Source organism: Punica granatum, chromosome 8, assembly GCF_007655135.1.
Source record: "Punica granatum isolate Tunisia-2019 chromosome 8, ASM765513v2, whole genome shotgun sequence".
Lineage (NCBI taxonomy): Eukaryota > Viridiplantae > Streptophyta > Magnoliopsida > Myrtales > Lythraceae > Punica > Punica granatum.
Genome location: NC_045134.1, coordinates 5,006,043 through 5,108,911, shown reverse-complemented (window position 1 = coordinate 5,108,911; position 102,869 = coordinate 5,006,043). Strand labels below are relative to the sequence as shown.

General features: G+C 38.1%; 4 protein-coding genes, 1 long non-coding RNA gene and 4 pseudogenes across 6 annotated transcripts; 2 read left to right on the top strand and 7 right to left on the bottom strand.

Annotated features, from left to right (window-relative positions):
* Window positions 1-12,472: 12,472 nt before the first annotated feature.
* On the bottom strand, window positions 12,473-15,775 carry LOC116188957 (annotated as a pseudogene).
* Window positions 15,776-26,619: 10,844 nt separating this feature from the next.
* Window positions 26,620-30,076, bottom strand: LOC116188956 (annotated as a pseudogene).
* Window positions 30,077-34,059: 3,983 nt separating this feature from the next.
* On the bottom strand, window positions 34,060-38,693 carry LOC116187881 (12-oxophytodienoate reductase 3-like). Its single transcript, XM_031516877.1, has 5 exons — window positions 38,412-38,693; window positions 37,168-37,283; window positions 36,871-37,011; window positions 36,616-36,746; window positions 34,060-35,080 (listed from the first exon to the last, which is right to left on the bottom strand). Exons 1-5 carry the CDS (start codon window positions 38,691-38,693, stop codon window positions 34,278-34,280), a joined length of 1,473 nt encoding a protein of 490 aa, XP_031372737.1. The 3' UTR covers window positions 34,060-34,277.
* Window positions 38,694-44,720: 6,027 nt separating this feature from the next.
* On the bottom strand, window positions 44,721-47,934 carry LOC116188986 (12-oxophytodienoate reductase 3-like). 2 transcript variants are annotated; one of them, XM_031518462.1, is made up of 5 exons: window positions 47,749-47,932; window positions 47,116-47,256; window positions 46,567-46,697; window positions 45,836-46,021; window positions 44,721-45,649 (listed from the first exon to the last, which is right to left on the bottom strand). In XM_031518462.1, the coding sequence occupies exons 1-5, from the start codon at window positions 47,799-47,801 to the stop codon at window positions 44,970-44,972; spliced, it is 1,191 nt and encodes a 396-aa protein (XP_031374322.1). In that variant the 5' UTR covers window positions 47,802-47,932; the 3' UTR covers window positions 44,721-44,969. The 2 variants fall into 2 exon arrangements, with proteins under 2 accessions (XP_031374322.1, XP_031374323.1); XM_031518463.1 differs by lacking the exon at window positions 47,116-47,256 and having other exon boundaries at window positions 47,749-47,934.
* Window positions 47,935-52,204: 4,270 nt separating this feature from the next.
* LOC116215906 lies at window positions 52,205-54,236 on the bottom strand (annotated as a pseudogene).
* Window positions 54,237-58,542: 4,306 nt separating this feature from the next.
* On the top strand, window positions 58,543-62,027 carry LOC116215905. Its single transcript, XM_031551714.1, has 11 exons — window positions 58,543-58,699; window positions 59,297-59,348; window positions 59,601-59,659; window positions 59,753-59,813; window positions 59,913-59,952; window positions 60,042-60,140; window positions 60,245-60,297; window positions 60,391-60,451; window positions 60,826-60,917; window positions 61,000-61,218; window positions 61,437-62,027. The coding sequence occupies exons 2-11, from the start codon at window positions 59,304-59,306 to the stop codon at window positions 61,584-61,586; spliced, it is 879 nt and encodes a 292-aa protein (XP_031407574.1). The 5' UTR covers window positions 58,543-58,699; window positions 59,297-59,303; the 3' UTR covers window positions 61,587-62,027.
* Window positions 62,028-69,078: 7,051 nt separating this feature from the next.
* LOC116189646 (transcription factor MYB21-like) lies at window positions 69,079-71,976 on the bottom strand. Its single transcript, XM_031519403.1, has 3 exons — window positions 71,531-71,976; window positions 71,298-71,427; window positions 69,079-71,195 (listed from the first exon to the last, which is right to left on the bottom strand). Exons 1-3 carry the CDS (start codon window positions 71,664-71,666, stop codon window positions 70,427-70,429), a joined length of 1,035 nt encoding a protein of 344 aa, XP_031375263.1. The 5' UTR covers window positions 71,667-71,976; the 3' UTR covers window positions 69,079-70,426.
* Window positions 71,977-87,817: 15,841 nt separating this feature from the next.
* LOC116187324 lies at window positions 87,818-91,113 on the top strand. Its single transcript, XR_004152029.1, has 2 exons — window positions 87,818-90,128; window positions 90,658-91,113. It is a non-coding gene; the product is annotated as an uncharacterized LOC116187324 (long non-coding RNA).
* A 3,173-nt stretch (window positions 91,114-94,286) lies between these two features.
* Window positions 94,287-96,346, bottom strand: LOC116187141 (annotated as a pseudogene).
* Between the last annotated feature and the right edge of the window lie 6,523 nt (window positions 96,347-102,869).

The window sequence follows — 102,869 nt, the reverse complement described above, 5'->3', positions numbered from 1 at the left end:
TATAGTACTCACTGAGATGCAACTCATACATTCCATATATTTTTCAGATGAGCTAGGAGCTAGGCTAGCAGTACAAGAAAACTTTTTAGTTATTTAATAGGTATTCTGTTTGTATAGAATGTGTTTGAATATATTACAACCTGAAATTTTTATTGAGTCGGTTTAGTGATGTGGGTGGAAAAAAGTACTCTTTTGGAATATATATATATATATATATATATATATATATATGTGAGAGCTTGCTGGATTGGTTGTATATTTATTGTGGGAATTTATGGAAGGCAGGTTTTTGTGTGAATGATTTATGTGATAATGGATATCGAGGAAATTTAGGGGGAATTCTGCTGAAATTTCGGTTCGTGACAATTTTAGTATCAGAGCATATGTTAGGAGATTCTGTAGACTTAAGTTGATGCTTGATCCCTGAGAAATTTTTTTATAATTGTGGAGATTTTGCTAGGATTTCTTTGAATTCCATGCTGCTTAAACATTTGAGTCGTTGATGCATTGCATTTGTTAGTGAATAAGCATGGGCTTTGGTGTGCTTGTTGAAATTTACATATGCACTGCACAATAGGGCAATTGATACTAAGAAGTTGAGGATTGGAAACATCATTAAACAATTAGGTTTTACATATCAGGTTTTACAGGAGTCATGCAATTCTTTGAGCAAATCGAAGAACTAAATCGGAAAGTAGACGGTTAATATGCAGGAATTTCACTTTTCTGAGCTAGGTAAGAGAGAGACTTGTTCACAGACTGATTTAGTGGATTACTAAATTGGAGAAGTGAGATGCAAGATCTAAATTTGAATAGGATTGGAAGTAAATGTGGCTGAGCTTTAATTGTGATTTCCTTGTTTAGTTGCTATGTTAGTTATTTGATTAGTTTCGGACTTACTTGCTCAATTTACTATGAGAAACTTTTAATATTTTACTAATATATTAATAAGATTTCTCAGAGGTTGATGTTCACTAATTTCTTTTTGCTTGGTCAAAGAATGAGCTTAGGACTTAAGTATACTTTTCGAAATCTATCTACATAGTTATTATAATACTATTAAGATTTAGATAGAAGGAAGTACCTCAGGTTCCCCATTGGTCAAGTTTATCATGAAATCAACGTGAGGATCGATTAAGTATTAGAGTTGAGATGCGTCTCAACTATGCAGATATGATTTCATAAGGATTCTTTACAGATTAGGTTCAAATGTATTCTTTCAAGAAGTTCCTGCGACTTTTGAGCATATATGTCAGATTCATTTTATTGGGATATTTCTTGGAGTATCAATTATTCAACGTTGTCTTTCATCCAGCGTTCTCTGGTTTTGCCAAATGGTGATTCTAGTCTATTTTTCCCTTTATATCTGCAACCAATCAAGGTTTATGTTGCTATGAGGATGATCTAACAAGATTAAGAGAATTGTTGCTCTGCTTACTGAACAAGATCTTACTTGGTTTTCATCATTGATCTTGGAATTCTATTATTGCTTAGCTTCATATTTTTAGTTCGATGATAAGGGCATATTATACTCATATTTTATTGTGCAATTCATGTTAAATTATTATTAATTTTACAGAAATTATAAGAAGTTGGTGCTTAATTATGTGTAATTTGATATTGTAGGTTTTTGAGGACTTAGATGCAATTACGAGCAATATTGAGGAATTTTGCGCAATTTGGAGCCATCCTATATCTTTCGGAAGATCAGATAATGGAGGGACTCATTGCTCTAGATGTGGAGGGGTTGGCCACAACATTAGGAGATGTACTAATGAAGCTACTAATGATGCTCCAAATAAGAAAGGAAAGAAAAGAAAAACTGGAGGGCATTGCATCTGAAATGTCAATATTGAGTATAGAAATTATTTTTACTAAGGTACTGCAATATATAAATCTGTTAGTTATCAATGCCACTACTTGACTTCTTATTTTTATAGGTTCAACAAAGGCCTTTTAGCTCAGGAACGGGAATACTAGCAAACCAAGGACCTGATTGGATGCCTCCAACACCCTTTAATCCATCTCCAAGTCCAAGCACAATTCCATTCAGGCTCCTTGCAACAATGATGGGTAGAGGCAATTGGAGTACTCATGTTTATAGACCCCCTCCTATAAGGCCACAAGTACTTGCACTAGCTTCAACAACTTTAGCATCAACTTCTCATGTCATCTCATCACAATGATCAAACACCATCAGCCCAAGATCAAGCCAAGGATGTCATTTTATTAGTCATTTTGTTACTATTTCATGGGCATTAACTTATGAAGAAACTCAATAAGCTATGTTTTTTTTTTTATGTTGATATGTGGTGTTAGTTGGGATATATCATTTTGTTGTTGATATATGATACTGATTTTGCTAGGATGTAAATTAAATGGAGCATACTGAGCAATAGCTAGTTTTTTTTGTATCCAATTAAATTGACTATGTGACTTGCTCTTCATGGTTAATAGAACATGTTGCTTCTTATCCCAGTTAACTGCTAGTTATAACTACACATATCTTCTTATGTTTGGCGAATGGATGAAAATATGTGACATGGGAGCAATATAATTCTTTCATTACAATGCAAAGCGATGCCTTGTTGCTTACAATATTCCTTACTTAACAAACTGCCATATCCTAAGACAAACACCAACTAAGACTAAAACAATGAGAGAAATCAATATACCACATGCAATCTTCAGCATTTTGTTTTCTTGTTCATACATTTGAATTTTCTTCATCTTCTTCATAAGCTTGTTATCTTGTCCATTTAAAGCTTGTTTCTCAGGAGATGTAAAAGAAGCTCCAATACGAGATCTTGCAATCTACTGCACTTCAAGCTGCTCCTCATTATCAACCCATTCAAAGTATCCACAGGTAAGATCACTTCCCTTCCATCAAGGACAACCAAGAAAATGCCTGCCATAGCTTTGTTTCTGTTGGGAATTGGTGTATGCCCTAGAGGCAATCTATAATCAGTTTTGTAATATGATATCTATTTCATTATAAAACGAGGCATATCTGTTATTGTGTAGATTGCGCTAAATATGATTTTACACAATAATGTCTTTAGAATAGTAGGTTCAATAGGCATCAAGTGTGATTTGATTGTGAGATCCTATAATTACTGAACATTATTCCTAAATGTCCATAGTCAAAGTATTATTGTTAATTAGGACAACGGTAATACGGTTAGACTAGTGTGAGTGTTGATTGATGACCAAATCTCATAGGTCATGGATATGGAGATATCAAATCACACCACATGTATACATTAAGAGTAATGTGTATTGGACTGACCCGCCATGAGATTGCTACATGGGTTGTTACGTGACTGTCATTAGCATATTTCAAAGTGACTATAGTGTAATGGTCCTTTGACTTGAAGTCACCATGGATTCCTACGTGTAATGTCGTATATTTTGATACTGTAAAACGCCACCGTAACTTGCTGGTTATAAAGATAGTTATTGGGTATGCCACAAAGCATGGAAAAAAATGTGAGTGACCAAGATAGGATTTGTCCCTCCTACGAAACGGGAGCGATATCTCACGGCCACTTGGTGGTTAAGTCTAAAAGTGTATGCATACCCAAATGAGTCGATATAATGATATCGAGCTCATTTGCTCTGATAGACTTACCCGGTAAATCAAGAAAGAGAGATATTAAGCCATACAAGGATGTCATCGACCATGCCTTGGGCTCAATAGAGATATAGAGGACAATGGATTATATTACACGGTAATATAGGTCACGAGGTTCGTCGAGAAAATGACTTTCCGATTACTTGAGTAACAGTGATGCATTGCTAGATGCCGCTCACTGTTTGTAATATTAAAATAGAGATTTCGATATTACTATCAACGTAATTGGGAACCTACAGGGTCACACACTACGACTAACTTGACGAGATATTTTGAAACAACAAAATTGTCTAATAAAGATTAGATGATTTATGGTGCGACCGATTAATCGGATATTTAATGAGATTAAATTTGCTGATTAATTAGACCCGATTTATTAGATTTAATGGTGTGCTAAGTGGTTATTTTTATGGAACCACTTGGAGCCAATTATAGAAAGAAACATGGGCCAATTGTATGATAACACTTAGCTATACACATGGACTAATTAAATGATGTCACCTAGACTTACACATGTCACTTGGAGCCTTGATTCTCCTTAATCCCACATCGGTGGGGCTTTGAATTTGTCTTCCCCATATTGCTTATAAAAGGGGCAGCATGCATGTTTAGATATAAGAGATATATATATATACATGTATATGGGTGTACGTGTATAAGTGTAAGGAAATTCAAGTTGAATTGTTCAATTTGAAGTAATCCTACTAGTCTAATAAATTTCGGGTGTCGCATCGGGGTGTTTCTTTCGAGTGTTGGTCGCTAGCACCGCCGATCTCGAAAACTCGTCGACAAAGTCGGTGTGGATACCAGTAGAGGCGTCACGCGTGGGACGCTCGGTCGACAACTTTAAATATTCCAGGTACGCTTTTATTTACTCTTACTCTTCTAGTAGGTCTTGGAATTAGTTTCACGGGTAGGAAATTTTGAATTTCTGTTCCTTTTACGCTTCCGTTAGCCCCGTGGAACTAGCAATTGGTATCAGAGCCTAGCTAGTTAGAATCTGAGTAGATAATAGCATAAAATATGATTTTATGCTTGGTACTCGTGTGATTATGTTTTATATTTGCGGTGCATGACTGTTAGACATGGACAATGTCCTAGTTGTGTTAGTATAATAGTTATGCGTTTGGACTATTATGTAATTGTTACATAATAGTGTATGGTGAGATCGATTAAATGTTAATAAAATCCCTCAAAATATTAAGTCCATATCCTTCCACCATGTAACGCTCGTCAAGACCAAGATTGATGAGTGTGTAGACCTTGCCTTCGCATGATGCCCTCATTTATCCTAGTAAGATGTGGTGTTTACCAGTGGGTCGGACTTAACTGAGCAAGCCTAATAGGATTAGGAGTTCAGAGGCATGTAGTTGGGCATCGATCTACAAGATAGATTTGAATAAAGGAGTTATTCACCCAACTAATCAAGAGTTGCATGTGATGCAATTGGGAAAGTGAGTTCCCTACCTAAATAGCCAGTTTTGGGTGAATCAGCCCTCGCTGACTCAGAGCTTGGTGAGATATGGATCTTGAAGTACTATGAGAATGATATTCTCTGAATCAATGTTCAGGGTCATTGATTTGATATAAATAGTGGGAGCAATATTTAATAGAGTCCTCATTAAATATTGTAGTGTCATAATACTTATTTTGCATATTTTTTTGTGGTAGTTACCATGGCAGGGAGCACCTCTAGTACTTTCTGTTTGCGATCCGTCCTTGATAAGGACGAACTGTCAGGGAATAATTTCCTTGGTTGGTATCGAAACTTGAGAATTGTTCTCACCCAAGAAAAGAAACTATATGTCTTAGAGCAACCTCTTCTTGCGCCACCACCTGACGATGCCCCCCAAGCTGAGAAAGATGCTTATAGTAAGCATCATGATGATGCCGTAAACGTCGGATATCTCATGTTAGTCACCATGGACTCGGAGCTTCAGAAGCAACATGAGAACATGAAGGCGTACGATATGATCGTGCATCTCAGGCAGCTCTATCAAGAGCAGGCCCGACATGAGAGATTCGAGATCTCTAAAGCACTTTTTCAGGCAAGGTTGACTGAGGGTAGCCCGGTGGGTCTTCATGTACTCAAGATGATTGGGTACGTCGAGACTCTGGGAAGACTGGGATTTCCTCTGGGTCAAGAGTTGGCCACAGATTTAGTCCTACAGTCGCTACCCAGCAGTTATAGTCAGTTCATCATGAGCTATAATATGAATGACTACAATAAACCATTGCCTGAACTGCTTAACATGTTGAGAACAGCTGAGCATGATATCAGTAAGGGGACGTCTGTTCTAATGGTCCAGGGGACCAAAAAAAAGGGCAAGGGCAAGAGTAAAGGCCAGAGGGCTAAAGGTGCATCCAAGTATGACTTGGGTGCGTTGAAACCTAAAGCCAAGGTGGCAAAGAATGATTACTGCTTCCATTGTGGCAACACTGGGCATTGAAAGCGGAATTGTAAGGTATACCTAGAGGAGTTGAAGAAGAAGAAGGGAAGTGAGACTTCTACTTCAGGTATCCATGTTATAGAGATCAATGTATCTACTACTTCTACATCTTGGGTATTAGATACCGGGTGTGGTGCTCATATTTGTGGAAATATGCAGGACCTAAAGAACAGTAGATCGTTGGCAAAGGGCGAGGTGGACCTACGAGTTGGAAATGGAGTAAGAGTTGCTACATTAACTGTAGGGACTTATCACTTAGTTTTGCCTACTGGGCTAGTATTAGATCTTAACGACTGTTATTATGTACCTGCTATTAGTAGAAACATAATATCTGTTTCTTGTTTGGACAAGAAGGGATTTTGTTTCACTATCAAGAACAAGTGTTGTTCTATGTACATGAATGATGTATATTATGGCAGTGCACATTTAAGTAATGGTCTGTATGTTCTTGATCTAGATACGCCTATTTATAATGTGGAAACCAAACGGCTCAAATCTAATGATTCGAACCCGACTTACCTCTAGCATTGTCGTTTAGGCCATATTAGCGAGAATCGCATCTCTAGACTCCATAAGGATGGATTACTAGACTCGTTTGATTTAGAATCGATCGAGACATGCGAACCTTGCTTAATGGGGAAAATGACTGAGGCCCCTTTTACCGGAAAAGGTGAGCGAGCTAGTGATCATCTGGCTCTCATACATACTGATGTATGTGGACCAGTGAACAAGTTTGCTAGAGGTGGGTATCTCTACTTCATTACATTTACTGATGATTTTAGTAGATTTGGATATGTGTATTTGATGAAACACAAATCTGAATCCTTTGAAAAGTTCAAAGAATTTAAGAATGAAGTGGAGAATCAGTTGGGTAAGAGCATTAAAGTTCTTCGATCAGATCGAGGAGGTGAATATTTGAGCTATGAGTTTGCTGACTATCTTAAACAGTGTGGGATTTTATCTCAACTGACTCCACCTGGAACACCACAGTGGAATGGTGTAGCTGAGAGGAGGAATCGAACTTTATTAGATATGGTTCGATCTTTGATGAGTCATGCAAACTTACCTGACTCCTTCTGGGGATATGCTCTACAGACAGCTGCTCTCATATTAAACAATGCTCCGTCGAAATCAGTTGAAAGGACACCATATGAGATGTGGTATGGGAAGCGTCCCAAGATGTCTTTTCTAAAAATATGGGGTTGCGAAGCTTATGTGAAGAGATTGTCTTCGGATAAGCTTGGCCCTAAATCGGACAAATGTTACTTTGTGGGGTATCCTAAGGAAACTCGAGGATACTATTTCTATAATCCCATCGAGGGCAAAGTGTTTGTCGCTCGAACGGCGGTATTCCTTGAGAAAGAGTTTCTCTTCAAAGGAACTAGTGGGAGGAAATTAGAACTTGGGGAAGTTCTACCACAAAATGACATTGACCAATCGACGGGCGATGTTGCAGAACAAGTACCACAAGTTGTTGTGGCACAATCTTCTACACAGGTGACACGGGAGCCTCGTTGGTCTAGTAGGATACGTCATGAGCCCGAGAGATATGGATTTCTCGTGACTCAAGACAATGCCGTATTGCTCATAGATAATGATGAGCCTACAACCTATGCGGAAGCCGTAATAGGCCCTGACTCTGAAAAATGGCTGGAGGCCATGAGATCTGAGATGGAGTCCATGTACACTAACCAAGTATGTACTTTGGTTGATCCACCTGAATGGGCAAAACCCATTGGGTGTAAGTGGGTCTTCAAGAAGAAGACTGATATGGACGGTAATGTGATTACCTTTAAGGGCCGACTTGTGGCAAAAGGTTTCAAACAAGTTCATGGTGTTGACTATGACGAAACTTTTTCCCCGGTGGCTATGCTTAAATCCATAAGGATCTTGCTTGCAATTGCAGCTTATTATGATTATGAGATCTGGCAAATGGATGTCAAAACTGCTTTCCTGAACGGGAAGCTCCTCGAGGATGTGTATATGACACAACCTGAGGGTTTTGTCGATCCACATAGTACCGGAAAGGTTTGTAAGCTACAACGGTCTATTTATGGGCTGAAGCAAGCTTCTAGGAGCTGGAATCTTCGTTTTGATGATGCAATCAAAGAGTTTGGTTTCATTAAGAATGAAGATGAACCCTGTGTTTACAAGAAGGTTAGTGGGAGCGTAGTGATCTTCCTGGTGTTGTATGTAGACGACATACTTCTGATCGGAAATGACATTCCTTCCTTACAGTCTGTGAAGACTTGGTTGGGAAGGTGTTTCTCTATGAAGGACTTAGGCGAAGCTACCTATGTGCTAGGTATCAAGATCTATAGAGATAGATCCAGGAGACTGCTTGACCTAAGTCAGAGTGCATACATAGATAAAGTGCTTCGGCGTTTTAGCATGCATGATTCTAAGAAAGGGTCGCTGCCTATGTTACATGGCATAAGCCTTTCGAAGGCTCAGAGTCCTTCTACTCGAGAGGAGAGGGACCGCATGAATAGGATTCCATATGCGTCAGCTATTGGATCCATCATGTATGCTATGTTATGCACTCGATCAGATGTCTCGTATGCTTTGAGTATAACGAGTCGATACCAATCAGATCCAGGTGAAAGACACTGGATTGCAATAAAGAACATCCTTAAGTACTTACGAAGGACTAAGGAGATGTTTTTGGTATATGGAGGCGAAGAAGAGCTCGTTGTAAGAGGTTACACCGATGCTAGCTTCCAGACCGATAAGGACGACAGTAGATCGCAGTCAGGGTATGTGTTCTGCCTGAATGGAGGTGCTGTGAGTTGGAAGAGTTCCAAACAGGAGACAGTAGCCGATTCTACCACAGAGGCCGAGTATATTGCTGCCTCTAACGCTGCAAAAGAGGCCGTTTGGATCAAGAAGTTCGTGACAGAACTTGTTGTGATTCCTAGCATCGCAGACCCAGTGGATCTCTATTGTGACAACAATGGAGACATTGCGCAAGCTAAGGAACCCAGGTCTCACCAGCGATCCAAACATATACTCAGGCGCTTCCATCTCATTCGCGAGATCATCGACAGAGGAGATGTGAAGATATGCAGAATACCAACAGATGAAAATCTCGCAGATCCACTTACGAAGCCTCTTGTGCAGCGCAAGCACGAGGCTCACACTAGATCTATTGGCATAAGACATGTGCCAGATTGGCTCTAGTGCAAGTGGGAGATTGTTGGGAATTGGTGTATGCCCTAGAGGCAATCTATAATCAGTTTTGTAATATGATATCTATTTCATTATAAAACGAGGCATATCTGTTATTGTGTAGATTGCGCTAAATATGATTTTACACAATAATGTCCTTGGAATAGTAGGTTCAATAGGCATCAAGTGTGACTTGATTGTGAGATCCTATAATTACTGAACATTATTCCTAAATGTCCATAGTCAAAGTATTATCGTTAATTAGGACAACGGTAATACGGTTAGACTAGTGTGAGTGTTGATTGATGACCAAATCTCATAGGTCATGGATATGGAGATATCAAATCACACCACATGTATACATTAAGAGTAATGTGTATTGGACTGACCCGCCATGAGATTGCTACATGGGTTGTTACGTGACTGTCATTAGCATATCTCAAAGTGACTATAGTGTAATGGTCCTTTGACTTGAGGTCACCATGGATTCCTACGTGTAATGTCGTATATTTTGATACTGTCAAACGCTACCGTAACTGGCTGGTTATAAAGATAGTTATTGTGTATACCACAAAGCATGGAAAAGAATGTGAGTGACCAAGATAGGATTTGTCCCTCCTACGAAACGGGAGCGATATCTCACGGCCACTTGGTGGTTAAGTCTAAAAGTGTATGCATACCCAAATGAGTCGATATAATGATATCGAGCTCATTTGCTCTGATAGACTTACCCGGTAAATCAAGAAAGAGAGATATTAAGCCATACAAGGATGTCATCGACCATGCCTTGGGCTCAATAGAGATATAGAGGACAATGGATTATATTACACGGTAATATAGGTCACGAGGTTCGTCGAGAAATTGACTTTCCGATTACTTGAGTAACAGTGATGCATTGCTAGATGCCGCTCACTGTTTGTAATATTAAAATAGAGATTTCGATATTACTATCAACGTAATTGGGAACCTACAGGGTCACACACTACGACTAACTTGACGAGATATTTTGAAACAACAAAATTGTCTAATAAAGATTAGATGATTTATGGTGCGACCGATTAATCGGATATTTAATGAGATTAAATTTGCCGATTAATTAGACCCGATTTATTAGATTTAATGGTGTGCTAAGTGGTTATTTTTATGGAACCACTTGGAGCCAATTATAGAAAGAAACATGGGCCAATTGTATGATAACACTTAGCTATACACATGGACTAATTAAATGATGTCACCTAGACTTACACATGTCACTTGGAGCCTTGATTCTCCTTAATCCCACATCGGTGGGGCTTTGAATTTGTCTTCCCCATATTGCTTATAAAAGGGGCAGCATGCATGTTTAGATATAAGAGATATATATATATACATGTATATGGGTGTACGTGTATAAGTGTAAGGAAATTCAAGTTGAATTGTTCAATTTGAATTAATCCTACTAGTCTAATAAATTTCGGGTGTCGCATCGGGGTGTTTCTTTCGAGTGTTGGTCGCTAGCACCGCCGATCTCGAAAACTCGTCGACAAAGTCGGTGTGGATACCAGTAGAGGCGTCACGCGTGGGACGCTCGGTCGACAACTTTAAATATTCCAGGTACGCTTTTATTTACTCTTACTCTTCTAGTAGGTCTTGGAATTAGTTTCACGGGTAGGAAATTTTGAATTTCTGTTCCTTTTACGCTTCCGTTAGCCCCGTGGAACTAGCAGTTTCTTAGTAGATGTTTGCAGCGGGAGCTTCCTTCCACACCCACAAAGACTGACCAATTCCTCAACTGGTGAAGAACCTCTAGACTTTATGACATATTGCTTTTTTCCACGCCACTGACTTCCCTCACCTCCCATATCTGCTGTGGACTATGCTGAGATGGTTGGAAGTGCATATGGGTTGAAGTTGCAGATCGGTTGAAGCTGCAGATGGTTGGAAGTGCTGAGATGGTTGGAAGTGTAGATGGTTGGGGTGAAATGTGTTTTTAGGGTTTTTCTTTTCAAATCTTGGAAAGGAAGGAAGGAAGGATGGAGGGGGCTTTGGTGATTTTATTTCGTGGGCTTATATTCCTTTATGGCCAATGACGAAGCCACATCAGCATATAACGGCCACGTCATCAAATTCCACTAGGGATCTGCAAAAAAAAAAATTTGAATGGAAGGACTAAATTTTTCTAAAGTTTCAAATGTCGGAACTAACTAGTATACACAATATTTCAGGGACCAATTTGCAATTAGGTGCATCTTTCAGTGACCAAATTGTCAATTTTATCTTTTAGTTATTATGACTATAAACCTAGCCAATGATAAATTATATATTGATTCCATAGCACGCATGGAATATTTTTGCTGAGTACGATAAAAACCATGCTTGATAAAGTTGCCTAGCAATTTTGCCTTGTCCGTGGATTGAAAATGATTAAGGTTTTGACTAATCGATCGAATTGATTGCTAATTATTTTGGGTGATTGATTTGATTCTTGTTAATCGAGTTCATTAATCGACAAAAGTGTAAAGTCGGTCAAATGGAATTGCCCGAATTTTTCTTACTGTTTTCTTCTTGATGGACGCACCTTGCACCCAATTTGTTTTTGTTGTCTTCTGTCGGGGACGACTTCAATTTGGGCATTTTTTAAAATTCTCTTGGTGACGGTTTTCATTCTTCGTGAGCGGCAAGATCGGTGAATTGGAATCTTCGTTGATCGGCCAATTTGTTTGGTTGCTTGGCCCTCTGTGATGGAAATTCGCCGCGTTCACCAAATTAGGGTGCAGACCAGATTGGTTTGCTGCTGTGTGTGTGTCTTGCCGTGTAACATCAGATGGTGATGTGGCGGTGAATGAATGTGCGTGGCAATTTTGTTTTGTTTTGCTAACAATTTGTTGCCACAAATAAACATATTAATTGGATTAGTTGAAATGGTTCGATACTTATTTCTCTTAAATAATGTAGTGTTTGATAAATTAAGTTCTTAAAAATTAAGCACTTAATTAATTAAAGGATGAAATGTATAGGAGGTGGAGATGAAGGATAAGGATGAGAATAGTTTTGTAAGGAATAAAGAGTACCAACAAGTGAAAAATGACTTATTGCATTAAGTGAATTTTCTAATTATCTCATTAAGTGGTTTTGTACTTAATGATTAGGTAATTTAGACCTTCATCTCTCATCTTTCTTTGTTTCTTCCATTCATTTTCCCTTACTAACTTGTAACTAAATTTTAAACATTTATTTAATATAGTTGAAACAAAGATATACGATGGAAAGAGAGTATACATATGTTTCGTAGATGGACCATATTATCATCAAATGAAAGCCAAAACAGAGAAGAAAGCCGTACATAATAAATAGGACAATAGACATGTTGGTCTAATAACAGACTGAGTTGGCGTTCCAATTAAATCCGAAGCGACTCAATGGATATGATAAAGCGACAAGTGTCCCCTCAATTCCCTGTGGCCCCGAACATACTGGCATTTTCTGCCTGCGACTTCAAAGAAGTATTTGTTTCCTCATCGAGAAAAAGGATAGTCGGTGTAGCCAATGACTGGGTCATTAGTATAGAAAGTCTCTCTGTTGTATGGGTTCAATGGCGAATTGGTCTTGAACCGGTAGACCAGGTCAGGATTGGAAATGAAGAGGCGACCATATCCAATTATATCAGCAACGCCATTCTCAAGCGCTTCCATTCCCGATTCTCGAGTAAACCCACCGCTACATACGTATCTACCTTCATAGGCATTCCTCAGAAAACTAATCAGTTGAGCCTCCTCCACTGTGGTCCTCTTACTATTTTCAGATGCCATGAATCGAGGCTGCGTGACATGTAAATAAGCGAGCTTTGATCCAGGTCTTCCTGAAGCTTATTTAGCCTCTTGACGACTTCCAGCCCAAGCTTATGTGGATCAGAATCGACCCCATCATTATAATCGAAAACAGGTGAAATCCTGACGGCAACATGATCGGTACCGATGGCTTCGGCAACTGCTCGAACAACTTCCGTTAGAAACCTGCATCTATTTTCAACAGTTCCACCGTATTCATCCTCCCTATCGTTTACCATATCCTTCAGGAACTGATCAATCAGGTAACCATGTGCCCCGTGTATCTCAATCCCATCGAAACCTTAAAAAGGAACAGAGTAAATGTTAGATTATCCGAAGCATATAGTATCGAGTGTCAACTAATTGAGAATCTTACCGGAAACAGTTATACAAAACAATGTACTGTGCAGTAGTTGATAATCATATAAAGTGGTCAACAATGTTGAAAGCCAAATTAATGTATGCCTAGGCTACGACAAACCTGCCTGGATCGCGTTCACTGCTGCCTGACGAAAATCCTCCACAACCTGCGATATCTCGGATGTCTCCAGAGCTCGGGTTGCCTGTGAGACAACTCTTGGCTTCTGTCAGGCATTATTACTTTCCAATTCTCAGATATGGCCTTGCTTGTGGATGAAACAGGTGCTTTTCCATCAGGCTGATATACTAATGCAATCAATAAAAAAACGACTCATATATATTACCAACGTTATCCGAATTGTACGCCTGATGCCAACCCGCGCAAGCCAAGGTTGGATGACACAGACATCGGTCAAGAGCCCCTTTTAAAATATGTAGACATTCGATGGAATAGTCACTAGTCAGTGAGTAACTTGCTTCAAAGGCATTTATATGGAAATTCGGTCAGTCCAAACCATTTCAAGTGCAGAGATATAAACCAATGGCATCAAGGTCCTAGGAATTGACATAGACATCTCTCTTCCTCCCCCCCCCCCCCCCCCCCCCCCCCCCCCCCCCCCCCCCCCCCCTCTCCCATTAAGATCTTACGAGCAGAATGTCATTCCGTAGACGGTAATCTGTCGAGAATGGATAGCGTATGGTTTCTTCCATTAGGTGCTTAAATTTTTTATCTAGTTTCGGTGCCATGATATTTTTAAGGCACTACTGTCAAATTTAATATCACTGGGGATGGAAATGACAGATAACTATGGCAAACAGAGTATATACCTCGATGGGATGCTCGGCCTGCATGCCACAATTGACTGAAGATGATGCCTCCTTTGGCATGAACTGCATCCACTACATCTTTCCATGCTTCTACTTGTTCATCGGTGTAGATTCCCGGAACATCTGGAAGCCTTAAGTTTCTCAAATCCGATGAGAAATATAATTAGTATTTCTAATTCAAAGTCTTTCTGGTCGGCAAAAGAATAAAATGAACAAGACAAAAACTTCGTTAGGCAGTTTCGAAAATGTTTAATTGATTAATTATGACAGCAAAATAAAATTTTTAAAAAAAGACAGAGAGAGAGAGAGAGAGAGAGAGAGAGAGAGATGGAATCTTTTCTTGGATGCATCAATAAAAGGTGGCTTGTCTGTTAGGAAATGGCTACAAAGAATCTAATGAAGAACTAACGAGTCAATTCCAACTTGCTCCAACAGTTTTATTTTAAGTTAATTAGCCGCCTTTAGTAATTTACTTAAATTTGGTCTACATAGAAACTTAGAGCTTCCAGTTACAATAGAAAATGTAAAATGTAGAGCTTTACGAACAGGCACATATACCCGGATGCTGTCTCAGAGATTGAGGTGGCGTCGGTGATGAGGAGACCACCTTGTGTAGCGCGTTGGCCATAGTAGACCACCATACACGGTTGTGGAATTCCGTTGAGAGCTCTGCATCTTGTCATTGGAGCTGGTACTATCCTATATAATACGTATACAGAAAATCGTTCAAAGCAATCGATGAGAACAGTGAGTAAGATGTTGGTCGTCACTTAACTTCGGCCATGATTTGATAGAGAAGTAACCACATAAATATATTTATTTATATATGTATATATATCACTCGACTCCAAATATGTTGCCATCAGCAGTTGAGTTCCTCATGATGCTAACGACCGATAAGCATAAGGATGAAATTAGAGAATTTTTAAAAATTGAAAACCTCACCTCGCAAAATCAAAGTAATATATAGGTCATGTCTAACAACATTAACTTTTTACTCAGCCCAAAAATACAAAAGAACAATATTAACTTTTGTTGTGGTCATTTTAAAATCTAACCCAAATGACTTATTTGACTAAACACCGCAAATTGTGCATGTGTTTGCAACAAGGTTCCTATTTCTATAGTTCTTGGGGTAACAGTAGAACCAAATTTGAAGATGGATGAAAATGAAAACTGATGACATTCAGTCAAAATCTTGCCACATAATTATCGTCTGATTGGCAAATAATCTTATGAGATAAGATAAATCATGAGACTACGACAGAATGGATCGAGGTGACAAAAACAACTAATGGGCTAACAAGGTAATAGCCTAATCCGACCAATATAACTTACAAAGATTATTAGACGACGGAAAATTTACTAAAGATCGATCAACGAACCTGTGGGATAGATTAAAGCTGGCCATCTTGAGAGGTTTAAACGGATCGGCCATTCTCCTCTCTCTCTCTCTCTCTCTCTGTCTGTCTATATTTTCAAGAGGAAGATATTTTAGAAGAAAGGACGAGTTATAGGAAATGCTGCAAGCCAACAGATATTTTAATTATAGACGACAGAATACAGATGGTTGATCATTTATATCAGTTACGACAAAATTGACAATTTGGTCCCTGAAAGATACAGCTAACTGCAAATTGGTCCCTGAAATATATTGTGCATACTAGTTAGTCCCAAAGTTTGAAACTTTAGAACAAGTTAGTCCTTCCGTTCAATTTTTTTGCAAGATCCTGATGGAATTTGATGACATGGCCGTTATATGTTGATATGGCTCATTAAGTGCCACAACAGTTTGTCTGGAAGCCAAACCCCCAAAACGAAGAACAAGATCAGATCCCCTCAAAATTTCCTTCCTGCTCATTTGAAAACCCTAATCCAATCATCAAATTCGACTAAACGCCTCAAGAATTCTGCAATTTAGAGTGTCGCATTTAGAGTGTCGCCTCTGATCTTGAGAAGTTGCATTCGTGATTGTTGGTGGTTTTCTCGTGAGAAGCTATAGGGATTGTTGCTGCGGGAGTTGGCTCAAAAGCTGTTGTTTTGCATGGCACATAGAGAGGAGGTCAGTACATTTGTCTTAAGTTTTTTCAACTTATTGTCTTGATGAAAGTGAATAAGGCATTGCTTTTGCTGAATGTGATCCCAAAAAGTCTCGATTTTCTCCATGGAGGGAAGCGTGTTGAATGGGATTGCTTTGAGTGTTGTACCTAATATTATTTTTGTCTGCAGGAGTGTGGAATGAGCAATTTAGGAAATTTTTTTAAGGACAAATTACACAAAAAAATCTATGTTTTGTAAAACATCTCAGTTTTGTCTTAAATTTTGTTTTGTAACAAAAGAAAATCATAAGTTTTCTAAATTGTCTCAAAAAAGACCTCCGTTATAAATTTCGTCAATTTTGTATACGTGGACTGATAACTTCAAACATAAATTAATAAATAAATAAGATAGGTTAAAAAATAAAAAATTAAATTTTCAAAAAAGTCTCAATTTCATCATAAAATTGGTATGTAATAAAAAAAATCATATGTTTTTGCTCCTAAAGTCGGCCCCGGCTAGCATCTCCTCTCATGGACCATTTCTAAAAAAATTTTAAAATATGTATTTTTAAAAATTACAAATCAAAATTTGGAACAAAACTAAGACTTTTCTGAAAACATAAGTTATTTTTGTAAAGAAAAGAGAAGATGATCAGATGATGTGTAAACTTTGTGGATCCCGTAAACTCCACGTAGGCAAATAGACGAAAAACTTAACAGAATGGTAACGAGAGGTCAAATCTAAGACGATTCTCAAAACATGTGGATTTTTTTGTTACAAAACAAAATATATGATAAAACTGAGACATTTTATAAAATTTAGTTTTTTTTTGTGTAATTTGCCCTTTTTTATTATAATATGTAGAACAGATGTTCCAATGCTCCTTGGAGGGACCAAAGTTCTTTGTTTTGTGTTTGTTTAAGGAACCACCAATAGTTATGACCATTTGTTTATATAGATTGCAGGGACCAAAGAGAAGCAACCAAACTTAAGTCTTCTTTTTTTTTTAAATTATGTAGAGATTTGACCGATGGTGCATTGACCTCTTCACTGATTTTTTATATTCTTGTCAAAATTGACTGATCTAACTAATGAGGTCTGCAAGCTGAATTAGTATGTTTATACTTATTATATTGTTTGGTTTTATGAAGGAATGATGATGAGGGTCAAGAGGATAATCTTGAAATATATGATCTAGATAGGCACGAGGACCATTTTGAGTATGAAAGCTATGAAAGTACTGAAGATGTTGGAAGAATGAGATGGAAAGAACATGTTGATTTAGACATTTACTGGGATCCAAAAGATATATTAATGATGATGAAGGTGATGATTAGACTGGTTGGGGATCCAATGATGTTGAAAGTCATTTAGGTGAAGAAGAAGAGCATTTTAGAGAAATATCAGAATCTGAAAATGGGGAGCAGATACTTGTTAGATTAGCACCAATAATAGTTGATATGGTGATCTCAAGTGATGAAGAGGAAGGCTATATTTCAGAGGAGTTATGGACAAGTGCGTCTCTGATGATGACAAGGGTGAAGAGGAGTTAAGAAAGTATCTTGAGTTTGATGAGAATGCCATGTTTGGGGAAGTTCAATTACCGTTGCATATGTTATTTCCAAACTAAACTATGTTCAAGAAAGTTGGGACAGATTATAATATAACAATAGGAAGGGTGTTCAAGTTTGTAGAGAATGACAATGAAAGGTTTAGGGCAATGTGTAGATCAAAAGGATGCTAATGGGAGATCTTTTGTTCTTGGAGCAATGAGGTAAACACTTTCAAAGTAAAAAAGTTCGTGAAGCCCCATACTTGTGCTAGGGGGTTCAAAAACAAGCAAGCTAATAAGAAGTGGTTGACTGCTCAGCTTGTTGATAAATTAAGATCATACCTAAAAATGTCAGCAAAAGATACTTTTGAGCGGCTTAAAAGGTATAGAAGTATTCATGTAGACGACTATCAAATATATAGAGCAATGAGGTTGACCAGACAAATTGTAGGGGATTTGAGAAGTTGCAATATCAAACATTGTGGGACTACTGTGAGAAACTTAGGATAGGAATCCTAACTCTACATTTGGTTTGAATGTGCATAGACCTACTCTAGAGCTGCCACTGACATTTGATAGGCTATACATTTGCTCTAAAGCAAATGTCAAGGGGTTTAAAACAACTTGCAGGCCCCTTATTGGGCTGGATAGGTGTTTTCTAAAGGGTTATTATGGATGACAGTTACTGTCTGCTATTGGTCAATATAGCAATCATCATTTCTATGTGATTACATTAGCTATCATTGAGCAAGAAACTAAGGATACATGATATTGGACATTACAGAGAGAATGATTGGAACTTTATATCAGATCAACATAAAGTACCTATCAATTGACTGTATTTTTAAAATATGGACTAAAACTAGTACATTAATTGACAAAAAAGATTCTTGCAGGGTTTGAAATTAGCTTTGGAGGAACAATGCCCTGGTGCTCCACATAGGAATTGTGTGTTGCACATATGGAGGAACTTCTACAGCAAATTCAAAAACACGGACCTAACCAAGCATTACAGCAAATTCAAGAACATGGACTTAACCAAGCAACTCTGAAAATGTGCAAGAACTACTACAATGGTGGAGTTTGAACATAATATGATGATAATGAAGAGAAAGAATGCGGCTGCATGGGCATAGCTGAAGAGATTCAAGCCTGACGCTTGGAGCAAAGCTGGATTTAGTGATTATCCTACGAATGATGAGCTACTAAATAATACTTGTGAGTAGTTTAACTCGAAGATTGTAAAGTTCAGAGGTAAGACAATTATTATGATGCTTGAAGAGAGTAGGTGTATTTGATGTGGAAGATGAATAAGCACAGATTGAGGGCAAATAGCTATGTGAGTCCAATTTGTCCAATAGCACAAAGTCGGCTAGACAAGTTTAGAAAAGATACTTCACAATGGACCCCATGATGGGCTGGTGATGCAAAGTGGTACAAATTTCAAGTATGGAAGAGGCCCCAATGCAAAATATTAGATTTAGGAGCTGGAACTTGCAGTTGTAGAATGTGGCAGTTAACTGGGATACCATGTGCACATGTCATTACTTGCAGGGCTTACAATAATTTGGAACCTGAGAAGTATGTTCACTCAGGGTATTCTATTGAACGATGGAGAGCCACTTATGTCTCATACATTCAACCAATTACTGGTGAAAATGATTGGCAACACACCGAACTGCCACCAATTGAACCACCAGCTTTTAAAAAACTATCTGGAAAGCCTAAGCAAAAGAGAAGGAAATCAGAGGGTGAGGCAAGCAACTCTTCCAAGGCAATAAGAAAGTATGGAGGGACTCATTGCTCTAGATGTGGAGGGGTTGGCCACAACATTAGGAGATGTACTAATGAAGCCACTAATGATGCTCCAAATAAGAAAGGAAAGAAAAGAAAAACTAGGGGGCATTGCATTTGAAATGTCAAGCCCTAATGCATTTGTTTCATAGGTATAATTATTGTTTATTATGTTAAGTATGGTTTAAAATTCAATTGCCTTTCTCTTATCTTGCTCTTTTGATAGGTCGAAGCACCCTCAAGTCCCTCGGGAATATCAGGACAAGCTGCATTTGCTTCCATTATAGGCTCTCAAGCTTCTGGCATCTCAAGTCATGATACATTTGTTTCAGAAGTATAATAATTGTTTATTATGTTAAGTATGATAAATTCAATTGACTATCTTATCTTGCTCTTTTGGTAGGTTGAAACACTCTCAGGCTTCTATGGAATACCAAAACAAGTTGCATCTGCTTCCATTGTAGGGTCTCAAGTCTCTAGCATCTCAGGCCCTAGTGTATCTGTTTCACAGGCATAATAACTGTTAGTTATGTTAATTATGTTTTGAAATTCAATTGGTAATGACTTGTTACTTTTTTGGTAGGTTGAAACACCCCCATTTACCTCAGGATTATTAGGATCCATTCCATCTGCTTCACAATCTTCTGCTCAGGTTGAATGAACTCACATTGAGTATAGAAATTATTTTTACTAAGGGAATGCAATATATAAATCTGTTAGTTATCAATGCCACTACTTGACTTCTTATTTTTATAGGTTCAACAAAGGCCTTTTAGCTTAGGAACGGGAATACTAGCAAACCAAGGACCTGATTGGATGCCTCCAACACCCTTTAATCCATCTCCAAGTCCAAGCACAATTCCATTCAGGCTCCTTGCAACAATGATGGGTAGAGGCAATTGGAGTACTCATGTTTATAGACCCCCTCCTATAAGGCCACAAGTACTTGCACTAGCCTCAACAACTTTAGCATCAACTTCTCATGTCATCTCATCACAATGATCAAACACCATCAGCCCAAGATCAAGCCAAGGATGTCATTTTATTAGTCCTTTTGTTACTATTTCATGGGCATTAACTTATGAAGAAACTCAATAAGCTATGTTTTTTTTTTATGTTGATATGTGGTGTTAGTTGGGATATATCATTTTGTTGTTGATATATGATACTGATTTTGCTAGGATGTAAATTAAATGGAGCATACTGAGCAATAGCTAGTTTTTTTTTTTGTATCCAATTAAATTGACTATGTGACTTGCTCTTCATGGTTAATAGAACATGTTGCTTCTTATCCCAGTTAACTGCTAGTTATAACTACACATATCTTCTTATGTTTGGCGAATGGATGAAAATATGTGACATGGGAGCAATATAATTCTTTCATTACAATGCAAAGCGATGCCTTGTTGCTTACAATATTCCTTACTTAACAAACTGCCATATCCTAAGACAAACACCAACTAAGACTAAAACAATGAGAGAAATCAATATACCACATGCAATCTTCAGCATTTTGTTTTCTTGGTCATACATTTGAATTTTCTTCTTCATCTTCTTCATAAGCTTGTTATCTTGTCCATTTAAAGCTTGTTTCTCAGGAGATGTAAAAGAAGCTCCAATAAGAGGTCTTGCAATCTACTGCACTTCAAGCTGCTCCTCATTATCAATCTATTCAAAGTATCCACGAGTAAGATCACTTCCCTTCCATCAAGGACAACCAAGAAAATGCCTGCCATAGCTTTGTTTCTTGGTAGATGTTTGCAGCAGGAGCTTCCTTCCACACCCACAAAGACTGACCGATTCCTCAACTGGTGAAGAACCTCTAGACTTTATGACATATTGCTTTTTTCCACTCCATTGACTTCCCTCACCTCCCATATCTACTGTGGACTATGCTGAGATGGTTGGAAGTGCATATGGGTTGAAGCTGCAGATGGTTGGAAGTGTAGATGGTTGGGGTGAAATGTGTTTTTAGGGTTTTTCTTTTCAAATCTTGGAAAGGAAGGAAGGAAGGATGGATGGAGGGGGCTTTGGTGATTTTATTTCGTGGGTTTATATTCCTTTCTGACCAATGACGAAGCCACATCAGCATATAACGGCCACGTCATCAAATTCCACTAGGGATCTGCAAAAAAGAAAATTGAATGGAAGGACTAAATTGTTCTAAAGTTTCAAACGTCGGAACTAATTTGTTTTTGTTGTCTTCTGTGGAATTGCCCGAATTTTTCTTACTGTTTTCTTCTTGATGGACGCACCTTGCACCCAATTTGTTTTTGTCTTCTGTGGGGGACGACTTCAATTTGGGCATCTGTTTAATTCTCTTGGTGACGGTTTTCATTCTTCGTGAGCGGCAAGATCGGTGAATTGGAATCTTCGGTGATCGGCCAATTTGTTTGGTTGCTTGGCCCTCTGTGATGGAAATTCGGCGCGTTCACCAAATTGAGGTGCAGACCAGATTGGTTTGCTGCTGTGTGTGTGTCTTGCCGTGTAACATCAGATGGTGATGTGGCGGTGGATGAATGTGCGTGGCAATTTTGTTTTGTTTTGCTAACAATTGTTGCCACAAATAAACATATTAAATGGTTTGATACTTATTTCTCTTAAATAATGTAGTGTTTGATAAATTAAGTTCTTAAAAATTAAACACTTAATTAATTAAAGGATGAAATGTATAGGAGATGGAGATGAAGGATAAGGATGAGAATAGTTTTGTAAGGAATAAAGAGCACCAACAAGTGAAAAATGACTTATTGCATTAAGTGAATTTTCTAATTATCTCATTAAGTGGTTTTGTACTTAATGATTAGGTAATTTAGACCCTCATCTCTCATCTTTCTTTGTTTCTTCCATTCATTTTCCCTTACTAACTTGTAACTAACTTTTAAACATTTATTTAATATAGTTGAAACAAATACACCTTAATTCTCGGGTTCGAGTCTTGTAAATGGAAAAAAATCCATGCATGAGAGCTTTACCCTTTTGTTGGTCAACCCAACTCAAACCGGATTAGTCAAAACTTGTTGGGCTTTCGAATATCAGGGTACACACCGAAAAAAATTAACAAATCAATTTTATTTGGCTGTGGTGATTGAAATTGGTGGGTTGCATTGGGTTGCACTCGTGCAAGTGGCAATTTAATTGGTTTGCACAAGGATTTGCTTTTAATATCCTCTTTTCTTCCTGATGGTCACCGCTGTGCATGCCAAGTATTTTGATTGGTAAATTTTCTTGGCAATCTGGTGCACGGGAGCCCAGTAGAAGGGTTTATTATTTTGTTAATCTGGTTTTCCAATTTGGAGTTGTTCGGTACAAATATGCTGTTACAACCAAATCTTACATGAATATTTTATAGTTAACTAAAACCAATATAGTGTCCAAATCATTTATGCAACTTAAAATTTGAATATGACTATAGGGTGCATCAGGAATTGCACTTTATCTTAAATAGTTGTCGGTATATGATCCAAGAGACACTTGAGCCCCATGTCTCACCAAGTTGGGTCACATTCGGAAATATAGCAGGGCATATATTTTTTTGTGTATCCCGATGTGAGAGAGTTCCTTGGATTGATGTGAGTTGTAGCCGCCAAAGTGACCACTTGCTAGATTCATGAGATTTTGGTCTCACGTGTTATTGGGAGTTCCATGCATGGGTGACAAAAGCAATATATAGTACTGGGCTAATATAAACAATATCAGAGAACAATGACGATGATGAAATATTAACTAATGATCGATCGACGAACCAGTGGGATAGATCGAGTTTCCCCATCTTGTGAGGAGTAATTAACAGATCCGCCATTACTCTCTCCCTCTCTCTATCACTACGGATTTGCATAAATGTTCGAGGAGGTGATCGAAGCCAACAGACTATTTTGAGAAAAAACGGATATATTATAGGACGAGACATATAACAGTTTTTTTTCCGTAGTGAGGGAGGCCAAATGCTTAGTAAGTACAAGAAATAGAACTAGAAATTACAACGACGGGAAAGGAAGTCCCACAAATATCACCCAAAAGTAGCAAAGAGATGCCACTCGAGGGGTGCGAATAAGAGCACGAGCCCAACGGAAGCCGCAATGCCCATCTCGCCATCCAATCAGCGCAATTCACTTCCCGAAAGGAATGTTGAACATGAACCCTCCAATCTCTAGATAGAAGCTGTTGTATGTCTCGGACCTGGGGTAAAGTGTGATGGGTGGAGGAAGTTAGTCCGGAAATCATCTTACAGGCGACCTCGGAGTCGAGCTCCAATACCACACTGCGACATACAAGCTCCCAAAGGTGACAAAGACCGATGAGGACACCCCATAGCTCAGCAATAACCGCGGTAGCCCATCCAATGTTGTGCGAGAATCTTGAGAGCCAACGGCCATCGTCGTTATGGAGAACCCCTCCTGCCCCAGGGGGCCCGGGGTTACCTTTGGAGGCACCGTCCGTATTAAGCTTGACCCAACACAAGAGTGGTCTAGACCACCCAATCCAGCTCCACCTTCCCACAATGCCGGAGACTCGTATAACTGGCTTTCGAGTGCACTACAGAAAGAGGAGGCTGTTTTGAGGATGACAAAGCCTTCATGGGAAGCTCTGGAGTAGTTTGAGTCGAAGACCTCCTTGTTCCTCCGTGACCATAGAAGCCAACATCCGATTGTAGTAAAAACGTTCGCCCAGCATTCAGAGACTCCCCCAAGCCCGACTTAGAGAGATTGAAAACCAGCCACGCTTCACGAAGGCCAATATCTGGTGGTGAGCTCTGTCGACGAACCTCCTTCGATGCTTAGGATGCCCCAAGGTGAGGCAGAACCCAATGAAAAGTTCTCTTATCCTATCGACATGATGCCCCTGATTGGAGAAAAGAATGATCGGATTAAAAGGCACAGACAGAAACATGTCGACAAAATTCGACAAACAACAAGAAGCGAAATGTGATGGTGTCAAATTGCAATCGAGACAACAGGAAAAATAAGAATCGAGAACGTTGATGGCATTAAGGAAGACGCGGGTGTAAAATTCCTACTAGGAATATAAGTGATTGAGCCCATCTCCAACTCAAAAGCTCGAGCTGGTAAATTGTGGTACACAATCTCTTATAAACTTATGGAATTCCTTTTATATTTTCGATGTGGGACTTAACTCTCAACACCCGCCCTCGAGAACTAACTACGAGCCGGGACTGGACTTCCGTGCTCAGGACTTAACCACGAAGTGGACTTTTTTTTTTTTTTCTTACACCTCGGGTGAAAGGAGGGGGATAATTGATAATAATGCCACACTTGGGCCGGACTAAGATAAGGCGTACTTTGGCTACCTCGAAACTAAATTTGACGTGATGTGAGCCCACACATATGCACGAAAACGTAACCCGCTCTGATACCATGTAAAATTCCTATTAGGAATATAAGTGATTGAGCCCATCTCTAACCCAAAAGCTCGAGCTGGTAAATTGTGGTACACAATCTCTTATAAACTTGTGGAATTCCTTTTATATTTTCGATGTGGAACTTAACTCTCAACAGCAGGAGACTTCTCGAGGAAAGGTCAGCAGTGCTATACAAAGACGAGAAGAAGCAGAGCGTCGAAGAAATCAAAGAGTATGCAGCTAAAATGGTGGAAACAGGGGCGAAGGTGACTCGATGAATTCGTTATTGTAGATGTCGCTCATAGCGGTGGTTGTTCTCAAGGCGAAGAAGCGAAATATGGCCATGACATGGTAAGATTTGACATCGTGGATGAGATCTGGCCTCTAGATTCCAGCTCACAAGCCTTGGATGGGATCTTGGGAGTTGTAGGCAAACCCGACCATGGGCTTGAGAGTCGATCTAAGGCTTTCAGGACCTCGACTGAAGGTTGGCGGGCTCGAACCTTCTTCCAGGCCACATCTCACCGTCGAGGTAAGACCATAGTTTGAAGTAAAGGTGCATATGGTACTAGATATTTTATGACTGATTTAGTTAAATCAAAATTTATAGGACTCAATTGACAATTTGGACATACTTATAGATTGGATTTAATATATTCCACGTAAGCATTATAATTATAGTTGGAAAAAATTGACGCCGTTAATGTACACGTCATCACCCATTAACGCTCAATAATAGTTTGGACAAAAGTATAAACCGACTAGACATATTAGGATTGATTTAGCGATATGAAAACTTTATGACTCTTGACAATTTGTAGAAACTTATAAGACCACCACGAACCATACGTGGGCTGTGTCAGCGATAGTGGTGGCGTCGGTGCTGAGGAGACCGCCCTTGGTTGAGCGTTGGCCGTAGTAAACTGCCATACATGGTTGCGGGATTCCGTTCAAAGCTCTGCATCTTGACAGTGGAGCTAGCACTATCCTGTAATACATATGCATATCAAAAAAGCGGCTTGTATCATTGGAGGACAAGTCATGAAGCACTTTATCACAATAGAACTATTTGAGTGTATTTGATCTTTTATCTTACTTTTTCAAATCACTTTTATTACTTCACTAGATTGCTTATGCATATGTACGATTGATTTGGCATATATAAGATAGATAGTTTACGCAATGTAGGCACATACGGGAATCCAAGATTAGAGGTGACAAAGCAACATTTCTGGTTAATACAACCAATATCAGAGATTTGATGATTTGATGATGAAATATTAATCAAAAGATCGATCAACGAGCCTGTGGGATAGATCGAATTTGCCCGTCTTGTGAGGAGTAAATAAATCCATCATTGCTCTCTTCCTTTCTCTATTACTTCGAATTTGGGAAATGTTCGAGGAGATGATCGAAGTCAATAGATTGATTAGGGAAAAAACAGATATATTAATAGGACGAGACAGATGATAGTTTATTTAAATATTGAGTCAATATTATGCTCAAGCTGAAAGAGTTTCATGTCCAATAGCTTCGACCGATCACACAAAACAAAGATATACGATGGAAAGAGAGTATACATATGTTTCGTAGATGGACCATATTATCATCAAATGAAAGCCAAAACAGAGAAGAAAGCCGTACATAATAAATAGGGCAATAGACATGTTGGTCTGATAACAGACTGAGTTGGCGTTCCAATTAAATCCGAAGCGACTCAATGGATATGATAAAGCGACAAGTGTCCCCTCAATTCCCTGTGGCCCCCAACATAATAGCATTTTCTGCCTGCGACTTCAAAGAAGTATAGTCGGTGTAGCCAATGACTGGGTCATTAGTATAGAAAGTCTCTCTGTTGTATGGGTTCAATGGCGCATTGGTCTTGAACCGGTAGACCAGGTCAGGATTGGAAATGAAGAGGCGACCATATCCAATTATATCAGCAACGCCATTCTCAAGCGCTTCCATTCCCGATTCTCGAGTAAACCCACCGCTACATACGTATCTACCTTCATAGGCATTCCTCAGAAAACTAATCAGTTGAGCCTCCTCCACTGTGGTCCTCTTACTATTTTCAGATGCCATGAATCGAGGCTGCGTGACATGTAAATAAGCGAGCTTTGATCCAGGTCTTCCTGAAGCTTATTTAGCCTCTTGACGACTTCCAGCCCAAGCTTATGTGGATCAGAATCGACCCCATCATTATAATCGAAAACAGGTGAAATCCTGACGGCAACATGATCGGTACCGATGGCTTCGGCAACTGCTCGAACAACTTCCGTTAGAAACCTGCATCTATTTTCAACAGTTCCACCGTATTCATCCTCCCTATCGTTTACCATATCCTTCAGGAACTGATCAATCAGGTAACCATGTGCCCCGTGTATCTCAATCCCATCGAAACCTTAAAAAGGAACAGAGTAAATGTTAGATTATCCGAAGCATATAGTATCGAGTGTCAACTAATTGAGAATCTTACCGGAAACAGTTATACAAAACAATGTACTGTGCAGTAGTTGATAATCATATAAAGTGGTCAACAATGTTGAAAGCCAAATTAATGTATGCCTAGGCTACGACAAACCTGCCTGGATCGCGTTCACTGCTGCCTGACGAAAATCCTCCACAACCTGCGATATCTCGGATGTCTCCAGAGCTCGGGGTTGCCTGTGAGACAACTCTTGGCTTCTGTCAGGCATTATTACTTTCCAATTCTCAGATATGGCCTTGCTTGTGGATGAAACAGGTGCTTTTCCATCAGGCTGATATACTAATGCAATCAATAAAAAAACGACTCATATATATTACCAACGTTATCCGAATTGTACGCCTGATGCCAACCCGCGCAAGCCAAGGTTGGATGACACAGACATCGGTCAAGAGCCCCTTTTAAAATATGTAGACATTCGATGGAATAGTCACTAGTCAGTGAGTAACTTGCTTCAAAGGCATTTATATGGAAATTCGGTCAGTCCAAACCATTTCAAGTGCAGAGATATAAACCAATGGCATCAAGGTCCTAGGAATTGACATAGACATCTCTCTTCCCCCCCCCCCCCCCCCCCCCCCTCTCCCATTAAGATCTTACGAGCAGAATGTCATTCCGTAGACGGTAATCTGTCGAGAATGGATAGCGTATGGTTTCTTCCATTAGGTGCTTAAATTTTTTATCTAGTTTCGGTGCCATGATATTTTTAAGGCACTACTGTCAAATTTAATATCACTGGGGATGGAAATGACAGATAACTATGGCAAACAGAGTATATACCTCGATGGGATGCTCGGCCAGCATGCCACAATTGACTGAAGATGATGCCTCCTTTGGCATGAACTGCATCCACTACATCTTGCCATGCTTCTACTTGTTCATCGGTGTAGATTCCCGGGAGATCTGGAAGCCTTTCTCAAATCAGATGAGAAATATAATTAGTATTTCTAATTCAAAGTCTTTCTGGTCGTCAAAAGAATAAAATGAACAAGACTAAAACTTCGTTAGGTAGTTTCGAAAATGTTTAATTGATTAATTATGACAGCAAAATAAAATTTTTAAAAAAGACAGGGAGAGCGAGAGAGAGAGAGAGGGAGATGGTTGGAATCTTTTTTTTTTTGATGGATCAGTAAAAGGTGGTCTTGTCTTTTAGGAAATGGCTACAAAGAATCCAATGAAGAACTAACGAGTCGATTGCAATTTGCTGCAAGAGTTTTATTTTAAGTTAATTAGCCGCCTTTAGTAATTTACTTAAATTTGGTCTACATAGAAACTTAGAGCTTCCAGTTACAATAGAAAATGTAAAATGTAGAGCTTTACGAACGAGCACATATACCCGGACGCTGTCTTAGAGATTGCAGTAGCTTCGGCGATGAGGAGACCACCTTGTGTAGCGCGTTGGCCGTAGTAGACCACCATACACGGTTGTGGAATTCCGTTGAGAGCTCTGCATCTTGTCAATGGAGCTAGTACTATCCTATATAATACGTATACAGAAAATCGTTCAAAGCGATAGATGAGAACAGTGAGTAAGATGTTGGTCGTCACTTAACTTCAGCCATGATTGGATAGAGAAGTAACCATATGTACATATATCACTCGACACCAAATATGTTGCCATCAGCAGTTGAGTTCCTCATGATGCTAACGACCAATAAGCATAAGGATGAACTTAGAGAATTTTTTAAAAATTGAAAGACCTCACTTTGCAAAATCAAAGTAATATATAGGTCATATCTAACAATATTGACCTTTTACTCAGCCCAAAAAAAAAGAAAGAACAATATTAACTTTTTAGACTAGATGATTATGTGGTCATTTTAGGTTGGGTTTGGTTTGAGGGTTGGATTTTGATTTTAATTGGTTGATTTTGATTTTAATTGGATTGTAATGATTGTAGTGTTGAATTATAAGAAAAAGTGTGAAAAAGTAATGAATAGTTAGGAGAATTTAATATTAAAAATTGAATTTAGTATAATAGAGTTGTATGTGGATTTATGTATGGGGCCCACCTTTTTTACTATGAAGAGTTTATTTTTGTTGTGTAGTGAGTAGAGTTAAAGTTAGAGTTAAAATCTTAAAATCAAATCCTGAAAAGAAACGGTTAAAATCTAACCCAAATGAACTATTTGACCAAACACCGCAAATTGTGCTTGTGTTTGCAACGAGGTTCCTATTTCTATAGTTCTTCGGGTAACAGTTGAACCAAATTTGAAGATGGATGAAAATGAAAACTGATGACATTCAGTCAAAATCTTCTCACATAATTATCGTCTGATTGGCAAATAATCTGTGGGCATAAGGAAGTTATACGATAAATCATGAGACTGCGACAGAATGGATCGAGGTGACAAAAGCAACTAATGGGCTAACAGGCTAATAGCCTAAGACGACCAATATAACTTAGAAAGATGATTGGACGACGGAAAATTTACTAAAGATCGATCCGCGAACCTGTGGGATAGATTGACGCTGGCCATCTTGAGAGGTTTAAACGGATCGGCCATTCTCCCCCCTCTCTCACACCTCTCTCTCTCTCTCTCTCTGTGTCCTGTCTATATTTTCAAGAGGAAGATGATTACTGAAGATCAAAGCTTAATTAGAAGAAAAGACGACTAATATTTTAATAATAGGACGACAGATGATAGGTCATTAATTTTAGTTATTATAGCTATAAACCTAGCCAATGTTAAATTATATATTGATTCCATAGCACGCATGGAATATTTTTGCTGAGTACGACAAAAACCATGCTTGATAAAGTTGCCTAGCAATTTTGCCATGTCCGTGGATTGAAAATGATTAAGGTTTTGACCAATCGATCGCATTGATTGCTAATTATTTTGGGTGATTGATTTGATTCTTGTTAATCGAGTTCATTAATCGACGAAAGTGTAAAGTCGGTCAAATGGAATTGCCCGAATTTTTCTTACTGTTTTCTTCTTGATGGACGCACCTTGCACCCAATTTGTTTTTGTTTTCTGTCGAGGACGACGTCAATTTGGGCATCTGTTTAATTCTCTTGGTGATGGTTTTCATTCTTCATGAGCGGCAAGATCGGTGAATTGGAATCTTCAGTGATCGGCCAATTTGTTTGGTTGCTCGGCCCTCTGTGATGACAATTCTGCGCGTTCACCAAATTGGGGTGCAGACTAGATTGGTTTGCTGCTCTATGTGTCTTGCCGTGTAACGTCAGATGGTGATGTGGAGGCGAATGTTGCAATTTTGTTTTGTTTTGCTAACAATTGCTGCCACCAATTAACATATCAATTAGATTAGTTGAAATCGTTCAGTACTTATTTATCTTAAAGAAGGTTGTGCATGATAAATTAAGTATTTAAAAATTAAATACTTAATTAGTTAAGGGATGAAATGTATAAGAGGTGAGAATGAATGATATGAAAATAGTTTTGTGAGGAATAAAGAGTATCGACAAGTGAAAAATAACTTATTTCATTAAGTCAAAATTTTCTCATTATTTCATTATTTGGAGTTATTCGGTACAATTATGTTGTTACAGCCGAATCTTACATGAATATTTTATAGTTAACTAAACCCGATATAGTGTCCGAATCATTTATGCGACTAAAAATTTGAATATGACTATAGGGTGCATCAGGAATTGCACTTTATCTAAAATACTTATCGGTATGTGATCCAAGAGATACTTGAGCCCCATATCTCATCAAGTTGGGTCACATTCGGAAATATAGCAGGGCATTTATTTTTTTGTGTATCCCGGCGTGATAAGAGTTCCATGGATTGATGTGAATTGTAGCCGCCAAATTGTGAAGGGTGGAGGAAGTTAGTCCAGTAATCATCTTATAGGCGACCCCGGAGTCGAGCTCCAATACCTCACTGCGATATACAAGCTCCCAAACATGACGAAGACCGATGAGGACACCCCATAGCTCAGCAATAACCGCGATAGCCCATCCAATCCTGTGCGAGAATCCCGAAAGCCACCTGCCATCATCGTTACGGAGAACCCCTCCTGCCCCAGCGGGCCCGGGGTTACCTTTGGAGGCACCGTCGGTGTTAAGCTTGACCCAATCTAGGGTGGCTGGACCACCCAATCCAGCTTCACCTTCCCACAATGCGGGAGACTCAAAACTGGCTTTTGAGTGCACTACGGAAAGGGGAGGCTGTTTTGAGGATGACAGAGCCTTCATGGGAAGGTCTGGAGTAGCTCGAGTCGAAGACCTCCTTGTTCCTCCGTGACCATAGAAGCCAACATCCGACTGTAAAAACGTTCGCCCAGCATTCAGAGACTTCCCCGAGCCTGACTTAGAGAGATTGAAAACTGGCCCCGCTGAGAGAGTTAGAGAGAAGAAAGGACAGAGATACTCCTTCGGGACAAGCAATAACCCGGTCTGCCTAGTAAGGCCGCAATCCCTCAGGACATGAGGTGAAGTTTCAATCTCTGAAGAACATCGAGGGCATAGAGCTGAGATCGCGAGATGGTGATGAACCCGTTAAGACTCGGTGAGTAGGCGATCGTGAGCGACCAACCAAAGAAAAGAATGAATCCTCTCAGGACCCCTCCACCTCCATATTAACTTCCATAAGATAAGGGAATCATTCCACATATCAGACACAAGCATGCAGTAGGCAGAGGAGACCGAGAAAATACCCGAGGAGATTCTGGACCAATAGAGATGATCCGGGGGGTCGTCAGGACGAGGGGGCTTGATAGCCGCAATCTTTAAGGCAGTACTATGATCGATAAAGTGTCCGAACTCAGCCCACTTCCAGTGGCCGCTACCGTCCACACAATCAGCAATAAGTTGCTCAGAGTGTTCAGCCTCGAGATCCTGCAGGGATACGGCGCTCAAAGCAGCACAACCCGGAACCCAAGGGTCCGACCAAAATCTGACGCGATGTCCACATCCAAGCAGCCATGCAAATCCTTCGGACACGCTGTTCCAAGCTCTGGCAATGGCTTTCCCTTGCCAAGAATCGGATGCAATATAAGAACAACAAAAAAACATGCAGCTAAACACTCCTACAAGATAGGACTGACCAAGCAAAACCAACTTCTAATTAACTCCTAGAAAACAGGACGGACTAAATAGAAAATAGGCAGTTCAGCCTTAATAAAATATATCGAAGTTGAAAACCACTGAGGTCTCTATTCCTATATTTGCTCCTGAGAACATGAACCCAAAGAACATGGAGACGGGTGAGGAGACCACATCCAATCTTGGCAAGTAAGGCATCATTAAATGATTCAAGATGGCGAAAACCCAAGCCCTCGTGTTCACGAGGTTGCGTTAAGGTATTCCAGTCAATTAAATGAATCCTTCTCCGGTCCGAGATGTTGCCCCAAATAAAGTTGCCACATAAACGATCAATCTCCTGGCAAACTCCCTTGGGGAACTTTAGGACCTGCACTGAGAGAGAAGGATTGCATGGATAACCGATCTAGCAAGGGTGACCCGACCAGCAAAGGAAAGGGAGGTTGCAGCCCATCCGCTCAATCTCGCCTGAACTCTATTGACTACCTGCTGGAAATGATCTCTTCTGACTCTGCCATGGATTATCGGGATACCCAAATACTTCCCCATGGTGGGGGCTGCAGTGAAGGAGGAGACCTACAAAATCCTTTGACGAAGATAGAGGGAAACATTTTTGGAAAAGAATACCATAGATTTAGCCGGACTTACCTTTTGGCCAGCAGTAGTACAGATACGATCAAGAATATTACAAATAAGGTTCATCTGGGGAACAGAGGCCTCAGCAAAGAGGAGCAAGTCGTCAGTAAGCATAAGATGGGAGCTCAGAGGGCCCGGCCTGCCAACCTTCATCGTTTCCACTGCACTAGAGATTAAATGAGCCAGTCTTTTAATACAGAGAACAGAGATGAATGAAGAGAGTGGGCACCCCTGCCTGATTCCACACTCCATCCAGCACGAATCAGTGGGCTGGCTGTTCCAAAGAACTCGAAAGGAGGCGGAGGCTACACATTTGGCACGAAACTCGCTCGCCAATGGATGACTTAGGCGGACCTCTTTAAATGAACATGTTTGTTATATAGTTCCCACATAGCGTGAATAAAAGAAGTCCCTATGGACTTATTAGGACTGAGTTCGGATGGTTATTGAGGCTTTTTTAAACTTGCTATCGAGATCCTCTTCGTTGTTTACAGGATGCAAACCCTTCAATACCGTTGCACTCTTCCTCATTAATTATGCATATATGGTTCTGTTATGTTCATGTCATGTGCTTTCATTAAAAAGCAACACATCTTGGAAAATAACAAGAAACATGGCCTCCAGTAGGCCGATGGAAAATGAGTCCAACTTGGAGGCTCAAGCCCGATGAGTCGATTCGAACGCAAGCACAACACGAGTGTTTTAAGCCGAGACAGAGCTCGAGCCCGAGCTTTCTATTACTCGACTATAATAAATATTGTAAAATTTGTCTCATAAATTATACTTCTAAAATGATATTTGCCTGCCTCACCTAATTTCCCGCTTCTTCTGCTCGGCTTAATGATAATATAACAAGTAAGACAAAAGAGATATTTTTCTTTTTGTATTAATATTTTTCGTTTATTTATTAAGTGGAAAAAAAGATGAAAATTAAGAAATGAGTCTTAGCACGTGAATTGGCTGTTGAGCATATGTTACAATATTTATGGAAGCCTAATAAGCTCACAATTATTATTATTGTAAATCCTAAACTATTAAAATGAAAAAAAAGGCACACAAAAAGATATAAATTAAATTAAAATGAAAAGAAAAAACAAAATATAAATAAAGGCAACTCCCTCACTGAAGTTTCGTGCCATTAATTTCACTCCCTAAGAAAGGGGTAATCTGTGTACCCAATAACAGGGTCTGAGGTATAGAAAGTCCCTCTATTGTACTCATTCAATGGCGCGTTAATCTTGAACCGGAAGACCAAGTCGGGGTTCGAAATGAAGAGCCGGCCATATGATATTAAATCGGCATCTCCATTGACCACATCTTTCATCCCCAGCTCCCGAGTGTAACCGCCACTGCTCATGAAAGTGCCTTGATATGCCCTCCTCCAAGCGCGCATCAGCTTCGCCTCTTCACCTCCTTCGCCTAAATTTTTGGTTCCAGCCACCGTGAACCGAGGTTGGGTCACGTGTAGGTAAGCGAGCTTCAAGCCCAGTTGTTCTTGAAGTGCATTTAGTCTCTCGATGACCGCAAGGCCAAGGTTAAGCGGATCAGAGTCCATGGCGTCCATGTGGTCAATAGCAGGTGAAATTCTAACCCCGACACGACCAACACCGGCCACTGCAACGACTGCTTGCACTATCTCCATCAAGAATCTGCACCGGTTCTCGATCGATCCACCGTACTCGTCAGTCCGGTCATTGATTACATCTTTCAAGAATTGATCTATGAGATAGCCGTGAGCCCCATGAATCTCAACTCCATCAAAACCTGCTCGATTGGCATTTATTGCTGCCTGACGATAATCTTCTATTACGTGCGGTATTTCAGATGTCTTTAGGGCGCGAGGCTGCGATAGCGGCCCCAGGCTCCCGTCTGGCATTATGATCTCCCATTTATCCGATATGCCCTTGTTCGTTGATGAAATCGGTGCATTGCCTCCAGGCTGATAGACTGAGGAAAAACATATGAAAAAATTTGGGTAAAAACCCAAAGCACCCGAGGTACAAAACGGTTCATGAAAGAAAAATTTTGGTACAAATTCTTTTTTTTTTTGTAATAATTCAGTACATGATGTTTAAAAAAATTATAATGAACTACATTCCGTCAATTCATTGACGACGTCAATATTTTTATGAAGTGGCATCGCAAGTGTCAGATATTTTTGCACATGGCACAAATGTATAATAAATAACTCACTCTCAATTTTAATTAAAATAAAATAAATAATTTATAATTAAAAAAAAAACCTCCTCTCACTCCCCCCTTTCTGCCTTAGCCTCTTCCCCCTCTCATCTGCCCTCTCTCCATCCTCGTGATCGGTCGTTGGTGTCTCCGGCTATTTGTCAATCGTTGGAAGCTCGTGATCGGAAGCTCATCGGAGCCCCTTTTCTCCTCCTCCTTCTCCCTTTGCTTTTTTCTCTTTTTTTTTTTCCTTAATATATCAACTGAATCGGGGGAGGGGTCGCCACCGACCTTAGGCTGCCAGCGACCCCACCCCCGACCTAGCCGTCGGCGGACTCCATCTCGATCGGAGGTGGGGTCGCGGTAGTTGCGCCCCCACCTAGGTCGGGAAGAAACCCAGGTCCCAGATCGGGAATTCTGGGGAGAAACTCTCAGCAACTAAACAGTTTGGGGCATCCCGCATTCTGCAAGAATTGATCCACCCTTTGATCCATTCACTTTCTTTTCTAAGGCCCCTATCCCCAGCAATCTACCCTCGACCGTAGCCTTAATGCTAGCCAAAGTTCTCTCAGCAACTTTTGGATAATTCAAACCCCCATTGTCACTCTTTTTCTTGGTACAACACAGAGTTCCCGATCCTTAGACATAATTCAAGACAGGATTGGGGAAGAAATATATAAATTTTAAAAACAAATGAGAGGGAGAAGGAAAGAGGAAGAGGAACAGCAGCTGCCATTGAGGGAGGAGGGACAGCAGCTCCGATTAATGATATCATGCCTGCTTGCCAGTCTTAGACATGTCGGAGCCTTCCCCTCTGTCTCTCAGACGAGACAGAGATGAAGAGAGAGAGAGAAGAGAGACAAAGATGAAGATAGAGAGAGAAGACAGCGGAGGGGGAGAGAGAGAGACGAAGGGAGAGAGAGAAGAGAGAGACGGGAGAGATTTTTTTTGTTTAATTTTGTTTATATTTTTTTAATGATTTTATAATTGACTCAAATTTAAGAAATGAATTTTTTTATAATATTATTTGCAATGTCATACACTTATAAAACGCATCAAGTGCCACGTTAAAAATCACTAATGTTGTTAGTGTCCAAGTGACAGAATATAGTTTATCGCAACGTTTTCAAACGTTTTGTACTCAATTATTACCAAAAAATAATGATTTGTATCAAAGTATTACCTTTTTACTGAAAATTTTTAAATATATATATATATATTTTTACTTTTTTAGTGAAATTAAATTGATAAACGGAGAGACATGTGCACGGTAGCATGGAATAATTATGTAAATGTACGCGTACCGGTATGGGAAGCACGGCCGACGTGCCACAACTGACAGAAAATGAAGCCACCTTTGGCATGAACACTATCGACGACCTCCTTCCAGGCTTCGACTTGTTCTTCTGTATAAATCCCCGGAGTTTGCGGAAACCTGTATTCCATCAATCAACTTAGTTAGCAATGAAATAACCATCACCTTGTATCATCATTCCTTAAGAAAATGATATATGTTTGTTTATGAAAACGCTATAAAAGCAGTTTTTGAAAACATTTACCCGGCAGCTGTGTCCGAGATGAGGGTGCCTTCTGTGATGAGGAGTCCGCCGGGGGTCGTCCTCTGGGTATAGTACTCAACATGAGCTGCCGACGGAATGCCATTCATTGCTCTGCATCTCGTCATGGGTGCTAGCACGATCCTGTAATATTATTAATCATTAAGTAATGGCCAAGTTGCTGGCAAACACAGATTGATATTACAAAATTGGAGAAGAAGAAGAAGAGAAATAATTCGTATACGTGAATAAACACATATACGCATGCATGCATATGCACGGATCAGTCAATGTACGGACCTGTGGGAGAGGTTGAAGTTGCCCAGCTTGTACGGAGTAAATAGGTCTGTCATGTCTCTTTGGCTTTCTCGGATCAGAAGATAATTCGATTGATCAATTTGAGACAAGAGAATGAACTTTCGACAGTTATATATATGTGTGTGCGCCGGGGTGTGATGACATATATGAAGACGTACGCGTTAATTTGACTTCAAATGTGAATCATATCATATTTTAGATAGGCGTGAACAATGCCAATTTACTGGGAAGGGGGGTTAACATCTGTTAATTAATTTATTAATTAATTAAAATAAAAGTTCAGAAATGCGGACTAGATTCATCTTTTCATTCTTTGGGGGCAATTTTTCCTGATTTGTAAAGTCAGTCAGCCCACAGGGTCTGACCCAAATGGTGACAGTTCGCACTTCTCCGTCGAAGGGGAAAGCAAAACTGCACACTCTCTATCAACATAAGACTTTTGTTTACTTTTCTTAAATAAATTTTCTAATTCAAATCTTATTAACAAAAAAAAATTCACACCATAAGACATTAGCCCGTTTGATTTTAGGTTCGATTTTTAAAATTTTAACTCTAACTTTAACCCTACTCACTACGCAATAACTGTCAACAATACAATTATTACTTTTTTCATTTTCTTTAATTTTTTTAACCATTCAATTTAATTTTTAATACTAAATTCTCTCAACTATTCATTAGTTTTTGACACTTTTCTTATAATTCAACAACACAATCATTATAACCCAATTAAAATCAAAACTCAACTCTACTTAACTGTAAAATCAAACACAATATTATCATTTAGTGGGCCTATCCAGTTTGATCTTGTATCGGCTGAAATCTAATATACTTCGGAATGTTAAATAATGTACACCGAAAGAAAATCTACACTCTCTCTAGATGGGAAGAGAGGGTAAGCATTTCTATTTAACTACTCGTTTTATGCCTGTTTCCGGATTGATATTGGAAATGTGGGTTTTTTTTTTAGGATACCGTGCAAGTGCCCAGAAAATAAAGAAAATAATAGGAACTAAAAGCTACGGATAATAAAGGCAAAGTATGGAGACCCCAATAATATTGCTAAAAAGCAACGCGATAATATCAATCAGTCGCCTTTGATAGCAATGAAGATCAACATGGTGGAGAGCTTTCTTTACAAGCCAATCTACACATGAATTTTCCTCGCGATAGGTGTATTCAACTCTAACATTTCATGATCTGTCAAGAAGTTCACGTATGGGCTGAACCAAAGTTGCTAATTGAGGTGCATTAGGACCACGAATACTGATCAAATCCTGGACCATTAGGGAATCCATCTCTAAAACAACACATCGAAAGCCAAGATGCCATTCTTCTTCAAGCCCAAATAGGACTCCCCAAAGCTCTGCAATTACTGAGGTGGCAATCCCGATTTTCTGACCAAATCCCGTGAGCCACTGATCATCCTCATCTCTTATTAGTCCATCCGCTTCGGCCACCCCGGGGTTTCCCATAGAGGCATTGTCTGTATTAACTTTAACCCAATCCATCGGGGGTCGGTCCACCGAATCCATTAAAGTTTCATAAGTGGAAATGTGATTGGTATGCGTTAGCCTATTTTTACCCGGCAAGTAAACGAGTTGAAATAAGTAATATAGAAGGGAATCAAGTATCATACCATAGAGATTAATCCTAAAATTTCTATTAGTAGACAAAATTATAGTAATTTAGCTAGTGTCAAGCAATCAATTATTTAATGGAAATTTTGAGAAAAATAAAGAGCAACTAAAATTTAAAAGCAATTAATTTAAATCAGACCGAAAATTCACTCAATGAGGACTACCTAGGATTGCGATTTCCCTTAGCACTTCACTAATTTAATTAATTCTTCCTATCACTAACTTGCCTAAAACTCAATTCATTAACCTGGGGTTCTAATCTATCCTTATGGTTCTTTCGAATCATTCAAGAAAACACATACACTAACCGATCCCCTGTATTTCTATGGTTACTGAATTAGTGTAACTTCATTAAGATCCAACTCTACTTTGGCTACTTAAGGTGAATAGGTATATTTCGATCCTACCCACAAATTAACCATAGACCCGAATCTCCCACAAAAACAATCTATCAAAGTTAATCTTAGGCTATCCTTGCCTCAATCTATTTGATCAATTCAATTAGTGACCAAGTAATTGAAAGCATTAAGCACAGATAACGATAAATGAATCGAAATCAAAGACTTGATAGATCAAGAGAGAATAATAAAATTAACTACATGCTAGGTTCCATCACAATCCTAAAACTAAAATTTAGCCCATACGGACTAGAGAACACATCAAAGAATTCATCATGTTCATTTAAAAAAAACTTAAAGGAGTTCACAAGGGAAGAAGAAGAAATCGGCAAAGCCTGCCGAAACCCAAAACACCGCAAGCTCCACTCTATCTCCTCCAAAGCTTAGCCGCCACTCTCTAATTGTTTTCGTGTGTGTCTCTGGAGGTCTGCCTATGTGTGTGGCTGCCCTCTATATCTATGAATATATATTTAAGCTTTAGTTTATAAAATTCTAGATGTAATCCTAGGATATCTCTTGTATTTTAAAATTACTATAATTAAGCAATAAGAAATATCTATGATAATCTCTCTTCTATAAGTATATCTTCAAGATATTCACTCTTTGATATCTAAGCAAATCGAGTCCACATCCGGAAACTTTCACATTTCTTCATGAATAGACCAAAGCCGGCCCGACAAAGAAGTCCACGTGCTCCCTTGATATTCCATGCAATTATCTCGAACTCTCGAGCACCTCAAAGCCTCGAACAACTATTAAAATAGAACTCGAATTAATACCATGCAATTCATAGGGATTAATCAAAGAATAATTTGGAAATAAAATTCAAAAGACTAAACGGCCTATAAAATTAAACCTAGCCTAATAATAACCGAAAAACAACCTAAAACTCGACTATCTCAAAGTCTTAGCTCCAATGAACAGCTCAGTAATGCCTAAATTAACTCGATTTCATCGAATTATCAGTATTTCACACGGATCTCAAACCGAAGTAAGCTTATTAGGTTGGGCAGGACTGGATCGACCCTATCTAGCCACCTCTCCTCCACCGGCCTCCGCCACATGTCATCAATTAACAATTTGCAGTGACTCAACTGGAAAAAATCATTAAATGATTAAATGATTTTAAATGTACATAACGAATAAACATACAGTAGAACGGTAATTCAGGTGAAACTCGCATTCGCTGTCACCGTAAGATGGTGCCTCTTATTCGCAAACAAAAGCAATACTGACAGGTATTAGAATCTGGTAATAACAGGTATGACTTCTCTATTGAATTTTTTTTTTTTAATGAAGATTCTCTATCTTTGTTTTCCCCTTGCAATACTGCCAATTTAGCAATAATTATTAACAAAATAGAATAGGTAATCAGTTGAGAATATCAACAATCAAATTAACAATAAAAAATAATATTAAAAGTAAAATAGAAAGTTTTTCTTGAAATATGAAAATACTACATGTAAAGAATAGTAATCACGATCTCAATGAATTAATGAAGATGGCATTGAAAACTATTTACTAAAATACAAACAAATACATCAAACCATTTTCCTCTTTTTATGAATTATAATTCATCCATAGATTATGCCTAACAAAACATGCAGTAAGAATGTTTTCTTTTTCTTTTCTCATTAAAAATTGAACAAGATACATAATATAATAGATTATAATTGACGCTGTCTGCCCTTCTTTTCTTTCAAATGATTATTTTATTATTAGTTTTATCTTTATTATATTCTAATTTAAAAAATATCATTTATTAGAAATATTGTACATGTGGTGCTGATGATAGTTTACATCGAACTTAACATAAATCAATCATAATTAAATTTATAAAATTCATACATTAACTCCATAAGTTAATAAAAATATAATTTACTGAATAATTTGCACGTAGTGTGGGTAAGTTTCTAGTATTAAAATAATGCAAAATCTTTTTTAATCCATGCCTTAAAAAATAAAGTAATAGGACAATAATAAATGTAAAAATCGACCGACTATGCATCGGTTGATCCATTTATTCCCCTCACCATATATGTCAGAATGTTTGTCTTGGGACTTGACAAACAATTATTTGTAATATCTCTCTCAATCCTTTGTGACTAAGAGATATAGCCATATATAGGGGTTCATGGCCTAAGAGCAACAAGTGTCCCGTCGAATTCGAATTAGAACCGATTCCAATGGTTACTAAGGTGGCGTTTGAAATTTAGGTTTGATTTTAACTTGACTTTGATTGTGATTTTACGGAGTATTTGGTCAAACTTGCGGGCCCACATTCATTTGAGAATATTGTAATTATGGAGTTGTATTAAAATGAAGTGGTGTAAATATTTATGGACGGGGCCCATTATTTTGACTTTGATGAGTGTAATTTGTTTTGTTATGGGTAGAGTTAAAATCAAAATCACGATTCTAAAATCAAACCCAAATTTCAAACGAGGCAAATGCTTATAAATATCCTAGGTAAGCGACTTTTTTGAGATTCATTCATTCATTCTTACAACCAAATACTCATTTAAGTATCGAAGAGGAAAATCGGGATTTTATCTCGATATTCCCCTTCTTGCGGGTTATCCGAGCACGAAGTTTGAAGAGGTGTCTTCATCAAGTAGATTAGACGCCCCATCCGTCAAACAACAATATTGGGCACCCCATTTTCTGAACAACATCATTGGCGCCGTCCGTGGGAACTTCGATATGGAAGGCCGTGATCCTGGTATCCGTGGAGATTCCCCAAGTGTCGAGTTATGGATTCTAAGGTGTCTGAAGAAGGAATTATGGGGTGATCGTTTGGGCGAGTGTTCTAATAGATGAGGGAAACGACGATGAAGGCCATGCATCCGGCTTTGCCATCATTAATTCGTGAGGATAAGGGTCGTGAAGAAGGACGCCAGCAATGGCAGCGAGCCCCATTCGATGGAGTGATCGATCGAAAAGGCAGAAGACCGGCATGACAGCACGGAATGAGAAGGAGGGTCAGCGGAAGTAGAACAAAAGGAAGAGACAGAAGCCTGCACTCAAGAACCGCCAGAACTCAGGAACAGACGCCTACGTTGTTTTCCCATCTTTTTTTCCGGTGAGAAGAAGGTTGATCGGGGGCACCACTAGAAGAAAGATTTAAGTACGGAGAACGGAGATCTCGTAGGCCTTTTCAATGTCACGATTTTTGCGATCAATGATGCTTCCGTGTTGGTAACTCTCGCAATTACGTCAGAAGCATGCCATTCCACATTGTGCCCAATCGCTAACTGCCGACCCTTCACGAAGGCCAATATCTGGTGGTAAGGTCCGTCAACGAACCTCCTCCGATGCTTGGGATGCCCCGAGGTGATGAATAACCCAATGAAAAGTTATCTTATCCTATCGACATGATGCCCATGATTGGAGAAAAGAATGATCAGATTAAAAGACAGATGCAGAAACGTGCCGACAAAAATTCTACAAACAACAAGAAGCAAAATGTGATGGTGTCAAATTGCGATCGAGACAACCAGAACAATAAGGATCGAGAACGTTGATGGCATTCAGGAAGACGCAGGAGACTTCTCGAGGAACGGTCAGCAGTGCTATACAAAGACGAGAAGAAGCAGAGCGTTGAAGAAATCGAACAGAGCATGCAGCTAAAATGGTGGAAACTGGGGGCAAAGTTGACTCGATGAATTCGTTATTGTACATGTCGCATATAGCGGTGGTCGTTCTCAGGCGAAGAAGCCAAATATGGCCATGACATGGTCAAAACTGACATCGTGGATGAGATCTGCCCTCTAGATTCATGCTCGCAAGCCTTGGATTGGATCTTGAGAGTCGAAGGCAAACCCGAGCATGGGCTCGTGAGTCGACCTAAGGCTTTCGAGACCTCGACTGAAGGTTGGTGAGCCCGAACCTTCTTCCAGGCCACATCTCACCGTCGAGGTAAGACCATAGTTTGAACTAAAGTACCAGATATTTCATGACTGATTTAGTTAAATCAAACTTCAAGTACTCGATTGACAATTTGGTCAAACTTATAGATTGGATTTAATAGATTCCACGTGGCCATTATAATTATAGTTGGAAAAAAAATTGACGCCGTTAATGTACACGTCATCACCCATTAACACTCAATAATGGTTTGGACAAAAGTGTAAACCGACTAGACATATTAGGATTGACTTAACCATATGAAAACTTTATGACTCTTGACAATTTGTAGAAACTTGTAAGACCACCACGAACTATACGTGAGCAGGACCAAATTTTATGAATGAGAAGGCTTACCTGTGGGCTGTGTCGGCGATAGTGGTGGCTTCGGTGATGAGGAGACCGCACTTTGTTGAGCGTTGGCCATAGTAAACCGCCATACATGGTTGCGGGATTCCGTTCAAAGCTCTGCATCTTGACAGCGGAGCAGCAGTATCCTGTAATACATGTGCATATCAAAGAAGCAGCTTGTATCATTGGAGGACAAGTCATGAAACACTTGATCACAATAGAACTATTTCAGTTTATTTTATCTTTTATCTTACTTTTTTAAATCACTTTAATTACTTCCCCAGATTGTTTATGCATATGTACGCGATTGATTTGGCATATATAGGATCGATAGTTTACACAATGTAGGCATACGAGAATCCAAGATCAGAGGTGATAAAGCAAGACACTTCTGGCTAAAACAACCAAATCAGAGATTTGATTATTTGATGATGAAAATTAATCAAAAGACCGATCAACAAACCTGTGGGATAGATCGAATTTGCCCGTCTTGTGAGGAGTAAATAAATCCACCATTGCTCTCTCCCTTTCTCTATTACTTCAAATTGGCAAATGTTCAAGGACATGATCGAAGTAGATAGATCGATTAGGTAAAAAACGGATATATTAATAGAACGAGACAGATGATAGTTTATTTAAATATTGAGTTAATATTGTGTTATGGTATTCCAGGCGGATCCGACATCATATTCCATCGCAGGAATCTCTTTGCTGTGAATCTAACACATGGGTTAATGTGTGGGAAGTGATAAGCAGCTGATCTATCCTGTGGTGTTTCGATATTCCGGACTAACTGAATATCGTGTGAGCTGGATCGTCACAATTTATTGAGTCTAGCAATGACCCAGTTCATTATATGTGCAATGTTGTCGGTCTAGTCAATATGACAACAGACCACACACAAATAAGTTGCAGCGTTGCTAGCAAGTCCGATAATAAGGAGACGACACAAAGGAGGGGGATCGACATCAACAGATTTTTCAGATCGGGGACTAGGTTTCAATGTTCGCCTCAGGAATTTATACATGGCAAACACTCTCTTGTTCCACAGTGCCACGTACCTTGAGGACAATGAATCAAGAACTACTAATCTTTTCTGAATATGATTACAGAAGATCACAAAATCACGTAAAAATTGTGTCATAATTATCGTTCAATGTGAAGATCAATTAGTCGGCCTAAGAAAGCTAGGTATTTGGCTTGACCCTCCAAGGGGCATGTCGAAAATGATTGCTGCATATCATGCTCAAGCTGAAAGAGTTTCATGTCCAATAGCTTCGACCGATCACACAAAACAAAGATATACGATGGAAAGAGCATATACATATGTTTCATAGATGGACCATATTATCATCGAATCAAGCCAAAACAGAGAAGAAAGCCGTACCTAATAAATAGGACAAAAGACATGTTGGTCTAACCACAGATAGATTTGGTGTTCCAATTAAATCCAAAGCGACTCAATGGATATGACAAAGCGACAAGCGTCCCCTTAATTCCCTGTGGCCCCGAACATAATAGCATTTTCTGCCTGAGACTTCAAAGAACTATGTGTTTTCTCATCGAGAAAAGGATAGTCGGTGTAGCCAATGACAGGATCATTGATATAGAAAGTCTCTCTGTTGTATGGGTTCAATGGCGCATTGATCTTGAACCGGTAGACCAGGTCAGGATTGGAAATGAAGAGGCGACCATATCCAATTAGATCAGCAACGCCATTCTCAAGCGCTTCCACCCCCGACTCTCGAGTAAACCCACCGCTACATACGTATGTACCTTCATAGGCATTCCTTAGAAGACTAATCAGTTGAGCCTCCTCCACTGTGGTCCTCTTACTATTTTCAGATGCCATGAATCGAGGCTGCGTGACATGTAAATAAACGAGCTTTGATCCAAGGTCCTCCTGAAGCTTATTTAGCCTCTTGACGACTTCCAGCCCAAGCTTATGTGGATCAGAATCGACCCCGTCAATATAATCGAAAACAGGTGAAATCCTGACGGCAACACGATCGATACCGATGGCTTCGGCAACTGCTTGAACGACTTCCATTAGAAACCTGCATCTATTTTCAACTGGTCCACCGTATTCATCCTCCCTATCGTTTACCATATCCTTCAGGAACTGATCGATCAGGTAACCATGTGCCCCATGTATCTCAATCCCATCGAAACCTTAAAAAGGAAGAGAGTAAATGTTAGATTATCCGAAGCATATAGTACTGAGTATCAACTAATTGAGAATCTAACGGAAACAGTTATACAAAACAATGTACAGTACAGTAGTTGATAATCATACATAGTGATCACTGATCAACAATGTTGAAAGCCAAATTAACGTATGCCTAGGCTACGACAAACCTGCCTGGATCGCGTTCACTGCTGCCTGACGAAAATCCTCCACAACCTGCGATATCTCAGATGTCTCCAGAGCTCGGGGTTGCCTGTGAAACAACTCTTGGCTTCTGTCAGGCATTACTACTTTCCAGTTCTCAGATATGGCCTTGCTTGTGGATGAAACAGTTGCTTGTCCATCAGGCTGATATACTAATGCAATCATACAAAAACGACTCATATATATTACCAACTTTATCCGAATTGTACGCCTGATGCCAACCCGCGCAAGCCAAGGTTGGATGACACAGACATCAGTCAAGAGCCCCCTTTTCATTCAATTAGAATGGACATGAATAGTATTTTCAATATTTAAATTATGTAAACATTCGATGGAATAGTCACTAGTCAGTGAGTTACTTGCTTCAAAGGCATTTCTATGGAAATTCGGTCGGTCCAAACCATTTCAAGTGCAGAGGTATAAACTAATGGCATCAAAGTCCTAGGAATTGGTATAGACATCTCTCTTCTTTTTTTTTTTTCCTTTTTAAAGGTCTGATGAGCAGAAAGTCATTCCGTAGACCGTAATCTGTCGAGAATGGATAGCGTATGGTTTCTTCCATCGGATAATTAAAAAATATTATCAAATTTGACAATGCAAACAACATCGGTGCCTTGATATTTTTAAGGCACTACTGTCAAATTTAATATTACTGGGGATGGAAATGACAGAAAACTATGGCAAACAGAGTATATACCTCGATGCGATGCTCGGCCAGCATGCCACAATTGACTGAAGATGATGCCTCCTTTGGCATGCACTGCATCCACTACATCTTTCCATGCTTCTACTTGTTCATCGGTGTAGATTCCCGGGACATCTGGAAACCTTAAAAATCAGATGAGAAATATAATCAGTATTTCGAATTCAAAGTTTTTCTGTTCGTCAAAAGAATAAAATTAACAAGACAAAAACTTCGTTAGGTAGTTTCTAATTTGTTTAATTGATTAATTATCACAGAAAAATAATATTTTAAAAAAAAGACAGACACAGAGAGAGAGAGAGATGGTTGGAATCTTTTTTTGGATGGATCAGCCGAAGGTGGTCTTGTCTGTTAGGAAATAGCTACAAAGAATCCAATGAAGAACTAACTAGTCAATTGCAACTTGCTCCAAGAGTTTTATTTTAAGTTAATTAGCCGCCTTTAGTAATTTGCTTAAATTTGGTCTATATAGAAACTTAGAGCTTCCAGTTACAATAGAAAATGTAAAAAAAAATGTAGAGCTTTACGAACGAACACATATACCCGGACGCTGTCTCAGAGATTGCAGTGGCTTCGGCGATGAGGAGACCACCTTGTGTAGCGCGTTGGCCATAGTAGACCACCATACACGGTTGTGGAATTCCGTTGAGAGCTCTGGCTCTTGTCAACGGAGCTAGGACTATCCTATATAATGATGTATACAAAAAATTGCTCAAAGCGATAGATGAGATCAGTGAGTGAGATGTTGGTCATCACTTAACTTCGGCCACGATTGGATAGAAAAGTAACCATATAAATATATTTATTTATATATGTATATATATCACTCAACACCAAATATGTTGCCATCAGCAGTTGAGTTCCTCATGATGCCAACGACCGACAAGCATAAGGATGAAATTAGAGAATTTTAAAAAAAATTGAAGACCTCACTTTGCAAAATCAAACTAATATATAGGTCATATTTAACAATATTGACTTTTTACTTGGCCCAAAAAAAAAGAACAATATTAACTTTTGGCACAAGGAAGTTATACGATAAATTATGAGACTACGACAGAATGGATCGAAGTGACAAAAACTATCAATGGGATAACAGGCATAGCCTAATACGACCAATATAACTTAGAAAGATTATTGGATGATGGAAAATTTGCTGAAGATCAATCAACGAACCTGTGGGATAGATTGAAGCTGGCCATCTTGAGAGGTTTAAACGGATCGGCCATTCTCCCCCCTTCTCACACCTCTCTGTCTCTCTCTCCCTCTCTGTCTCTGTCTGTCTCTCTCTCTCTCTCTCTCTCTCTGTGTCTCTATATTTTCAAGAGGAAGATGAAGGACGACTTATAGGAAATGCTGTCAACAGATATTTTCAAGAGGAAGATGCAGGACGACAGATGATAAGGTCATTAATTTTAGTTATGACAAAATTGAAAACTTGGTCCCTGAAAGATACACTTAACTGCAAATTGGTCCCTGAAATATAGTGTGCATACTAGTTAGTCCCAACATTTGAAACTTTAGAACAATTTAGTCCTTCCATTCAATTTGTTTTTGCAGTCCTGATGGAATTTGATAATCTGGCCATTATATGTTGTTGTGGCTCATTAAGTGGCACAACAGCTTGTCTGGAAGCCAAACCCCCAAAATGAAGTACAAAATCAGATCCCCTCAAAACTTCCTTTTCGCTCTTTTGAAAAGGCTAATCCAATCATCAAATTCGACCAAACGCCTCAAGAATTCTGTAGGTCAGAGTATCGCCTGTGATTTTGAGAAGTTTCAATCGTGATTGTTGGTGGTTTTCTCATGAGAAGCTACAAGGATTATTGCTGCTGGAGTTGGCTCAAAAGCTGTTGTTTTCCGTGGCACATGGGGAGCAGGTCAGTACAGTCTTAATTTTTTTAACTACCGTCTTGATAAAAGTGAATAAGACATTGTTTTTGCTGAATGTGATCCCAAAAAGTCTCGATTTTGTCTACGAAGGGAAGCGTGCTGAATGGGATTACTTTGAGTGTTGTAACTAATATAATTTTTGTCTGCAGAAGTGTGGAATGAGCAATTTAGGAAATTTTTTTATTACAATATTCAGATCAGATGTTCCAATGCTCATTGGAGGGACTAAAGTTATTTGTTCTGTGTTTACTTAAGGTTACTAATAGTTATGACTATTTGTTTATATAGATTGTAGGGGACAAAGAGAAGCAACCCGACTTAAGTCTTCTTTATATATATATATATATATATATATATATATAATTATATAGAGATTTGACGGATGGTGCATTGACCTCTTCACTGATTTGTTTGATTCTTGTTAAAATTGATTGATCAAATTAATGAACTTTGCAAGCTGAATTATTAGGTTTTTACTTATTATATTTTTTGGTTTTATGAAGGAATGATGATGAGGTTGGTGAGAAGGATAATCTTGAAGTATATGATCTACATGGGCAGGAGGACCATTTTGAGTATGAAAGTTATAAAGGTATCGAAGATGTTGGAAGGAGGAGATGGAAAGAACATGTTGATTTAGAAATTTAATGGGATCCAAAAGAAATATTTAATGATGATGAAGGTGATGTTCAGACTAGTAGGGGTCCAATGATGCTAAAGGTCATTTGGGTAAAGAAGAAGAGCATCTTGGAGAAGGATCATAATCTAAGAATGGGGAGCAGATACTTGATTAGTACCAACAACTACTGATATGGTCATCTCAAGTGATGATGAGGAATGTTATATTTCAGAGGAGTTAATGGACAATTGTGTCTCTAACGAAGACAAGGGTGAAGAGGAGTTAAGAAAGTATCATGAGTTTGATAAAAAGGTCATGTTTGGGGAAGTTCAATTACAGCTGCACATATTATTCCCAAACTTAACTATGATCAAGAAAGCTGTGACAGATTATAATATAACAATTGGAAGGGTATTCAAGTTTGTGAAGAATGACAATGAAAGGGTTAAGGCAAAGAGCATATCATAAGGGTGATAATGGGAGATCTTTTATTCTTGGAGCAATGAGGTAAACACTTTCAAAGTAAAGAAGTTCGTGGAGCCTCATACTTTTGCTAGGGGTTCAAAGACAAGCAAGCTAATAAGAACAATATCGACGACCAAATAAAACCAACGACTAATTAACTCCTAGAAAGCTGGACAGACTCTACAGAAAATAGACGGTATAGCCTTAATACATCAACAAATATATCGAAGTTGAAAACGACTGAGGTCTCTATTCCTATACTTGCTCCTGAGAACATGAACCCAAAGAACATCGAGACGGGTGAGGAGACCACATCCAATCTTGGCAAGTAAGGGATCATTGGTAAGGCATGTCGAAACCCCCAAAATAAAATCGGTTTTCCCAAAACTTGTAGTAAGAAAAGGGTGAGAGCCGAGTCGAAATCTCAAAGGAGGTTAAGGGATTTTCTAAACCAAGAAATTAAATTGCAGTAAAAAAAATTTAAAAGTGCAAGGGAGATTGAGTAATCAATAACCGGGAGACGTATGACTTGAGTTCGAAAACCATCTAGCGTTTGGTTGATCATAGAAGAATCAGAATGTAAATTTCAGCAGCTAAGAGTCGAGTTCCCACGACCGCAAGGAATCAACTAGCATCTAAATTCTAACTAGTCAAAACACCGTCTAACTAGCAAGTTCATCAACCAGTTAACAAGGTATCGACCGATTCCCTAATTAACTAAACAACGGCTTTAAGAATAAGGATGCCTTAACTCGAGCCATTAATCGATTCGTCAATTAATTGACTCGTCCTATCATTCTCTAACTAATTAGGGCTGCAACTACCGTTCGTTCCTAATTAGTCTTGTTTCGAAACGATTTCTACAAACACCATAGTAGTCGTCGATATGCTAACTTACAAATATCCTATTCACGACCGTGAGAGAATACTTATAACGATAATATTCAAGAATGAATAAGTGCTGAAATCGAAATATTAAAACCTGCTCCTCATAATCAAACCGTGAGGTTTCCGTTCTCAAGTCAAACGAAATGAATTAGCCACACATAACTATGCAGGAATTTATGAAAACTGACGATCGTTGGAAGAACACTCTGCAGCCGCCTGCCTCCTTTTCCAGTTTCTCCTCTCCAAAAACTAAAGACTTGTTTGGTTTTAAAGTAGGATTTTAAAATCCTACTTTAATTTAATTCTATCCACAACAAAACAAAATAACTTATACAAAGTCAAAGGGTGAGCCCCATTTATACCATTTTTTTCACAACAAAACAAAATAACTCATACAAAGTCAAAGGGTGGCCCCATTTATACCACTCTTTTTCAAAATTAAAATCTGATTTTAAAATCTTACTTTAAAACCAAACGCAGTATAAAAAACCTAAACCTAGATAATCTTTAGGTTTTTATATCTCCCTCAAAAATAGGAAATAATAATGAATCCATCTTTAAAGATTTCCTAAAAATCCCATTGTAACTGAAAGGGAATCCTTGGATTTGCAAATAAATCGGGGATTGATTCTGAACTTCCTTTCGGATCGGTTGTACAAGTTCCATCTTGATACTTCAATAGTTTCCAATTCATCCCGAACATACATCAAATTGCCTCCAACTCTTTTCTCGCACAAGTTTTCCTAGAAACCGTCATCCAAGTATCAGATACCATGAAAACAACATAAAACCAAGTCTAAATTGTACCCATTTCATGGACAAATCCTCTCTTATCAATCATTAAATGACTCGAGACAGTGAAAACCCAAGTCCCCCGTGTTCACAAGGTTGCGTTAAGGTATTCCAGTCAATTAAATGAATCCTTCTCCGGTCCGAGATGTGGCCCCAAATAAAGTTGCGAGATAAACGATCAATCTCCTGGCAAACTCCCGTGGGGAACTTTAGGACCTGCATAGAGAAAGAAGGAATTGCATGGATAACCCATATAGCAGGGGTGACCCAACCATCAAAGTAAAGGGAGGTTGCAGCCCACCCGCTCAATCTCGCCTGAACTCTATTGACTACGTGCCGGAAATGATCTCTTCTGACTCTGCCATGGATTATCGGGATAAACAAATACTTGCCCTTGGTGGGGGCTGCGGTGAAGGAGGAGACCTACAAAATCCTTTGACGAAGATGGAGGGGAACATTTTTGAAAAAGAAAACCATAGATTTAGCCGGACTCACCTTTTGGCCAGCAGTAGCACAGAAATGATCAAGAATATTACAAATAAATTTCATCTGGGGAACAGAAGCCTCGGCAAAGAGGATCAAGTCGTCAGCAAACATATGATGGGAGATCAAACGGCCCGACCTGCCGACCTTCTTCGGTTTCCACTTCCCAGATTCCACTGCACTACATAAGATTAAATGAGCCAGTCTTTCAATACAGAGAACAAAGATGAACACAATCACGAGTATTTTAAGCTGAGACAGAGCTCGAGCCAGAGCTTTCTATTACTCGACTATAATAAATATTGTAAAATTTGTCTCATAAATTATACTTCTAAAATGATATTTGCCTGCCTCACCTAAGTACGTGCTTCTCCTGCTCAGCTTAACGAAAATATAAAAAAGCAAGACAGGAGAGATATTTTTTTCTTTTTGTATTAATATTTTTAGTTTATTTCTTAAATGGAAAAAAAGATGAAAATTAAGCAATGAGTCTTAGCACGTGAATTGGCCGCTGAGCATGTATTACAATATTTATGGAAGCCTAATAAGCTTACAATTATTATTATTGTACATCCTAAAATATTAAAATGAAAAAAATAGGCACACAAAAAGCAACAAATTAAATTAAAATGAAAAAAAACAAAATATAAATAAAGGCAACTCCCTCACTGAGGTTTCGTGCTATTAATTTCACTCCACTCCCTAAGAAAAGGGTAATCTGTGTACCCAATGACAGGGTCTGAGGTATAGAAAGTCTCTCTGTTGTACTCATTCAATGGTGCATTAATCTTGAATCGGAAGACCAAGTCGGGATTCGAAATGAAGAGCCGGCCATACGATATTAAATCGGCATCTCCATCGACCACATCTTTCATCCCCAGCTCCCGGGTGTAACCGCCACTGCTCATGAAAGTGCCTTGATATGCCCTCCTCCAAGCGCGCATCAGCTTCGCCTCTTCGCCTCCTTTGCCTAAATTTTTGGCTCCAGCCACTGTGAACCGAGGTTGGGTCACGTGTAGGTAAGCGAGCTTCAAGCCCAGTTGTCCTTGAAGTGCATTTAGTCTCTCGATGACAGCAAGGCCAAGGTTAAGCGGATCAGAGTCCATGGCGTCCATGTGGTCAATAGCAGGTGAAATTCTAACCCCGACACGACCAACACCGGCCACTGCAACGACTGCTCGCACTATCTCCATCAAGAATCTGCTCCGGTTCTTGATCGATCCACCGTACTCGTTGGTCCGATCATTGATTACGTCTTTCAAGAATTGATCTATGAGATAGCCATGAGCCCCATGAATCTAAACACCATCAAAACTTGCTCGATTGGCATTTATTGCTGCCTGACAATAATCTTCTATTACGTGCGGTATTTCGGATGTCTTTAGGGCACGAGGCTGCGATAGCCGGCCCAGGCTCCTGTCTGGCATTATGATCTCCCATTTATCCGATATGCCCTTGTTCGTTGATGAAATCGGTGCATCGCCTCCAGGATGATAGACTGAGGAGAAACAGATTAAAAAAATTGGGTAAAAACCCAAGGCACAACGTTTTACGAATGTAATATTTTGGTACAAATCTTTTTTTTTTTGGTAATAATTGAGTACATAATGTTTAAAAACATTGTGATCAAATACATTCCGTCAAATTTTATTGACGCTTTCAACATTTTTATGATGTGACATCGCACGTGTATTATTCTACGTTGCACAATGTATAATAAGGAATTCACTCTCAGTTTTAATTAAAATAAAATAAATAATTTATTTTAAAAAAATGTTTTCTATTTGCTTTTTACTCAATTTTTTTTAAATATATATATATTTTTTTAATTTTTAAGTGGAATTAAATTGATAAATGGAGAAAAATGTGCATGGTAGCATGGAATAATTATGTAAATATAGGCGTACCGGTATGGGAAGCACGGCCGACGTGGTGTAATTGACAAAAAATGAAGCCACCCTTGGCATGAACACTATCGACGACCTCCTTCCAGGCTTCGACTTGTTCTTCTGTGTAAATTCCGGGAGTTTGCGGAAACCTGTATTCCATCAATTGACTTAGTTAGCAATGAAATAACCATAAACTTATATCATCATTCCTTAAGATAAAGATACGTGTATGTTTATGAAAATGCAATGAAAGCAGATTTCGAAAATATTTACCCAGCAGCTGTGTCCGAGATGAGGGTGCCCTTGGTGATGAGGAGTCCGCCGAGGGTCGTCCTCTGGGTATAGTACTCAACATTAGCTGCCGACGGAATGCCATTCATCGCTCTGCATCTTGTTAGGGGTGCTAGCACGATCCTGTAATATTATTAATCATTAAGTAATGACCAAATGCACATCAGTCGCTGACAATCGCAGATTGCTACTGCAAAATTGCAGAAGAAGAAGAGGAGAAGAAATAATTCATATACTTGAATAAACACATAAACGTATGCATGCATGTGCACGGACCTGTGGGAGAGGTTGTAGTTGCCCAGCTTGTATGGTGTAAATAGGTCCGCCATATCTCTTTGGCTTTCTCGGATCAGAAGTTAATTCGATTGATCAATTTGAGACAAGAGAATGAACTTTCGATAGTTATATATATGTGTGTGCCTGTGTGTGATGACATATATGAAGACGTACGCGTTCATTTGACTTCAATGTGGATCATATCATATTTTGTACAGGCGTGAACAATGCCAATTTAGGGGAAGAGGGGTTAACATTTGTTAATTGATTTATTTATTGATTAGATAAAAGTTTAGAAATGCGGACAAGATACATCTTTTCATTCTTTCGGGGGCAATTTTTCCTGATTGGGAAAGTCAGTCAGCCCACAGGGTCTGACCAGTTCCCACTTCGTCCCAGGAGAAAGCAAAACTGCACTCACTCTATCAACATAGATTTTTGTTTACTTTTCTTAAATAAATTTTCAGATTCAAATGTTGAAAAAAATTCACACCATCAGACATCTATGATTTAGTTGGCCTATCTAGCTTGATCTTGTATCAGTTGGCATTTATTGAATTTCCAAATGTCAAGTAATGTACACCGAAAGAAAATATGTACTCTCTCTAGAAAGGAAGAGAGGGCCAAGATTTCTATTTAACTACTTGTTTTATGCCCAGTTTCCGGATTGATATTGGAAGTGCCGTTTTCTTTTTTTCGATAGGATATGGGGGCGAGTGCCCGGGGGCGAGTGCCCAGAAAATAAAGAAAATAAGAACTAAAAGCTATGGATAATAAAGGCGGGGATATGGAGATCCCAATAATATCGTCAAAAAGCAACGCGGCAGTATCAACCGGTGGACTTTGATAACAATGAAGACCAACAGGCAGGTGGAGAGCTTTCTTTGCAAGTCAATCCGCACACGAATTTTCCTCACGATAAGTGTGTTCGACTCTGACATTTCAGAATCTGTCAAGAAGTTCACGTATGGGCTGAACCAAAGTTGCTAATTGAGGTGCATAAGGACCACAAGTACTAATCAAATCCCGGACCACTTGAGAATCCATCTCTAAAACAACACATCAAAAGCCAAGACACCAGGCTTCTTCAAGCCCAAATAGGACTCCCCAAAGCTCCGCAATTACTGAGGTGGCAATCCCAATTTTCTGAGCAAATCCCATGAGCCACTGACCATTCTCATCTCTTATTCCTACAGAGGCATTGTCTGTATTTACTTTAACCCAACCCATCGGGGGTCGGTCCACCGAATCCATTTTAAAGTTTCAATAAGTGGAAATGTGGTCAGTATCTGTTAGCCTCTTTCTACCTCGCAAGTATACAGGTAGTAACAAGTCATGTAGAAGTGAATCAAGTATCGTTCCACAGAGATTGCTCGTAAAAATTCTACTAGCAGGCAAAATTATAATAATCTAGCTAAAGTCAAGCAGTCAATTATTCAATGGAAATTTTGAGAAAAATAAAGAGGAACTAAAATTTAAAAACAATTATTTTAAATTAGACCGGAAATTCACTCAATGACGACTACTAAGGACTGCGATTTCCCTTAGCACTTCACTAATTTAATTAATTCTCCCTATCACTAACTTGCCTAAGACTCAATTCATTAACCTAGGGTTTTAATCTATCCTTAACGTTCTTTCAAATCACTCAAGAAAATACCTACACTAACCGATTCCCTATATTTCTATGGTTACAGAATTAGTGTAAATTCATTAAGATCCAATCCTACTTTGGCTACCTAAGGTGAATAAGTATATTTTTATCATATCCATAAATCAACCATAAATCTGAATCTCTCCTAGAAACAATCTGTCAAAGTTAATCTTAGGCTATCCTTACCTCGATCTAAACGTAAAATTCCCCTTTCGAATTCAAATAGATTATTCGATCAATTCAACTAGTGGCCAAGTAATTGAAAGCATTAAGCACAGGTAAAGATAAACGAATCGAAATCACAGACTTGATAGATCAAGAGAGAACAATAAAATTCACTACGTGCTAGGTTCCATCACAATCTTAGAATAAAAACTTAGCCCATACGGAATAGAGAACATATGGAAGAATTCATCATGTTCATTAAAACAAGTTAAAGGAGGTCACAAGGGAAAAAGAAGAAATCGTCAAAGCCTGCCGAAACCCAAAAGCTCCCCAAGCTCTCCTGTGTCTCCTCTAAAGCTTAACCGCCACTCTCTAATTGTTTTCGAGTGTCTCTGGACGTCTGCCTATGTGTGTGCCTGTCCTCTATATCTATATCTATATCTATATCTATATCTATATATTGTTTAATTTATAAAATTCTAAATGTAATTCTAGTATATCTCTTGTATTTCAAAATTCTTTTAATTAAGCAAGAAGAGATATTTATGATAATTTTCTCTTCCATAATTATATATTCAAGATATTCCCTCATTGATATCCAAGCAAATCGAGTCCACATCTAGAAACGTCTAGAAGGAAACTTCACAGTTCTTCGTGAATAGACCAAAGCCCGACCCGACAAAGAAGTCCACATGCTCCCTTGATATTCCATGCAGTAATCTCGAATTCTCGAGCACTTCAAAGCCTCAAACAACTATTAAAATAGAATTCGAATTAATAACACGCAATTCATAGGGTATAATCAAAGAATAATTTGGAAAAAAAATCAAAAGACTAAACAGCCTGTAAAATTAAACCTAGCCTAATAATAACCGAAAAACAACCTAAAACTAGATTATCTCAAGGTCTTAGCTCTAATTAACAGCTCAATAGTGCCTAAATTAACTCGATTACATCGAGTTATTAGTATCCCACACGGATTTCAAACCGAAGTAAGCTTATTAGGTTCGGCAGGAGTGGACCGACCCTCTCTAGCCACGTCTCCTCCACAGGCCTCCGCCACATGTCATCAATTAACAATTTGCACTGACTCGACTGGAAAAATCATTAAATGATTAAATGATTTTAGATGCATATGACGAATAAACATACAGTAGAACGAGGATTCAAGTGAAACACACATTCGCTGACACCGTGAGATATTAGCAAACAAAAGCGGAACTTTGGGTTTACTCTCTAGAAGGGAAACCGGCCTATAGGCCCAACAATGTAATGGGCCGAGAGGGCCTCATGGGTTGACTCACACCATGCCCAATCAGCCCATGATGAAAATAATAAAATACACTTTTTTTTTGTGTCAGAAAATAAAAGATAAAATGGTCAATTTGGTCCCTTAAAGATACACCTTACTGCAAGTTGATCGCTGAAATAATTTGTATGTACTTAGTTAGTCCGAACGTTTCAAATGTTAGAACCATTTAGTCCTTCCGTTCGAATTTGTGGCAGGTCCCTAACGGAAAGTGGTGACATGGCCGTTAATTGCCACAAGAGCTCATCCCTGAAGTCAAACCCTCCCAGAAACAAAAGGCAAAATCATATTAGCCTCAAATTGGCTCAGAGAGGAAACCATAATTGAACCACCTGGAGCGAGGTTGAGTAGCGGGGAGATCCTACGAATGATCGCTGCCGGACACGCCGATGTTGGGAGATTGGAGGAAGCACTGAATTGACAGTGTTGAAAGCCACTCCAGGGCATGGACGCAGAGATGAGGAAAATTGAGCTGGAAGAGGCCCAATCTGCCAAGGAGGATACGCGGGATATGGACGGGTTCAGGCTCGAGGCCTGGATGTGACTAGACTATCGCTGCTCAGGCTTGACGAGCACCCAGGCCCGTACTTGTACCCATTCCCATTTGCATACGGGGTCCAGGATCGGGTCCAGAACGATTGTGTCCACTGGTGCCTGCCTGGGCCGATCGATACGTGGAATGAGATTTTGCTGGAGGTAATCAAGGGGTGGACACATCAATCACACCGAAGATGAACTACGATAGTGAGGGGATGAGGTTTTGTGTGATGGACATCATTCTTCCCTAGTAAATAGCCAAATGGAAAGAGGAGCAATGGTCCCCTCGGTTTGGTTTCGGGTTCTAATGGAAGAAACGAGGATAGATCAAAACCAAATGGCAGAAGGCTCTTTTATGGTGGTGCCAAACATGGTGACGTCCTCAGAAGATAGGGTTAGGAAAGATTCCTCTGCATTAATGTTGGTCTTGTGAATTCAATTGATTGTTGTTGGAAGATTGTGCTGTTCTGTTCGTTTACAGAAGGCTCGGTCACACTTGGGTAGCCTTCATTTTTGTCTGTACAGAATCCTCTGTACAGAACCCTATGTTTCGAAATTCGACAAGTTCCTTTCTTCTGACCAACGAGGCAATTAAAATGGCCATAGTGCCAATTAACGGCCCTGTCACCACTTTCTGTCAGGGATCTGCCACAAAATCGAACGAAAGGACTAACTAGTACACACAAAATATTTCGGACCAATTTGCAGTAAGGTGTATCTTTCAGGGACCAAATTGTCAATTTTGTCGAAAATAAAATGCTGGAGCCAGAGGTTTCTCTGTAGTTGGAGTTGGCCGCCTCTGCTCTTTGATGCTCTGCCTTCTCCTCCGACAATAACTTCTGCTCAAGCCTTCTGAAACTCGCCGGGTACGTAAACATGCTTGCCTTAGTCGCTTGCTTCCATGTTGAAGGATGCCCATTAACCTTCATGGCCATGTTCATTGTTTTCTTCTCTTCTCTTGATCTTCTTTGCTGTTTATCATGGTACTTCTGCATCTGGTGGTGTTGGAGTTCTTTATGAATGTGTGCCATTGTTGATTGTTAGAGCGAATTACGGGGACGATACAGGCGGTGTCCAATCGAGTTGGTTTTGCTCCCCATCAGCTTCGGATGATCATCAGCACCTGCTTGATGTTTTGTGGCTGTGAAGTTTTGATTTTGTATATGTGATTGGATTATTTTCTATATAGCTCATAGTAATGAGAGAGTGAGAGCAATCCTTATGGAAAAAGAACAAAATGATAATGTGTTCCAAATGATTGTCGAATGTGGAGCCCGAATAGCGATTTTTTATTGGAAGTGATGGTGTCGGAAAAGTTTGCTCATTTGCATAGTGTAAATCGTGCCTTCTGCGCTTTACCATGTTGCGCCTGTGTACTTTTCTGCTGTATTGCCTGCTCTGTCTGAATGGCTGATTGTGTCAGTTAATCTTTAACTGGCAGCTAACTTTCTGTTGTCATGTAGGACTTCAATGGAGTCAAAACCTCCGATTGGCGGTGGGGCTGCCCCTAGGAAGGTGTGCTCTTTCACCATAATTATATGTTCATACTATTCTCAATAGCAATTTCTTATCCGTTTTTCTGATGCTTCCCTGGATATTTGTTGATGCCCACACTCATCCAGATTTCAATCTATCCGCACATTATAGCAATGGATTTACGGTTTACATCATTTTAATAAGGAGCCCGTTGATTTTGTTTTTGAGCCAGTTCATGTTTTCTTGTCTAATGTATCCTGTTAACTCATCATTTTGTGTATTGCCTTGTAGGTGAGATTTGCACCAAAAGCTCCTCCCACCAGAAAACCGAAGCCTGCTGCTGTTAAAATGTATGCGGTTCTCATCTTATTGGTTTATGATTTACATTCCATTGGTTGCCTAAATTTCCGTTGAACTACTTTTTATCTGATTGTTCAATGTAGTGAAGTGAAAGATGATGATGATGATGATTCCAAGGCCAAGGATTTGTTGCGGCGTTTCAATGTAAGCCTGCAACTTTTGGCATTTTTCTTTGCTGTAGAATAAAATGGTTCGTTCATCTTCTTCTTCTCCTTTGATGTACTTTTTTCATCATCTTGCTAGGAAGGCATCTTGAAGGGAAAAGCTAAAGTTGAGAGGAAAGGTGAATTTTGTTAATGTTATTTATCTATTGGTTAGATTACTACTCTACTTTCTGGACTCTGAATTCACTTTTGCCGTAAAATTTTGCAGTGGCACCATCACAAATCGCATTTGGTTATGGCGGTGCTGTGACATCAATAAAGTCTTATGGTACACGAAGTAAAGCCAGTAACGGTAACAACCATCAAGGTCTCTCCTCTTATCTACTACAGCAAGTATTCTTCTCTTCTGCTTCTTTTCGTCCCGCTGCCTGTTTCAAATACTTTGTAGGTACTTGATCTTTCTTGCTGCAGGTAGTTTCGATGGTTCGTTCCTAAGAATGGAGAAAGAATACCAAGAACCATGGGTTGGTAAAACAAAAAACTGATATTTTCCACAGCTGTATGGTCTGCATCTGTGTGCTCAACTTATCGATCTCGGTTTTTTCTGCTAATTGCAGGATTATTATACTTATTATCCGGTAACTCTTCCTCTGAGGAGGCCGTACTCAGGAAATCCAGGTATGCATTCATGTTCTCAGAAGATGCAAGCAAGAGCTTCCAAGACATTTACTTAATAGATATTCGGATTGGCACTTAGGTATATCTATTCGTGGAGAACGTTTCCTGTTTAATGGAGAAAAAAAAGAAGGAAAAAAAAAAAGAGAAGGTTTCCCTGTTATTATTAAAGAGACCTCAGCCAAGTGTTATCATGTATTGGCTGGTCTCAATTTTCTTTTAAATGAAAGCATAAACTTGAAAAAAAATCCTCCTGTTACAGGTTCAGCTACTTTTAGTTGGTGGCATTTTTTTCCCATCCCTTTGTCCAATTTTATGTCGTGAATCACGATGAAGCCTCATGATTGTTCAAATATTGCCATTTCCATTTCTTGCAGAACTTCTCGATGAAGAGGAGTTTGGCGAGGCTTCAGAGACTGCGACTTTTGACGAAAACTTAACAAACTCAGCAGAAGAACTCGGCCTTGTGGTTTGTACCCCTTCTAGAAATGTAGACAAACTCTAATCTGAAAGACTACAATATAACTCACACGGGACTGTTGTGTATACAGGAAGAGAATTTGGAACCAAGCATGTTCTTTATTCAGTTACCGCCATCATTACCAATGATGAAGCGGTCTGCTTCTTCGGAAGGCGAAGAGATAACTGAAAGCTCAAAGAGTTCGAGAAAGGGCTGCAAACTAGATGATTTGCCAGCAGGCTTCATGGGCAAGATGCTGGTACATCGTAGCGGCGCCATCAAGCTGAAGCTCGGTGACAGTCTTTATGATGTGAGTATACAAAAGCCCGAAAGGATTGAAAGGAATAGAAAGGGGGAAAATTTAGTGGACGTCCATTGAAATTCTTGATGAAAAATGATAATTTATGAATCATTTTTTAATTTGTATGTTGATCATATAGTTTCCTCATAATTATAATGGAAGTCAGTAACCTTTTAGAACGAATTATGAGTTGGAATATGGCTTTATAAATAATTAATGGATCGCAGGTATCTGTGGGGTCAAATTGCGTGTTCGCTCAGGATGCCGTAGCCATGAATATCGAGGACAAGCACTGCTGTGTGGTGGGAGAACTCAACAAGCGCGCCGTAGTAACCCCTGACGTGGACTCGATCTTAGACGGTATAGACCAGCTATGACAGTTCCATCCTGATTTCTCTATCCAATTTTGGTATATGTAGAATGACAATGATGAAGAATCAAGTGTCTGAAGGAAATTTTGTCAGGGTTATCAATGCCATCCACATTATTGTTCATGAAACTAGGGCTATAAGTTTGGGTTTGACAGGGAGGAAACTTAATGATTCTTTTAGGGTTCATCAGTTTCTTTTCGGTTTCTGATGGAAATACGAGTTATACGAGATTCATTTTGTACACTAGAGTGGTGGTTTCTTTTCAATATCACCAGCTAGACTTAGCGTATCGAACCAAAACAATGTATCTCTGCAAATGAAACTTCATATGAGTGAGCTCCCATTTAGTTTTTCGGTTTTGTCAATGTTAATATTCTCTGGAGTGTGCTGTGAAACATTTATTGAATTAGTGTTATTGCATATGGATAGCCAGTGCCAATTATCTGAGATGAAATGTAATGTTAAGTATTGTCTTGGCTCTCGATCAGTAGCTAGCTTTATGGTATCTTGTAAATTGCCACAACATCCTCTCAAGGGCCTTTACCGTGTGGACAATTGGGGCACCCTGAGTGATGGCTAAAACCTTGAAACCATTGATTATGCTCCGGTGACATCTAATCACCTGTTTTAATAAGATCTCATGACCCATGCAAACCTCTGGAACCCCAGAATGCTGCATGGTTGAACCCATAGAACCACTTTGGAACTGATAGAGTCCTACAGAAACCCGGCAAGAACAGAGCCGACCATTGGAACTACCGGCGCACCTTCTCTCACGCAACAACAAAATAGAAATACTCTATCAACGCCATAGGAATGTCTCATTTAACGGTTACAACATTACAGTTGTCTCGTGGAGTTTCAAGGGCCATGTCCTAGAGGCTCTGGAAAGTCCAAGCAGTGCTTGAAATTCCACAGCATGTTTGAAATTTTAGTTGCCTGTATAATATGATGGATTATTGTGTTACTGCATTTTCATTTCGTTGCAATAGACAAAACACATGCAACATATGAGGAGCTTTAGCTGGTCCCGGTGTTCATCAGAGTTACGACAAAGTAGGTGCGACGATGCGCTCTGTTCCAACAGTACCGTAACATCGGAGAGGGTCCTTGATAGCGAAATAACTAGTCATTTATGGAAATTATGTTCGCTGTGGGCCAACTTTGACAGGCTAGTTAATGCCTTGCCTCCCAATGAATCTGCTGTTCAAAGAGAGTCTTGCTCCATGCTCTCAAACCAGAACGAAATCTGTAGCTACCAGACCTTAAACAGGAAGCCATGAGCAACGATTAAGTCTTATTCATATCACTATCAAGCTGTACAATCGGATCTTGTCGTATATTACAGTTTATGACCACCCCACAAATGGACCATTACACGTCCCTGCAGGCCAAGCACCAGCATGCTTACTGACACGGACATTATTGGGCGTGCATTGAGCTTATATCATTTTTGTCGGTGTTCATCTGACCCGAAATTTTTCATTGAATGATAACTAACTAGATTGTTTGTGGTGGTATGCCATGTACTGTAGTCAGTACTTCTCTTAGAGACGTGGGCTGATAGAAACAAAATTATTGATGAGTGATGCCACGAAGTAAACTTCACGACCGCTAAATCACTACTTGCGGGTCGATCACTAAATTACTACTGCAGGCTTCACATTTTTTTATGTAAATGCTGGTGGGGCTATGGCTGCCATCTACATTATTGTTCCGGAAATAACTGGCAATAAGTTTTAGATTTGACAGCGGGAGAGCTTGAGCATTCTTGGAAGAGTTCATCAATCTTTCTTTAGTTTCTGAAGTTGAATTATGTGAGTATTTTCATTTTCCATCACCATCAATACTGGAGCTCATCGAACGGAAGCCGGAAGTCGTGAAACTTTATATGAGTGAGCAACTATTTGTTTTTCGAGTTTGTCAAGGTTCATACGCTCTATATATGGAGAACACAGGAAAAGTTAATCTTGAACTAATGTCACAGCGAATGGAAACTGAGAGTCGACTTGCCAGTTATCAGATTCTAGAATAAAATGTTATATTATCGTTTTGGATGGTACCTCAAATAGCATTATGGCTTTTTCTAAATTGTCATAGCACCCTCTTTAAGGGCTCTTACCTTTTCGACAACCAGAGAGCCCATAGCATTTCATTTCGGAGTTAAATTATTCTATTTCACTCCACCCCACTTTATTCTTTCCTCTATTTAACCAACTTCGAATACTTTGAAAGAACTTCGGTCGGAATACGAGTAAATGAATTATCGACCTGCTTTCTTGGGGAGGCTTCCTCATCTGCTCTCGCCATGAGCACTAAAGGAGTCGATGAGGATCCGGTCTTCTTCGGCAGTCCATGCCCCTCTGTCCAGTCCCTCGTACTTGGAGCGGCATGGCCTTCTTCCCATCTCTCTGGCTCTCTCTATATCTTTTCTTAATTGATTCAGAGGTCTGTGGTTGTGATCTTCTTGGTTGGAGATCACGCTAATATCTAAAAGATTTTTTGGTATTTTTGGTTATTTTAAAATGGAATATCATAAACGAAAATAATTTCGGAAGATTTTGTTGCTAATTTCTTAATAAGAGATAACTTAAAATTTTAAAAACTCAAAAAATCGAGAAAATTTCATAAAAAACATAGCGTTCTGACGCCATCTGATCGGATTCACCTCGTATCTATATATATATATATATCGCACTTGTGGTGTCAGACCAAAAGTTAATATAAATTGATAGAAACAATTTGTTTGTATGTTATGCAGACATAGAATATGCACTGAGATAAATTAATTAAACGTGAGGCCCCAGACTTGCAGTCCCAACTCATTGGTTCTCACGTGCCACAAGGCATCCAACTTCCACAAATAGAAAGAACAATATAAATTCAAGCAGTTTTGTAGGGCTTACCATACAATGACTTAAGGTTTGAAGGTATGATTATTGTATTATACCTTTAGATCATTACTGTTGAATTTATAAAGTGGCATACTCTCTTTTCAAACAACTGTATCATATAATTTTGGGAAGAGGTCAAATTTGGTCCTCAATCTTTAGCTCTTTTTCTATCTTAGTCCTAAACATTTTCTCGACCTTTTTTGCGCGGTATAAGTTCAGTCCTTCCGTCCAAAATTCCGTCCATTTTCCCTGACATGTATATTCGTCAAATGAGAGTGCGCCATGTGCATGACTGATCAGTGCTATTCTAAACCAGTTGTCATAGAGCAAATCCGATTATTTTTTTAATCAGATCCGTAAACCGAACTAAGATATTTCCGGTTCTTTTAGAATTCCAGCCATCGCTTCTCTTTCATTGTCTCACGCACCGACAGATGGTTGGAATCCTAAAAGAATCGAAAATATCTTAGTTCGGTTTACGGGTCTGATTAAAAAAAGAATCGAATTTGCTCTATAACAATCAATTTAGAGTAACAGTGATTTGTCGCGCACGTGGCGCACTCTCATTTGACAAATATACAAGTCAGGGAAAATGGACAGAATTTTAGACAGAAGAACTGAACTCATACCATGCGGAAAAGATTGAGGACGAAATCCAGTCAAAGAAAAGGTTTAAGACTAAGATAGAAAAAGAGCTAAAGATTGAGGACCAAATTTGACCTTTTCCCTATAATTTTCTCAAATTACGTTCTTCTTGTTATTGATTTTCCCACTATAGAAATCCTTGTATTATATCTGTGGAATTCATAAGATACTAATATGCTATGTTTGGTTTGCATGAACGTAATTGATTGGGAATGAAATAGAAAAGTAATATAAACTGATAAGGAATTGAGTTGGAATGCGTAGAATTTGATTGTTTGGTTGGAGGTAATAGATTTGCGAAGAATCGAGATTTTTTATTATGTTTCATATGTGAACCCCAGAATGCTGGATATATGGTTGAACCCATAGAACTACTTTGGAACCGAGTCTCATAAAGAAACCCAAGAAGAACAGAGCCGAACATTGGAACTACCAGCACGCCTTTCTCATGCAACATCGAAACAGAAATAGTCTATGAACACCATATGTGAACTAACAATCGGTACGTGAAGGCTGCAGTTGTCCTTTTTTTTTTTTTTTTGGGGTGGGGGGGGGGGGAGGGGGTAGTGAAGGCTTGCAGTTGTTTAGAGTGCCGGCATTCGGAATGTGCGATTTAAAGGTTACAACATTACAGTCGTCTCTGGGAGTTTTAAGAGCCACGGCCTTGAGGCTCTGGAAAGTCCAAGCAGTGCTCGAAATTTCTCAGCATGTTCGAAATTTTAGTTGCCAGTAAAATATGGACGGCAACGTATAAATGGATCATGATAATGTGTTATTGCATTTCAATTCCATTGCGACGGACAAAATACATGCAACATATAAGGAGCTTGAGCTGGTCTCGGCATTTAGCAGAGTTACGACAAAGCAGGTGCGACGATCTGCTTGGTTCCAAAAGTACTGTAACATCAGAGAGGGTCCTCGATAGCAAAATAACTAGTCTCATATGGAAATTCTGTTCGCTGTGGATCAACTTTGACGGGCTAGTTAAACCCTTCCCTCCTCAATGAATCTACCGTTTAAAGAGAGTCTTGCTCTATGATCTCAAACCAGAACGAAATCTGTGGCTACCACACATTAAACCGGAAGCCATGAGCAACAATTAAGTGTTATTCATATCACTATCAAGCTGTACTATATCGTATCTAATCGTATATTGCTTACAGATTGATCTTATACCATTTTCAGTAGCGTTCACTCATGCGGAAATATTTTTAATTGAATTATGAGTAACCAGATTGATCGAGGTGGTATGCCATTTACTGTACTCCACCCTTCTCTTTCAGATGTGGGCTGATTAAAGAAAGAAGAAAAAATTATTGATGGACAACACATCGAGAAACTGAATGATGCTATGAAATAAACTTCGCGACCACTAAATGACTCCCTGCGGGTTGATCAGTAAATTACCACAGCAGGCTTCCCATGTACATTATTGTTCCGGAAATAGAGGGCAGTAATTTCGGATTTGACAACAGCAGAGCTTGAACATTCTTGGAAGAGTTCATCAATTTCTTTTCAGTTTCTGAAGTTGAGTTATGTGATTATTTTCATTTTATGCACCGATAATGGTTTCCATCACCAGCAAGACTTGAACTTGTCAAACCAAAGCTTCAAGTCATGAAACTTTTTATTAGTGAGCACCTCTATTTGTTTTTCGAGTTTGTCAAAGTTCATTCTCTACATATGGAGTGTACTGTAAAAGTTATCTTGAATCCATGTTGCAGCAAACGGAAAGTGATAGTCGGTGTCAAAACGAGCTCTCAAGGGCCCTTTGGTTTGCTATATTTGAATTCACAGAATGACAAGATGACCCCGCGGCTTCCTTGGACCGTAAGACATCCAATATAAGCTAATGTAAACCATCTTCGGCCCTCCCGGAAGCATTTGTTCACTAAAACCTTGAAACGCTTAAATATGCTCCAGTGTCATCTAAATCACCTAAGTCACCTATATTAATAGGACCATGCGGCCCATGGAAACCTTACTACGTGTAGATTAGGAATCCAGGGATGCAAGACCGTTGAACTCATAGAACTCCTTTCAAACCTATGAGTCCTAGGAAAACCCAAGAAGAACGGGGATGACCATCGAGACAACCCAGTCGCCTCCTCTCACACACTTCATCGAAATATAGAAATAGTCTATCAACACCATATGTGAACTAACAATTGGTACGTGGCTGCAGTTGTTTAGAGTGTCAGGATTCGGAAGGTCCAGGTTAGTTATCTCGTTGAGACATAAGGGCCAATCCAGAAGACTCCTGAAAGTCTAATGAGTGATCAACATTTCTCAGCGTGTTTGAAATTCCACATGCCGATGGACAGCGACGTATATAAATGTACAGAAGATCAATAACATTGTGGTGCCCTATGATGGACGTCAACATATAAATGGAATGCAATAATCATACACGTACTGTTCGGTATTGCCTTGCCTTTGCATTCTAAAGCACAAAATAAATGCGATATATAAGGAGCTTGAGCTGGTTTCGGAGTTTAGCCAGGCTACGACAAAGTGGGGCTAACAGTCTGGCTCTACTACAAAAGAACATTTACGTCAGAGGGGTCCTCGAGAACGAAATGACTACTTTTCCACGCCAAGTCATTCACTGCGTGTCGACTTTGACGGGCTAGCCCAAGCCTAATTCCTCGATCAATCTGCTTTTCAAATAGAGCCTTGCTTCATGATCTCGAACCCGGAAGAAAATCTGTAGCTGCCAGACAGTCAAAAGGAAGCCACAAGCGACCCTCAAGTCTTATTCAAATCATTATCGAGCTGTACTATCGAATCTAATCATATATTGCCATACAATTTATGACAAGCCCAAAGCGACACCGTCACATGGGCCTGCAGCCGCGGAAAAAGTTTTTCCACATTTTTAGCAGTGTCCGTTGTACCTGAAATTTTTTAATTGAATAATATCTTACCAGATTGATCAAGGTGCTATATCATCTACAGTATAGCAAAAATTTCTCTTTCAGATGTTGACTGATGAGAAAATAAATAGAGAAAAAATCGCTTCATGTTCTTTTATTTGAGATAATTAATCTCATGTGGTTTACTTTATTAGACATAGAAAGTTACCGCGTTAATTTTCTTTTCATTTTCAGTTATCAATCTTTAGCTTTTTAATAATTTTGATCCTAAATATTTTTCTTTTATCATTTTTATCCTCAACTTTTCATTTTATTTCATTTTAGTCCTATAAAGAAAAATCAAAGGGGGAGGGAGTCAGGGCTGCTAATCGGCCACTCCAAACCCTCCACCTAGGGCGCGGACACCCATAGAGGACACCGACGACCTCAGTGGAAGGTTCGGGGTCAAGATCGCCGATTGGCGGCTTCGACCCCGAATCGATCGGGGACCCCGAGTTAAAGTCCTTGGTCGATTTAGGGTCGAGGCCGCCAATCGGCGACCCCGACCCCTTCACCGAGAGCGTTGGCCCCCATAGAGGACGTCGACAACCTCAGTGGATGGGTCGGGGTCGAGGTCGCCGATTGGCAGCTCCAACCCTGAATCGATCGAGAACCCCGAGTTGAAGTCCCTGGTCAATTTGGGGTCGGGGTCACCGCCACCGAGGGCGCCGGCATCCTCTGTGGGTATCGGCGCCCTCGGCGATCCCGATCCCGAATCGACCGAGGACCCCCTGACCCCTCCACCAAGGTCGCCGGCGTCCTCTGTGGGTATCGGCGCCTCGGTGGAGGGTTCAGGGTCACCGATTGGCGGCTCCACCCCTTCCCTCCTCTCGATTTTTCTTTATAGGACTAAAATAAAATAAAATGGAAAATTGATGATAGGAATGATACAAAAAAAATATTTATGACCAAAATGATTAAAATGCTAAAGATTGAGGACCGAAAATGGAAAAAAATTAACGTCATAGCCCTTATATCTAACGGAGCAAATCACGGGGGGCTAATTGTCCCAAACAAAAAAATATAGTACGATTTGTCCTGATCTCAAAACATAATGGGAGTTTTTGTCTTATTCCCAAATAAATATTAAGGGTACAACACATCCTGCATCTGATCGATGCTATTAAATAAACTTCGCTAATTTTAATTACTACTTGTGCACTGATCTAAAAAAATCAAGAGGGGATGACTGAGATGTACATAAAACTCCATATGTTTATTTGTAATGGTCTAATATGGATAAATTGCACTGGTAGTCTTAGAAATGTTTCAATATGGTATAAAAAGTTTTTTTACTATTTAATTGTACAAAATATTTCAAAATTGTTTCAGTATAGTACAAAACATCATCTCGCCATTAACGTCGTCAAGCGACGCTGACGTGGCTCGCTACATGTCAGCTCTTTTCTGACATGGCCGAAACAGTAAACTGATGTGGCTATCCGGATCATTTTGTTTTCATCCGGATCACTGGACCAGGTCGAATTGGGTCAGGTGAAAACAAAATGACCCGGGTCGAATTGGGTTTCATCTTTCTCACCCGAAATCTGCTACCCCTCCCCGAAAACCCTAGCAACCTCTCCCTCTCACGAAAACTCGAGCACCGCCATGCCTGCCGGTCACGGCCGCTTTCCACGACGACAACAATCGCGCTGCTGCTGGGCGCGAGTCACATGAATCGAAAAGTTGAAGGCTCGAGATCGAGACAAAGACAGGAGAGACCGAGAGCAGGGAAGGGATCGATTGGGTCGAGGCTCGAGGCCATGCGGTTGCAATTGCTAGCGAATCGAGACCGATGCGTGAGCCGTGTCTGGCATTATGGGTCATCAGGTCTAGACCTGCACGGGTGGAATTGTGCCCTCAAGCTTCGACTCAATCGATCCCTTCCCCGCTCTCGATCTCTCCTATCTTTGTCTCGATCTCGAGTCTTCAACTTTTCGATTCAAGTGACTGCGACCAGCGGCCAGTAGCGACGCGATCGTCGTCGTCGTGGAAGGTAGCTGTGATCGGCGGGCATGGCGGTGCTCGAGTTTCTGTGAGAGGAAAAGGCTACTAGGGTTTTCGGGGAGGGGTAGCAGATTTTGGGTGAGGAAGATGAAACCCAAACCCGACCTGGATCATTTTGTTTTTGCCCGACCCAATTGATCAGAAAGGAGCTGACACGTAACGAGTCACGTCAGCGTCGCTTGTTGACGTCAATGACGAGATGACAGTTTGTATTATGCCGAAACAACTTTGAAACATTTTGTACCATCAATTAGCAAAAAAAACTTTTTGTACCATATTGAAATATTTATAAAATTTTTTGGATTACCAGTGCAATTTATCCGGTCTAATATATATTAATTTGTCTAAGTACGTATACATATATTATCGAGTTTTGATAGACATTCTACCTCTCCCATAGCAATTCGACTTCAGGGCTGTCAAAGATGTATGAGGAAGACGAGTATTGTACAATATGATTAGGTGCCCAGACATTATCGGCCTGATGGGAGTCGATTATTAGGTTCCAATCTTGCAACATCAGTTCCTCAGAGGAAATGGCAGGTTGAGGATCCGAAAAAGGAGGTGATGACGAACTACTACTGCCAGTTAAGTCGGCGTCCAGTAGATCCGACAGGCAAACATCTCCGATGTCGAAATCCATCACTGGATCTTCTTCTGTATTCTCAGCCACGTCATCTTTACGATGAGAACAGGACAATAATTTGAAGGCGGATCCATTATTTGCCACTTCTACATTTTCAGATTCCTTTGGAAGGATGTCTCCATCAATGGGTGGGTGTGGTCTTGTATCTTTATTGGTGATGCCAAAACAGGTACTATGTTGGTCTTGTTGGCGTGACACTCGTGGCTCTGGGTCGGTAGCGCCCTCCGAGCATTTCAATGCGGCAGCCCAGAATGCACCCAGTGACATGGATGGCTTCTCTTCCCTCGGTGATGGTTGATCTGTACTACTGAGATTTCCGGAAGTGTCTACGTTTTGTTTGGGCTGGAGATTCGCTCTGTCTTCTAATCGGTCGGAATACCGTTGAAGCTCGGGAGGTTTGCGCCTAGGAATGTCATCCTTCCGTGCTCTCTTGCTGAGAAAGGAGTTCCAGTAGTTCTTTATTTCATTGTCTGATCGCCCTGGAAGCCTGCCGGCTATCAGACACCATCTGCATCAATAAAGAATACGAAGATAAGTCAAGCAAGACGCTTAAGAAAAAGGCCGGGAATGGAAAGGCGAGAGAAGGGGTAGTAAGGAAAATCAATTAAACCTGTTGCCCAGGAGCTTATGAAGCCTCATTATGAGCTCTTCCTCGTCGGGTGATATGTTCCCTCTCTTGATGCCCGGTCTCAGATAGTTCAACCAGCGGAGTCTGCAACTCTTCCCACAACGCTTTAAACCTGAAAAAAATCGAAAAGAAGAGAACGATATGTAACTTTTGCATGAACTTTAGATACTTCGACAGAAGAACTCGGAGAGGGAACACGGGGTGAATGAATCGACCTGCTCTCTTGGGGAGATTTGCCCATCTGCCCTCGCCGTGAGCCTTAACGTAGTCGGTGAGAATTCTGTCTTCTTCGGCAGTCCATGCCCCTCTGTTCAGTCCCTCTTCCTTGGAGCAGCATGGCCTTCTTCCCATCTCTCTGTTTCTCTACGTGTCTTGTCTTGATTGATTCAGAGGTCTGCTGTTGAGATCTTCGCAAGGAAATATACGATGTATGTACCCGCTCCTATGGTCTTGGAGACTTGTCGCTCTGTCTCTATATATATGAGGAGATGGAACTCCGCACATGCGTGTTATCGGAATGAACCGGACATCGAACCGGATATCGAACCGGCTAAACTATGGGTTCATGGGTTTATCGGACCAATCGGATCCGATGGTCGGACCGTATGTTTAATTATAAAATACAAGAAAATAGTGGCCAAATTGCTGAGAGTAGCCGAATTGCCAGTGCAAGCCCAAATGGCAAGTGGAAGGAAAATTAATCAATACCCAAATTGCATCAATCAATACCCAAATTGCAATAACATAAGCTCTTCGAGTCGTTGGAATGTTTTGTCCTGCAAAAGAAGAAGAAAGAAGTCCTCCATAGACACTGAGCTTTGAGCTCAACTCGCCTCACCTGCTTGCTTGTGCAAAGATGGCAACAATCCACACTCTGACCTTGTCCACACCAAAACTTAACACCTCCTCCTCCTCTTACCTTAAACCCAATTCCCCTGCTTCTCTGTCTGTTGTACACTGTTGCTTCTCCTCCTCCTCCTACTCTTCTTCTCCTCCTTATCCTTCGTCAGTGCAGCCGAGGAAGTCTCTGATCAATGCGGGTTTTGGGTTCTTGGTGGCCGTGACACAAGAAGCCGAGAAGAGGCGAGAAGGAGAACGGAAGGAGAAGAGGAAGCCGAGAAGAGGTGACTTGCAATTGAAATTTCGACCTTCGTTCGTCAGTTCACAACTTCACATGGAGACTTCGAGATCGAGACTTCTGCAGTACTTGCAGCTTCTGCAACAGAGGAGGTGAACTGGTGCCGAAGACTAGGGTTTCATAACCCTAGGATGAACTGGTGTCAAAGACTGGGGTGAACTGATGGACTTCGACTTCTTCTGTTTTCCTTATTTACATTTAGGTCCTTAATGTTTAAAAAATTCCGAACCCATTCAACCGGGCGGTTCACATGGGTTCGATGGATTTGGTTCGATTTTTTAGGTTTACCGGTCTATTCATGCATTTTCGGTTTTTAAACTAATTGTACCGAACACAAGTTCGGTTTCCGGTTCAACCAGTCAACCTCTCGGTCCGATCCGATTATGATAACAATGTGCCTAGGTACAAAAACTTTTCTTTGAAAAAAAAACTCAAAATAATACATTAATAATATGTATATAGATAATTATAAATAAGTAGTCAAAATAGCTACAATAACGTGGTATTATGTATAAAGAAGTAATTTCTATTATTGTCTAAATCTAAAAGAAATTATGACTTAATCAAGAAGTGAATATCGAGTTAAAGCAACACATATGCATTCGAGGACTGAAAGAATGATAAGAACTCGTTATTTACCAAACAAGTATCGTCGTAAATTCAATTCTTTTATCCCTTCTTCATGTATAATTAAACAGAATTGCATCTTTGATAACCCTCTGATAGTAGTACTTCAAATAGTCCGATAGATCACAGTCCATCAGTATTATGTTCTATTTATAATGTGATTATAGATGAGTTCATGGGAAATCTGCAGTAAATAGTGCATCTCATTATAAATAATTCATTTAAAAACATTATGAGTTAAAAAAAGGCTATCATTGAAAAAATATAATATATATTATGCAGATAAACATGAGAATTCAAAAATTGTAATTGTAATTTTCAAAAATTAAAAAAAATGCAATTATTAAATAATATTATAAAAATAAAATAATCAAAATATCAAGATTTTAATAAAATTATAAAAACTAAAATATTACATTATAGGATAGTTTTATAAAATTTTAAAACAAAAAACTTCATTTTTATTGAAATTTGTAATAAAAAATTAAAATAAAAAAATCGTTATCGCATGCATTGCACGGTGTAGAATGTAAATCTACTTTTCTTTTCTGTCAATTTTATTATATAATACATGTGTATGTTTTAAATTATTATAAATCATACTTTACAATCAATAAAAATATTAAAAGAAGATTTCGCAAACATATTTTGTTATATCGATATCTTATCAAAAAAACATGCACCCTATTTTAAAAATTCCAAAAGTAATGATTTAATAAATATTATGTAGTTGACAGTACCTCATAAAAAATTAGGAAATTATTATGTTTTATTTGAAACTCATCATAAAATATCTTTTAAATTTTTTTAATTTTTTTTTACTAAAATTGTTATAAAAATTTAAAAACTCAAAAAAAAATTCATTCAATTACTCGGCCGTTGTGAGGCAGTCAAGGGCCACCACAACTCCACTTAATTTATTATATATAGATATATGTACATATAAACAAGCAATTACATATATATATATACACACACACATGCACACAATGGGGGCTGATTAGATTTCAGATAGCCCCCCAGAATGCGGTTTCTTTAGTCAACATGCGCCTGAGAGCTTTAGTCCTGTCCATCTGCACGTTGCCAAGGATCTATCTCATTGTCGCCCGTATTTAAACACAAGAAGTGAGAATGCGCGAGTTATGGGGGAGCGAACTGCATGAAAGTAAAACCTGAGTAGCAAATTGAATAAATCCCTTTAACTTTTGGTCAACGATGGTATGTCCATTAATATTGTTGGGCCAATTTTGAAAATGCAGGAAAACAATAATTGGATCGTGAAACGTGACCAAATTCATATAAAGGTTTTTTTTTTTTTTTGTCTCCTTGGTTCGAGGCTTTGAGCCATTTGAAGGATAACCAAAAAAAAAATATCATTCACCTTCCTGTCATGTCATGTGCACTGGCCGGGAATGGGGACCATACACCCAAGAACCTGCTATTTCCTTTGTCTTGATTTTTTTTTCCTAAGCTGGAGTGTTCAGGTTTCGCCAGACTAATTATCGGGACTCTGTGAACCTCCAGTAATGCATAGAGCGGGTAATCACGCAAAAGGCGCTCCGGTGACTCCAATGGGTATCGAATCTGAGATTGAATGGATACTGAAGCCCCTCCTTAATCACTAAGCCAAACCCCTTTGTCTTGATTCGTGAAGAGAAAAAATAGATTCAAGCATCTTCTTCTAATTGTGATCAGAAATTCAATAAGATAATACCGAACAATTAGAAAAAGATGGCCGAATTTATCAAATCTAAAGTTTTCGCATTTTTAAATTAAAAAAAAGATGTTCAAATCTATTTTTTTAATCATAATACGACCCGAATCAATTCATATCATATCGAGTCTATTTTCAATAGAATTGTTATCAAATAAAAAATTTGTGTATTTTTAGATTAAAAAGTTCTCGTTAAAATTATTAAAATGTGAAAAAATTATACTTTTTAAATTATTAACCCTATATTTTATATATACCATACAGTGAATACAATTCCAGACTTCATTTTCGAGCTCAAACAGTTTGACAATCAAAGAATTTGTTTGTGTGTTTTACTCTAGTTCGTTGAGATGGAACACGTACGAATTCATGGTTTTGACATCGTAATTTAAATGTCCACGTACTCATTTTAACATCTACAAAATGTACTTCATGGACGAATCCGGGAGGTAGATCAATGAAAGCGAAGTTCTTGAGAAAATATGAATTTAAGTTCCCAGAGATTCCATGGAATGAAAATCAATAAATTTCGTATGGACTCCAGCTCCCGCATATATTTGCTCATAAATTTAAGTAATTTATCTTATAAACACAACTCAAATGATTCGATACTTGTTCCATTTAATTAAGATTTCGGATTCGAGTGTTATGAATAAAAAAAGATCTATACTTGAAAGTTTTATCTGTAATGAGCCGATTCAACTCAAATCGAATTAAGAGAACTCATTTAGCAGTTTTTAAATATTAAATCGCGCCAAAAAAAAATCTTTTAAACACAGATCTCGAGAAAATTGGAATAGGTAGACAACGACCTTTGATCATTTGTCAACTCTTTTTCTCGGTCGATCATTCGTTAACCTATCGATTTAGTTGACTGTCAATATTTAACGGAATTGCAAGTGGGCTTCGCGATCATTTACCCATATATTCTATTGCTTGTCTCCTATTCACTGCCTTCTGTCCTTATGCTGATTTCGGAAATAAATTTAAGTGCTCATTGCATATTATATTGTGTATTTTTTTCAAAGCTTTACCATGCTACCATGCCCATTATTGTCTTATTGAAATTGAAATTATTTTACAGCATTCACTCGTTACGTATAATATCAAAAGAACACAGACATTTATAAAATATGTGATGGCATCTTTGTCTCATCTTTTGAGCCCATATCGGCATATACGTTGTACATACCGAATCTCCTAAATGACTGAACCTATATATATATATATATATACACACACACATAACACTTGTTGCGTCAGACCAAAAGTTAATACATTGATATATACAATTATTTGAGTATGTTATATATGCAAACATAAAATATACATTAAGATAAATTAATTAAAGCAATATGCTTCGTGAGGCCACCAGACTTGCAGTACCGACTCATTGGTTCTTACATGCCACTAGGCTGCAGTCCAGCTTGCATTGCTAGCTAGAAAACAAATTCAAGCAGTTTGGACCATACAATTAATTACTTGGGAAATGATTGAAAATCACTTTCACATTTTTGTTGTCGGATTCTTGAGATTTGCATATCTTCAGATCTTTACTGTTTGATTCTTACATTGCAGAAAAAGCGGATTTTACACGGTGAGGCACGCTTTCGCCTGATAATTAAGATATTTCATATTCAATTCTTGTTATGGGATTACTTATGCGCTTTTATAATTAAAAGTTATCATATAAATTTCTCAATTCATGTGTTATTGATTTTCCAACTATAGAAATTCTAGTATTGTATTATGGAACTCATAAGATACTGAGTGCGGCTTCCGAAGAGAGGGATTTGGGGGAAGAGTGAGCAGGGAGAAGGATTTCCATGAAGGTGTGCTTATTCCTCAGATTTCGCAATCCATCCCAATATAAAATTTTTTTCCGTTAACCAAGAAGGTCTATGAATTTAGTGTAATAAAATGTAAATTTTAATAATTAATAAAGGGACATGGATGGTTCTCAAAATGTATCGAATCTATAATTTCTTAATTGCTAAACGAAGACGTGCTCTGATGTACTATACCTTCTTTGATTTTTGCTCTATGTAAAAGATTTTTTTTTTTGGTCTTTGATCTAATGGGGAATTATTTTATCTTTTCAATCAAACAATAAAATTCTGAAATTTGGAAGAACAACAAATACTTCCTAGAATTCCCTTCAAATCCCTCATGCCTTCCAACTATATATAACCTACGTAAACATGAAATAGACCAAAACCCTTATAAACTTGATCAGAAGAAATGGAAATTTTGGACACGCTACTCCTCGGCATGAATGCGTGTTCTTCTTGAAATAATAAAGGGAAGAATTAGTCTAGTATTTCGAGCGAAAACTTTCTTATCGTAATATACGCTTCAAAAAGAGACCGTTAACTTCTAACCGTGTTTTGCAATAATTGTTTACAATTGAGCATGTAGCCAAGCCTTTCATGATCATATAAGCAGATTTTGCCTCGACCTGTGGTTTTCCTCCATTGCTTAATTTATTTGAACTAACTTTCACAAAAGGGCCCTTGAAAGTTTGTTGCCGTCAGCCGCCCGCCTCCTCGGTGTAGGAAACATATATTAATTTTTGCATATGCATGTGTGTGTACAAACATGCAATGTCCTTTCTCGTAAATAGCACGTCAAAACTTCACATGTAATGTCAATTTCTCTTTATATTTTGGAGGACTGCGCTGCATATAATGACAGTTTGTTATGTGACAAACGATCGATGCTGAATTTTGAACATCATGGTAGCTATACACACACTTTGGCTTCAATATGGTCGTTGAGGCTGTGATGAAACTTCTCTTGTTTGAACTAAAACAAAGCATTTTGTTATTAATTCGAAGACATCGTGGCCGCTTTCAGCTCAATTTGGTTCAGAAAAACCCTACTTAAGAAGGACTACCCCAACTGGAATTATCAATAATAGTAATGGTACTTCATTCGGTCTTGATTTTCTGACAATTCAATTTCGAGCCATCCCGAACATAAATCTTGTATTGTAAAATGTATGCAAAACAACCACAGATTAATCTCAATCTACTATGGATATTAAGAACTTGAGGAAAATTGAAATTTACATGGCTCACAAGAGGCGGTCTAATTACTTACAGATGGTTTTTCTGAACTACATTTTTATTATAGATTATCGTTTGAATTATGAGTTTCGTTATAGAAAAAGTTTGCACATTATTGTTATGAAAGAGCAAATTGTCTTTCAAGAATGTGAATAATTACTGAAAACAAATTATGAAAAACTACGTGCAATGCATGGAACGCTTATTTAGCATATGAGTAATTCATCGAATTACATTTGAATCTAAATACATTAACCACGCGTAATATACAAATCAGAAGTTGGGAAATTTCAGAATTATGTTATTTTACTCTCTTTTTTTTTAATTCAAGTATTAAATCATCTTCTACAAGAAAAAAAAGGTATTATATTATCTCTTCACTGTATTAGTGCAGGCCGAAGGAAGAAAATTCATCACCTCAATAAATTTTTTGGTATCTACTGCTGATGTTAAGAAATACAATATATCATGACTAATTTAGATTTAAGCCAGATCAATCTATTAAAAAATAAGATCTCTTAATCGTGAATTTTATTCATTCTCAATATTTGAATCTTTGATTTTTCTTTAAAAAAAAATACGGAACTATTTCACTTTAATAATTTTCGTTCCACCTGTTCTCCTTCTTGAATTATTTCATGAGATGAAAGGTTGGCTCGAAAGAAATTATTATCTCTGACAACATTCGTCATCGCATTTCTAAAGTGAGGCCCCAAATCCACAGCTGACTTTAGCCGTTCCTGTCTTGGTCATGTCGTTATAAATACAAACATGGGCACAAATACAGATATATATATATATATATTATGCACCTTTCAAACACCAATTTTATTTATGGTTTTCTTTTTTCTTAATGATTAATATCGACATGTGAGCAATTGCAGAATGATTTTAGTGGCACCGCCTCTTTGAGAGAATTTTATTGCTTTGCTCCTGAACTTAATCTCTACTCGCACGCATGACCAACAATTTTATTTTATTTTGAAAAAAAAGTACAAAAACTCCCTATATAGTTTGAACTTGGGACAAATTGGACAATAAGATTTTTTGATGGATAATTAACACTTCGTGATTTACTTTATGAGACATAAGGGAACCTCACTATTAGTTTTTCATCACTTGTGGTCCCTGAACTTTTCGTCTATCCATTATTACCCTCAAACTTTCATCTTTTTGCAAATTGATCCTAAAATTAAAAAAAAAAAAAAGAAGGTGAAGGGGCTGAGGCTGCCGGTTGGCGACTCCGACTCTACCACCAAGGTCTCTTGCACCCATAGAGGATGCCAACGATCATGGAGGTATGGTCGGAGTCGCCGATTGGCAGCCCCAGCCCCTAAATCGACAGGGATCTCGAGTTTAAGATTCCAATCGATTCGGGGGCTGGGGCCACCAATCGACAATCTCGACCCCACCCTCGAGGTTTCTGGCATCTTCTGTGAGTGCATCGAGACAGCCCCAGCCCCTTCTCCCATTTTTTCGAATTTTAGGATCAAATTAACAATAATTGAAAGTTTGAGGATAATAATAGAAAAAAAAGTTTGAGAATCAAAAGTGATGAAAAACTAACGGTGAGATACCTTATGTCTCATAAAGTAAATCACGAAGTGTTAGTTATCCCTTGAAAAACTATGTGATTCAATTTGTCTCATATTCAAACCACAAGAGATTTTTTGCACTTTTCCTTTTTATATTTTTCAAAGGAAAAAATGATTAAGTGAATTAGTTACACTATTCAATGTTATTCTAACTCATTTAGCTCATCAAATTGATGGGAAATCATGCCGGACTTCTCATGGGCTATATGTAATAGTTATGTGTCTCATTATGTTCAAGAATATAATTTACAATATCGGATCGAACTAATTCATATAAATTGATTACTTCTTTGTGCATTTTGAAGTGCGCCTTTTTCTTGAAAACGTCTGCTCTCATTATTAAAATAGAAAAGGAAAAAAAACTGAGTTTATAGTTTTTATTGAATCCAAATAGTTTAGATTAACCAACGTGACTTGATTCAAGTGGTTCGGCGCTTGTTCTGCTTAAGTAAGATCTCGAGTTCAAGTTCTTGTGAATGCATAAAATCCATGCTGTGAGAGTTTGACCCATTAGTGGGCTAACCAGACTCGATTGGATTAATCGAGCCCAATTAGACTTCCGGATACCATGATTCACACCGAAAAATAGTTTAGATCATACAGCAATTATGAAATATATGAACATGGCAGTTTTACCGAACCACATAAAAAAGAAAAAAACTAACCATACAGGTGCATCATAGGGTATTCATGCATATTAATTAACATATATATACTTAGTATTATTTGATGTAATAATCAACTAAATGTATGTCGTTGACTTAAGCACTTGGAGGATATTTTGCTTTAAATAAATCACATCTTCTGATAATGACAAATGATGCTGTTTCTATAAAGAACATTCATGCATGATTAATATGGTCCATACATTTACCGGTTAAATGGTTCAAATAATTTTCTGTCGTATTATTTAATGGTAACATCTACCATTAAAGAAAATAGCACGAAGCCCGACGCAGCGTACAACGCGAGTAACCGTCACAGACTCGTTAATTCGCACACGAATACCGGAACTACGATCTTCTATACCTGTTAATTTTATGAATACCAGGAAATAGGCATCAAACTCGAATCGATCCGAGATTGGACAAAGCACGAAAGCTCTGAATTTTATTGTTAATCCAAAAGACGACTCCTTTTGCCCTAGGGCTTACAACGTTTAAATAGAGAAAACGAGAATAAATCGAAAAAAACAAAATATCCTTAAAAATAAACTATCTCCTAAAATATTGAAATATTCTTAAAGATAAAATAACAAAATATCCTTAAAGATAAACTATCTCCTAAAATATCGAAATATTCTTAAAGATAAATTATTTCCTAAAATAGCAAAAAACGTCATAATTAACATAAATTGCCCGTTTGAGGCCCTAAACAATGGAATTCGGCCTAAATCTTGTCTTTTCACGGCCAAAGGCCGTGAGTTTTGCTCCTGAGGCTGTTTCTTTTGAAATAGGGTCGTCAGAACCTATTTTTCTCCAGATATCGACTTGCCAGGTCTTCTGCTGCATCATTCTCCCCTGGGTGGAGAGAATTTGCCCTCGAATTCGCCCTAGGAGTCCAGAGATAAAATTATCCACACAAACATACACATCTTCCATACTTGACCGAAAACCGATGTTAGCATAATCTGAGTACTTTCCAGCACTCTCAATGTCGAGAGCACATACAATTGTATTACCAATCTCGAACTTTTCACCATAATCCGAAAATTTTCCAGCGATTAAGAATTTTCTTGTGCTCCCGAAACCAAAGCTGTGTTGGGTTTCTTCGAGGTTCTCTACAGGTTCCTCCACTCTAGAGATACCAATCGAGCAAAGATGTTGATCTTCGAGAGGAGTGTCAGACATGTCAACTGGCTGCACTGAAACAATCTTGCAACCAAAACAATACCTTCCTCCAGTGATTCCGACGGTTGCACAGGCCGCAGACCAGCAGTAAGCAAAAGCGCCTTCATGGAAGCCTGATCCTTGAAGACCACTATCATCGATATTGAAATCTGTCACATTCTCTTCCTCCTCGTCGAACTTGGGCTCTCCATTACCCCCCGCTATAAAAAAATGCGTCATCGGATGGATCCTATTCGGAAAACAAAGTCGCGTACCCTTTAAAATTGGAATCATACTCGATATCCTCCAAGTCTGCAATCGGATTAGGGTTTTCTCGATTCTGGTTCTCCATAAGTGTAGCCATCTGTTGTGTTAGCTGCTTCATCATGCGATCCATCCTCTGCTCCAGCCTCTGCTCCAGATGTCGTAGATTGTCACCGTCATGAACATCTTCCACACGATCCCTCCTGGGCGGCATCGTTGATCCAAGATCAACCGTAGGCTCTGATACCAACTGACGCAGCGTACAACGCAAGTAACTGTCACAAACTCGTTAATTCGCACACGAATATCGGAACTACGACCTTCTATACATGTTGATTCTACGAATACCAGGAAATAGGTATCAAACTCGAATCGATCCGAGATTGGACAAAGCACGAAAACTCTGAATTTTATTGTTAATCCAAAAGACGACTCCTTTTGCCCTAGGGCTTACAACGTTTAAATAAAAAAAACAAGAATAAATTGAAAGAAACAAAATATCCTTAAAAATAAATTATCTCATAAAATATCGAAATATTCTTAAAGATAAATTATCAAAATATCCTTAAAGATAAACTATATCCTAAAATATTGAAATATTCTTAAAGATAAATTATTTCCTAAAATAGAAAAAACGTCATAATTAACATAAATTGCTCGTTTGAGGCCCTAAACGATGGAATTCGGCCTAAATCTCGTCTTTTCACGGCCAAATGCCGTGAGTTTTGCTCCTGAGACTGTTTCCTTCTAAATAGCATCGTTAGAACCTATTTTTCTCCAGGTATCGACTTGTCAGGTCTTCTGCCGCATCATAGCCTATCGGAAATACTGCAGTGAAATACCCGGAAAGCGAGCCACATATGTCATGTACACAGATAACCTATAATTACGTACTGAACTAATCACCCCTAATAATTACTGTACCGTTCGGGATACGATTTACAAGGATAGTAATTATATTATTGAAATTAATTAGTATTATTCATGAGCGTTGTGACTGAACTGATAGTTAATTTCATCATGATATATGGTATTATTATGTCAATGGTATTGACAGCAACCAGCAAGAAAGCTAAAAGTTTAAATCTAAGCACAAAACCAAAACTGTATGTGGCCCCCGACCGGTTTGTATCTATTTTATGATACGGATTATTAGATTAAAATTTGTGTTACCAATCAAGTTGTGCTTATCAAATAATTCAATTTTTTTGGATAAGTAAATAATTTAATTTTTATTTCTTAGGTAGTGTTTTTGTTTCTTTTCTTTTTTGGCAAAAAGAGTATAATTTATAAATGAACTTAATAGATATATTAATTCTTCACCAAATCAAGCACTATATACCAGCGGCCCCAAGGGAGAAAACGTTGTATATATATAACAAATTGCTCCCAATAATACTCTTTAATGATATATATAATATAATATGCTCTATATATATCGGGTAAACTAAATGAGGTTATTTAAGTTAAAAAAGAACAAACAACAAAAGTTTACTCGGATGGCGTTGAGTTAATTTAGTTAATAGATTAACTAACTAATTACGTGATAATATCTCAAATTATTATACATTACAAGTGATACGAGCCGCCTATGTTTTAGCTTTTTCTTCTTCTGTCTTGTAATGGGACAGGTACTAAACAATATGATCATGTTGCAGGAAACTATGAACATGCACGACAGGAAATTATGTAGTATCCGCAAAATACCGTGTCCCACAATCTGGGACCACCGGTCCCCTTTTACTGGGAGATTTTTATCCCTTAATAAATCAATTTAGTTCGACTGAATTAGTCGGAATTCAATTGGACTTCCGGATATCAAGATTCACAAAGGAAAAAAAAAAGAAAAGGGAAAAGGTCAAATTTGGTCCTCAACCTTGAGCTTTTTTTCTATCTTAGTCCTAAATCTTTTCTTTGACTGAATTTCGTTCTCAATCTTTTCCGCGCGGTATGAGTTCAGTCCTTCAATCCAAAATTAAGTCCATTTTCCCTGACATGTATATTCGTCAAATGAGAGTGCACCACGTGCGTGACAGATCACTGCTACACTAAATCGATTGTTATATAGCAAATTTGATTCTTTTTTTAATCAGACCTGTAAATCAGACTAAGATATTTTCGGTTCTTTTAGGATTCCAGCCATTTGTCGGTGCGTGAGACGATGAAAGAGAAGTAATGACTGAAATCCTAAAAGAACCGAAAATATCTTAGTCTGGTTTACGGTTTTGATTAAAAAAAGAACAAGATTTGTTCTATAATAACCGGTTTAGAATAGCAGTAATATATCACACATTCTCATTTGACGAATATATGTGTCAGGGAAAATGGACAGAATTTTGGACGGAAGGACCGAACTCATACCGCGCAAAAAAGATTGAGGACGAAATCCAGTCAAAGAAAAGGTTCAGGACTAAGACAGAAAAAGAGCTAAAGGTTGAGGACCAAATATGATCTTGTTCCAAATAAAAAAATAAAAAAGGAAAAATCTATGCAATCCATTGGCGGTCCCGATTAATGAGGTGGGTAAGGTGCCCCAGAGGTATCAAAGGAGATCTGGATCCATGCATGATTGATAGACGAGAGAACACAACGAGATACATGGGTCCAAGATAAAAGTTAGAGTGCAACTTGGCATATCCAATTTTCTTGTCCGATGATGAATCTTTTGTGAGTCCTTTTTGTTTCCTTAAAAATCCATGGTTCTCGTTTGATAAGTCGACGTTATTTCATATATACCGTGCTCTACTTGTTCTAACCATAAGAAAAGCCAGTAGCACATCAACTTGGTGCGATGGCCTCGGCAAACAGCCGCTTACACCGGCCACGCACTCCTTGAACTCATGCAACTATACCTAACTTGTTTTGAAGAATATTGTCTTTGCCCTAACAAACTCGATCCCCTAGCTAATTATTAGATGAAACGGGTATCCTCATCATGCTTTCTAGTATTAGTTGGGATGTGAATTTGGCTTTGGTCTCGAATTATAAGGTAAACTTTTTTCAGATTGCATCGTATAGTATTCAAAAGTCCAATGGAACCTGATTAATCCAGGTTCTAGGTCGGCGTGCTAATAAGGGGGCAAAACCCCCTCACAATTTTGAATTTTTCTATTTATAAAACTCGAACTCGATATCATGTTTAAGGAAAAGAGGTATAAACCACCTGAACCAACCCAAGTTAGTAATTAGATTAATTTAATCCAACAGATAATGGATCTATCAACTCGAGCTTTAGTATCGGACACGGCCTCACTCGCTTATAGACCTAATAAAATTTTACATGGTATGTGCTCATGGGCACGTGTAAGGTCACACCACTCCAAGCTCATGTGGAGGGCTGCAAAAAATGCAGCTCATGTTAGTCCCCACTCGCTCAATCACAGATTAAAAGTTTGACTCAAGGTTAGTTTGTTACGCGTAAGTGTTCAAGGGCAAGTGGTACATATAGGCAAGTGTAAAGAAAATGATCATATGTTATCACGTGAACATATGTATTAAGAGTAAGGAAAAAAAAAGGCTCAAAGTCTCACATCAACATTCAAGAAAGAAAAGTATCTTACGTTTATGTGGAACTTAAATACCACTATTGATGGATTCAAAATTTTGAATTGAAGATATACCAAGCCCGTATATTATTATTATTATTATTATTGATGTGGTGGTCGTCATTGCGGCAGCCAGGATGACAAGGTGATCTAGTTGGCCTTGAATTCGAGGAGAAGTCAGCAACTACCAACTGGTGTATATACGTACGGACGTGAGCAATTTGAGGTACGTGTCATGAGGGATATCTGCCTCGTTTAAACTAAATATTAATAATATAATTAGGGCCAGGATGACAAGGTGATCCAGTTGGCCTTGATTTCGAGGAGACGTCAAATGTATATACGTACGGACGTGATCAATTTGAGCTAAGTGTCATGAGGGATATCTGCCTCGTTTTAACTAAATATTAATAATATAATATATAATATAAGAATACTTCGAAATTTTTCCCTACCAAATTCAAATTGTCTATATATACTCTCCGTTAATACTTTTATGCTGCGTTTAGTTTCATAGTAAGATTTTAAAATCAGATTTTGATTTTGAAAAATAGTGGTATAAATGGGGCCCATCCTTTGACTTTGTATGAATTATTTTGTTCTATTGTTGAAAAAGAGTGATATAAATGGGACCCACTCTTTGACTTTATATGAGTTATTTTGTTTTATTGTAGGTAAAATTAAGTTAGAGTTGTGATTTTAAAATTTCGTTGCGAAACCAAACAGGCCCTTAGTTACGAAAGAAAGAAAATGAATTTTGGATTACTATTATGGTTTTTCTACCCAAATATTACCCTGAGGCACATCTGATATAATAATCAACTGTTTTTTTTATAAGACGATGTAATAATCAACTATCTTTTCATATCATATGCAGTCAATCGTATTAAGATTTCTTCTAGCCTAAAAATGGAAGCGGATAAATCTAATAAATGGCGAGTTTTGGGCTATTTTTCTCAAAATAATTTAACTGAATTAGTGAAGACTCAAGTAGTCTCGTATTGAAAAAACTTTTATGAGAATTAAAATAATTTTGACATAAAAGTAGATACTTGTTTTAATTTATGGTAAGACATGCGCAAGCGAATCCATTTGTAGGTAAAGACCTACGAGCTGCGCCAATTTGTAAGATGATTAATAAATTTTAATTTATCGATATTCTATCATGAAATTTTTTATTTTTCAGATATTTTAAAAATATATATTTTAAATTTTAATCTTTATTCATGATTTTTAGATATAACAATTGTGTTATAATTTCTCTAATATTAAAATGATAAACGAAATGTTAAGAGTTTAGTGCTGCGTTTGGTTTGTAAGTAATATCTTAAAATCAGATTTTAATTTTAAAAAAGAGTTGTATAAATGATTTTCTATGGGGCCCACCCTTTGACTTTGTATGAGTTATTTTGTTTTGTTGTGAAAAAAAAAAGTGGTATAAATGAGACCTACCATTTGACTTTATATGAATTATTTTGTTTTATTGTGGGTAGAATTAAGTTAAAGTGTATTTTTAAAATCACACTAATAAACCAAACAAAGTTCTAAGATATCCGTTGGTTATCAAAGTAGAACTCTGCTCGTTCTGCTCTTCAGCTTTTATATATTGTACGTTCTAGCTTACTATAATCTGCAGAAATGCCCGTGGCATCATGGGCCCTGCAATTCGTGTCATAACAAGCCCACATGGTGATTTGGGCCCTAAATGGATTGTGAATTCGAAGCCCGGTTTGTTAGGCCCATCTACTTGACTCAGTTTATCTCCCATATGACTTATTTGTATTTTATGATTATATTTTGACCGTCATTCTTCCCATGTAATTGTGTTCAGCGCACGACTGGTCCAAATCAAATGATGCTGTCCTTGACATTGGCTTGCCCAGTGATCGCTTGAAGAATTAATTAATTAACTAATAAAGCCGTAAACTTAAATTCTAAATTAAGTTAATATATGTACATACGTATAGACTTATGTATATATTAATACCGATAAATCATTGATTTTGGACAGAGAATCTGTGATTCGTTGAAGCCAGCAATACTAGTTTTTCCAAACTAACCATAATTAAATCTACAAGCAATCGACCTATGAAGTAAATTTGAATATGTATGGTGGCCCAAAAAAAAGGCTAATATGTATATTGAAATGCACGTATCAATTACAATTATCATATTGCACACTCTTAATAATGGTTCAAATTATCGAACAGAGATCCAACTCGAAATTGTATGTCAAAAACATGACTAATTCTTTTTTATATGATTAAATTTTTCTACTAAATTAATAGTTACTCTTAACCATTTAAATACGACGAACAAAAAATATGTTAAAAAAGCGTCTAATTATTTTTCTAGTAATAAACAATGAACAATTTTTATGTTTCAACACCCAACAACACACTTTCTTAATCTAAAACTAAGATAATTTTAGTTAAATTGATTATACCTATTAGAATCTTCCGTATCCATTTATTTCTTGGTATTCTCACTCTATTAGATTGAGTGTAAGCCCCCCAATAGTCTAGAAGTGCTTTGTGCCCTTATTGGTTATGCGTTGGGGGTGTTCAAGAAGTTATTTATTTTATATAAAATTCTTATTAATTTCATTTTGATATATTTAAGATTTAATTTAGTTTTATTATAATTTTATATGACATAAATTTGTTTAGAATAAAAAATTTAAATGGAAATTACAAAAAGTTTGGGCGTATTGGGTGGATTTTTTTTGTAATTTTCGTGTCTTCGAAACTTTGAAATGAACAATAAACAGGGGTTGTGCAAGCAGAACAAAGCACGTGGAGGCTCCCCGTTTTTGCTCAAATTTCCGGTAGGTTTCCGGCTTCTCCAGCCACCATGGCAGGTCATAAATCATCGAAAACTGCTCCAAATCTTCATGTAAATCCCATATCGAGCTCAAGGTAGCATCCCTATGCACCTTTACAACTGCGCAGGCATCAGTTATATTGCTAGCGTGATAGGGATGCATTTATACATGGATAAGGGAACTGCTCAACAAACTCATTTGGACTTTCCTAAAGTACGTGTTGAGATAGATTTTGAGGATGAGATACCTGCAGATATTGTGTTAGATTGCGGTGATGATTTTGTAGTTGGAATATCTGTGAGCATCCCATGGGTTCTCGAAAAGTGCTCGAAGTGTCGAGTGTTTGGGCACAATTGCTCTTCAAAGGAGAGAGAAGACAACGATGAAGTCTCAGAAGAAACATAAAACGGTGTTGTTCAATCGATAAAGGAAGACGCTGAAGTGACAACATCACCTCAGGAGTTGGCCCCCCAGCACCTGGGCGAGCCTGTAAATAATTCTGTGGAGACTATCTCTAGAGCTGAGGCTTCCGATAGCTCTGGCAAGAAACCTGTGACTAATGCAACTATCGGTAGTTCCAAGAAGAAAGTACATGTCGTCGAGGATGAACAAGTACTATCTCCTAATAGATTCGAAGCTTTAGTGGAAGAGGGGTTAAACACAAATCCGAGGATGCATCAGTTACGGGGAAAGTTACTGAAGAAGAAGTTGTTATTCCTGACAGTCCAAAAAGAACTCGATCGGCAGCTGAGGGAGTCTCTGAAGCAGTTCAGAAAGCCCAAGGAAGCAGGCGGGGAAGGAAGAACAAGAATGGTAGGGGTACGGAATGTCCTTCCTCGTCAAATGATAATATCTAGTTGTAACGTTAGGGGCCTCTATTTCCCTTTAAAACAGAGAGCCCTGAAGGGTGATGGGTGTTCTGGAAACTAGAGTCAAGAAACACAAAATGATTGATATTTTTAAGAAATGGGGTGACTGGAATCATGACGACAACTATGCTTTTGCGAGAATGGTAGGATTTGGAAAATGTGGAGGATTGGTGTCTCTTTGAAGGTGTTGAAGAAGTCTGATCAGCTCATCCATTGTCACTAGCAAGAAGTGGATATCTTCTTAACTTTTGTTTATGCCTCGAATCAACAGTAGGAGAGAGTGAGGCTATGGCATGAGCTAAGGAGTATTAGTTGCTCCGTAAATAAACCTTGGGCTCTTATGGGAGACTTTAATGCAGTGGGAAGCCCTGAGGAAATCCGCTTCCCCGATAGGATGGCTGATAAAGATACTGGGGATGACACAATTCGATGATTGCTTAAATGCTCTAAAGCTATCTGACCATCCTTATTCTGGGAGTTACTTCACTTGGAACAACAAAAGGACTATTGGAATTCAAAAAAGAAAGCTAGATAGAATCCTAGTTAACGAGGAATGGATATATAAGGATCCATTCTCTTCTGCTGAATTCTTACCTGCGGGGGTGTCTGATCATTGTTCGGCTCTTCTCAAGGTTTCCAAGGATGAAACCTCAGGTCCCAAGCCTTTCAAATTTTATAACTATCGGTGCGATCATCCCAATTTTTGCAGGTAGTTTAGGAAGTCTGGGACTCAACTGATAAGGCCTTGGAAGGTGATTTGAAGCAACTACAGGATGAATTGAATTCTTTGCAAGCTATTGTCCTCTCGGGCAACGTGGATGAGGAACTTTTAATGGCAGAAAAAGAGAAGAAAAAGCAATTGATGGACAAGTTCGCGATGGAGGAAGCGATATTAAGACAAAAATCTAGAATCTAATAGCTCTAGTTGGGAGATCAGAATAACTCGTTCTTTCACAAAACTGTGAAGATTAGGAATTCCAACACTATCAGGCTTCCTTACACTACTGAAGGAGTGAAGCTCGATAAGATCTCGGATATTAAATGCGAAGCTGTGAATTTCTTACAGGGACTTCTAGGTTCTTTAGATGCTAATGTTCACTCTATTGTGGCTCACCTTAGAGGAATCTTGCAGCATTTTCTCGATGACTCTCAAAAAGAGCTTCTTGTTGCTTTGATTTCTTCTCATGAGATTAAGTCTACATTATTCTCATTGACAGGAAACAAATGTCCAGGCCCTGATGGATATACCTCCCAATTTTAAAGTCTCGTGGTAGATGGTTGGTGATTATGTGCTCAAGGCTATCCATCACTTCCTTAACTTTGGACACTTTCTGCGACAGGTCAACTCTACTATCCTCACATTTGTTCCAAAAAAGGTTTCCTCTGAGCATATAAAAGATTTTCGTCCGATCTCTTGTTGCAATACTCTTTATAAATGCATCACTAAGGTCTCAGCTAATAGGTTGAAGGTTGTCTTCCTTAATCTTATTAGCAAAAACCAAAATGCATTCATTAAAAAATAGAAGGATTTCTGATAATATTTATCAGCTCATGAGTTGATAAAAAATTACCATAAACCTGGTATTTCTCCGAGGTGTACTGTAAAGATAAACTTGATGAAAGCTTTTGACTCTCTAGATTGGAACTTCTTGGTAAATGTTCTAGTTGCTACTGGATTTCCTGCTTTATAAGTGGATTCTATTCAAGTTTGCATAACCTCCCCTTAGTTTTCTATTGCTGTTAATGGCTCACTAGCCGCTTATTTCAAAGGTGCAAAAGGTGTGAGACAGGGAGACCCATTGTCTCCATATTTATTTGTTCTTGCGATGGAGGTATTCTCCTAACTCTTGAACGACGATGCTGCAACAGGGAAAATGGGATATCATCCACATTGCAAGGGTGTTCAGCAGACTCATCCATGTTTCGTTGACAATCTCCTTATATTCACCGATGGTTCCATTTTTTCTTTTGAAGCTCTAATGCAAGTTCTAGAGAACTTCTATTCTTTGTCTGGTTTGAGGTTAAATGCAAAAAAAAACCGAGTGGAGAAGCTTCTATTGATGACAGGATTCAAAAAAGGCACCCTCCCAGTAAGATATCTCGATCTTTCCCTTATTTATGGACGCCTCTCTACTAAGGACTGTGAATCATTGACTGATAAAATAACTAGCAAAATCAGAAGTTGGTCCTCCAGATATTTGTCATATTTCGGGCGTCTCCAACTCTTCAACTTCGTTTTATTCAGTACGGCGAACTTTCGGTGTGCTAACTTTATTCTTCCCAAGAAAGTAATCAAAACGGTACAACAAAAGTGTTGTTCTTTTCTCTGGAAAGGTACTGAAGGTTCCGCAATAGGTGCAAAGGTAAGCTGGCTTGACATTTGCCTTCCTATATTTGAGGGTGGCTTAGGCATTAAAGAGCTAGAACTTTGGAACTCTACTTGCGTATTGAGAAATATTTGGTTGATCCTTGTAAGTTCTAGTTCACTTTAGGTTCCTTGGGTACAAAAGTTTCTTTTGAAAAAGAGAAGCATATGGTCTGCTAAATCCCTCTAGATCTAGCTCTTGGATTTGGAGGAAGATCTTGAAAATTCATGAATTAGCCAGATCTTTTATAAGCCACAAAGTAAGGGATGGACAAAGCATATATTTCAGGTTTGATAAATGGATGTTTGTTGCCCACTTATTGATTTTTGTGATAGAGGTGCCCAATCTTTTCCCCCTATTAGCCTTCTTGAGAAAGTCAATCATATTTATAAAGAGGCCGTATGGAGTTAGCCGAGATCCAATGGTTCCCAAGCCGGAGCTTTACAAAACTTAACTTCTCAAGATGTTCAATATGCTAGCTCTGATATTGTGCTTTGGAATTCTCGTCCTCATTTTGTTACGGCTCAAGTTTGGCTTGATTTAGGGCCGAGGAAGCCAAGAGTTCCTTGGTACAAACTGATATGGTTCTTGGGACATATCTCACGTGGATCTTTCATCTCTTGACTTGCAATCTTAGACAAACTACGAAATCTAGATTGTTGTCTTAGGGGTGCTCGGAGGGATCATTTTTTGTGAATTCTGTAATATTGAAGTGGAAACATGTGACAACCTTTTCTTCTCAAGTACTATCATCGGAGAAGTTTGGGCTAGTGTCCAACATAAATTGGAGCTAGTTCGCCCGACGGGTGATTGGACTTTTGAGCTGAATTCTGCTATTTTTTGGAAGGGAAGAACACTGCACATAATTCTCAAAAAGTTATGTTGGACTCGATTTATTTAATACGGATGAAGGGAAATTCCAGATTTTTAAGGTAAGAAGATGGATCATAAAGTCTTGGTTCCTCAAATTATAGAGATGGTTCGTCTGAAAGCAATTTCAATGCCTAACTTTACTCACAAAGTCAAATCCTCCTATTTAGCCTCTAATTTTGGTTTTCATGACCTAATGTAATTAGTAAAGGACTTTGTTGACTTGTGCTCTGTATATTTTGATTCTTGAAGTATTAATGAAATTGTAATTATCCAAATATATAGGAAAGAAGGATTTGTTTGGGACGATCGAATTACACCAAAACGGTATTGTAAAATATATAATATCGTTTTGCAATGAAAGGAAAAATTATCCAATAAAATTAATTTGTAATGATAAGAAGAAGTAACTTGATTTGCATTAGATATCATTGTCATAAGATATTAAAAAAATCATAAAATAAAAATATAATATACACAATATGAATAAAAGTATAATAGAGATAGCATCATTTAAATTTAAAATATATAAAAACTTATCCATCATGACAGAAATTAGTCAGAACAATGTGTAGAAAGAAAAGAATAAAAAAAACTATTATATAAAATGATTTTTTTGTTTAATTTATAGAACATTCAGTTCAGTACATTAAATTTAGTAAAATGTTTCATTTTTTGAAAAAAAAAATTAAGTTGTTGAGATGACATTTAGTTTTTTTTTTTTTTTAAATTTCAATAAGCAAATATTTCATCATCACATCCCTCTCTTAAGAGGGACGACAATGCATTGAAATCGATCTCGCAATTTAAATCAATATGTTCACCTCCAACGACAAATCTCCTAGCGCAGCCTGTAGGGGGACAAGGGAATTCCTCAGCCGGATACCATCGAGTTCGCATTCCGAACTTCTGTCTCTCTCTGTCCCGCACCCTTTTTCTTAAATTCGTGTTCCAGTAATTCTTGATCTCATTGTCTGTTCGCCTACAAAATCTAGATTGTTGTCTTGGGATTGATTGGAGGGATCATCTATTTGTGAATTCTATAATACTGAAGTAGAAACTCGTGACCACCTTTTTTTCTCAAGTACTATCACCGGAGAAGTTTGGGCTAGCGTCCAACATAAATTGGAGCTAGCTCGCCCAATGGGTGATTGGATTTTTGAGCTGAATTTTGCCATTTTTTGGAAGGGAAGAACACTAGGCACAATTCTCAAAAAGTTATGTTGGATTTGTTATATTTATTTAATATGGAAGGAGAGGAATTCCAGGGTTTTTAAGGCTAGAAGATGGATCATAAAACCTTGGTTCCTCAGATTATAAAGATGGTTCCTCTGAAAGCAATTTCACTGTCTAACTTTACTAACAAAGTCTAATCCTACTATTTAGCCTCTAATTTTGGTTTTCATGACCTAATGTAATTAGTGAAGCACTTTGTTGACTTGTGCTCTGTACGTTTTGATCATTGAAGTATTAATGAAATTGCAATTATTCAAACATATAGGAACGAAGGATTTGTTTGGTACGATCGAATTACACCAAAACGGCATTGTAAAATATATAATATTGCATTGCAATGAAAGGAAAAAATTATCCAATAAAATTAATTTGTAATGATAAGAAGAAGTAACTTGATTTGCATTAGATATCATTGTCATGATATATTAAAAAAATAAAAATATAAAAATATAATATACACAATATGAATAAAAATATAATAGAGATAGCATCATTTAAATTTAAAATATATAAAAATATATCGATCATGATAGAAATTAGTCAGAACAATGTGTAGGAAGAAAAAAATAAAAAAATATTATATAAAATGATTTTTTTAACGAAAATTATAGAACATTTAGTTCTGTACATTAAATTTAGTAAATGTTTCATTTTTTGAGAAAAAAATTAAGTTGTTGAGATGACATTTAATTTTTTTCAAAAATTAATTATGTCCTTAAATACAAGTAATATAGATAAATATCTAAAATTCATTAAACTGAACGCATAAAGAATTTGAAAAATTTCATTGAAAATTTTCGGCAGAAAAAAAAGTCGTTCAACTTCAATCAATGACCGTGTAAATTTTCCTTAATTTATTATATCCTATTCTCAAAAGGCCATTAAACGTTGAGTTGAAGATTCACAATTTGTGTTATATGGCGCAATTTTAATCATGCTACTTGGTTTTTTATGTGCCATAATTCATAGATAAAAGAATTACATTTAAACATTTATTACCGAGAAACATTTGGCCAAATTTGCTCGTCAGCAAAGATGATCCCCATGTTTCATTAATCACGTGAAACTCATAGAAAGGTAAATTAAAGATAAAAGGAAAAGTAAACTTTAAAAATAACATAGACAATGCGTCAAAATATTTTCCTTAACAGTCTTTTTTTTTTTCTCTCATCCTGTTTAGTCAAAAACTATTTTGACACAGTGGGAATCCATACGAACATACTGCTATGGCTATTCAATAAGCAAATATTTCATCATCACATCCCTCTCCTAAGAGGGACGACAATGCATTGAAATCGATCTCGCCATTTAAATCAAAATGTTCGCCTCCAACGACAAATCTCCTAGCGCAGCCCGTAGGGGGACAAGGTGATTCCTCAGCCGGAAAATTGACGTGTGTTACATCCTTATGTTCATTGATGATGCCCTTGTCTGCTTGGACCATTGAATACGAGCTCATCAACCGATCAATATCCAGAACCACGAGGTCGTCAATGCCAAAATCAACAAGAAAGTCGATGTTTTTGTCATTTGGGCAATGAGAAGAGGATAGAGGATTTCCGCTATCCGTCAAAGGGACGTCTGAAAGCATTGCATGGCTTTGCTCCATTTCGAGTGGTTGTGACTGGAAGAGAACCTTCGTGCAACGTACTGCTTTGGGTCGAATCACTCGGTGTGCCTCTCCGGATACCATCGAATTCGCTATCCTCAATCTACCTTGTCCTGATTCATTATCTGTTTGCATTCCGAACTTCTGTCTTTCTCTGTCCGCACCCTTTTTCTTAAATTCGTGTTCCAGTAATTCTTGATCTCATTGTCCGTTCGCCCTGGCAATCTTGCAGCAATGAGAGCCCACCTGGAATTTTGGAAAAGCAATGCACCATTTTCAATTTTTCATTCTATCAAATATTGCCATCTCGCATATTTTGACAAACTTACTCGAAGAATGCCAATGTAAACACTCATTGACCCTTAATAGTACTATAACTAACATGTTCGATCTGTTTCAAGAAGTATCAAATGTTATAGTACCTGTTGCCAAGGAGCATATGCATTCTAAGTATGAGTTCTTCTTCTTCTTCGGAGATGTTCCCTCTTTTGATGTTCGGCCTTAGATAATTCAACCATCGAAGCCTGCAACTCTTCCCACAACGCTTCAACCCTAAAGAGAAATTTAAAAAGGATTGAATGACATGCAAAATGTATTTGGATAACACTTTTAATTTATATATGCATCATCATAAAAATAAATAAATAAATTCATCTCGGGGCAAGCCCTCAGAATCAGTGCCGCTATTTTCTAGTGCGTAACTGAGCTAATAATCCTCTAAAACTTACGAGAATCAATCTTCTTAAACCAATGTCATTGTTACCAGAGCACAAGAACGGAAACAAAAACTCTGAATGTCGTCGTTCCAACAACTAATCCAAACTGGTTAACACACGGAGATGAAAATTAAGGAAAGCAGGAATTTACCGGCTCGTTGTGGAAGGTCTCTCCATTGGCCTTCACCATGCGATTTGATGTAGTAGGTGAGGATCTCGTCTTCCTCAGCAGACCATGCTCCTCTATTCAGCCCTTCTTTAGCACAACATGGCCTTCTCATTCTCTCTCTCCCTCTCTCTTTCTTACCAGACAAGAGTTAGTTTGGACTCCGATAAGGAGGACCCAGCTGGATCGCGATCCTCGCATCGAACCCATAAGCTAATCATGCACAGAGATTCTCAGAAACATGGTGGCTTCGGCTTAAACTTCTTATCATTTATTTATACTCAAACCAAACCCATAGGCCATGCATATATTAACATTAATATATATGTATATATGTGTGTATGTTGGCTGTAATAAATGAAGTAGTGAGACTCATCCTATCAAAAAAAAAATAAAAAAGGACAAAAAGAGATCCTACCGAAGAACAAAGTACTCTGTGTCAATCGTCAATGGCAGATTTATATGCTGGATATCCAATCAGTTTGGAATCCATTTGCTTGGACAAGCACGGCAATAATGAACATATACTAGATTAGTACATCGAGGAAATAGAGAGAAAGAATCAATAATGAGGTAAAAGAAAGAAATGTTTATATTTTCAGCGTGGATCATCTAGTATTTAAAAGATCAATGTCTCCTATTAATCTTCATATTTTCCTCCCGAAAAAGATTAATTTTCATATTTGAAATAGATCGATTCATGAAAAGGTAAAATATTCAAATCATGAATTTTCTCCACTGACAAGATTTAAATTCGAAATCTTATTTAACTAGGGTGCTCCCGCGCGATGCTAAGGGCTGAAAAATGTTTTCACCAATCTTGTGATTTATTATTAGTTTATGTGATAATCAACATAAAATATAACTGAAACTAATGATAAAACCACTTATGTGTATGAATTATGAACTCTTCATTGTTAGTAAATGATCCAAATTTTCTAAAAGATTATACTAATTAATATATAATATACACTATTAAACTTATTTTTACCTACCAATTTTAGTTTAAATTTTCAATATTTATAATTTGAAAATATGATCATAATATAATAGACTTTAAGTGACTCCGCTAATTTGAAGTAACAAACTTTACTTGAAGTACAGAGTTCGAAATTCTTTAACAGCATCATGTATTCACGACCAAATCATGGACTATTAACTGTACTTTTGCATTTCACTAGAAAAAGAATATGACATTTTCAATTATTAAAATTTGTGCTGAAATGAAAAATATTAAAAAGAAAACATATCATATTCATATTCATATTCTAAATGGTGGTGGATCGGGCCTGATCACAATTTAGTAGATTTTAAATGGCTAACTAATGTGACGTAACGAACTTTACTTGAAGTGTAGGTTTGAAATTCATTAAAAGCATCACATACTCACAACTGGAACTTTACTTGAAGTGTAGATTCGAAATTCATTAAAAGCATCACATAGTTCCGGCAAAATCACAAGCTAATACTGTATCTTGTGTTTAACTGAAATAATCTTGGATTTCACCGAAGAAATGAAAAAAAATGTTGATATGAATTAACATTTTTTTTCCTAAAGGGTGACGTATGCACACTTGAACAAACTACATAATAGACTTTTAATGACTCGCTAAACTAACGTAACGAATTATATTTGAAGTGTAGGTCCGAAATTCATTAAAAGCATTTCACAGTCACGGTAAAATTACATCCTACTATTGTATCTTGCGTTTAACCGGGAACAAGTTTAGCACATATCACCAAATAAAATAAAATAGTAGTCAATATAGTTTTTTTTTTTGGGAAGGAAGGTGGGAGCTTGGGGTGGGAAAAACAAACCCACTCGCCCCTACAATACCACGGACCTGTAATAATTATAGTTATATAAAATATACTATAATATAATAATTAAGGAGAAGTGGTATCAAATTATTGGTAAAATTTTTAAAGTCTTTTCAACCAGTGGGAATTGATAAAAGTTTCTATTCTCACAATATTGCGATGCCATAATGCCTACGGGTCTCACAGCTCGATGATCCCTTACCCAAACAACATCGAGCCCTTTTTTTTTTCTAACCTTATGGTTGAACCAATATCAAGCCCTAGCTATTATAATATTGCTCACATGCATCACGCGAGTTCTATAGTCAAGAAGCTAATAGATTTGCATAATGTCGTCGAGAAATGGTGTCCAGTGTAGCAACACTTGTTGAATCATCGACTTAGAATTCACGAATCTTGTGATCCATGAACTTTCCTTATAACTAATTTTTTTTAAAAAATGTGTATTATTGCTCACTGATAATTTAACTAGGCATGCCAATATAATAAAAAATAAGAATATAAAATGTTTGCCTCAGATTATGTCTTTCTTTGAACATATACGTGAATCACAACTGGTGAATATTATTGGCTCTTGCGCGGTATCTATGATATTTCATAATTTCGCTTATATAGGAATTATAATGACGAGAAGCGTCGAGAGCGTTCAATCCAGGGCCATGTCATAATGTCAAAAATTTTGAAAAACACACCTGACGGTCATTATAATGACATACACACCAATGTATGTGACCCATATTTGGGTATGACATAATGTATGAGAGTCGCATGCGGCTCGAAAAGATACCTAGCAATGATTGACATCTCTTAAAAAGCCTGTGAAGTGCCTAATTTTCCATTTTCGATGTTTTGGTAAGTAGTAATTGATCTTCCTAGCTTTGGCATTTTTCTTTAGGGATTTGCTTCTCATCATTATTACAATGCATAACGAAAATAAATCAGATTAATCGGGACCCAATGAGCTTTCGGATGCCAAACTTCACATCGAAAAAAATTGATTATAAATTTAAAATCACGAGATAATGTGAAATTAACTACATTTTTTGTGAACGAATTTGACTTATAATATAAGGTTATGATATCATTTAGAACTTAGTTTAAGTTGATAGTTGTCTTTAAAAGAAAGGGTTAATTACACCGGTGGTTCAAAGGATTTCATGAATATTTCAAGTTGGTCCAAAATATTTTTTTGATAACTTATTGGTACAAAAAGTTTGAAAACCGTTTCAATATAGTACATTTCATCAATTTACCCTAAAAGAAAATGTGATTTGTTCATTTACAAGATAAAACCATTGATGGATCTGAAATACAGCTTTTAAGCATATCTATTTTAGTAGCTACAAATAGCATGGGGTCCTATATCTCACTATGTGATGTGAGAAAACATCAATTAAATTGCAACACTCGAATAAATCATAAAAACATTGACCGCAAGTTATGAATTAGTACATTAAAAAGAAAAAAATTTACTACTTTATTTTCATCATATCATTATCAAAAATACTCGTAATTTGGTAAAAAGTACTATATTTTTATTCTTTTATAGACTAAGCTTAATTGGTATATGGAAAAGAGAAATGCATTAACAGACAACTGAATAATGGACCAATCCTAGCTACATTAATCCAAGTAATTTGAATAATTTAGCTTTGGAATTTTGCGAGACGATACTGCATATTAGTTAATATCTTCCCAATTGTCTCGAACAAATTAAATTAAATTAATATATATGATCCTCTTTGTAATCAAATTTTCAAAGGATAACGCGGTGCCATCTATCCTTCAAGGAAGCCACACATGCATATGCAAGCGTTTGCATGCATTTTACCTAATGGCCTACCTCTTCCTTTGGCTTTATACCTAACCTCTGACTATTGATGGAAATTTGAAAATTAGGAGACAAATGCCAGCATTCAAACATGTTAAAATTGAGGCTTATTAATGATCGTGACCTCAATGGTCAGAGATGGGATGCACCTCCCCATATGGCCCGTTATCTTTCTCAGTGCGTCCAAATTAATGAATTATTTTGCTTGACAATTGAAATAACTTAGCTAAAATCAAATAGTGGATAAAATAAGGTATGAAAATTCTACAGTAGGATAGCTATGGCTCTTACTCCCTCACATCGGGGACATTTTCATGTCATTTCATAGTTAATATATGGAAGATGAATGAGGCATACATGGTACAAAGGCACGTTTATAAATGTAATTAAAACCAACATAAATTGATTCGAGCAATTCGGCGTTTCTTTTCCTTAAATAAGGTCTCGAACTTGAGTTTTATGAATGAAGAAAATCAATGTTGAGAGAGTTTTACCTCCTTAGTGAAACGATTCAATTCAAACTGGATTAGTCGGAGTCCGTTACACTTCTGATACCATAGTACACACATAAAATATAATTAAATTAACTGTTTTTAGGAATTCACCCAAAAAATAGTATTGATTAGGAAAAATTGCATAGTCTAATATAACAATATTGAAATCTTAAAAGAAATTATTCTTTATTATTGCAATGTCCATTTTCTATGAATTTTATGAGAAATTTTGGGAAAAAACATTACGCTGTCCTCCTATGTATGTATTTTAACCTTAATTAGATAAAGGAACTCTAAGAAGGCACTGTTTTTATGTACATTCAGTTTTTCACTTCTGTCAATATTATTGAGCAATTTTATTCTCTCGGAAACCATAATTACACATAAGATTAACAGAATTCACCAAGAACGGACATCATGACTGCTGATGGACGATTTTTATCATTCCATACGCAGATAGACAATTATCAATATTCATCTCTTCACTTTGATAGATCACTTTCTAGAACACGGTTATTCACCAATCTCCGCCTCCACGCAAATCTTTTGACGAGTTAATATACCGAATACTTCTGATTATAACTATTTCCTTATAGATATCGCGATAGTAGTTATGTGAGAGATTCACAGATTTAAAACAGTAAAATAGGAAATTTAATAAAATAATAAAGATAATCTCACCATAATCGAGAGGAATTGGCATGTATCAGTCAACAACTTTTCTTTCGTCCTCGGCCTTTCACTTTCTATCATTTCGAGGCCACTAAAATAATCCTCAGAGAAGCAACACATTTTTTTATCCCAAAAAAAACAAAAGTTGATTTTTGTTTGTTAATTTTGCGGCACTTTTCGATTTGTTCAACTAAGAACAAATCAAATCAAGTCCGTCAGATGAATGTTAAGCGAAGCTATGTGTGTTATACATATATCATGTGACAATGTATTATTTAATATATAAAAAATATTATTTTTGTTAAAAGTAAATTTTTTTATGATATTTCTAAAAATTAATAGATATTAAAAAATATTTATTGACTTATAATATTATAATATGATATAACCGTTATATATAAGATTTTCTCGAATATTCCATCATATAACGCTCCTTTCCTGTTTTAATTTCTCGCGGGAATCCTTTCCTATTTTAATTTCTCCCTCGTCTGTTGGATGTTAGCATTTTTTTTCTAGGACATGTTTGATTTGAAGAAAATTACGGAAGAAACGGAGCAGGAATTCCGTTTCCAAATGCTTGATTGGAGATACGAGGATCAAATTCTTCTAACAAAGCAATTCCTCGATCGATCACCCTAGGAATCAAATATATCATTATCAACTCCGGAGAGATGCTTCGCGTTTATCTACCTCCTACTCCTAGACTTCGTCTTTGACCACCACTTCCCTTGTGTATCTGATGCCTTAATTCCCAGCCAAAGTTTGTCTTATGGAGATTTCTTGTTGTATATTGAAAATGGAAATTGCAAATATTTTTTTCTCGATTTTTTAGTTCATATGATGAGTAGAAAAACATGACCTGAACGCGAACAACTATCGACATATACATTGCTTAGGACGGACCGTTCAGGAAGCGGTAAGATAATCGGACAGGAGCAGGGGCCCCCGTTTGGCTCGGGAATCTGTCCCAGGGCCAGACAGATGACTGACCCAAATAGGCAGTCTTTTTCCCATGTAAACAATTAGCCACTGGACACCACATTCGTGTGGTCTAAATTACAGGAAAGGACGATTAGAAAATGAAATTTTAATTATCAATAATTGTGGTCCCTCTTGCCATCATCGTACTGAATTTGGATGCTTCCCAAAAAGCATGGAATCACGTGTGCCAAAATGCATTATTGAGGCTCCAATCCCGAAGAATCGTATTAGTACGAGCCAATGTAAAAGGAGCGGAACTCCGTAGTATCCAACCCTACTACTATACTGATATAGTAACCTCTAGAATGTAGTGTTATTAGTGATGTTACGAGTTGCACTATCTGTTGAAACCTATGTAATAACTCCGACTGTGAATCAACATATCTTGTCGGGGAAACTTGAATTCCTTAGTATACAACCTTACTCTAGGATATAGTATCCTCTAGAATGTAGTGTTATTGGTGCTGTTGTGAGTAGCATTATCTACTGAAACCTATGTAATAACGTCGACTGGGAATCAACATGTCTTGTCAGTGAGACTTGAATTCCTTAGTATACAACCTTACTCTAGGGTATAGTATCCTCTACAATGTAATGTTATTGGTGATGTTGCAAGTAGCATTATCTATTAATACCTATGTAATCGCATCAACTGAGAATCAACACATCTTGTCGATTAGAATGGAACTACAACCCTACTCCAAGGTATCGAAGCCTCTAGAATATAGTGTTACAGGTAATGACACAAGTAGTATTATTTGTTGAAATCTATGCAATGGCACCAATTAGAGAAAACTATCAAAATGATCACTGACAGGTTTTAAACCTAACAAATTACTATTGAAAGATTTTTTGAAACAAAATAATTATTGAAAGACAATCCATAACATTTTGGTACCATCGTCAAAACTCCGTAAGTGCCGTTACGAAAAAATGACATGGACGCTTATGTGGCATCTAGTAGACAAACAGCCCCGATTAACGTTGCACTTCATCACGACGACGTCATTTTTGTCCTCTGTTTATATATATATATATATATATATGTATATATATAAAGATCTGGCCCAACTATTGCGTTGTCATCATGTTCATCCTCAACATCTTCTGGTTCAGCCTCAACATCTTCTAGTCCTAGTTTCCAAGAACCATCTGAATAACTCCCATACGACCTTTCACCATCATCATCATCAACAGGCTCGTCATCATCATCACCAAGCCCTCCACTGTCATCAGTCTCTTCAAAAACATCCAGTGTGAGGTCTTTAATTGCTTCTTCAACCTCAATGATATCAATATCAACACCACAAACTAAGGGT

What these genes read in the sequence shown, in the direction of transcription:
- LOC116187881 (XM_031516877.1), bottom strand. Translation starts at nt 38,693, where the DNA reads ATGGATTGGGTTAAAGTTAATACAGACAATGCCTCTATGGGAAACCCC. An exon ending in ATCTCGGACACAGCTGCCGG is followed by an intron (nt 36,747 to 36,870) that starts GTAAATGTTTTC and finishes GATGGAATACAG; the next exon opens with GTTTCCGCAAACTCCGGGGA. An exon ending in CGGCCGTGCTTCCCATACCG is followed by an intron (nt 35,081 to 36,615) that starts GTACGCGTACAT and finishes GTTTTTCCTCAG; the next exon opens with TCTATCAGCCTGGAGGCAAT.
- LOC116188986 (XM_031518462.1), bottom strand. Translation starts at nt 47,801, where the DNA reads ATGGCCGATCCGTTTAAACCTCTCAAGATGGCCAGCTTCAATCTATCC. An exon ending in AGCTTCAATCTATCCCACAG is followed by an intron (nt 47,257 to 47,748) that starts GTTCGTTGATTG and finishes ATCATTATATAG; the next exon opens with GATAGTCCTAGCTCCGTTGA. An exon ending in TGGCCGAGCATCGCATCGAG is followed by an intron (nt 46,022 to 46,566) that starts GTATATACTCTG and finishes TGATTGCATTAG; the next exon opens with TATATCAGCCTGATGGACAA.
- LOC116215905 (XM_031551714.1), top strand. Translation starts at nt 59,304, where the DNA reads ATGGAGTCAAAACCTCCGATTGGCGGTGGGGCTGCCCCTAGGAAG. An exon ending in AAGAATACCAAGAACCATGG is followed by an intron (nt 60,298 to 60,390) that starts GTTGGTAAAACA and finishes TGCTAATTGCAG; the next exon opens with GATTATTATACTTATTATCC. An exon ending in GCCGTACTCAGGAAATCCAG is followed by an intron (nt 60,452 to 60,825) that starts GTATGCATTCAT and finishes CATTTCTTGCAG; the next exon opens with AACTTCTCGATGAAGAGGAG.
- LOC116189646 (XM_031519403.1), bottom strand. Translation starts at nt 71,666, where the DNA reads ATGGGAAGAAGGCCATGCTGCTCCAAGGAAGAGGGACTGAACAGAGGG. An exon ending in AAATCTCCCCAAGAGAGCAG is followed by an intron (nt 71,428 to 71,530) that starts GTCGATTCATTC and finishes GATTTTTTTCAG; the next exon opens with GTTTAAAGCGTTGTGGGAAG. An exon ending in CATAAGCTCCTGGGCAACAG is followed by an intron (nt 71,196 to 71,297) that starts GTTTAATTGATT and finishes TTATTGATGCAG; the next exon opens with ATGGTGTCTGATAGCCGGCA.